The sequence below is a fragment of the Bos indicus x Bos taurus genome, chromosome 1, assembly GCF_003369695.1.
Source record: "Bos indicus x Bos taurus breed Angus x Brahman F1 hybrid chromosome 1, Bos_hybrid_MaternalHap_v2.0, whole genome shotgun sequence".
In the NCBI taxonomy this organism is placed as follows: domain Eukaryota; kingdom Metazoa; phylum Chordata; class Mammalia; order Artiodactyla; family Bovidae; genus Bos; species Bos indicus x Bos taurus.
Window position 1 is genome coordinate 65,040,479 of NC_040076.1, and position 103,853 is coordinate 65,144,331.

General features: G+C 41.7%; 2 protein-coding genes and 1 long non-coding RNA gene across 3 annotated transcripts; 1 reads left to right on the plus strand and 2 right to left on the minus strand.

The window, feature by feature from the left end:
• Window positions 1–6,954: 6,954 nt before the first annotated feature.
• Window positions 6,955–11,255, minus strand: LOC113898790. Its single transcript, XR_003512741.1, has 4 exons — window positions 11,041–11,255; window positions 8,124–8,219; window positions 7,593–7,642; window positions 6,955–7,041 (listed from the first exon to the last, which is right to left on the minus strand). It is a non-coding gene; the product is annotated as an uncharacterized LOC113898790 (long non-coding RNA).
• A 28,713-nt stretch (window positions 11,256–39,968) lies between these two features.
• On the plus strand, window positions 39,969–46,231 carry NDUFB4 (NADH:ubiquinone oxidoreductase subunit B4). The gene is made up of 3 exons (XM_027530569.1): window positions 39,969–40,279; window positions 44,462–44,608; window positions 46,091–46,231. The coding sequence occupies exons 1-3, from the start codon at window positions 40,100–40,102 to the stop codon at window positions 46,151–46,153; spliced, it is 390 nt and encodes a 129-aa protein (XP_027386370.1). The 5' UTR covers window positions 39,969–40,099; the 3' UTR covers window positions 46,154–46,231.
• Window positions 46,232–59,663: 13,432 nt separating this feature from the next.
• HGD (homogentisate 1,2-dioxygenase) lies at window positions 59,664–102,443 on the minus strand. The gene is made up of 14 exons (XM_027530693.1): window positions 102,231–102,443; window positions 95,880–95,951; window positions 95,008–95,096; window positions 91,111–91,216; window positions 79,512–79,571; window positions 77,791–77,882; window positions 76,346–76,380; window positions 75,422–75,501; window positions 74,770–74,869; window positions 72,406–72,530; window positions 70,502–70,606; window positions 68,073–68,199; window positions 62,491–62,672; window positions 59,664–60,013 (listed from the first exon to the last, which is right to left on the minus strand). Exons 1-14 carry the CDS (start codon window positions 102,243–102,245, stop codon window positions 59,864–59,866), a joined length of 1,338 nt encoding a protein of 445 aa, XP_027386494.1. The 5' UTR covers window positions 102,246–102,443; the 3' UTR covers window positions 59,664–59,863.
• Window positions 102,444–103,853: the final 1,410 nt, after the last annotated feature.

Consider the following 103,853-nt stretch of genomic DNA (forward strand, 5'->3'; position numbering starts at 1 on the left):
CTTCTGTGGTTTCAGTGTGATGGCTGATTTCAAAACCTGATTTCAGAACAGTGCTATTCAGATCTATCTTGCACGTGCACCACCCAGTGGCTAGTTTGAAACCTTAGTGATCTGTCCCGTAGTTCAGTTCTTAAACTTATATGCTCTTTAGGGTCAGCATGGGCATGGGCGTATGCACTTGGAAGTGAGCCCAAGAATTCATAGGCAACTTTATTGGCCTGCTTTCCCAATCCTCTCCCTGGGACAATCTCTTCAGCATTTTTTGGTTACCTGAAATTTTCCACCTAGAGAGTTGGAGCTATATTTATTCACTCTGTTGCATCTTTTTGCAGTTACACTGATGTCCAGGGTCATTCAGTAGGAGGATAGAGAGAAGACAAAAAGCAACAGGAGTCTGTCCCACACAGATGATCACAGCTCCTCTGATCAGAAAGGCAAGTTCCCCTCCCTCAGCATTTAGAATCCTGCAGGTCCAGCTGTCACTACAGACACTGCCATTGCCATCATGGGATTTCTCAGGGGCTGGGGTGTGAGAAAATGGAGAAAAGAAGAAAGAGGGCTCTCCTTGACTCTCTTGAGCATTAGGAGACCCTTCCCTGCTCTTTGAGCCAGAGCTAGAGGGTTTCTCCTGGAGATCCCTCTGTGCAGATGCCCACATTCAGGTTTTGTGCTGCTTATTGGAGGAAAAAGATGATAAACTGTCTACCAATTTGATGGTACTTCAAATTCTAGTCCTCTTCCCCAATTACCAACTACAATTTAATTTTCAGAGTCCTCAAAAATCTGCTCTGTACATTATGTTCAAGTTTTTTTTTTTTAATTTTTTAGCTGCATCCATTGTGGCATATGCGGAATACTCTATTGTACCTGGAATTGAAAAATCCTATCTTGTTTAAGCTACTGAATTACTACTGGGGCCCTGGTTTCAGCAGGTAGGCCTATCCTAACTTATTAAGCCAATTCCACCATTCCTTTGTTCTTACACTACACCTATTCTGTAATTCTTCAACCCTGGATCAATCCTAAAACCCACCTATCTGTTCCCTCCACCCAGAATGATGAGCTAGACTTATTCAACCATGTGGGCTGGTGGCCCTTTGCTTGTTAAATATCTCTGTACAGCTCTCTAGTTTTCACAGAAATTGCTATTTATATTTGTCTTGAACCTTTACAGCTATCCTTTCACTCTCTCAGCACATGTCTTTACCTCTTATGTTGTAGAGAAAACTAGGCAGCTTCTTACTGCTCACCTATAGATATGCTTTCCCTTCAGTTTTAAATGAAGAGACATCCCTCCTTACACCTTCTGCTGAAGGAACTAATGCTTCCTGTGCTCTGGATCCTATCTCCTTCTGCCTTCTTAATGTTATCCATAAACTATTATCCCCATTTCTTCCATCTTCCACTTATTTTCTCCACAGGATCCTATACTTCAGCATATAATATGGAAAGTCTCTATCTTTTCTTAAATATTGCCAACATCTCCTAATACTCCTCCTGTATTAGTCAGATTAGTTGGATGAGGGTAATCTAACAGTTTTAACAATATTTAGATCTCTTAGACTAAACACACACACAAATTACTTTTTTACTCATATAAAGTTCAGTGTGGGCTTCCCAGTTGGTGCTAGTTGTAAAGAACCCACCTACCAATGTAGGACCAACGTAGAACATGCCAGACGCGGGTTCAATCCCTGGGTCAGGAAAATCCCCTGGAGGAGGGCATGGCAGCCTACTCCAGTATTCTTACCTGGAGAATCCCATGGACAGAGGAGCCTGGTGGGCTATGGTTCACAGGGTCACAAAGAGCTGGACATGACTGAAGTGACTTAGCATGCAGGCAAAGTTCAGTGTTTGTGTTCTTGGTTGGGTGGCTCTCTTGGTAGCTCTCTCTTCTCTGACTCAGGGATCCAGGTTCCTTCCATCTTATGGCATAGCCATCTTCATGAGGTGTTCAGGGCTGCTATAGAAGGGAAGACAGTATGAGGTAGGTTCACTTAACTACTTTAGCTCAGAATGCCCTACACACTTTTACTCACATTCCTTTAGCCGCATGGTTCCACCTGGAGAGATCTAGGAAATGTTGACCTTTATGGACCAAATGCCTTCTAGCATCATGAATCGTCAGTAGTCAGCCAACTATTTCATCTATCTCTAGTAGCTCCTTACCTCTAGTCTTACCATATATCCATCCACATGGAATCGATCATAGTCTTCTTACCACAGATCTGATTGTACCACTTCCCCATTTAGCACCCAATTACTATCCACTGCCAAGTGAATGAAATCCAAACCCTTTATCAAGGTATTCAGTACCATTTAGGCTCTAGCCCTTCCATCCCTGTCTCATGAGGTCTTGTCTTAGGGATTGTCCCATCAAACTGCTTCCCGTTCCCAGTTACTGGTAACAAGTAACAGTTACTCTTACTTGGCTCTCTAGCACATGCTCTTCCATCTTTCTGAAACATCTCTCTTTGCTGTTATCTGGTGGGAAAATTTCTACCTCTCCTTCACAATTCATTATAAGCATCTTCCTCTGTGAACCTTGTAATCTTTTTTTATTTTTGAATTTAAGAAATTTTTATTTTATATTGGATTAAGTTGGTCAACAACATTGTGATAGTTTCAGGTGTACAGCAAAGTGGTTCAGTTATACATATACATGTTATCTACTCTTTTAAAAGTTCTTTTCTCATTTAGGCTGTTACAGAATATGAGTAGAGTTCCCTGTGCTATACAGTTGTTGATTATCCATTTTAAATATAGCACTGTGTACATATCCATCCCAAACTCCCTAACTATCCCTTCCCCCCACGCTTGGCTTCTGGTAACCATAAGTTTGTTCTCTAAACAGCACCTTTTTAAAAGTAGAGTTGATCATTTAGTCCTTTTATGCCACAACTGATCATCAGCAAACCTCCACAGTAGTACTTATTTCACTGAGTTAAAATCATGTTTTTACGTATCAGTCTCTCTTCTTTTAAACTATGAGCTCCTTGATAGCTAGGAGCATGACTTGCTATCTTAGTATCTCCAATGCCTAAAGCAGTGTCTGTCACATGATGGATATTTAATAAATGTTCACCTAATGAATAATTAAATGAATGAATAAATGATGTACACTTTAAAATATTTCTTACACTTAAATTTCAATTCAGTGTTTATTCAATATTTAAAAGTTCTTAGGGAAAGCTATGAGCTTGTGCTATATTTTCTGTATCTTCTGTTAATGAAGAAGGATGGACAATATTAAAGCCTTACAGAAATACAGTAACAGAAATTCTTGATTTGGTTAGGGGAGCTTCTTCACAAAAAAGTTAGTGAAAGTGATACAAGAATGAGCTGAAGCTACAAAGAGGTTAAAGTGACTGATTCTTACTGATGTGGAAATATTACTGAAAGATTCAACTTTCTCTTTCTTTGGGATGTCAAAGAGCACAGAGAACACTGATAAGGACTGAGAGGATTCAGGCGATTTAGATGAGAAGCTTGAGGAAACATCATTTCAGTCTGTAACGTAAAAATGAATGGTGTGGGGCTGGGGGGACAAGCATACTTCCTTGAGCTTTTCCCTTCTGACCCATGAAAAAACAACTCTACCACAATTAATATACATTTTGAATGAACTGTATTTCATTAATAATTCTTCAAAAATCATTGTTCATCTATGTTATATATACTATCTCTTAATTAACTAGACTGTTCCATTAATCAGTTCATCATTCCATCTATGACCAGTCTGTATGAGTAGAATCACTGTTATATTCAAAAACAATAAATAACAAACAAAATGTCCCCCAAACCAAATATCCTGATGCCCATGTTATCTTTTCTGATCCATAGTCAGTTATAATTTGGGTGGTCTCCTGCTTGATTTGTGCTGAAACTGCCACACAGGGCAAGTGGAAGGGAGTCACTGGGAAACTGGAGGGCGACAGGAATTTGTTGCTGTTGCTGTTTATTTGCTTAGTCATGTCTGACTCTTTGGAACTCCATGCACTGTAGCCTGCCAGGCACCTCTGTCCATGGAATTTTCCAGGCAAGAATACTGGAGTGGGTTGCCATTTCCTTCTCCAGGGGATCTTCCTGACCCAGGGATCAATCCTGTGTCTCCTGAATTGCAGGCAGATTCTTTACCACTGAGCCACCAGGGAATAGCCTCTATCAAACTGAGATAAGGATCAGGAGAACTGTGCCAACTATAGGGATTGGTGCAGAGCAGGAAAAGAGGTGGAGTCTTCATTTTGGACATCAGTTTTGGCCAGATATGGAAGCAACAGTGGGGTCTCCCTCTCCATGAATCTGGAGACCAGGGACACAAGGTCACCTTCAGAGTTGAACTATCAATAGTAAAATTCACAGACAATGGATGTGATTAGTCACCCGTGGGAGTAAATCAAGAGACTGAAATGCATGGACCTCATGAAACTCCAATCAAGGGAGGAAATTTGGATGTAATCAGAGGAAGGCAGGTCCAGAATGTGAATGCCATTGCATAGAAGATAATCAATTGAATTGCCCATCGCCTGGGGGAAGACTGGGTGAAGGTGGGTGAAGGTGCGGGCAGAATGTGGACAACAGGAAATAAAAACCCCAAGGCATCTTAACATGGCAGTGTACACCCAAGCCCTGTGCAGGGGAGAGATTCTGCCTTCTGTGGTTGCTGTGGAACAGGAGTGCCTCTTCTCATCTCCCTTCAGTACCCCGTGTGCCCTGTGCTCAGCATCTGTGTTCATTCTGATCCTGGGACTGGCTGCCCTGGGCAGTGGACATAAGCTTTCAGTCCTTGGGAAGAAATGTCTCCCATTATAAATTTCTACTTTGGCTATGAGTAACCTCTTGGATTTGAGTGATTCAAGTGACCTTGGATTCTGAAAACGTCTGGAAACCTGATGAGGATAAACACTGGAATTTGGAAAGTGGTCAGCTCCTCAAGGGGATGCTACAGCAAACCCTGGTGGGCAGCTACAGCCTCCTTCCAGGAATGCACTGACCTCATCTTCAGTCCTTTGCTGCCTTCCATAGACAGTACCACAGTATCCACTTAGGTCAAGGATTCTTAACCCCATCAGAGCCAATGACCTATTTTCAAGTGAATGTTTTGTTAGGTCCTATTTACTATCTGGAAAGAAATTCACAAATTATTAACCTCCTATACGTGCTTAGTTGCTCAGTAGTGTCTGACTCTTTGGGACACTTTGGACTATATATAGCCTGCCAGGCTCCTCGGTCTGTGGGATTTTTCAGCCAAGAATACTGGAGTGGGTTGTTACTTCCTTCCCTGGGGATCTTCCCAACCCAGAGACTGAACCCATGTCTCCCGTGACTCCTGCACAGCAGGCTGGTTCTTTATGCACTGAGCCATCAGGGAAATCTCCTACACACATCTTTCTAAAAGTCAACACAATGTCCTAATGATGAAGATAAATTATTGATAGAAGAGGAATAATTTATAACTAACTAATATGTATTGGAGTATATTAATATTTAGGGAAGACTAACTAGAAGGTAGAATGAAGCAGTTGCTTTGAAATCTGAGTGAATGTGACAGAGACAAATGTAATAGATAGAGACACATTTGCTGACAACTCAAATCACAATAGCGAAATTGCTGGCAGCCAAATGCTTTTCTGAAATTGTGAATACTGTTGGTAAATTTCTGAACAAACACAGTGCCATCTTCTCTTCCTTTAAAAAGGCTTAAGTGGCATTTACAGAAAAATCAGTGTATATAAAAATATACAAAAGTAACTTGTGTTTCCAAGTAAAATGGAATTGAATTTCACACCACATAATTACAAACAGATTTTCCCACACAAATATCCAGTGTGACTTCTGAAGTTTGCACAGGACACACGACACTTGTTGGTGCACAAGATCAAATAGGCAGCACCCTTGGTTCCACTCATTAAGTGATACTAGTGCCCCTCCTAATAACTGCGACAATCAAAAGTGCCCCCTAGAGTTTCCAATACATCTCCTAGAGGCTGGTACCTTTCTTACTGAGATACACTGGTTTATGCGAACAGAAAACAATGAAGTGAAGTTGTTAGTTGCTCAGTTGTGTCTGACTCTTTGGGACCCCATGGACTGTAACCTGCCAGGCTCCTCTGTCCACGGAATTCTGCAGGGAAGAATACAAGACTGAGCTGCCATTCCCTTCTCCAGGGGAACTTCCAGACCCAAGGATTGAACCTGGGTCTCCTGCATTTGCAGGCAGATTCTTTACCATGTGAGCTACCAGGGAAGCCCCGACTTAAGTGAACAGGAAACAATATGAGTGTCCAATAAGGCAAGTGTGCCTGTCCTATGACAGAATCATTCCGTGGCCTGGCACGGCAGGTAACTTCAGCTGGCAGAAAGAAGGGACAAGGATGGATGAAGCTGGGGAGAGTACCTAGTGCTAGAGGAAGAAGCAGAAATACAGGCAGGACAATAAGTCAGAACTTATGAGGGGAAACCAGGATAACAGTTCACCTCTGGGACTTGGACCAGCATTCACAGAAGAGTCAACACAGAAAGAACTGTGGCTCTGGAGCCACATGGGTGCCCAGGTTTGTTGTTGGTGCCAAATATTCCAGATCCGGCTGAAGGGGAAGAATTTATGTCAACAGAGGAGCCCAAAAGTAATGACTTGGTTCCTAGAATGTGGGTCTAGGAATGTGACATATGACAGCCTCATCCAGAAATGACTCAATGTAAGGCATGAGCTTTGGAGAAGGCAATGGCACCCCACTCCAGTACTCTTGCCTGGAAAATCCCATGGACGGAGGAGCCTGGAAGGCTGCAGTCCATGGGGTCGCTGAAGGTCGGACACGACTGAGTGACTTCACTTTCACTTTTCACTTTCATGCATTGGAGAAGGAAATGGCAACCCACTCCAGTGTTCTTGCCTGGAGAATCCCAGGGACGGGAGAGCCTGGTGGGCAGCTGTCTACGGGGTCGCACAGAGTTGGACACGACTGAAGTGACTTAGCAGCAGCAGCAGCAGCAGCAGCAGCAGCAGCAAGGCATCAGCTTAAGTCTTCTCAAAAGTAGCAGCTGAGGAGAAAGCAAATGTAGAAGAGACTAACAGCCGCGGTTTCTCAATGCCACTTGATTGAAGAGGGTATGCTACACAACATTTGATTTTCTTACGTAGAGTGTTTTTTTTGCCCTCACTTGATCATAAATGAATCAACTCATTCTTCAAACAAAAAATACATGTTCAAGAGAACAAGATTTGGGCATTCACAAACCATTCCTCAAACCACCCCCACACCATGTATGTGCTGCTTTCCTGTGGGTGGACATGAAACAGCTGCTTGGAACTCAGACTTGGAGCCCACTTCCAAAAGTGGGGTCATGAAGGCGTGGCCATAAATTGCAACAATGCTTATACTGAATACAAGGGTAAGTACATAACTTTGCCTGCAGCCCAGACCAAGGACAACTCTTCAACCTCTGCTTTGTGACTCAGGGGCCAAACAACACTCATACAAACCAGATATTCCCTAAAGACCATCTCAACAGGATGATGCCTTATCTCCCGTGACTGTTCCCAAAGTCCCATCCAAGATAATTATCTAATCTTTGCTCAGGATGAAAATTACCTAATGTTTTTACTTCATTGGATTGAGCAGGCTCCTTTGTACATCAGTTCCTGGAGGAAAAAAAGAAAAGATGCTTTCATTTCAATTCCCACCCTTTTAGAGGTCTTATTACTTCATCTGTCCCATGTTCATTATAGGGGATGGTCATGAGAGCAAGTTCAGCTTTACAGTCTTTGATAGAATATATTAGCAAAATTGAGTTTTAAAAAGAGAGAGAGAAATAGCATTTTGTGCATGAAAAGAATTTTCCATTTCAGCCTGTAAATTGAAGACAAAGACTGAAGAAATTATCTCCTATTATAAAATATTCAGGAAGATAGCTGGCAGTATTTTTTCTTCTTCCAGAAGCTTTGATCCAATCATGGTTAAGGTATTGCTGAATTATACACGTGTGGTCCCAGCTCATTCTGCTGACCTCTCACTTGTTCTCTGACCCAGATGCCTCCTATTTCCCTTTATACACCCTCCTCCAAGCATATCTCTGTCCCTAGCTTTTGAGCACATGCCTGGGTAGATTTGGGGGTCTCTTACCTTTTGGTTGTTCCCTTGGTGCCATCAATCATGGATTTGATTGTCTGGTAGTTCAAGATCTGAGAGGCCACCAGAAGTAACTCTGGACAACACACTCTATGAAATGGATAAGTTAATATTCATCTAAATGTATGAGTTAATATATTTCTCTGTGCTTTTTCCTATATGAATATGTCCTTAAGATTTTCTTCCTGTGTATGAAGGCGAAAGTGTTAGTGACCCAGTTGTGTCTGACTCTTTGCGATCCCATGGACTGTAGCTCACCAGGGTCCTCTGTCCATGGAATTCTCCAGGCAAGAATACTGGAGTGGGTTGCCATTCCCTTCTCCAGGGGATTTTCCTAACCCAGGGATCAAACTGGAGTCTCTTGCACTGCAGGCGGATTCTTGACCATCTGAGCCACCAGGGAAGCCCCTTCCTGTGCATATCTCAATTTAAAAACTTAAATCCAGATCCACGTCCCTATCTAGAAAGCTTTAATGGTTCCCTGCTCCCCACAAAATCAAGATCCTCTGTGTTTTTCCCCAACATACCTTTTCAACAAATCAACTCCTCTAGACATAATGAGAGCTGTACAAAGCAGTGGCTGGATATATAGCCTTTGGGCTGGAATGCCAGCTCAGTCACTTAGAGGTTGTATTCTCAGGTGAGTCACTTAAACCCCTCTATGCCCCAGTTTCCTCAACTGTAAAAATGGCTTAATAGTAGAAATAATTTGAATTGCAAGACAATATATGTTAGTTGCTGAGAAAAGAGTCTCATATGTGATAAGCATCATCTACTATTATGATTATTATTACTCACTACCCTCAGTACACTTGCGTTTTTCTATTTTTGTACTTTTTCTTACAGTTTCTGAAATGCTCATCCCTTCTCTCCAAATTCCTCTAAATTCTTCCCATCCTTTAAAGTCCTTACCAGATTGTTACTTTTCCATGAACTCCCCTGGCCTGTGTGGTTCACAGTGTTCTCTTCTCTTGTACACCAATACACAAAGTATCTCTTCCAATCATTTTGCGTATGGTCATTTGTTGCTTCATAGCACTTATATCGCTGCCTATGATATAATTCATATATAATTTCACCTAGTCACCTGAACTGGCCTGTGAGTCCTTTGAAGGTAGGGACTCAGGCTGGTTTTTGTATAGAGCTCGGCACCTGGTAGACTGCCTTCCCAATTGTAGCTCAATAAATATCTGTTTATTTGACTTGATTAATCTGCAGGTTGGACATAAGTCTGCTGGATGCTTTTGGAAGTGGGGAACTAAACGGAGTGCAGAAGAGTTGGAACCTTGGTTATTCGCCTGTAGAACATTTATGAAGTGTCTGTGCAAGGCTCTCTGCTTCCACCTTTCATCTGACAGGGTGTCACCCCCACCACCATGAGGCACCAGGACTGTCTGATTAGAGGATGAGATCAGGTGCTGTGTTTGGCCAGAAGGGGCAGCCTTGGCCACTAGAAAGGCTTTTAGAATGGCAGTTTTAGGGGGAGGCAGGGACAGGGTTCCCAGTCCTGGCTGTAACATAAGCAATCTCCTAAACTGACTGTTCTCTTGAAAAAGTGAAAGTCACTCAGTCGAGTCCGACTCTTTGCAACCCCATGGACAACCCCATGGAATTCTCCAGGCCAGAATACTGGAGTGGGTAGCCTTTCTCTTCTCCAGGGGATCTTCCCAACTCAGGGATCGAACCCAGGTCTCCTGCATTGCAGGCGAATTTTTTACCAGCTGAGCCACAAAGGAAGCCTTGAACTTTCTTGAACTCTTATGCAAAAAGACACCTGTCTTGGATCTTGTTGTGAAACTCAAAACTGATATGAATGCTGTGTATTAGGCCATCATACTGATTTTATTTACTTACTTTAATCCAAGTTACACATCTATTTAATAAAAATAGATTTCTATGGCTTGAAAGAAAAAAAAAAAAGTCTCCTAAAGAACAGGTGCTTCCACAAGGAAGTTTTGTAAATTCAGATCTTTCTTGCTTGGTTGCTCAGAGTTGCCCCTGGCTGGAGATTTTTGGCATCTCAAAGGGCCAGGGTCAGATAAGAAAGACCATCTAGGCTGGTATTGGGTCAAGACTTCCAGGTTCTAGTCCAGGCTCTTTTATTAACTTCCTGAGTGACTTGAACACTTATGTCATCACCATGCTCTTAAGTTCCCTCATCTGTAAGTGAGGGTGTTGGATGAATATGTAACCTCTAGGCTGCCTGTTATCTCTAACATTCTATCACCCTAGGAGTGTTCTCTTAGTGAAGTCCTAGGCAGCTACAAGGGGAGAGACAGAGACCTCCTTCATCTGGAGTTAAGATTCTTCTGGTGAGTGAGCTCAACTGAGTCGGTCCCTAAGGTATAGGATGATCTCATTTACTGGGAGCGGTCCTGCTTACAAATCTCAGAATCCTTCTCTTTCTCCACCAAATCTGGGAAAGTAAGGATTTGGCAAATAGGATAATGAAGAGATGTCAGGGTAATAATGAGGCAAAGGTCTTAAGTTGGGGCCATCTCTGTTTATCAAGTCAATTGTCCCCACCTCTGGATTCTCACTGAGTGTTCCCTCCTTGCAGTCCCATCACTGATGAGGGTGGACGTCTAGCGATGTGAAGCAAAATTGCACTGAGGCTTGGTGTAAAGTGTGCCCACGTGATCAGAGAACCCACACAGGCCGTGGGCTCAGCCCTACTGATTCATTCCCCTGGCCTTCCCATTCCCCTACACTGGCAGAAGGCACTCCTTCCTTTCAGCACCCAGATGTCCTTGGCAGCGTTCCTCAGATGCTCTGGCTACTTTTGCCTCATCACTCCTTTCACTCTCAGCTTTAGCTCAGAGAAGCCCCCATCCCCACCCACCCCACCCCACCGCCCAGTAATTCACCTCCATCCCCCACCTAAGGCAGCCAGTCTGCCGCTTTTACTTACATCATGTTCCTGGGGCATGAGATCACTGAGGCCGTGTCTCTGAATCTATGAGCCCATCCTGTGCCTGGAAAATCTGCTGAGGAGAAAGATATGGCTGCTGCTCTCAGGAGACACTGTTCTGTGTTACAGAACTCAAGGAATAATATGGCAATCACGACACTGTCTTGGGCAGAACTTGTATAAGGATAACAGTTCTTGTAGGACAAGTGGTCAAATGTGGAAACAGACATCTGTCCCACTTATGTATTTCATAGTCTTACTTTGCTTTCCCTCTCCTGGCAATGCAACAGCCCCTGCTAGGTGCTTGGCTCTGTGATGCTTACTGAAGGAATATAGGAGGGAAGAGAAAACACATGGCCTGAACCTCCAAGGAATATACAGTCTGGTCAGAGAAGCAAGGCATTCACACATTTGTGAGTTCATAGGGCGGTTGAGAGTAGGAGGACTTTACCTGGAGCCCATGTTGAGTTTAAGCATCTAAAAATCCCATTCATTTTTCTAGTAGATGATCCATAATTACCCGATTTTAAAAGCACATAGGACAACCCCCTCTCCCCTCCAAAAAATGAAGAATTAAGCTCAACTTGAAAGACCTGGGCTGGAGTCCTGGCTTTTCACCTACTGTTTGTGTGATAACAATTATCTAAGCTCCTTGATCCTCAGTTTCTCAGTCTCAAAAACAGGGAGAATCATTTCTGCCCTACTTATCCCATAGCATGGCTGTTAGGATCAAATGAGATAAGTATGTGAAAGTTCTTTATAAATCATAAAGCATCATACAGGTAAAAGGTATCATTAATGTTTAAAACCAAAACACAAGTCCATACGGAATGACAGAACATAGTTTATTGGAATCTTAGAGGTGCTTGCACAAATGTTTCCCTCTTGCAGATAATGAAATTGAGACCCAGAGAGGTTAAGTGGCCCAGGGACAACAGCTAATCTGGGGCAGAGCCAAGATCAGAGGACAGCCTCCTCAGGGCTCTGCCCTGGAACCGCTGGGGGAGCCAGGCAGCCAGAGTCCAGTGCTTCTCTCTGTGTCTGTGGTCCCTGGGGCCCAGTTTGCTGCAGGCTAGGGCTCTTACTTCCTTAGCTGCGTGGATGATACTATCTGGCTAACTGTGAATTTTTTTTACTTCTTTGCTCTACTCAGCTGCAACCCCTGTTTCCAACCACTACCACTCAGCCGACTCCTATGAAAATGGTTTCCAAGAGGAGTCTGTTGGAAACAGACTGAGCAGTTAACATCAGCACCAAATAACTGCCGCCTGTCTGGGAGAGACCCAGCAATAAGGTGGGGACAGCATGTGTGGAAACGTGAGAGCCCTGGTAGCCAGTCCAAACATTGCAGACAAGTTTTGTGAGCGAGGGTTCTCTGAACACCATTTGCCAAAATGGCCCACATTCTTGTAGGCACAGATCTAGGCTCAAGTTATGAAACAAATAATACAAGGGTGGCTTGCTAGAAGGGGCTCCAGGATATTGTGAGCGGGTGGGCCAGAGGGAACTGGGCCTTCTGGCTGTTCATTTCTTTCCAGCTGCTACTAACAGCCTCTAATGTTACATACATTCTTTTCTCTCCCAATCTAGAAGAGAACCTGGAGACCAGCTTCTGCAAGTCATGCCCACGTCTGTGCTAAATGTCAACCGCAGCACTGTGGGAAGCACAGGCTGCTGCTTTTGGTGAAGGCCTCCAGAGGACAGTGCCCAGACAATCTCTGTGACCCATTCTAGTTCAACCGTTGTCCAGTCTTTAGAAGTGGGCCTCACAATAACCTTAAGATACCACCTTAGCAATTTGTGTTTATTCCTTCTGGCTCCTACTGATTAGAGGTAGGGAATAGCCACTCACCAAGTTCTCCACTTAAAATCATGCTTTGAAATACTTGATAAATGCATCTCGTTAACCTATACTTATCTAGACCTAATAATTTAAAAAACATTTTATGTACTCACTTGATTATAATCTTCAACTCATGTAATCCCTGCTACCTGATCCCCAGCTCTTCAATCCAGTCCCCTAAAAAAATAAAAAAATAAACCACCCCTGCAGTGCTTTCTTCTCCTTTCTAGGCACCCACCACCCTTCCCTTCTTAAGAACCTTTCCATCTTCAATTCACTAACATCTGAACAGCTGCACAAGCACAAAGTGTTTAATTTGGGAGCAGTGTCTGTGGGAAGGAACGCTTTTTAAGTTTCCAAAGTAATGCAGAAGCTTAATTTAGAAAGTTATAGAACAGCCCTCTTGGTTCTGGAAGTCACAGAAATTACGGATTGCACTGCAGAGGCAACCTGCCTGATGATGTTAGCACTTTGCAGCACTGGGTTTTTCTGCAGCAGTTTCATTTTGATTTCTGTCCAGAAACATAGTGGGCCAGTCCAGTTGAAGCATTCACTCCCTGAGGAAGGAGCCTATGTCCTACTCAGCCTCTCTGTGTGGTTAGGGCCTACCAAGGGCAAGCAAGTGGTTAGTGCCTTTAAAAGCTGGATTGTATTGCCCGTCTGGCCCCTACTCCCTACTTCGGTCTTCAACTTGATCCAAACAGGTCTCGAACTAGGAGATAATAATGGTTACCAAATACTGAGCAGGAAGGGGGATGATTAGATCATACCACCACCACATTCCTTGGCTCCAGGAGGCTTAAAGAAAGTTAAAGTGCCAACATTAAAGAGTCTCACATCCTACCAGATCAAATGTTAGGATTTGCCTCTCAGGGACATATAAAATTAGGGTCTGAATAATAATGAGAACCTGGATAGAACAAGATAGACTTGGACATAGGATGGATCCTGGGAGATTCATCCTAATGAGGGTGTGAGCACGAAACGTAGAAATGGGGTGGACACTTTCCCACCTCCATCTCTACCAATCACAGTCACAGTATTTGGGCCTGGAACTGAGACAGTGCCTGCTGAGTGGCATTGCCCAGAGCCATCTGCATACTATACATGCTCAGGACCCTCACAGGGCCTCTGTGGAGTCCAGGCAAAGCATCCTTTTGTAAGATACTAGAGGTGCATCTTGACTGCCATGAGATGTTCTGGAAAGTTAAAACACACACTCAGTTGTATTGCTTGAGTCCCTAGGGCCCAAAAACCCAGAAAAAGAATGCACACTCTGTGTCCTAAAGAGGGTCAGATACATACAGACTGTGTGGTAAGCTTGAGGTCCCCAAGTGTCAGTCTAGAGAGAAAGACAAGAAACTCCCCAAAAGAAAGTCACTGTGAGCAAAAATACTCTGGCAGAGTAGACCAGGTCCAGGCAGAGCACCTGAAAATTAGAGGACAAAAGGTTTCAAACAGAGTACAAGCTGAGTCCTTCCCCACTTTCTCACCTGGAGTCCCTCAACTCCCAATTCTATGAGTTCCAGTGAATTCTGGGCTGGGTCTTACTTAGGAAAGAACAAACTGTGTCACTAGAGAGAAGTACAACTATTCTGGACCTGAAAGACCTTGTTAGGCTGCTCAGGGAGGGAGATGACCCCTGCAGGTCAATGGTTTGGGGCAGGTGGGTAGCAGCTTGGCAGCAGACAATGAATGACAGAGAACTGCAGGCTGGTGAGGGCAGCGGGTCTGCAGGACAGAGGCAGAATACACACAGAAGACGTGATTGAACTGTGAGTGGTGGCAGAAGTAGCCACTTTTCCTGTACAATATATTTTAATTTTTGAATACAATATATTCAAATTAATTTTTTGTGTGTGTGCCAAATATTGCAGTCTTCAGAGCTCAGTTATAATGGCTTCATCTCCATTTATTTTTTATTAACATTTACTAGGGGCTTCCCAGGCAGCACTAGTGATAAAGAATCCACCTGCAATGCAGGAGACATAAAAGATGTCGGTTCCATCCCTGGGATGGGGACAATCTCCTGGAGGAGGGCATGACAACCCACTTCAGTATTCTTGCCTGGAAAATCCCATTGACAGAGGATCCTGGCGGGCTACGATCCATAGGGTTGTGAAGAACTGGACATGGGCTGAAGGGACTTAGCACACAGGACACACAGAATTTACTAGTGGGCCTAAGATGATACAGAGAGATAAAAGGAAAGAAGCATAGGCAGAAAGATACCTTCAGAGAAAATGGAAATTGCAGAAGAAGATACACACAAAGAGATAGTGAAAGAGTTTGAGAAAAGGAATTAGAGGAAGAGAGAAAGCAAGGAGAAAAAGGGAGAGAGAGACTTTTTAAGACATCCAGGACCAGTTAGTGTTCCACTAGAAGCTAGCTGGGTCCCCTAGGATGAAAATCAGAAGGGCCCCGAATGAGCCTCCCAGGATTAAGAACCTAAGAGAAACTACAAAGGTTCATTGTTTTGTTTATCCGGAGGTTTTGGCTCCTGGCAACCCGGGAGCTGGTGTTTTGATACACTGCCCGAGCTCCCCCTACTGGCGGCTCTGCAGAATCCCACCATCTGGATCCAAAGTGGAATCAGATTACGTAAGTTTTCTCCAGCTTTACCCACCCTTTTCACTTTTTCCATTTTTTTTTTTTTAATTTCTCAAGTTCTTGATTCTCCGAAGCTAATACTAGGGCTTGAATTCCCTGACTGATTACAATCATCCTTACGCCTAATGAGGGCAGTCCTAGAAGACTCCTCCTAAGGAGTCTGCAAGCAGGAGGCTGAGCAAACATTTATTAAACACGTGCCACATACAAAGTGCTCTGCAAAGGCCTGAAGGGAACTCATTTGGCCTTGAGCCTTCTCGCTTCAAAAGTGACTGCTAGAATTAAAACTGGCCTTCTGGGGTTGGGCTGAGGGCACTCGCCTGTCCAGTTCTGTCCACCAGAACCAGCATTCCGAAGTATGTCCTAAGAAGAGCCCACCAGCGCAACAGTGATGACACCCCCTTCCTCTTTTTTTTCCTTTTCTTTCTCCCTGTCTGTCTTCTTCCCTGCATGAAGATGAGGAACTGCTATGTGCAAAGCCCCCGGGACGGGAAGGGACATGTCTCCCAGTGCCAAGCTGATCTTACTAAAAATAACCTTTATCTCTAGGAGGAAAGGCAGAAGACCTGGTTCTCTCTTTCTCTCCACCACCTCCCCCTCAGGTGGATTTTAAAGGGGCAGCACCACCCACTTATAAGAATATACTGAGCCCTGTCTTTCCTAAAGTGCTTAAGTTCTAAGTCACAACATCTGGAGAGGGGCAATGTGGGAGAAGAGAACTTGAGTTCAGAGGCCCCGGTGAGGAGGTGAGGGAGGAGGCAAGAAGGAAATGAAGGGCAAGAGAAAGAACAGGAGACAGGGATCTCTGTTACACCCCGAGCCTGGACTTCTGCAGTCCAGGGGCAGACTGACAGGGGCAGTCAGACCCTTGTGGGGAGGGTTTCCCTGGGGTGAGGAGTGGGGCCCCCACTATGGCTGTACTTGAGGATCACCTTGGAGGGTGGGACAGATTTCCAGACCGCTGGCCAGGATGTATGCTCACAATAAGGAGCCCTTGTTCCCCTCAGTCCCTCCAAACCATCTCTAAAAACTGTTAGAAATCCAAACCATCTCTAAAAATTGTTTTTCTTTCATAAAAGTGCTGCTTTTCTCTTAACGCAGAAAGTATAAATGTTCTAAAACAATAGGTCAGAAGCACAGCATTGTTTTCAAAGACTCTGGAATATCAGAAAGGATTCTCTTTGCTGACTAAAAACTGAACAGATTTTTACAGTGAACTGCACTGCAGAAAGCAGTGAACAGCCCTCAGAAAAACGGAGTCCCTTCTTTAATGCCCTGTTCTGCCCTTGCGCACTGTTTCTGTCTCTTACCCACCTCCCCTCCGCTAGCTTCTTCCTTTGCCATTATCACCAATTCAGACTTCTGCTCGCACTGTCTTGTGGTCTCTGGGCTCTGGCTTCCTTCCCTACTCACCTTTCATGTCCTCCTGCACGTGCTTGTCTGGGCCAGAGTGCCCGGGTGAAAGGAACAGGAAGAAAGGATTGCCATGTCTGCTTGGGATCCCTGATGCCCTGAAGCCTTCTAACAGGGCAAGTGGACACCCTACAGAACACGAGGAGAGTCAGTCTCTGGGTCTTTCTCTACTCACCACTCAGTCTACAAACCACCTCTGGAAAGTTACTGGACAGCTGACAGCCTGTAAATTGCAGTACCTCCTGTCTCGAACAGCTCTTGTCCACTCCTACCATAGGAAAGTATTTTAGTGACTCAGGAGTCAGTAGGAGCAGAAGGGCCTGGGCAGGCACTGCACAAATATGGTTATTTATCATAGATGAGAGTGGCTCATAAATATAACTGAAACTGGCTCAATCCTGCTACTATTGAATAAAGGAAAAAACCCACAAACATCAAAAAGTAAAAAATAAAAGAGGTATGCTCTGCAGATGTATGCTCTCCATATTGCTATAGCTAAATAAATTGTAGCAATTTCCAAAATGTTCCTGGAGAAGATATGATTTTGTAAGAAACCTGCCGAGCAGCTCTGTGGTGTGGGGCTGAGCTGCCTAAGACCAGAAGAGGGCAGACTTCAGTTATAAATGGGAACCTGCAGTGGGTGGATGGTAGGGAAAGGGCAATTTAGGATTCCAAGGTTGTAAACTGCTTATTCCATGCTACGCATACCATCAGAGATCATAGTCCAAGATCCTTGACAGGCTATGAAGGACTAGATTTCAAAGAATCAGTTATAAGCGGAGAATGACATAAGTGGAAATGTTCCTTTGTTTATAAGAAAAGGTTGTTTCTACATACCTCCTCTGGCAGCTGCAAGATGCTTTTAACTGTGAGTCACTGCAGTGACTTGTCCCAGTCCTGGTCTGCCACAGCCCTTCGGAGCCGCATATTGTTTACAGTGGAGGTGTTTGGGCTTTGTATCTGACTTGGAAAAGCAGGTGCTATTTCCAGGACTTGGTGAAGAAGGTCCTGCTGTTGGTCATTCCCTTTTGTTCAGTGAGCATGGAGAAACCTGCTCCCTGGGAAATAGATAAGAATGAAGACCATTAGAAATGTTTATTTAAGATTTGAGCCAGCCTAGCAACCCCACTTCTAGATATATCCAAGAGAATTGAAAACATATGTCCATACAAAAAATTGGGCAGGAATGTTCATAAGCAGCATTATTCATTATAGCCAAAAAAAGGAGAAACAACCCAAGTGTCCGTTGACTGATGACTGACTAAGCAAAATGTGGTTTATCCTTACAATTGATTATTCAGTCAAAAAAGGGGGGAAGCATTGACATATATTACAACATGGATAAACCTGGAAAACGTCATGCTAATTGACAGAAGCCAGTCACAAAGGACCGCACATTGTGTGAGTCCATTTGTATGAAATGTCTGAAATAGGCAAATTCATGGAAACAGAAAACAGATTAGTGGTTGCCAAGGGCTGGGGTAAGGGACGACTGGAGAACGACTGTTAATGAGTTTCTTTTGGGATAAAAATGTTCTGAAAATAGACAATGGGGATGTACAATTCTGCAAATAAACTAAAAACCACTGAACTATATACTTTAAAAGGGTGAATTATATCTCAATAAACTGTTATGTAAAAAAAGATTTTTGGGTGGACTTCCCTCATGGTACAGTGGTTAAGAAACCGCCTGTCAGTGTAGGGGACAGGGATCAAACCAGGTTTGATCCTTGGTTCGGGAATATTCCACTTGCCTCAGAGCAACTAAGCCCAAGCACCACAACTACTGAGCCCAAGCTCTAGAGCCCTCAAGCTGCAACTACTAAGCCCTTGCACCACAACTAGCCTGTGCTGAAGCCTGTGCACCTTTAGCCCATGTCCTACAAAACGAGGAACCACCGCAACGGGCTGCCTGCAAAGGTGGCCCTCTTGCCTTGAGTGAAATAGCACCCGTGACTGCATGATCAGAGAGGTGTCAGCCCTTTACACGTTAGTCAGCTGGAGAAGATGCAGGATTGGTTTACTTTGTGGATAATTCTCCTTGCTTCCTGCAGTGAGTTTGGCTACCTTTATTTTCAGTCTGCACTAAATCTCGGAGAAGGCAATGGCACCCGACTCCAGTACGCTTGCCTGGAAAATCCCATGGGCGGAGGAGCCTGGTAGGCTGCAGTCCATGGGGTCTCGAAGAGTCGGACACGACTGAGCGACTTCACTTTCACTTTTCACTTTCATGCATTGGAGAAGGAAATGGCAACCCACTCCAGTGTTCTTGCCTGGAGAATCCCAGGGACGGGGAAGCCTGGTGGGCTGCCGTCTATGGGGTCGCACAGAGTCGGACACGACTGAAGCGACTTAGCAGCAGCAGCAGCAGCACTAAATCTGCTGTTTTCATACAAAATATGTTTTAGCTTGAGGGGAAGACTGTCTTGAGGGGAAGAGAGTAGCCCCTGCTCTCCACAACTAGAGAAAGCCCATGTGCAGCAACAAAGACCCAGTGTAACTCAAATAAACAAATAACATTTTAAAATTAAAAGATGTGGGGGACTTCCCTGGTGGTCCAGTAGCTAAGACTCTGCATTCCCAATGCAGGGGGCCCAAGTTGGATCCCTGATCAGGGGACTAGAGCCCACACGCCACAGCTAAGAGTTCCCGTGACACAGTGAAGAGCAAAGATACTGCACGCCGCAACTAGGACCTGGCACAGCCAAACAAACAAATGAATTTCTTAGTTAAAAAAACTAAACAAGATTTTGAGCTGGGCAGAATTACTAGAGGGAAACTTAGAGCAGGAAATAGGGAGAATATAAAGAGAATATTTGATTTTAGGAGAGACAGTCTTCCCCTCAAGCTAAAACATATTTTGTATGAAAACAGCAGATTTAGTGCAGACTGAAAATAAAGGTAGCCAAACTCACTGCAGGAAGCAAGGAGAATTATCCACAAAGTAAACCAGTCCTGCATCTTCTCCAGCTGACTAATGTGTAAAGGGCTGACACCTCTCTGATCATGTAGTCATGGGTACTATTTCACTCAAGGCAAGAGGGCCACCTTTGTGTTGATGTCATGGTGACCCCTGTGCAGAGAGAAATAAGGGAGAATCACACTCTTCAGGCCACAGCAATAGGAAAGACTTCCCAAGCTCTCAGAAGCTGGTGAGGAAGGAAGGTGATAATAGTTAAGTCACCAGCTCAGTTTCTGGGGGCCTCACAGTCACTCCTGAGTCCTGGGTATATTATTAATAATGCCTGCAGAGTCTAGAAGCTTGTGCTCTGTTCTTCCTGTTGTCCCCACAGCACCTTGAAGAGGCTGAGCCTATAAGAATTCTTAGTAAATACTTGAAAAAAGTGGAGGAATGAAGAAATAGATGAGCACACAGGTGAAAAGCCCCAGTGAAATGCCCTGGGATGCCTGGGACCATGGTCAACAGTCTTGGTCAACACATGAGTAAGAAAGATAAAGAGAAATGACTTAATTCATCCACTCTTCATCAGAAGATAAAGATGATTCATAAATCTCTGGACCTGCCTTGTTGAGTCCTGAAAGCAAGGGCAAGTTTCCAGGCACACCTAAGCACATCCTTCTAGAACAGGATGCTTGACTTACCTTTCATTTATCACCTTTATCCAATTCCTGGACAGAAACTGTAATATGTTAATATCACTTTGTGATAGTGAGTCAAAATTTGTTTCACTTCTAAGATACACTGTGAAGAAACTCTATGAGAGTATATGCCTTTTAAAATTTGTGTTTACTAATGTAAAACAAAAACAAACAAACGAACGAAAAAGCACCTTCCTGTTCTGTAATTGGTTATGGTGACCAAGCAGAGCAATGATACTGGAATATAGCAAATATTTTCCAGCCCTGTGTTTTTCTCCAAGTCTGGTCCTCTGGGTGACTGTTAACGCATTTTAGGGAACCAGGGACTATGTCTAAGTATGTCTTATGAAACCTGCTTAATTATAGATTCAGTCAAGAGATGGGAACTCGGTAACTAATTATGTACCTAGAGCTTCAAACGGGGATTGGAACCAGAGCTCATAACACTTCCAGTTATGCAGTAAGTACGGGGTTAAAAAATCACAGGCCAAATACCGATTGTTTTTAATAAATTATGAGTTCAGAAGTAAAAAGAATTAGATTTGGGAGCTGGGCAGATCTGGATCTAACACTCGGCCATTTCCTTCTGCTGTTCCTTTAGGAATTGTGTATTGATCTCCTACTATGTACCAGGCACTGTTAGGCATTGAAGATATCAATAGAAACACAAATGAGAAAGTCAGTCTCTAACCTTGGAGAGCTTACAGTCCAATAGCTACATAAATACTTATCTTTAAAATGTTGATAAACTTCTCTGCATTCAAATCTGTAAGATGAAAAAAAAAAAGATACCTAATTTGAAAGTCTTTGGAAGGAATGACGCTAAGCTGAAACTCCAGTACTTTGGCCACCTCATGCGAAGAGTTGACTCATTGGAAAAGACTCTGATGCTGGGAGGGACTGGGGGCAGGAGGAGAAGGGGACGACAGAAGATGAGATGGCCGGATGGCATCACTGACTCAATGGATGTGAGTCTGAGTGAACTCCGGGAGTTGGTGATGGACAGGGAGGCCTGGTGTGCTGCAATTCATGGGCTCACAAAGAGTGGGACACAACTGAGTGACTGAACTGAACTGAGGAAGGACTAAGTTGAGTAACATAAAATTCCTAGAATATTGCATTTTAAAAAATGTTACTTCTTCTTTCCTTATATACACCCACTGGTAAACTTTATCATTTGCTACCACATGCTACTACTATCTTTAACTGAACATTCCTAGCTTAAAGTGACACCTAATGGGTCAGGGCTTTGGTTAGAAACCCCAAACAGTACGTGTTGTAGGGAGGAATCTTGGGGTTGACATCAGCGAGGTCTTCATTAGAAACCAACTCTGCTAGTTGCTGATTTGGGGCAAGTTATTTAACCTCTCCAAGCTTCACTTTTATCCTCTGTAAAATGAGGCTAAGAATCCTATCCTCATGGAGTTATTGGGAGGTTAAATGAGAAAGACCAGACTACATCACAAGTAACAATAATAAAGTGCTAGCTGGTGAAATCATTGTTACATGTCATATATGTGTGTTGATTTATGTATTCTGATGTCACAGTTTAAAATACACTTTTTACTGTGGGCCATGGTCCAAAAGAATTGAAAGTCACTGCTACTACTTTAAGACACTATCTAAGTTGCCTGCAATTCAAAAAAACAAACACTATTTTTCTTTTTTAATTGAGGTAAAATTGGTATATTAAAGTGAAAATTGCTCAGTCATGTCTGACTCTTTGCAACCCCATGGATTGTAAAGGCCATGGGCTTCTCCAGGCCAGAATACTAAAGTGGGTAGCTGTTCCCTTCTCCTAGGGATCTTCCCAACCCAGGGATCAAACCCAGGTCTCTTGCATTGCAGGTGGATTCTTTACCAATTGAGCCACCAGAGAAGCCCCAAATTTGGTATATAACATTATATAAATTTTAGGTGTACATTATAAATCAAAATTTGTATACATTACAAGGCAATCATTCTCATAAATCTAGTTACTATCCATCATCATACAACTGATTCACACCACCCATTTTACCCTCCCCCAATAACCCCCTTCCCCACTGGTAATCACCAGTCTGTTCTCTGTATCTATGAGTTTGTTTTTGTTTTGTTTGTTCTATTAGATTCCACATATAAGTGAAATCATATGGTATTTGTCTCTTTCTGTCTATTTCACCTAGCATAATACCTTCTAGGTCCATCCATGTTGCTGCAAATGGCAAAATTTCCTTCTTTCTAGGGCTGCATAGTATTCCATGGTGTGTGTGTATGACGGAGTCGGCTAAATGGTTATATGCAAGGTTCTAAGACACAATGTCTTTCTGAAGAGAAGCTGTGTATATACATACACACCACATCTTCTTTATCCATTCATCCATCCATAGACACAAGTTGTTTCCGTATCTTGGCAACTGTAAATAATGCTGCAATAAATATAGGGTGCAAATATCTTTTCAAAGTAGTGTTTTAATAGTCTTAATACCCAAAATTATAAGAATAACTGAATCATATGGTAGTGCCAATCTTTTTTTCTTCTTGAGGACTCTCCATACTGTTTTCTATCATGGCTGCACCAATTTCCAGTTCTACCAACAGTGTACAAGCGTTCCTTTTTCTCCACATCCTTTCCAACACTTATTGTTTCTTGTCTTTTTACTAATAGCCATTCTAACAGGTGTGATATTGCATTGTGGTTTTGATTTGCATTTCCCTGATGATTACTGATGTTGAGTATCTTCTCATATGTTTGGTGGCTATCTGTATGTCTTCTTTGGCAAAATGTATTCATGTCTTCTGCCCATTTTTAAATTGGGTTCTTTGTTTCTTGTTGATGAATTATGTGACTTCTTTAATACTTTGGATATTAACTCCTTATCAGATACATGATTTAATTTGCAAGCATCTTCTCCCATTCAGTAGGCTGACTTTTCATTTTGTTGTTGCTTTCCTTGGCCATGCCGAAGCTTTTTAGTTTGATATGGTACCGTTTGTTTATTTTCGCTTTTGTTTCCCTTGCCTTCGGAGTCAGATCTTTAAAAAACACACCTCTAAGACCAATGTCAAGGAAATTACATCCTATTTTTTTCCTCTGAGGAATTTTATGGTTTCAGTTAAGTCTTTAATCCATTTTGAGTTGATTTTTCTGAATGGTGTAAGACAGAGGTCTAGTTTCATTCTTTTGCTTGTGGCTGTCCAGTTTTTCTAACACCATTTATTGGAGAGACTGTTTTTTCCCCATTATATACTCTTGGCTCCTGTGTGGTAAATCAACTGTTCATATTTGCATGGATTTATTTCTGGGATCTCTATTTTGTTCCATTGATCTGTGTGTTTTTATATAATTTTTCAATTATACACTTATTAATTCACTCAGTAAATAGTTATTAAGCACCAAATGCCAGGCACTGTTCTAGGCACTGGAAATATAGCAGTGAACAAAATAGACAAAAATTCCTGCAGTCATCTGGTTTACCTTCTGGTTGAGGAGACACTAGTAATATATACAGATAAGGTACAAAATTTAGGAAATGCATAGGAGAAAAGAAGGAAGAAAAAACAAAAGTGGAGGGCATTCACGATCAGGCAACCCAGAAAAAAAACACTGTTAACATTTCAGTTTATGGTCTTACAGACCTTTCTTCGTCTGCGTATGCCATTTGTCTTGCCGTTTAGAGAACTTCAGGGTAATAGATATCACATAAATGTACAGGATGGATACTGACCCATATCTAGTTCCCTGAAGCATGAAAGGAGAACCTTTGCTTTCTTCCCCACCTGCTTTCCTCTTCCCTCTTTCCTTTTATCCCACAGTGGTCTCCACGTTGCTGCTTCTCTGTCTTCTATAGTAATTATACAGCCAGGTCCTCAGCCTTGAAGACAAAGATCTATATTGTATAAGAAACAGCCACGGTGCTGGCTGACGCAGAGCCCTGGGAAGTTCTAAGTCTGGGTTCTGTCGAATACTAACTTTTAGTGACTATGATGATTTAATTATTTTATGGATTAAAAAGAAATTGAGGTCCAGAGAGGTTATGACTTGTCCAAGGACTCACAAAAAGAAGAGGATCTTAAGTCTGACGTGCCTGTGCTCCCTGGTGTGAGCACCTCGATTTGGACATCTCCATCCACCCTGCATTTCAGATCCCCTTCTTATTGTGCCTATATATATATATATATATATATATATATATATATAAATTAAAAAACACTAGGCTGTTGTAGTTGTTATTTTCTAGAAGGCACAAGTGATTATACTTATTCTGCCTTAAAAGACCATTAATTTAGAAATTCTCCTTGGATTTTGTGACCGCCATACCAAAGATCTTAAAATAAGTGTAATAAGAAATTGTACTTGGGTGCAACAGACAAGAAGATAGAGTGGAATCTCTTCCAAAGCCAGTGTTTATACTTGGATGCCTCTGACCTTCTCACTTACTTTAACAAGCTCTTTCATGAGGTAACTTTATCTTTAAAGACAACTTCTTTTTTTTTTTAAGGGGACGTGGTTTTTAGGAGAGCAAGAAATTTAAAATCAAGAGGTTTAGACTCTAGTCCCAATTCTGCTGGGTGACCTTAGATGAATCATGTCTCAGCTTTGAGCCTAAATTCCTCCTTTGTACAATATGAAGGGTGGACTAGACTAGAGATTTTCACAATGGAGTCAGTGGAGACTTAGGATTTCTAAGACATATTTCTGGGCCACACGGAGAAAGCTAAAGTGAGAGAGGCTGGGGCTCCAGAACCACACTGCCCTGTCTTCCTCCCCAGCCCTACTCAGAGGAGCAGCCCTTTTATTTGCCTTCCAAGGGGAGAGTCTGCATAAGATTTTATTTGAAGAAAAGGTTCTGTTATTTTTTTAGCATTTAAATATCACCAGAACAGCTTGATGATCTGAAAGAAACTTCCTTGTTTTATTGTTTCTACCTTCAAAGATTAGCTCTTGATTTTCCTTTTTAGAGGTTTCTCTGTTCTTATGGGGACAGTACACTCACTGATGACCACTTAAAAATGAATATTTTTCCTAGCTGACTGCCAACTGTGTATTATGCTGGCTATAAAGATGCTGGAAATGAGCTTGTCTGGTAATCCTGCCCCAACAGTGTTGCGACCAGCAGGGAAGAGCGTTTACAGCAGTGCTCATTTGCTGACTGGGATTTTATTTATTTATTTAAACTCGGAGCTGTTTGTTCCAAGCACCTTGGAAAAACAGTCCCAGCTCTGGCCGGCACAGCAGTACCCTCACCTGCACGCTGCCGCTTCTAGCAAAAGGCATCCTGTTACACTATTTCTCACAGCTCCTATGCAGAGGGGGCCTCACATCCCCTCCTGCACATTTTGTCTTTCTGGCCGTCTGTCTCACTGTGTGCTCACAAAGTCGCCTCTCAAAGCCAGTGACCTCTGGTTGCCGCTGTGTTTGGGGCTGGATCAGGCTGTGCCAGACCTGTCCTTCCTAGAGCCTCTCTACCCTTTCTGGTATGGATTTATTTCACATACAATGTCATTGTGGCTGCTTTGCTCAGAGTGAAGCAAGAGCAGTTTTCCTTTACAAAGAACTGATCTGGACTTTCATCTAAAATCTGTTGCTAAAAGCAAAGATAAATCAGCATTTTCCATTCACTGCAGGGTGGTAAGGTTCAAGAACTTGCCACTGGATATGTAAAATCAGGATGTAGGATGGGGGCAGGTGAACACTGGTTCAGGGTCTCTGATGTATCACATTGAGTGTTCTTTACCTCATTTAATCCTTAGGATAACCCTCCTAGGTAGGGACTCTGATCTCTGTTTGTTTAGAGGAAGAACCCAAGGCTCAGAGAGGCAGAATAACTTGTCTGCCACACTGTCAGGAAGTGGCAGATGCAGGAACTGGACTTGTTGTATCTGACACCAAATGCTGTGTTCTTTCCAATCTACCATGCTGCCTTCTTGATGAGCATGCTGACTCATTTGGGAAGTTATATAAGCTTGTAGATCACATTGAGATTCTCAGATAATGTGACTGCATAAAGAAGAACAAAGTATTGCCATGATAGCTTTGTTGCAGTGGCATCGGTGAAAAGAGGAACTCTGCTGCTGGGAAGAATTATAGAAAACTGTTGAGAGGTAAACAGTTACACTAGCAGAATCCAAACAAGAAGCAATCACTTGCCCCTTCCCCTCCCAACCTGTTCTGTAAATAAGTAAGGTTTAAATGATAAACATATGAATAAAGCTCTCTCTCTCTCCATTGAATTCACAACTGGACTCATTGAGATTCAAACTCCAATTGAAACCTTGTCCCCATGCAGAGGTATGCCCAAAGTGCCCAGGATCATATGGTTACGTACCACTCCAGACAGTCACCTCCATCAGGGGAAATGAACAAGGTTGTTTTTTAATATCATCCATATACCCTTTTTTATTGAATAGAGAAGTGTTAGAGTCAGATTTCGGAGAAGGCAATGGCAACCCACTCCAGTACTCTTGCCTGGAAAATCCCATGGACGGAGGAGCCTCGTAGGCTGCAGTCCATGGAGTCGAGAAGAGTTGGACACGACTGAGCGACTTCACTTTCACTTTTCACTTTCATGCATTGGAGAAGGAAATGGCAACCCACTCCAGTATTCTTGCCTGGAGAATCCCAGGGATGGGGGAGCCTAGTGGGCTGCCGTTTATGGGGTTGCACAGAGTCGGACATGACTGAAGCGACTTAGCAGCAGTAGCAGCAGAGTCAGATTTGCACTTTGGAAAGTTACCTGTGGCCTTTGTGTGGGGAGAAAGCAAGAAGGGAGGTGGATGTACTGAGCGCTGTTAGTACCCTGCCACGTCCCTCTGTAATCACCACTATGCACTGAAGGTCTGTGACCCTCTGCCTTCTGACTGGCAGCATGCTCAGCCTTTACACAATGCAGGACCTCTTGCCCCCGAGAGCAGCCATTAAGCACTGATAGGTAGAGAGGTGGTAGATAAATATCCCAGTTCCCTTGCCTGTCACTTGGGATGATTCGGAGGTGTGTTCTGTAATGTAGTGCTTGATAACACACACCGCACTGGCTTCTCTCACTTCCCTGTCTCATTCTCCTACTCGAGTCCTTGGTCTCCTGAGATTGTCTCTAGAATAAATTACCTATACTCAAATCGTTGTCACAGGCTCTGTTGTTTGGGGAACTCAAAAGAAGACCTTTCCATATCTCAGTGTAGAGATAAACAATGGGGGTTCAAAAGGAGAAGAAGTGGGATTGGAGGGAGGGGATGGATATGTGCAATATTCCCCCTGAGATTTAGGACTTCAAAACTGGTAAAATGAAGTGCCAGAGAGAGGGGAGGGGAAAAAGACGACACAAGGACTCTGGATCTTGAATTTGAGCTCCTGGATGGTGGCTGATGCCTTGAACTGAACTAGGGAATACATTCTGGGATAAGAAGATCCAATTTTGGATATGTAGGAGAAGGCAGCATCTGGTTCTGTGATGTCATTTACAAGAGTGAAAGTACCCATTTTGCCAAAAGCATCTTTCCAAACTGCTTACCCGGGTGCTTGAAATTCTATATTACTCATTCCTTTGGCTTGCTTTTTTCCAGAATCCTATTTTTAAGATGCTCCTGAGATTATTGATAATTTTGTTACATGTGATAATAGCATTGTGGTTATGTAGAGAAAAAAAAAACCTTCTTAATGGTTAGAAATATATGCTGAAGTATTTATGGGTAAAACAAAACACTGTTAAAGACTGCTTTAAAATAATCCGGCAAAAACAAAAGTGAAATGTACAAGTCAGGGGATAGATAAAATGACACTAACAAAATATTTTAAATTGTAAAATTTGGGGGATGAGTACATGGGGTTGGTTCATCGTACCATTTCTTTTCCTTTGTGTATATTTGAAGATTTCAATAATAAAAAAACCCAGAAGTTACCCTGATATTTTAATGATGGTTCTGGGAGGATATTACATCCAACTGTCTTTACCACTTGTGAAAAAACAACCACAAAAGTGTGTTTTAAAACTTTGATTTGATTTTATATTTTTAGAACATTTAGAAGAAACAGGAGGCTGGCCTTTTTAAGAAATAGACTTTTTAAGAGCTGGATCTTAAAAGAGAGAAGAAACTAGGATTCAGAGGTAGAACAGCATATATTTTGCCACCTGTTTGATCTTTCCCCCCGTTTTCCAAAGAGGAAGATGCTATCTAACCATTTTCTATCGTGGCCCCTACCACAATGGTCCTACATCAGGTGCTTTGAATGCATGATCTCATTTATCTCCAAAACTCTGTCTAGGGATCCATTTGAGAAAATGGAGGTTAGAGAGGTCAGGTCTTTTTCCTAAAGATCATGGGATGATAAATTGCAGGAGCTTAAGTAATCGTTCACAAACTAGTTCCCATTGAATTGATTTTTCAGGAATTGACTTCTTCTGCACAGAATGAGCCTAAACAAAGAAAAATGAAAAGCATACTCTTGGTTAGGGATGACAGGATGATAAGAGTTCATAGACCAGGCTGGGGAGTGTCAAGGAAGCATTGAGCTTGTTTACCCCAGAGCATCATGGGACTGACAGAGGATGCCAGGAAAGCTGGACAAGAGCCCAACATCTGGAAGAACCAACAGGGCATGAGAAGCAAAGATAAACTGAATTGAAAATCCATGAGTAAGTGTGAAATGTTTAGAAAATCAGTGTTTTTAAAGTACTTATTATACTTTCTTCTTTTTTTAGTTCAAATACAGGAGATACAGTAAGTTCCAATTATTTTCTCTTGTTGGAATTTTATATATCCTCAATATTATGGATATTATTATCCACAATAGAGACTAAAGAAAGATGCTTACATAAAATCTCAAGTGCCAAAGCAGAATACAGTATATCTATAGCATGATGACAATGTTTTCAAAATATCCTCTACATGGAAAAAGTTTGGAAAAAGATGACAAAAAATCTTGGGATTGTCCTTAGGTTGTAGAATGATGCATTTTTAAAAATCTTTTGATTCTTTATTCTATTTTTAAATTTTCCTATAATGACATGTATTACTCTTGGAATGGAAAAATGTTAAATAATAAACCAAAGAACTTCATTTTACTTTTTATTGCTGTTTAATCTAGAGTAATGAAGATGCTAATAAGAATAAGAAGCTAAAGATATTTATGGTTTCATGTTGAGAACATAAATACAATTTGGTAGGAAATTTGATTAAGTGATGGTAAGTTATATCTTAGCTACCCTCAGTGAGCCATATACACATGAAGCAATCTCATCACTGGGCCTCCACCTGTTTTGCATGATCAAGGTGACTGAAGATCACACTAATGGTAGGAGAATATAGACTGCTAGCAACAGGTCTCTCTCTAGACCTCTGGAGCTTAAATTTGTACACCAACATTTTTCTCTGGCATTTTAAAGAAGTTGTAAGAGTTAGACTCTAATTCTCTTAGGGGCTCTGATGGTCTTTCAGGGGACAGACTGGTGCTGTATTTTAGACAGCTAGAGTCAACCCAGGCAAAAACATCAGCTATATTTTCTACCTGGAGAGAGAAGTTCTCTCCAAGACTATTAAACCAAAGCTATGCTTCAGTCACTCACAGTATCTACCGAGTTCCTTTATAGCAAGGAGTTGTTTCTGCTAGCTGACTCCAACATTGAAATATTAGCTGTCATTTGGAAACAAGAAATTTAGTCTCTTTCTTGAAGAGGCTTTTCCTAAAGCGTAAGAAAAGAAACATGAACGATTTCATTACAATCTAAGCAGGACTGGAGCAGGCTGTGCACAGGGTCCTGAGCCAGTGGGATATATAGAATAAGAAACCAAACTTGCTCTTAAAGGAGAGGGATAGAAAAACAACTGTAACATTGCCTATAATAAGTAATGTAAAAGAAGTAGTACACATACTTAGGAAAGAGAAAAATCACCTCTACTTGGGCATTTTATGCAAAGGCTTTCAGAAAATTGGGCATTTGAAGCGGACCTTGATGGATATAATATTTCAGTTGGCCACAGACTGCAGGGAGAGGATAGGCTGGCATTGATGGAAAGAAGAAGATCATCAAGCAAAGGAAAAAAAAATTATAAAAGGGACTCTTATTGGAACTTTCATTAGAACTTTCTGTTTCAATTTTTTTTTTTTTTTTTTTTTTAACGCAAGAGGCCCTATAAACTGAGGACTCTAGGAGTTGTGACTTGGTCTATGGCTTGCTTTGTTTTGCTGAGTTTAGACCTGGAGGCAGGTAGAGGACAAGGTAGCTTGCTAGAAGGCCTCCCAGGGCAGACGTGGCAAGGGGGCAAAAGAAGAGGGGTGAGAAAGTTGCTGCAGAAATAAGGACCAGAGGGAAAAGCAGAGATGTTAAAGGGCATCGTTAAGGCATTTTGCTTTGTGATGTACCCCTCCTCTGTTACTACACAAAATCTTCAGTAAAAGTCTACATTCCTAGACCATTATGGGTTTTGACAGGAATTTTTAATTTGGGGCTGTGAGCAGAAGCGGGTGAGGTGATTAGCATGGAGTATGGTGTAGAAGTGAGGATGGGATGAAAGTAGAGACAGCAAGAAAAGGGTAAGCATGTTTCATTAATATGTTCTCTTTGAAGTGAAGAAAGACAGCTGATCATTTATTCATTCAGCACTGCGATGATGTGCCAGGCACTGTGCTAGTGTGGGGATACAGGCTAGCCAAGCCCAATGTGGTCCTGGACTTTGAAGAGTCTACATTCTAACACGGCGGGTGGGGAGAGACAGGGATTAACTAAGTAAAACCAAATGTAAAGTTAGAATTGTAGTTAGCATTGTAAAGCAGACATCTATAGTGCTACGAAAGCTCATAGGAGAATTTGACCTTGTTGGTTAGTTAAGGGAATACAGAATTGAGTGAGTTCTGAAGGATGAATAGGAGTGTAATGTTTATGGCAGAGGGAAAAGTATGTGGAAAAGCCCTGTGGAAGGAAAGAACTCAAGGCAGGCCAGTGTGGCTGGAGCACGGTGAAGGGGAGCATGGGCCAAGTGTAGCTGAAGAGGTAGGGAGCACACCTCCCCGGATCTTGAAGTCATGTGAGAGTTGAGATAGATAACAGATATTTTAAAAGGTTACTGTGGCTGCTAGATAGCATCACTGACTCGATACACATGAATCTGAACAAATTCTGGGAGACAGTGGAGGACAGAGGAGCCTGGTGTGCTGCAGTACTTGGGGTCCCAAAGAGTCAGACCTGACTTGGAGACTGAACAGCAACAACTGGATGCTGTGTGGGGAAAAAAAATGCAAGTGTAGCATGTGTGCGTGTGTACAAGAAAACCAACTAGGAGGCCATTGCTTTTCCCAAGCAAAAGATGATGTAGGGCAGAACTTTATCCGAAGAAGAAAGCATGACATATCCTCAGGTAAGAGGATTAACCCTCTTTTATGTTAAACTGACAACTTGCAAGAAAATGTCACCTTACACTCTGTAGGAAACTTATTGTTCCTTTCAAGTACAAATATGTGCTTATGTAAGTGACTTTAGGAATAAGAACAGATATATGACTAGGATGAAAAGATGTCTCTGAAGAAGAGGAATGCAAAATGTAATATTCATAAGCTTTTGGATCTGTCTACATGACAGATGTGTTTCTAAGTGCACTGTATATTTTAAGCAGAAATCTTTTTTTCTGTTTGGTTTGTATACAGCACAATAAATGGATGGAGTGAGCGAACCTCTTTGTCTTTATGGGAAAAACAATTCACAGATGCATGCACATAAAAATGTTTTTATATCACCTTCAATTCACCCTGTGTATTCCAATTTTGCTCAAGGAGAAATTAACAAACCACAATGGCATTGGAAGATTATAACACACCTCCATGTTAGAAACAGATCAAGCAGACAAAGATATGAGAGATGAATAAAGATATGAGAGATCCAAACCACACAATTAACAAGCTTGATCTAACCTTGCTCTCAGTGAATACAGAATACACATTCTTTTAAAGCTACACCAGAACTATTATAAAAATGACTATGTGTACACAGGGAATATAGCCAATATTTTATAATTTCTATAATAACTATAAATGGAATTTAATCTTTAAAATTGTTAATCACTGTACACCTGCAACATAATAAGGTATAGCAACTATATTTCAATTAAAAAACAACTGTGCAATTACAGGGGTGTGTTCACATTGTAATAACTCACTGACTATCATATGTACGATTTATGCATTTTCCTATATGTAGGTTGGGCTTCCTAGGTGGCACTAGTGATAAAGAACCCGCCTGCCAATGCAGGAGACAAGAGACGTGGGCTCGATCCCTGGGTCAGTATGATCCCCTGGTGGAGGGGATGGCTATCCACTCCAGTATTCTTGCCTGGAGAATCCCATGGACAGAGGAGCCTGGCAGGCTATAGTCCATAAGGTCGCAAAGAGCTGGACACAACTGAAGCAACTTAGCACTCGAATGAAAGTGAAAGTGTTAGTCACTCAGTCATGTCGGATTCTTTATGACCCCACGGACCGTAACCCACCAGGCTCCTCTGTCCATGGAATTCTCCCGACAAGAATACTGGAGTTACCATTCCCTTCTCCAGGAGATCTTCCCAACCCAGGGATCGAACCTGGGTCTCCTGCTGCTGCTGCTGTTGCTAAGTTGCGTCAGAATTCTCTACTGGCTGAGCCATAACTCTGTTATGTATATGACAGAGTTATATATACATATATATAGCATGTGCATATGTAGGTTACATTTCAAAAAAGGGTCTATCTGCTATATTTAAAATGGATAACCAACAGGGTCCTACTGTATAGCGCAGGGAACTCTGCTCAACATTATGCGGCAGCTTGGATAGGGGAGAATGGATACATGTATATACAGGGCTGAATCCCTTTGCTGTGTACCTGAAACTATCGCAACATTATTAATTGGCAACACTCCATTATAAAATAGAAAGCTTTAAAAACTGGTGTGTGAAAAAAACAAAACAAACTGAACAAAAATCTGATCACATATGAAGTCCCAAAGGGCTAATATTATACAAAGTTATCTGACAATAATGCTATTAAATTAGAAATTAACAATAAAGAGATAGACAAAGCAAAACATCCTTTGCATTTCTAAATTACAGGTTAAGGACAAAACATAATGGAAATTATGAAATATTCAGAGCTATATGATGATGAAAATGCTAATAAAACTTGTAGAGATGTTGCTAAAATGAAAATATACAGAATTACATGCATAAAAATTATAAAACACACATAAACAAAAGTAAATGAGATAAGCATTCTGTTTAAGAAGGCAGAAAAAGAACATTGGCATAATCTCAAGAAAAATAGAAGAAATAAGAGGAAAAGTTACTGATTAGAAATAATTTTAAAAATGAAAAATAAGGTCTCTGAAAAGACAAAGTAGACAGAACTCTAACAATATTGAGAAAGATAAAAAGGACCAATAAATAAATAGTAATATAAGCAAAAAGAGGATCGTAATTATAAAGACAGTAGAGACTGAAAAGATCATAAGATGAGAAACTATGGCAATAAGTTTAAAGAAAAATACCTGAGAAAATGTAAATTACAATAAATGATTCCAGAAGAAAACCTGAACAAACCAATAACAATTACTGAAATTGAATTGAAAGCCAGAAGTCTTCCTTGAAAAAATATGGAAGCCTCAAGACAATTTTATAAGATAATCTACTAAGCTTTTAAGAATTATAGTTCCTGTCTTGTACAAAATGTTTTGGAGAACTAAAAGAAAAAAAAGAAGGAAATATATCCAACTCATTTCATTTCAATATATTACCAAAAGCAGATAAAAGCAAAATAAGAAGAGCCGATTCACTTATGAACATATATATGGTAAAATTCTATTTTAAATCTCATAAATTTGATTCAACAATATATTAAAAAACACATGACCATGAAGTAGAGTTAATTCTAGAATGCAAAATCACATGACATCAGAAAAACCTACCAAGGTTTTCTGTCTTGTTCAACAAATTAACAGAAAAAACATACAGCTCAAGAAATGTGGAAACAGCACTTGATCAATTAAACAATCATTCATTATTTTAAAATACTTTTGGCAAGAAATAAAAGGGAATTTTATTTATCTGATAGAGAGATTCTACCAACTCCACAGCAAACATATTTAACAGTGAACTAACAGAAGATTCCCCGTTAGAGCTGGGAACAAGATAGGAGACTCACTGCTTTTACTATTGTACAATATTGTCCTGGAGGTCCAAGCTAATTCAATAAGAGAGAAAAAAGGAAGTATAAAATTTGGAACAGAAAAGGCAAGACTGCTATTTTCATAAGATAATGACTGACTATACAGAACAACTAAAAAGAATGTATAGAAAAGCTAATAGGACTGGTTCAGCAAGATCAGCATACTAACATCAGTAATATTACTCTATACCGCAATAATCCTTCAGAACATATAATAGGAAAAATAAACAATTAACAACGGCAATGAAATCTATAATGCAGCAGGAATCAGTCTGAAAGAAGAGGCCAGAATTCTTTATGGATAAAGTTATGAAACACGATTGAAGGAAATAAAAGACCTAACTAATGAATACATATGGGAAGATATAATATTATAAGGATGTTTGTTCTCAAGTAAAGCTACAACTTTAGTGCAATTCCAACACAAATCCTAATGTATTTTTTTTTTCATGGAACTTGACAGTTTAATACTAAAATTCTTCTGAAAGAGAAAAGAAAATAAGTAGCTAAGACAATTTTGAACTATAATAAAATGGAGAGATTTGCTCCATAATAGCAAGACTTATTATAAAGCTATGATAGAAATATGTAGAAAGTGATGTATATTTGTAAGAGGCTGTGTAGTCTAAAATCATCTTCTGGATACAATCTACTTCTGAAGAGAGTAGTACTATGTGAGTCTTTTCCAAATATGGTAAGCTTCTTTGACTTCGGTGTATCTGTTAGGGTAAAATATTTGTGTAATCTTATTCACAACCAATTAGGACAGTGCCCAAGTCAAAGAACCACAGATGGGTTGGATACAATGAAAGCCAATCCCATGCTTTGGGGTAACCCAGATTGAATAGTGTCAAACTGACTCAATAATACCCTCTTTTAAAGGAAGAGTAAATGCTAAGTAAACAAAGGGAAAGTGGGTTACATGAGCTTAGGTGGGATGCTGAAAACTCTGGAGTATTTTTCTTATTCTCTCTTTGAACTGCTGTTCATTTCAGTTTTGGAAAACAAGTTTCCAGGATGCTATGCAGCTCTTGAAGAGATGACTTTCCTTGCTACCTCCATGTTCCTTGATTTCTATGCAATTAAATTAATTCATGTAGCATTATGAGTCTCTTCCTTGTAGCCTTAAACAAGACTGACAAACAGGAAGATCCATCAAGAAACTTGATGGGACTTGAAGTTTATACAGTCTGGGGGGAAAGGAGCTGTGCTGGGAGGCACCTTCTTCCCAGCAAAAATGATTCATTAATGACTAGAAGAATTTTCTACCCAAATCAGCTTCTGGTTCTGTTTATTTCAAACCTTGTTCTCTTCCTCTACCCTCATTATTTCCAGGGCCAGGCTTCACAGGACAAGTTTATATCACAATACAAACTCTAATTCTGCACCTTCATGGCACACTAGGTGATGACAGTATTCCTGGAAGACACCTTGTACCCGGATGGCTAGTAATAACTCCACTTGGCATAGCTGCGAATCAAATAAATATACTTTACTAAATTCCACTTTTTGTGGGCAAGATCCCCCAAATATCTAAGGTCACTGCAATACTACCCAACAGGTGAAAAATGTTACAGAAGGGGGAAGTCACAGAGGAGAGAGATGGCAGTCTTAGAAGACTGTGATTCAAATAGCTTTCCTTTTCTAATTTTACAAAACCAATGACCATTTGAACACATTTTGAGGGTCCTTCCCAGGGTAGTAGAGAGGGCTCTTGTGAAGAGGGTACCTTTCATTAACTTGTCAGTATATCCTTTGTTAACACTCAATGTAGGACAAGATTTTAAAAAATAAAAATAGAGAATATCACTAAATTTCAACTGCTATTAATCACTGATCAACTAAATCTCTGGGCATTGGGTTTACTTTCAACCCAAAGTGAAGAGTTTATTCACAAATTTACATAATATCCTACCCAGTTAAGAGAAGAAACATTCTTCATACTGTTGCAAGCTGAAACTTAATATGCTTCTTACAGTTTCTGTGTTCATCGGTCCACCTTCTGTTCCCTGAAACCCTGCCCCATTTGTATAGCTTACCTACCCCTGCACACATGTACCTCTCTCCTTCTACACGTTACCACTTCATCCACTCTCTTCTGACCAAGTACAGACACATGTACTTAGTCCCTGTAATCCACGTTGTAATAAATTCTGATAAATTCTATTAGGAGATTTCTTAGAGAAGTAAAAATTTTCAAAACATAAAATTTTCATTGATGATATGACCACCTGTGAAATTGTTACTCACTGAAATTATTCCATTTGCTAACCCTAGTGCCTACATCTACCCTGTCAAAGTCTTGGTCATCCATTTGAAAATATCCAGTCCTCAAATGCAAGAGGAATCTATTGCAAATCTTGCGAAAGCTGTGGAATTTTATGAAACTGATGAAAGTGATGTTGATGAACTGCTAGATCCACATGCAAAGTCACTAATACAGGAGGATCTTAGAGCTGAATCAGGTAACAAACAAATACAATAAAAATCAATAAGAATGATGATGACATCAGTGCTTCAAAAGGAAATAATTTGGTTTCAAAGAATGAAGACAGAGCATTGGGAAAACTAGACAAGCCCTCCAACACTTTTGCAAATATGACCCTACTACAAAAAAATCAAATGCAGTGAAGAATAATGAGGTACATGAAAATAACGTCCCCACAAATTAACACTTCATTTATCAGAATTAGCACACAGTTGGAAAATAAAACGTGATAAATATAAGATAAATTCAGTTTCATAATTTACTGGTTGCATTGCTTCAAGATAAAATCCCAATCAAGTCTTCTTCTTTCACTATAGAATCTATGTCTCCAATGTAAATAGATTCATTCTAAGATGGCCATTTCTGGGAAAAGGAAGGCCTCTTGTATTCATCTTTGTGTTCCTCAAACACACAATATTGTATGAATCTCCTCAGGAAGTTGTAAAAATTACAACTGCCAGATCAATTCTAAGTGTACAAGAGCAGAAGAAAACCTAGGACTTCATATTTTTAACAATCATCTAACAGTCCATGGGGTCGCTGAGGGTCGGACACGACTGAGCGACTTCACTTTCACTTTTCACTTTCATGCATTGGAGAAGGAAATGGCAACCCACTCCAGTGTTCTTGCCTGGAGAATCCCAGGGACGGGGGAGCCTGGTGGGCTGCTGTCTATGGGGTCGAACAGAGTCGGACACGACTGAAGTGACTTAGCAGTAGCAGTAGCAAAGAGATCCTTATGGGAATCAAGCAAATGTAGAGATAACCCCCTTAACTCATCCAAATGAAATGATAAAATTTATTCTGTCTCTCTCTCCTCCTCTCTTAACCTTAAAAAGTCTTTTTTAAAAACTTTATCAGTTAGTTTGTACTCACTGTACTTCTTTCTTCTTTCTTTTTTCTACATGCCCTTCTTTCTTCAGGGTCTAATCTATTAACAAAGGTTTTTGAAGCTATCAACACAGTCTTTAGAATTTTCAATCTGTTCCTTCTTTTCATTTTGCTTTTATTTTCTTAATCTGTTTAAACAGTTTAGAAAAACGGAACTTTCCCCCTGCTCCTTTAAAATCGAGTATGAGTGATTTGTCTCAAGCTTCTTTTTTTCTATATTCCCTCAGCCTGCATTCTCCTGAGCCCATTTTGCTCCATATTCATTTGGACATTAAACTACTTAGCAAATATTATCATATTCCGTCTGTTCTTTCTGTACCGACTGATTGTCAGCTCCTCAGAGACAAACATCTCATCCTTCACTTCTTCTGTGTTTCCTTCGCTGAGCCCAGAAGATTGACTAAGACTGACTAGTGTGCAGTGTGCTTCATGCAATGACTGTTTAATAAATATTTTAAAACAGTATTAAAATGTTGAATAAATTTGACAGCAGTGCTGCTCCTCATCACTTAAAGTGCCAGCATTTTTTAGATCCCTTCTCTGCTTAGCAACCATTCTTAACATACCTACATGTCCCCAGATGTTTCACCCAAGCTGATCAGCTTTCCCTGCCTGAGTTATGGAAATATTGTTCACCTGTTTTCCCCAAAGGAGTATCTCATTAGTACCCAAAGACCCTGTCATACAACTTGAAGTTGCCCTTTTTTTGGGGGGGCGACTGTGACAGTGGGAGAAAGAGAAGGACAGTAGGGATGGAGAACTTTTCCTTTTAGGTTACTCTTTTTTCCCCAAATCATCTTTCACAGCAAGATACAACGCCCCGATGCTTATTTTCATACCTCTGTGAAACGTTTTTTATTCTTAGCCCCTGAAGAGTGCTAGGAATTTTACCTAAGAGGCTTTAGTAATTTTTTTTTGAGGCTTTAATATTTTAACTAAGATATTGTGTCTTCCAGAGGTCTATTCAATAACCTGCCCCCCTCTTTTCTGACCTATAGTCAGAAAGGGAATATTTTTAACATCATTCTATTAGACATCATTCTACACCAATGAAAAACACTCTTCTGCTTATGTTGTATGGATCTAACGTGGCAACGTACAGCAAAGATTATTTTCTTTTTCTTGGATAAGAAATTGAGTTTTGCAGAGTATGTTGGCATTCTATTCATTGTTTTATTTTAATCCTCACAACAATTTTGCTAGGTAGAAAGAAGGGTCATTATCTCCAGGATAAGCAAGAGGAAAACTCCGAGAACTTAAGTGACTTGTCCCAGGTCACAGAGATGAACCCACACTGAACCAGAATCGCAGTCAATCCCATGTTCCGTCTCTGCTAGCTCAACTTCACATAATAAGCTCTGTTTGTCAGTAGAGATAAGGCTGCTGCTGCTGCTGCTAAGTCGCTTCAGTCGTGTCCGACTCTGTGCGACCCCATAGACGGCAGCCTACCAGGCTCCTCCGTCCCTGGGATTCTCCAGGCAAGAATACTGGAGTGGGTTGCCATTTCCCTCTCCAATGCATGCATGCATGCTAAGTCGCTGCAGTCGTGTCCGACTCTGTGCGACCTCATGGACAGCAGCCCAGCAGGCTCCTCTGTCCATAGGCTTCTCCAGGCAAAAATAGTGGAGTGAGTTGCCATGTCCTTTTCCAGATAAGGCTGCTAGGAATGAGCAAAAAAGCGACAGATCTGGAGGCGGGTAGGGGAGGAAAAGTGAACTCCAGGAGTTGGTGATGGACAGGAAGGCCTGGCGTGCTGCAAATCATGGGATCGCAAAGAATCGGACACGACTGAGCGACTGAACTGAACTGAACTAAGGGGAGGGAAATAGGGGTGGGGGAAGGCGAGGAAAGTACCTTGCGCAAGCGCAGATCGCCACTAGAGGGGCGGGACAGTGAGGAAGCAAGGTAGAGGAAAGAAGCTAGCTGAACTCCTTTAACTCCATCTTCAACCTCGGGCTATCGCGCAGGCGCACTTCCTCGGGACGAAGGTCAGACTGAAGAGGGCGGGCCTTGGAGTCGCGCAAGCGCGGTTTTGCGCCGGGTCGTCAAGATGTCGTTCCCCAAGTACGAGGCATCGCGCTTGTCCAGCCTACCTACTACCCTCGACCCAGCTGAATACGACATATCTTCTGAAACCCGGAAAGCACAAGCCGAGCGGTTGGCCATAAGATCCCGGCTTAAACGGGAATACCAGCTTCAGTACTACGACCCTAGTCGCCGAGGGGTTATCGTGAGTGAGGGGCCAGTGGGTGGGAATCGAGGGGCCAGAGTCAGGACGGTCCGGTCTGACCGCTCAGCCCAGACCTGCAGGGGGACCAGGCAGCGGGTTGGTCACCATTGCCGAACAATATTTTAGACATAGGTCCTCTTCCAGGCCCAGAGAGCAGACCGGTTCATTAGTCCTTTGACCTTGGGCAGAATGTTTGGTGGTAAAGAGGACGGGTTCTGGATTCACACCTGGCTGGGTTTGAGTCTCGGGTTGATCACTTCCCGCCTGAGTGATCTTGAAAAAGTTGTTGAACTCTGCTGCTTAGCCTCGGTTTTCCTGTCAGAAAAATGGGGATAATATGGTACTTCCTATCTTATGAGGCTCTTAGGAGGATTAAACGAAATAAGGCAAGTGACCGGCCGGCACAGTGCCTGGCTTGTGATGAGTGTTCAGAAAATGTCGGGAGGAGAGGGGTGTGTTTTTTGTTTTGTTTGTTTTTTTAAGCTGTTTTCCACTTTTCAGTTCACAGTTGAGGCAATACTGCTCTCTCCTGATGGGAATATAGTGATTTTTCAGTTTGTTTCTTTTAAAGACCCAAACAGGCTACAACTTACTGAAGCTCTGCGCTTTGGAGTCAAACGCCAAGGCTCTAAGTACTGGCAAACTACGTGACTCTGTACATATGTGTATATATATATATCCCTGACCCTTCTGAAACTTAGTTTTCTAATTTTCATTTATGGAAATGTTAGTACATTCTTTATAGATCCTTGTGACGTTAAATGACATAGTCTGTATAACACTCTTGGCACATAATACATGCTCAGTAAACTGAAAAGTATTATTATTTAAGAAGCATGCTTTTAGATAATTTTTGTACAAGAGCTATTTAAATATGTCAGATATGATATTAAAAAAAAAGACTTTTCCCAACAATTAATTGGTATTCTGTAGGAATTTTAGGAAGTTAAGAGGATTGAAGGGAATTTACAGTGCGCCAGGCACTATTGAAACTCTTCCTGAATGATATTCAGATATCACAGCTATTCAAAGAGTTGTGCTCTATTACTGTCCCCATTTTACAGATGGGAAGGACAAGTATGTCATAGAGTGATATCAACTAGCAAGTGATAGAGCAGAATTTGAACTGTAGTCTGTGTAACCCAAAGCATCTTCTTACGTTTGGCTATATTGTCTCCAGCCAGAACCTCCTTCGCTTGGAAGAAGGTGCGGAGAGAGACATTCATTATGTACATACTCACGTGCTTGGGTTCGGTATGCTAGATAGTAAGATGTAGTTTTTAAAAAAAGAGTCAGTCTTTCGCAAAGTCTTTCTCAAAGAGACGGTCTTTGAGTCAGACAGAGTTGAGATTTAAATTGCAGATTTTCACTTTTCCAGTTCTGTGACCCAGAGCAGTTGTAGTTTTGCCTCGTTGGTTGTTAAGTAAATGCATGCGTGCTCAGTCATATCCCACTCTGCGACCCTGTGGACTCTAGCCCCCCCTGGGAAGCTCCTCTGTCCATGGAATTCTCCAGGCAAAAATATTGGAGTTGGTTGCCCTTTTTTACTCTAGGGAATCTTCTCAACTTGGGGATCGAACCCGCGTCTCTTGTGTCTCCTACCTTCGCAGGCAGATTCTTTACCATTGTGCCATCTGTGAAGCCCCTGGATAGATGAATGCCTGACTATTATATATTGAGCAGTACATGGAAGTTCTTTGCCTAATCTTTTAAGAATGATTTATTTAGTGAATAAGTCATTGCTTAGAGTCTGTTACATGCCAGGCCCTCTTACAGATACTGTAGTGACAGTGGAGAACAAACAGGCAGAGACTCCTGTCCTCATAAAGCTTTGTTTCCAGAGGGAAGACAAGTAATAAGTTAAAAAATTAAATTGTTTAGCGTGTTAGGTAGTGGTAAATGATGAGAAGAAAAATAAAACAAGGAAGAGGGGATTAGGGGTGTGTGTATGTAGAAGGGACAGAGAGCAGCTATAATTTTAGAAAGGCTCAGGAAAGGCCTCGCTTAGAAGGTGACATTGAAGATTTCAGAAAACTGAGATGAGGGAGCTAGCCACTCAGCTCTCTGGGAAGGTAGCATTCTAGTAGACGGGACAGCAAGTACAAGGGTCCTGCGACAGGAGTGTCCCTCATTAATCTCCCAAATACTGAAGAGACTGTTGTGATTAACATAGAGAAAGGTGAGGGCAGAGTAGGAAGAGATGAGATGGGAAAGGTGCCTGGAACTAGATCACACCAGGTCTCATAGGTCACTGAAAGGACTTTTCTGAGTCGGATGTCCCATAATCAGAACTTATATTTTAACAACCTCTCTGGCTGCTTAGTTGAAGAGACTATGGGAGAGCAAAAATAGGAGCAGGGAGACTAGGACCTCAGTATTCTAATTTCTTAATTGATGGTGGCTGCAAGGGTGGTGGCAGTGAAGTTGGTAAGACATGATCTCTTCTGCTTATGTATTGAAAGTAGAGCCATCCAGGTTAGCTGGTAGATTGGATATGTGGTGTTAGAGAAGGAGAGGACTCAAGGATAACGCTCAGGTTTTTGACTGAAGTGAAGAATGAAGTTACAGTTTGCCAGGATAGAGAAGAGTGTGAAAGGATCAGGGATGGAGGTGGAATGCATGTTGGGAGATCGGTTTGGGATACATCCCGTTTGGCATTACATTTGCCGGTTAAACTTCCCTGGTGGTGCAGATGGTAAAGCATCTGCCTACAATGTGGGACACCCGGGTTCGATCCCTGGGTTGGGAAGATCCCCTGGAGAAGGAAATGGCACCACACTCCAGTACTCTTGCCTGGAAAATCCCATGGACAGAGGAGTGTGGTAGGCTACAGTCCGTGGGGTCGCAAAGAATCGGACATGACTGAGCGACTTCACTTTCTGTTACTTTTCTTTTGCCGGTTAAACAACATGTCAACCTTGAGCAGGGAGTGTGATATTATGTCTCCTGTTTAGGCTAGAGGTCTAGGGCTGGAGTCATACTTTTGGGGAGTCATCTGCCTATAGGACAGGGAAGCCTGGCGTGCTGCAGTCCATGGGGTCGCAAAGAGTCGGACACGACTGAGCAACTGAACTGAATTGCCTACAGGTGGATATTTAAAGCCATGTGACTAGAGATTATCAAGGGAGTGAATGTAGATAGGAAAGACCCATGGGTCTGAGGTCCACCCTTAAGAGATTGGAGAGAGAAGTAGAAAGGGAGTGAAAGAGACTAAGAGAATAGCCAGAGAGTTAGGAGAAAAGCCAAGCTGGTGTGTGCCCTGGAAGGGATACATATAAGAATAGACAGATGTTTTGTCCTTTCAGGTATAGAGCTCACACGTCCCATTGAACCAGTATTGAACCAGTATCTTCAGTAAAGAACCTTCTTTACTATCTCTGCAAACAGTTTCATTTAAAATGTTACCGTGGGAGATTTCCCTTGTGGTACAGTGGTAAAGAATCCACCTTCCAACGCAGGGCACCTGGGTTTGATCCCTGGTTGGGAAACTGAGAACCCACATGCTGCCAGTTAACTAAGCCCTCACATCACAACTACTTTTTTTTAACCGAGACGATCTGATTATTTTTCTTTAACAGCTTTATCCTTTCCAACAACTATTTTAATAGTGTGAAATGTAATAATTTTGCTCTTAAAAATACCAGCCAAGGCAGCTCAAAAAACTTTTAAGTTCAGAGTTAGCCTACCTCAGTCTTCATCCTTCCTACAGTTTATTTGTAGCCTGGAGAGACTGGCATGGGTGTAGCATTAGAAAGGGTCCTGGAAACAAAGTTGACAGTATGATAGAGCATATGAAATCTGTTTGTCTTCATTGGAAATACTGTGTGGTTCTGTTGGTCATACTTCCAGAAAGGCAGTGAAGCCAAAAACAATCCGGAAAAAAAAGGATTAAAAAAAAAATGCCTTCTCTGACTGCTTGGAATGATTAGGATTCTTAAATCAATAGAAAGCTGAAGGATAATATGAGTGTTTTAAATTCTGAACAGGATCATCAGGAAATTAGTCAACAAATGCTAGAAAATGTATGATCTTCTCTGAAGCTATGTAGGAATATTTGGGATATACCCTTAACTGTAGGAGAGAAGAAGAGGTGTCTCCTATGCTCCAGAACAAAAGTCCTGATGAGATTGCTTCTCAATGTGGAACTTCATTCCCTGTATCTTTTGTTTTCATTCATTTTAGGAAGATCCTGCCTTGGTTCGTTGGACCTACGCAAGATCAGCAAATATCTATCCCAATTTCAGACCCAATACCAAGACCTCCCTCTTAGGGGCTCTGTTTGGAATTGGGCCCCTCGTCTTCTGGTATTATGTTTTCAAAACTGACAGAGTAAGTACTTGAACTTTGTGTTTGGTGACTGTGCGATAGGTTCCCCCTGTGCTGCAGCTGTCTCTCACTCGATAATTCCCTTCTTGGCTTTCTACTCCTCTTCCTTACCTTTCCTTTATCCTCTCCTACCTTTATCCCTTTCCAGCTGAATTAAAAACTGGAAGTTTCATTTACATGTTTAGTTTTATTGCTCTATCCTTTCAACTCATGTAGAAATATTCCCTCTTAAAAAGCATAGTTGTTTCTTGGTCTTCCAAATTTAATATTAGTGGCTGCTCTAGAATTTAAAATAATGAATTGGTCCCTTTAAATATGTAAGACTTGAACTTAGCTCATGGAAGAGTTTTCCTGGTGTATTCTACATGAGGTAAGGAAGTTGTGTGTGTGTGTGTGTGTGCGTGTGCACTCAGTTGTGTCCAACTCTTTGCAACTCCATGGACTGTAGCCCACAAGCTCCTCTGTTCATGGAAATTTCCAGGCAGGAATACTGGAGTGGGTTGCTAGTTCCTTCTCCAGGGGCTCTTCCTGACCAGGGAATGAACCTATGTCTCTTGTGTCTCTGGGTATTGGTAGGCGGATTCTTTACCACTGCACCACCTGTGTATATTAAGCAAGAGGATACAGAAATAACTTAAAAAGTTAATTGCTTTTTTCTCATTAGATGTGCAGAAGTTAAGATTTTCCATTCTGATTAACCTTTAGGTGTTGTTTTTAAAGAGATATTTATTGGGTTACATATTAGCAGAACACATGTATCACTTTGTATGTTCCCTGTCTGCTCTGCATGAATTTCAGTTACATTGGTCACGTTGTACGAGTTAATGTTAAAACATTGATATTCCAATAGAGTAGCAGAAGCAGCCTATGGTGGGGATCACTGCCATCAGAGGCCTGGGTATGTGACTGCATAGAAAGCCAAGCTTGTCTTTGACACTAGACCAGTGTGATACTAGATCCCCAACCCGAGCCCGCAGGCCTCATGTTGCCATCTACACTGGAGCCCACCAATGTGTTAATAGTTCTGCCTTAAACCTGTCAATCCACTCTCCTGTTAGAGTGTATATATTTTCATTATCTGATAATTTATTGCTTAACAGAAAGGTAGGCCACACTTACCACCAATGTGTTAATAGCTCTGCCTTAAACCAGTCAATCCACTGTCCTGTTAGAGTGTATATATTTTCATTATCTGATAATTTATTGCTTAACAGAAAGGTAGGCCACACTTACCAGAAGGTATATGCCTTTTGCTTTCAGTGTATGCTATTTGGTGGGGTAATATAGATATTTTTCAATAGGAGTGTTTTCTTACTATCCCTTTATTTCTTCAGATTATTGCTTCCTCAGTCATACTGTGCAGACTTTAGACAATGAGAGATTGGAATTAGGTTGGGAGTGTTTCTTCTTGTTTTTCAGAGTTATACCATGAATTGTGCCAGAATGCACTGTTTTTAATGTACTTTTTTTTTTCTGTTTGTACAGGATAGGAAAGAAAAACTTATCCAGGAAGGAAAATTGGATCGAACATTTAACATCTCCTATTAAGTCTGACAGTGATGTCTGTATGTCCTATTGTTTAAATAAATCAATTAATCATTAAATAAAGTTTTTTCTTTCTTAATATTACTTGGATTCAGCAAACATTTGCTGAACATTATAGAATCCCACTTTGTAAGAATTCACAGTTTAATGAAGAAACAGATTCATGTTCATTCATTCAGTCATTTAGCAAATGAGTGTCTGCTGTAAGCCAGGCATTGTGCTACGTGCTGAGAATAGAGCAGTCAGTAGGACAAACTTAGGCCCTGTGCTTTAGGAGTACACACTCTGACAAGTGTTTATTCAACAGTTATTATATGAGTGCTTATTATGTATCTAGTACTATTTAAGACCTAAGCTCTTGTCTGGCTCCAGCCCCAGTCATAAATGCAGCAGAACAGTTACAGCCTTGTGGTTTAAAAAAAAAAAAAGTGATTCAGGAAAGTGATATAGGCAAGCTGATGAAGAAGCAGTTCTGTCTAGGAAGATGGCATTCGATCTCAGCTCTGAAGATCACAGGGGCTGACAGAGCAAAACAGGAGCACAAAAGGGTGAGGTGTGTTGGGTATGGCTACATTGGGGACCACTGTTAGGGAGAACACAGGGAGGGTGGAGGACATGCTGAAGAACAGAAGTAAAAGGATACAGAGCATGGTCTTTGGAAGTCAGATCTGGGCTAGAATCTTAGCTTGAGCTTAGCAGTTGGAATACCAGGCCTCCACATCCTCATCCATGGCATGGAGATAGTAATGCCTACTACCTCATAAGATGAAAATGAAGCAACAGAGTATTGCTCAGTAAAAGTTGCCCCATGCTTTGTAGTTCAGTCTTGAAACAGTGGAAGACAATTACATCTATGAGAACAAAGTAAAATCAAATGTTTAGGTGGAACAGCATGCTCTATGGGGCTGGTTTACATGAGTATATTGGTTTTAGCTTTCAAAGCATATTTACAACTGTTCTTTCATTTGATCCTTATATGAACCTGGAATACCCCCATAATGCAGAGCCCAAGAGAAAAGCTTGTACAGATTTTTTACGTTAGGAAATTATCTGAAAGAACAAGGGGCAGACTGCTAAGAGTGAAACGGATTGAAGGAAAACCCATCAACTGTGTGCTCTTGGCCTGAGGGTAACGGGCTTAATTCCTATAGGGGCTTTCTGAGGAGCACTGTGGAATGGACACAGAACTTTTCTTCAGACATGAAAAAGTGAATATATACCACTCATTCCTCTCCCTCTTGGTCCAGAGTTGTCTCATGCAGTTAATTCTCTTGTACTGCCAGATGTGAGCAAGCCTCAGACGGGCTGACTGGATTCTTATAGGCATCTCATGGAGGATGAAGGAAGGTTAGGACAGAAGGCAGGTGACATGCTGTGCAGCTGAGGTGAAGTCACACCTGCAGGCAGCTGAGAGCTGCAGCAGCAATTGGAGTAAAAAGATGGGCCAAGCAGAATTGAAGCAGGCAAAAGAGGCATAGGATTTCCTCATCCACTCTTTGAACAGCTTGGCTCTGTGAACAGACTGAATCTGTCATTCAGAGAGGTGGTTAGGTACCACCTGACCTAAGTGTCAGGAGGGCTAGTGGAGCAAGCTGCTGTCCACAGTTGAGACTGATTGAGGCCCTAGCTGATAATCATTTCCCCTCACCACGCTCTCGAGATTTCCCTTCTCTTGGCCATCACTTTAGCAGATCTAGGTTGCTTGCCCAAGTCACCAGGATTTTCATTCCAAAGGCCAGAACCTTAGTTACTCTAGCATCATCAGGCCTTTGATGCAGCAGCTGCCTATTTACACTTCTCACAGAGCATGGAAGCATGAAGATGAGCCAGTGAATCCCTTGGGAGCCAGGGGTATCCCTTTCTGCCCCCATTGTGTAACGGCAACCCTAGTTCCTTGTAATCAAGGTCATTTAGTGCTGCCAGTATAAATAGCCTTTTTTTTTTTTCTTTTATCTACTACTTCCGAAGTACGAGAAACTCCAGGTGGCCAGGAGTTAGTAATGACTTCAAATTAAAGTGAAATCCTGTTAACATTAGTTGTATGATTTATAATAAGTATATATTCAGTCTTTGTTTCTGGCACAGAACTCCTAAAACCCTTAGGATTTCCTAAGTGAGATAACAGAAAAAAGTGTCTTATGTTAATAAGGTGACTTTTGAACCACACCTAAGGATGGAGGCTGGCTGTTGGAACTTTCAGTCGCACCCCTGACCTCCTTAGCTTTATATCCCTGCTCTGCCACTTACTGGTTAAGTGACCTGGAATATATTTAAATTCTGTTTTCTTATCTTTAAAATGGATAAACTAGTAAAACATTTTTATTAAACTCATTGTATGAGTTATTATAAAATATTTAGAACAGTGGCAAACATTCAGGTCTTGGTGAGTGTTAACTATTATTACAACTATTAAACTCTGAGTTTAAAACTATATTTTAAGCCTAATAATGAAAATGTTTTAATTTGCATTTCATTTATTAAGTATAACTTCATATCTCTGTCCATGGAATTCTCCAGGCAAGAATACTGGAGTGTATTGCCATTTCCTTCTCTAGGGGGTCTTCCTGATGTGATCAAACCTGGGTCTCCCATGTTCCAGGCAGTCTTTTACCATCTGAGTCACCAGAGAAGCCCATAGTATTGCAGTATAATATAACTTCATATATTTTTGTCCATTTATGTTTATTTTGTTTGCTTGCTCAGATCCACTGCCAAATTTTTCTGTAAAATGTCTTCTTAGTGATTTAAGATTTAGACAGGTGAAGATATTAATCCTCAATTACACCAGTCTTTTTTTCCTCTGAGAGTTATTCTAATACACCTTAGTTACAGGAAAAACATTTACAGTAGGACTTCCCTGGTGGTACAGTGGATAAGAATCTGCCTGCCAATGTGGGGGATACAGGTTCAATCCCTGGTCCAGGAAGATTTCCACGTGCTGCGGAGCAACTAAACTCACATGCCACAATCACTGAGCCTTTGTGTCTAGAACCTGTATTCTGCCACAAGAGAAGCCACTGCAATGCACTGCAATGAAGAGTAGCCCCCGATCACCACACCTAAAGCCTGCATGCACAGCAAGGAAGACCTAGCACCAATAATGAATAAGAAGGCAGTATCCAGAAAGACATAGGCAGAATTTTTTAAACAATTGTTTAACATTGAGAATTACTCAACAATGTGTTCTTATCATTATAAACTGCCCCAAATCACACTCAGCAGCTGTCACCTTATGTGAGCATTCAGTGCTGCCATGTATGTGACTGATGCCACTAGCCCTGGGCACTGGGCATAGATGCCCACACTGGTAAGCTGCCTCAGCCCAAGAACTCAAATGTGTAACAAATACAGCCACTGGAAAGAGTTCCTCAAGGCCACTGTATTTTCCCATCACTTGCTCCTGAATCCAGGGCATGGGAGTGGCTGAGCTTAGGTTATATGGGTGAGTTCGAGCTACAAGGGAGACTGAAAAAGCAAACATGTAGCAAGTTCAGCTCTAAAGCAGTTCTAAAGCAGTGGAAGCCTTTGAAAGTGTTAAGCAGGAGTAAGCTTATTGAATTTGCACTCCTGAAAGATCATTCTGGATCCTGGAGGAACTCATCTTGGGGTAACAGAGGCTGGAGGATGACCAGTACCAGGCTGTTATAAGACTTTAGGCCAGAAATTGTTTTCATTGTTTGAGATGGTTCTCAGTGCAGAATAAAGCAGCTCATTCCCAATCCCAGGATGACTCACTTAGATGTGAACCTGTCGAAAGCTTTATGAGATTCTAAAGATATTATCTCTATTAGTTCCCCTTTATGGTCATGCATGAGGAGCCAGTTTTCTTAATAACTCCTTATCCTTGTATGACATCCCTTCTCTCTGGAACAATATTGCTTCTCTATCAGCCTGGTTTGTTTAAGTACTATGTTTTTTTTTTACCCTTTATTATGCATCCTTCCTAAAGAAAAAGATTATTTGTGCTCTGATCAAAATCCCATTGGGTTCAGCCTTTGATTTATTTTTCTTCTTTCTCATTCCTGGCACACAGTCTTCTCATAACTTTGGGGAAAATACAGGGTATTGATTATCTCTACATTCTTCAGGATCATTAATGGGGTATTTGAAGAGATTAGAGTTCTGAACAAGAATCTGTCTTTCTGATTTACTTCACTTTATATAATATGCAAAATAGATAGCCAGTGGAAATTTGCTGTACAACACAGGGAACTCAAAGCTGGTGCCCTGTGATGACTTAGAGGGGTGGAATGGAGAGGGAGGTGGGAAGAAGGTTTAAGAGGGAGGGGACATATGGATACCTATGGCTGATTCTTGCTGATGTATGGCAGAAACCATCACAATATTGTAAAATTAAAAAAATAAAAAAGAATCTGTCTTAATCAAATGTGATGTAAAATTTTAGCAGCATTTTTAAAATTAGTAAAAATATAATCCTACAAATACATTCAATGATTCTGAATTTCCAAAGCTTTCATTGCCACTTTCTACCTTTGTGTGGACAAATAAGGTTTTATGATGTTTCTGATATAGGACCCATTTGTCCCTATCACTAGGATTGTAATAGAGCCAACAATTCCCTCTTTGGCTGCCTTGTTTACTGCCATTTCTCTAGCTGAGCTAGAGATGACCCCTTCTGCTGATACCCACTGTGGCCTGGAGGGACACCGAGCAGTTTCATTCACCTGGACACCATCATCCCTAGAAGACTCAGCGATCTTATGGCCAAGTTTCAGGATTTATGAGATTAAAGTCAAGCTGAAAGTCTGACGTTTGATCTCTGGATACCCCTGGAGACAGATGGCTGGTGCAACATGAGATTTCTTGAGCAAACTTGCACAAGAGTTCAAATCTATTTCTCCTAAAATCACAAGGAGTTATCACCTTCTCATTGTAGGGTCAATTTCTTTACCACCAATCACATTTAAATCATTCCTCTTATTTAATAATTAGGCTCTGGAAAAATCTTAGGGGTAGGGGAAGAGGCAACTTGGCTAAGGCTGCTCCAGAAATCAACACAGGAGGGACTCAAGGACTGCAATCTGATAGACAATTGTAGGTAGGAGGAAAAGGTGGGAGATGGGACTTCTTATGAAACTACATTTGCACCGTTAAACACTTTTTTCTACTTATATGTTTCACATGAATCAAAGTTTTCTAAAGAGGGTTTTATTCTTTATGTGAGGTGGCTGCTGCTGCTACTAAGTCACTTCAGTCGTGTCCGACTCTGTGTGACCCCATAGATGGCAGCTCACCAGGCTCCCCCGTCCCTGGGATTCTCCAAGCAAGAACACTGGAGTGGAGTGCCATTGCCTTCTCCAATGCATGAAAGTGAAAAGTGAAAGTGAAGTCGCTCAGTCGTGTCCAACTCTTAGCAACCCCATGGACTGTAGCCCACCAGGCTCCTCCATCCATGGGATTTTCCAGGCAAGACTACTGGAGTGGGGTGCCATTGCCTTGGAGACAGTATCAAAAAGTGGTATTTTATACGGAGTAGCTTGGATGAAGGTAGATGGAGATGGAGTGTTTCAGTAACCTCAGTGCCATGTCTAGAAGCTGTATGGGCAGCTTCTGCTCCAAAATCATGCTCCGCAGGGGTGGTCCAGAAGCAGCTTGGTCCCATCAGGGACTTTAGGAGGAGAGACAAATGCCAGAACACAAGGAGAAGGAGCTGCTGTTGGTCTTCAGGTTCTAGAGATGGTTGGTTTCCTGGAGGTATGGATGGAGGAGCCTGTGTCCTGTTAAATTCTAGTAGGACACTCACCATCAAGTCCCCTCTGCATTGATCATATATCAATACTTATTGAGCCGCAGTCATTTACTAAGCACTGAGGATACTAGTATAAAGATACAGCTTCTTCTTGGAGGAACTCACCATGGAGAACAATTATAGCAGCCAACATTAAACTTTTACTTGTGTTCCAGGCACTAAGATAAAGTAAGGGCTTTACATATCTCCCAACATACCTTAAAAATAATTACTAAAACAATACCTTAAATCTCATCATCATGAGATTTTGAGAGGTTAAACAATTTACACAAGTCCTTTAGCTAATAAGGACTAAGATAGAACTGAAATCTGGGCAACCTGACTTCAGAGGGCAATTTTCAACCATTGTTTGAAAGGGATAAAGATAGATGTTATGAGAAGCCCAATACTGAGCAAGGACACCCAGTCCAACCTGGAGGGATTAATAGATGGTGCCTTCAAGAGCAGGGACCTTCATGTGTACTTTCTTAGGGTTTCTAGTACATAAACAGGTAGAATGTTAGAGCTGGAAGGACTGTTAAAGATCTGCTAGTCTCACAGCCTAACTCTATAGGAAAGGTTTGGATAGGAACAACAACTTGTCCAATTCTTCAAGAACCCTGCTTAAAAAACTGTTGTTCATTACTGATGGGAATGCGAAATGATAGAGTCACTTCCGCAGTTCATCAGTTTGTTAGTTTCCTACAAAATTAAACATACTTTTACCATGTGATCCAGCAACCATACTCCTTGTCATTAGCACAAAGAGTTGAAAACTTAGGCCTACTCAGAAACCTGCATATGGATGTTTATAGACGCTTAATTCGTAATGGTCATAATCTGGAAGCAACTAAGGGAAGGAAGAATAGGCAAAGCATTTAAGGCAGTGAAACTACTCTGTAGGACACTATAAAGATGGATATATGTCATTATGCGTTGTTCAAACCCACAGACTGTACAATGCCAAGAGTAAACCCTAAAGTAAACTATGGGCTTTTGGTGATGGTGTGTCAATGTAGGTTCATCAGTTATAACAACCATACCACTCTGGTGGAGAATGTTGATAATGGGGTGGGCTATGCATAACTGAAGGTAGAGGGTATTGGGAAATCTCTGTACCTTTAATAAGGATGTATTTGGAGAGAAATTAGGCAGATATTTGGAGCATTTTCTGTGTAAAGCAAGTATTAGAAGATTTATCTCTTCTTGGAGCTTGAACATGAAAGTATCTGATTCAAAACCAATACCTCTCATGTTATTCTTGCTGAATTCCCATAAAAAGGTATCCATGGCAGGCATCAGCTCTTACTCGTCAACACTCACTCTCCTTCCTTTTCTTCTAATAGAACCCTGGTTTATTTACGAGGCTGGTTCTCAGAGAAAGTGGGCATGATCCCACTCCAGGGAATGAACCTGGATTGGTCTAAGGTAGATGTGTAACCCAGTTCTGAACCTAAGAGAAATCTACTAGGGAGGGCTTTCTTTCCTCAATAAAAGACATTTCCCAAAAAGAAATCCTTCTGTTCCTTTACCCTTTTGCTTTCCTCCCTTCCTCTGACCTAGAACATGGAAGTGAGGTGAAGATAAGACATATCCAAGAATCAGTTCAATTTAGTTCAGTTCAATCTCTCAGTTGTGTCTGACTCTATGTGACCCCATGGACTGCAGCACACCAGGCGTCCCTCTCCATCACCAGCTCCTGGAGCTTGTTGCCTCATGTCCATTGAGTTGGTGATGCCTTCCAACCATCTCATCCTCTGTTGTTTCCTTCTCTTCCTGCCTTCAATCTTTCCCAGCATCAGGGTCTTTTCCAATGACCCAGTTCTTTGCATCAGGTGGCCAAAGTATTCGAGCTTGAGCATTAGTCCTTCCAATAAATATGCAGGACTTATTTCCTTTAGAATTGACTGGTTTGATCTCCTTGCAGTCCAAGGGACTCTCAGGAGTCTTCTCCAGCACCACTATTCGATTTGGAACCAGCCTGTTGTTCCATGTCCAGTTCTAACTGTTGCTTCTTGACCTGCATACAGATATCTCAGGAGGCGGGTAAGGTGGTCTGGTAATCCCATCTCTTTAAGAGTTTTCCACAGTTTGTTGTGATCCACACAGTCAAAGTCTTAACATAGTCAATAAAACAGAAGTAGATGTTTTTCTGGAACTCTCTTGCCTTCTCGATGATCTGGTGGATGTTGGCAATTTGATCTCTGGTTCATCTGCCTTTTCTAAATCCAGCTTGAACATCTGGAAGTTCACGGTTCACATACTGTTGAAGCCTGGCTTGGAGAATTTTGAGCATTACTTTGCTAGCGTGTGAGATGAGTGCAATTGTGCTATATTTTGAACATTCTTTGGCATTGCCTTTCTTTGGGGATGAAATGAAATATTCAGGAATAGCAGAGCAGAAAACTAGAATGAACTTGGCTCCCAGCTAACTTCGTATTATGATTGTTATGATTGTCCTTGTCCTGACCTGCCAACCCCAGACTTCTTTTATGAGATAAAGTCTTAGTTGTTAAACTAATGTTAGATTTTCATTTACAATTGAATGCACTCTTAATTGATACCATGTCCTTTTATTTATTATAAAATATAATTGTTCAGATTTTAATTTTATTTATAAAATCCAAAATAAGGACACTAAATGCTCATGAATGAGCAAAACTGCCCCATTTGCTAAATTTCTCTTCCAGCGACTATATAGAATTTAGAATTGCACACACTTGGTTATTTTGTGAGGTATCACTGTTATAGTGCTATAGTGGGTTGTGTCAAAGCTTCTGATATAATTTTAGATTTTAAAAAAACCTAGAGTAGGCTAATTACAGTCCAAAGGCCCACATGGTTAGGCAAGACTCCTCCAGGAAAAGCTCTATAGTTAGTCATAGGCGAACTACTTATATCAAAGGCACTTTAGATTCTGTCTTAGCTTTCACTTTAATTGAGCTATTAATATGCACTGTTGAGATCTTAAATTGAAACTCAATATGGTTTTCTTCAGACCTAAAAGATGATGGAAAAAGGCAATATGTACTTCTAAATTTTCTGCACTTTGGGCTTCTGTTACTTATTGCATTAGAAGAGTGCATGCCTTCCTCCTTAGCTAAAAGCTAGTTATTTACGGACAAGGACCTTGGCTTACTCTTTCCAGTATATCCTATAGTAGGCCCCACAATAGCCTCTCTGAGGCAGAAACTAATAAGTATTCACTGAATCACAATAACAACAATAATATCTATATCTGCCCGTGTTCACTAGAGGCCAAAAGCAGTTTGAGTGCTTTCAACGCACGGTCTCATTTTGTGTTGTTTTAGTCAGAGTCGTGTCCAGTTCTTTTGAGACCCCGTAGACTGTAGCCCACCAGGCTTCTCTATACATGGTATTTCCCAGGCAAGATTTCTGGAGTGGGTTGCCATTTCCTTCTCCAGGGGATCTTACTGACCCAGGGATAGAACTCTCAACTCCTGCATTGGCAGGCAGATTCTTTACTACTGAGCCCCCAGGGAAGCCCATGGTCTCATTTAAACCCCTACCAAATTCTTGTGAAACAAATCATTTCCTTGTTTCAGAGGAAGAAAGTGAGGCACAGGTTAAGTCACTTGCTCATTCAGCTATAAGTACCATCTGGATTCCAGAGTCAGAATTCCTCATGAAGTAAGTATTATCTTTATCCACATTTTACAGCTGAGGAAACAGAAGCTCAGAAAGGTTAATAACTCATTCAGGGTCACATAGCTAACAAGTGGTTGTGCCCGGATTTGAGTCCAGGCAGTCTGGTTTCAGCATCTGCCCTCTTAATTAGGTACCACACTGACTCACAAAAGGATAAATTTTAGATATACTTCAGATTGTCACACAGTTATATAAAGTTGATTCTATCAAATTGAAGCCTAGCTGTTTACTAAATGTAACAAAGAAATTTAAATGTCAGCTCTCAAGCCTTTTTTTTTTTTTTTTTTTCCATTTTAGCAGTAAAATATCTTTCTGGAAGGGCAGAACTTCCTTCAAACTCAGAAGTGATAACTCTTGCATCACTCTAGAAAATTACAACACAGAAACTGCACATTAATTTTTAACTTACAGTTTACATCTAGGCCTTAGGTTTCCTACCTTCCCTCTCCTCCTCCATCTCTCTCTGTGCCCTATCTGGTCAACAAAGGGTGTGCTTTCTGGAGGCAGGCAGTGGCCCTTCCCACCACTGCCTGATTGCGGCTTCTCCTCCTGGGTAGTTGCTCGTTACACACCCAATCCTATCCCATTTCAATGTATGTTTACTGAAGCATTGGGAGCTTTTCTCACCTCCTTTCTGTAGACCCAAGAGGCCCAGATTTGGACCAGAATTCAAAGATTGCAAACAGAATGTTTTGGATACTGATTTTAAGGTAGTTTTTATTAATAGAACAGTGGCCCTCTGCCTTGCCAGCGCATTGGAATTACCTGAGGGATTTCAAGAAAATTCCCATTTGGATTCCACCTCCAGCATTTCTAATTTAATTGATCTGAGATACACCCTGGGCACCTGGAGTCTCTGAAGCTACCAGGAGCTCCAGTGTACAGGCAAAGATGAAAACCACCGGAAGGCTTTTCATCCTTGACACTACTGACATTCAGTACCAGATAATTCTCTGTCCTGTGCATTGTAGAAGGTTTGCCAACTTCTCTAACCTTTACATAACAGATGCCAATAACACCCTCCCCTGTTGTGACAAAAAAAATGTCTCTAGGCTTTGACAGATGTCTTGGGTGAGGGATACAAAATCACCCTTATTGTGAACCATTGTCTAGAGCCACTGCCAATAGCCTGGGCTGTGAGAAGTCTCCCAAAAAGAAAAAAAAAGGCGGGGGGCGGGGAGACTTCTGTGGCATTCTAACAGGAAAATATATAAAGATGTCAAGGATACCTAGCAGAAAACTCCAGTCATTGGAGGAAACCTAATCAGGGTGCCTTTTTTTTTTTTTTTTCTTTTTAAAAAGAGTTTTAAATTTCTAAGCAAACAGATGGCTTATTTCTTGGGAGAATAATAGAGAAACGTATCTTTAAGAGTAGAGAATTAAGGAAATGATACAGACCTTTCTAGCTGATCTGAAGCACAACAGAAGGAAGCTATATCTTTTTTTTAATTAGCGTGAACAGCCTGGCCTGGGTGAAATATTGTCTCCTGCTGACAAGTTGCTGCCAGCAACAGGGAGATAAAGTACACGGGCTTGGATGCTAAATGGATGTAAACCCAGAATGTTTCTTTTGCTCTAGGAAGGTTTTGCCAGCACACTGATAACAGAGTGAACCAAAATCAGTGAGATTCTAGGTTTGTGGATAAGAGGAGGGTTGTTGTTGGGTTGCTAAGTCGTGTCTGACTTGTGATCCCATGACTGTATCCTGCCAGGCTCCTCTGTCGGTGGAATTCTTCAGGCAAGAACACTGAATGGGTTGCCATTTCCTTCTCCAGGGGATCTTCCCAATTCAGGGATCTAATCCGAGTCTCCTTCATCTCCTGCATTGCAGGCGGATTATTTACTCCTGAGGACTTCCCTGGTGGCTCAGATGGTAAAGCGTCTGCTTGCAATGAGGAAGACCCAGGTTTGATCCCCTGGAGGAAATGGCAACCTACTCCAGTACTCTTGTCTGGAAAATCCCATGGCCGGAGGAGCACGGTAGGCTACAGTCCATGGGGTCGCAAAGAGTCGGATACAACTGAGCGACCTCACTTTCACTTTCACTTTATTTATTGCTGAGCCACTGCTAGAGTGAGCTCATTATATAAATGCTGGAATTTGGGAACATTTAGTGGTTGTCTGGTTTGGGGTTATTTGAGAGAAGATTCCAGCAAGCACTACAGGGGAGTGGGTAGATAAGAGGGAAGGAAGCTACTAATGGATATGTTTTCAGAAGTTGCCACTTTGGGCAGTGAAGCTTAATCATTCTGAAAGTTGCCAGGAACCCCAGCTGAACACAAGCCTCAGAGGTATGGAACAAGAGAACTAGCGAATTTATCCACTAATTTCCACTCTGGTGGTTGAGGACTGTGTCCAGGGCCATTCACTCCTCAGAACTTTTGTTCTGCTTTGGGCCTCAGGCAATATTGTGAGTGTGTTGCTGGCAACTGGAAGCAGCTGGCCAACACAAGATGGTGATCATTGATGGGGTCTAGGTGAGTCACTGGCAACCTGCTGTAGTGGTCAATTTAGAAATTTATCTGGGGACTTCCCTGGTGGTCCAGTGGTTAAGACTTCACACTTCCAGTGCAGGGGGCATGGGTTCAATCTCTGGCCAGAGAACTAAGATCCCATATGCTGGGCAAATAAATAAAAATTTTAAAAATTTTTATTTAAAAATATTAACTGTCTTACTAGTTTACAATGTTTAATTTTTAATAAAGATGTCTTAGTATGGTATGGAACATTGGGAAGGCACATCAGCTACTAAGATAGCTCACCATTTGAGACCAAGAAATGCCACTGCCAGAAACCCACAGTAGTCCCACCCCATCTGCAACTCCTCTTTCCCACACCCCTTACATCCAGTCCACTAACGAGTTCTTTCAGGTCTAGTCCAAAGCTTTCACGGATTTATCCACTAGGTCCCTGCCGCCACTTCGTTAGTCCAGGACAATGGTGTCTTTTGCCCGGACTATTGCAATGGCCTGGTCCTGGGCTCCCCACACTCACTCTCCTTTTAGTTCCTTAAATTCACAAGGCTTCTTCTTGGAATGCTCCTTTTCCCCACCCCACCCCAGAGCAACCCTACTTTTCCTATGACTTGCTCCTTCCTATCCTTTCCCAGTTCCCAAAGCACCTGTATATCATGCTTAGTTGCTAAGTCCTGTCCGACTCTTTGCAACATGGGATTCTCCAGGGAAGAATACTGAAGTGGGTAGCCATTCCCTTCTCCAGGGGATCTTCCTGACCCAGGGATCAAACCCAGGTCTCCCACATTGCAGGTGGATTCTTTACTGTCTGAGCCACCAGGGAAGCCCTAGGTGTCCTATCCTTTAGGTCTGGCTAAATGTCACTTCATCAAAGACCTAAAGAAAGATGTGCCCATCCCACCCGTCATTCCCATCTCAGTTCCTATTTGTTTTCTTCTTTGCATGTTTCTCAACTCGCAATTATTTTGTTTGTGTATTTTGTCTCCCTGTCTATAATCTCTGTAAGGGCAATGACCATGCTTATCTCTTGACCTCCATATCCTCATAGGATTGACAAATTTAGTAAATAAAAACACAGGTGTGGGACTTCCTTAGGGGTCCAGTGGTTAAGACTCTGTCTTTCTAGTGCAGGAGGCGAGGGTTCGATCCCTGGTCAGGGAACTGAGATCCCATGCTGTGCAGCGAGGCAAAAAAAAAAAAGAGGCATATCAGTTAAACTCGAATTTCAGATAAACTACAAATAATTTTTAGTATAGGTATATCCAAGTAATGCACAGGATGTATACTAAAAATTATTCGTGATTTATCTGAAATTCACATTTAACTGGATATCTTATTTTATCTGGCAACCCTAGTTCTTAGGCCCCGATACATAGCTGACTCTCGTTTCACAGTGTTAAATAAAAATTTGGTAGGATATCAAAACTGCTACTATGGCAACAAAGTGAGGGAAATGTGTCCAAACTACAAAGTAGTGACAAATACCACTTCCCATTCCTTTCTGTTCTTTTGCCTGTCCTCTCACTCCAGGAGAACCTAATCACTTGGTCCAATGCGTGGACTCCCATTCCCCATCACCCCAGCTCTGCCTCGTCAATGCCTGATTATTATCAATTGTCAATTTCACAGAACACCAGCAAGTATTTATTGAGTAATTAGGCTGACAGAACTTAATACATTTCTAAAAATGTTTAAGTTCCTTGACTATGAGAAACTGAGTTCCCATTTAAACCAACCCCCTCCCCGAATACCACCAAAGGGCATGAGATTCTGAAGGAAATCACACAAATCCATTCTCAACTATGGCATCATGCTCCGATATTAGTTAGTTTCTGCAGGGTTCCTGGAATTGGGGGTGAAGCGGCTCTTGAGAGGTTCCCAGCATTTGTAGTAGTTCTCATCCAGACAATTAGAGGTCTTCAGCCCCCACTTGGTGACGGCGATATTTAGAGAAGACTCAAACATAAATGCCTGTAGGGAATGCGGATGGAGACAAGAAAGAGGAAGTGAGGCAGATAATAAAACACATTTTACTAGATGTGAAGAGAGACGATATGGGTAGGTAGACTCTTTGAGTAATAAATCACATGTGCTTGCATGGTAAGGAGAAAATACTCAAGCCTTGGGTTCTGACTCTGGTCCTACTATTTACAAGTGGGTAATAGCTTGTGTGAAACCCTCAGCTTCTCTGACACTCAAGTTTTATTCTTACTAAACTGGAGTTGGGCACATAAGCATCACATTGTTCTTGTAGCACCATGGAGCTAAATTTGCTAGATCCAAGGGCAGAGGTGGGAGAGTCCTGGGATTATTCTTTTCAGGGGCCATTACGGTGGCTATGTCCATGTGAGGGAGAACATAATTCCCATTTAACAGATGAGGAAACTGGGGTTCAGAGCTGGGAAGTGACTGTCTAAGGTGGTAGTAATGAGAAGTTGCAGATTTGGGATTTGAGCCTTTCTTTTGCAGGACTCTGAAAAAAAATAGGCTAGGGAAGGGAAAAGAAGGAAAAGAGTGACTGAGGAGGCAGGAAGAAGGGAGCGGGAATGGCTGTCGCACTTTTAAAAGCCCTGTCCAAGAAGGTTCTGAATGGTGGGTATCCTTCTATGTTCAGGCAGGTTTTGTCTGCAACAGAAAGAATATGCAAGTGCCCTGTGCATCCTTGACATTCCAGCTTCACCTACTGCTGATTTTCTGACCAATTATGGCTTTAAAAAAAACAAAAACCTGTAATTCTTAGGTACTCATATTGTTGGAAATTCTAAAAATATAGATGGACAAAAGGAAGATAAAAATTCTCTTTGTGCCACAACTCAGAGAACCCCTGTTAATGTCTGGCATACATTCTAATATGTATTAACTTCTTTTTGTCTACAATGATACAGATGATGGACCCTGCTTGACTTCACATGACAAGCTTGATGTGAGGTGTTGGGCATGTTATAAAGCACTATTCAGATATAAAGATCATTATTATGGACATAATTATTGTTGTCTCTTTGCTAACGGCTTCTTAGGAGACTTCCTGTCTGACTGGACTAACAAAGCCCCATCCCAGCTGAGCTATGAAGGCAGTATTATGAAGTTAATTTATTCCAAAGTAGTATAAGGATAAGGCATATGGATGAGCCTGGATCCAAATTACATAATGGGAAATGGGGAGGGAGACCCAAAGTCTTGTTCCTCATAAAAACAGCCCTGTCCTGTGCTTCACTGTTGCAGAACACTGCTCCCTGGTAACATTATCCAAAGCCAGGTTGTGCACTCAAGGTTGCTAAGTGGTGACTATCGGATAGCCTGTGTACCCCCAGGAACTTTTGGAGGTAGTAGCTTAAGATGATGAGTATCTCATAGAGCTCTCGCACAGAGATCAAAGTGTTCTACAGAAACTGCAGAGGCCCTTGCAAGGGGAAACGGAGCTGAGGTCTGGCAGATGGGACTCACACCCTGCCCCTGAAGATAAGCTTCATGGACTCTGGTCCTTGAGTTGGGACTGAAAGCAATCTGCGTTGCGTTGGGTAGAGGGGCAGATAAGCTCTCTGCTTAGGTAGTTTGCAAGCTGGGCATGGAGTCAGGCCGGTCTGTGCTATAGATTTTAAAGTCAGGTAACATTGAAGGCATTGGTTTAAAAATGTAAAGCAAGTTTGCATATGATTTCGCATAAAATTACTCCTTGTGGTTCATAAACTCTATCTCCAAGAATGCAAAAATAAAATGAAATCAAGTACCGCAGCCAACTGCAACTGTGTTCAGTTTCAATGTTTACAGCGTGACACAGGAGGAATACAAAATAGCTTTTAAATCCCATCAGTTTCATCCCTTTACAAAGGAGAGCAAAAGAAAATGAGAGAACTGCTGCTCACAAGCCCTGACTATAGTCAGGCAAAGGCTTCCTGACCCTCCTGGGCTTGAGAAACCAGCTATAAGTGACATCCTGCAAACCCTGCTGCTGTGGTCCTGGAGGATGACTTCAAAAAGCAGGAGGTGACTCTGAGACAGAACATATATATGTATATAATATATATTACAGGGCCACATACAGATAAGGGAAGACTCCTGACACAGTATTAACAATGTCCCCCTTTGGTCTGAACAGTGTGGCGCAGTCAGCAGGGTTAGATCACACCAGCTGCACTGGATGCCCTACCTTTTCTACAGATGGAGAAAACGAATCACAGGGAAGTTACGTAAATTCCTCAAGGTCACACAGGAAACAAGAGCTAGAATTCAAACCTAGACCTGACTCCAAGTACAAAGCTCTTTTTACCCTAACACACCAGGGATCTAGTATACACAAAAGGGTGTGTGCATACACAAGTAGGAACATACAGACAGACACTCTCCTCTCCAGACTTCTCTGTAACTTTGGAGAAATAAAAAATAGCCATTCCTCGCAACAAGGTTGGGGATCCCAGAGGCCAGCAGAGCCTCATATCTAACTTGCTTACCATGGTGCCATCAGCAATCCTCTCAGGTGCCAGCTTGGCTTTGCTGGCCTTCTCAAAGCAGTTGGCATCAGGCCCATGGGGAGTCATTGGGCTGTGCAGGCTGCCTCCCCCTGGCAGAAATCCACCTTGCTTTGCCTCATAGTGACCTTTGATGAGTCCCATGAATTCACTCATGCAGTTCCCTGGGAAGATTGAAACAGTATTTTTATTATCCAAGGCAAGGACCCGAAACACCTAGACTTCTCAAACATTATTTCCACAGAATGTCAAGAAGAGAGGAGAATCATAAAATTTCATAGAAATAATAAAGAACATAGATAGACAGGAAAACAACCACAAAACATTCATTAGTGTGGAATTCTTGGTATGCAAAGCTCTACTCCATGGCTATGTAGATTAACAGAGGTCTTAGGTTCCACTGCCTGAACGAAATTATGCTAGATCTAAAGAAAAGTAGGGCCCAAACAAGAATATTAATAATAAGTAACATGCAAATCGTGATAAAGAGTGAATGTACTCCATCATCTAGGCTTACAAGCCCCATATAAAAATTATCCACTTTCCCAGATCTGAATTCCTTCCCAAATAGCCTCACAGTAGTACAGGGCATCACCATATTTCTGGTTACAAATTAGAAAATTAAAGCTGGGTGTGTGTGTGTGTGTGTATGTGTTGATGGAAATGTGATATAAGGAAAGAACCCTGGACCTGGAGTCCATTATCAAATAATAATTTGTGTGAAAAAAATCTTATTATCTATACATCTAATCCATAAATATTATATATTCTAACAAATATCTTCTGTATCTGAATATAACATCATCTTATTCTTTCATTTTCCAAAATGCTTCCTTAGATTAATTCTTTTTCCATTGACATTCTCTTCATAGAACCTGAAAATCTTAATACTGCAAAGGATCCCTGAAAAAAAAGTGAAAGTGTTAGTCGCTCATTCATATTCAACTCTTTGTGACCGCATGGACTGTAGCCTGCCAGGCTCCTCTGTCCATGGAATTCTCCAGGCAAGAATACTGGAGTGAGTAGCCATTCCCTTCTCCAGGGGATCTTCCCAACCCAGGGATCAAACTCAGTCTCCTGCATTGCACCCAGATTCTTTACCATCTGAGCCACCAGGGAAGCCCAAGGGGTTCCCTACTTCTACTCAATACAGAAATAACCTGTATATCCTTCCTGACAAATTACCTGTATGCCTCCTGTGAATTGAAGTGCTCTATTCAACAAAGGAACCTATCATATTACTGAAGACTCAGGGTATTAGAAAGTTCTCCCAAGTCAATTGGAAATTTGCTTTCATGTAAGTTGAGTATTTTGGTCCTAGTTGTGCCTCCTGGAATCAACAAAATTTGACAAAAATCACCATGTTCCCACTCTTTCTATCTCACATTTCTGTTTAAACAAAGCTTTTTATTTAGAGCAAGAATTCAAGAAATACAACACCTTGAAAACATCTACCCATCTATACATCCATCCATTCATCTGTCCATTCCCCTCCCTATTCATCTGCCTATCCATCTAACCAGCATATATGGACACTGTGCTAAGTACTGTGATAGAAATGAGTAAGAAGCAGCCTCTTTAATGTTCCTCATAATCATAGTCAGTCCTGTGAGAGTGCTGACACTGCAAATCATAGACAGAGTAGAGAGATATGGATGGCACTGGCAAACCTTGCAAAGCTAAACATTGACATGATAAATACTCCACTCTTCTTTCCTACGTGTGAATATAGCCAAGTGCCAAAATACTTGTCAGTCAGTTCAGTCGTTCAGTCATGTCTGACTCTTTGCGACCCCATGGACTGCAGCACACCAGGCTTCCCTGTCTATCACCAACTCTTGGAGCTTGCTCAAACTCATGTCCATCGAGTCGGTGATGCCATCCAACCATCTCATCCTCTGTTGTCCCCATCTCTTCTTTGTGGAGCTGCCCAAACAGTCATACCCATTTTGCCCAGAACCCAAAATGTTGCTGCAGGCCCCTGCAGAAGATGCAAGACCCAGATTATAGCTCTATTTGTTTCTCCATGAAGCAGAAATAGAGGGGGGAAAGTTAACTGTAAGCATATAGTCTACATTTTAAAAGCAGTTCTGCTCATGACTTAAATATTCTGGCATACTCCTCCATCTAGTATGTGTCCTCAGGGTCACCTTCAAGGCTTAATTTTAAGAAGAGAGCAAGACTGAATTCAGCTTTGATCTGAATATGAATTTAGGTAGCAGTGAGTTGGTGATGACATTTCTACATCATTTTCTATATTTCAAAGGACAGTGGGAAGGTAGACCTTGCCTTTTTGATTAATGCTGAATCCAGTTGACTAAGGTGCATTAAGATGACTGGAGGCAATATTTCTACAGAAATCATTCTCCACTTCTGTAAAGTCACATCAAAGTAGCAAAGATTTTGATTATTGCTAAAGCATTATTTTTAATGTCTCTGGTAAAAAATAATTTCTAACTCAGGGTTCTGTGGCTTTTCCAACTAACTCAGGGCAATCAAGCCTTTCTGAGATCTGTCTCTCCCGAGCCAAATTTATTTCAGAGTTCTTTATAAAAGAGAAGTTATAAGAGGTATTTCATGAGGTCACTTGTTTCAGGAAGCCTGAATTACAAACTGAAGTCACTCAGTGGGTTGAGTGCTGTAGCAGAGTAGGGAACCTGGATGGGGAAGACAAGCCCCAGGCCACGTGCATATTTCAGCGTGTGGTCTGTAGAGCTCCGGCATCAGAACCCCTGACTCGCTAGTTCAAATTGCAGATTCTTAGGTTCCACCTCAACACCAACTAATTCAACTCTCTGATAGTGAGAAATTTTTTAAAAAAGCATTCTACTAATAAGTGATTTTTATATCCCCTTATGCTCTTAAGTGTCAGACTTTATTTTATGGGGCTCCAAAATCACTGCAGATGGTGATTGCAGCCATGAAATTAAAAGACGCTTACTCCTTGGAAGGAAAGTTATGACCAACCTAGATAGCATATTCAAAAGCAGAGACATTACTTTGCCAACAAAGGTCCGTCTAGTCAAGGCTATGGTTTTTCCAGTGGTCATGTATGGATGTGAGAGTTGGACTGTGAAGAAAGCTGAGCGCCGAAGAATTGATGCTTTCGAACTGTGGTGTTGGAGAAGACTCTTGAGAGTCTCTTGGACTGCAAGGAGATCCAACCAGTCCATTCTAAAGGAGATCAGTCCTGAATATTCACTGGAAGGACGGATGCTGAAGCTGAAACTCCAAAACTTGGGCCGCCTCATGCGAAGAGTTGACTCATTGGAAAAGACTCTGATGCTGGGAGGGATTGGGGGCAGGAGGAGAAGGGGACGACAGAGGATGAGATGGCTGGATGGCATCACTGACTCAATGGACGTGAGTCTGAGTGATCTCCGGGAGTTGGTGATGGACAGGGAGGCCTGGCGTGCTGTGATTCATGGGGTCTCAAAGAGTCGGACACGACTGAGCGACTGAACTGAACTGAACTGAATGCTCTCAAAGTGTGGTTCCTGGAACAGCTGCATTAACATCACTCAGGAATTTGTTACAAATGCAAATTCTCATGGAGGGAGGTCCAAGAGGGAGAGGATAGATGGATACATCTAGCTGATTCACTTCATTGTACAGCAGAAACTAACACAACATGGGAAAGCAATTATACTCCAATTAGGAAAAAAAAAAAAAAACAACCCACAGATTCTCAGGCCCTACACTGGGTATTCTGAGGGTGGGTCCAAGGAATCTATATTGTAACTCTCCAGGTGACACTGACATATGTTAAAATTTGAAAACCAGTGCCTCTGGCACATACAGCCCCCTCCATACAGAACTATGTGAAATAGGGAAGTACCAAGGATTAGTATGTGAGAGTCAGACTATAATCCAGACCAAGCCTCTCGCCTTGACAACAGGTCCTCTAGGGGACTAACTTCTAGGAGGAGAACAGTTAGGACATGTGATGGGCTTTGATGGCTGTGATATTTCTCAGAAAGGACAAAATTTGTTATATCTCTATTCACAAAGTATCTGGTGTCTTTGAAGCGTTAAACCAATTGCATCCTTTTCAGCTGATGTCACCTGAAAAAGGCGATGCTGACATTTGACCATGAAGTAAACTTCTTCCATTCTGAAGGCCTTTGTCCTCCACCCTCTGCAAACACCTACAATGCTCATTTTAGTCAAAGCCCTGGCACCTGGGCACATATAGAGAAAAGCCTCAGAGAGACAGAAAGTGCTGAGGTTAACTAAAGAAAGGGGCTTTTTTTTTTTTTTTTAAAGAATGTTACAGCTGAAATGCACCTCAGAGTCTTTCCAGAACTCTGTGTACAAAAGTGCAATCTCCAGAAAGGAGAATTGTGCATTGACATTTAGGTTGAATTTATAGCTAGCTACTGCACAATTAAAAATGCCACCTTCATTAAGTACACCATGAGTTAACTTTATTCATTCTTGGTGATGCATTCACTTGCTAAATAAATATTTATTGGATGCATATCATGCACTGGGCACTGTGCTGGGGACATCCATTAATGCCCATGACTGTCTGCTCTGGCATCGGACTGTCTTCATGTCCAGTACTTCACCTGTACTTCACTGACTCCACCACTTAACTAGCTGTGAGGCCTTGATCCTTCACAGCTCAGTTGCATCTTCTTAAAAAAAAAAAAAAAAGGATAATGATACCTATCTCTCACAACAGTTATGAGAATTAAATGTGTTAATATTTTTGAAGAACTTATTACAGAGTCATAAAGAAAGGGTCAATAATTTTTAACTTCCCTGGTGGCTCAGCCAGTAAAGAATCTGCCTGTAATGCAGGAGACCTGGGTTCAATCCCTGGGTCAGGAAGATCCCCTGAAGAACGGAATGGCTACCCATTCCAGTATTCTTGCCTGGAGAATTCCGTGGACAGAAAAGCCTGGTTGGCTACAGTCCACAGGGTTGCAAAGAGTCAGACATGACTGAGCAACTAACACTTTCACTTTTCACCAAATAAAAATAATATTAATAAAATTAAAATAATAGATTTGATAAGTTCTGTTCTAGACAACAACTGCTTTGCAGAAACTGCTTCTAGAATAGGATCCATCCCCTGGTGTGGACTGCAATCTGCTTTTCCCTTTCAAAACCATTGGAGAAGGCACACTTTATTGGCCCTTGAGTCAGACTTAGATAATGAACTTTCCCCAAACAACTAACTAAGCAACAACAGCCCACAGATCCTCCTCCCTTTACATCTGAAATGTAAAGAAATGTCTTGCTTCAAGCTTTACCAGCCTTTATGCCTCTCTTAGGGGCCAGAGGAACTGGGCTCTAGGCATTACACAGGGTTTTCTCCTTAGAGTCAACATGCCACTGCCAACTTGATGCCAAACATCACAAGTTGTGATGTTTAAGAAGCTAACAGTCTAGGGAGCAGCACTGGGCCTTGGGAGGCAGGATTCTGAACTGCAGCCAGGGCAGGACATCCTGCCTCTAGAAATACCTCTAGCAGTGTTCCCCAGGGGTCATGTTGACCACTCAGCTGTCTCTCTCTCTTTCTTTTTTTCCCAAATGTAACTTGCAAAATGACTTACTGTGGTAATAAGGAGGCCTGAAGGTCTTATCAGCAACCCCCCATCGAGGTGGGAAGATGACAAAATCAGCGATGGCCACTCCAGGGCGTACAGACTTAGCAGTCAATACCGTGAAAATGGATGGGTCCTGGGAAAGGAAGGACAAGGAGAGCCTGAAGACACGATGAAGGGGGAGGTGACCAACAATGACACACATCCCCCATGCTGAAGGGGTTTTCAAGTGACACTGTAATTTCTGATCAAACTGCAGGCCAGGCTATGAAGTCTGGGCTTGTCATCGAGGTGCAGTAATCACTCATCTGACTTTCCCCTCCTGCTGTGCTTGAAGCAAAAGGAATTAACAGCAGCTAAGGGGATTCTGAGCAGCTTTTTCACCCTGCTGAGCCCTCATTTCATGTAAGTACTACCCTGTGGGTCTGAGAACCGGCAGTGCCTGCCTCCCAACCTCAGGTCAGAGTGACTGGAGCTGGCATGTGCTGCAGGGAGCTCTTGGCAGAAGGGATGCTCAGAGTGAGGTGGAAATAGAAATAATATCTGAGTGTTGGGATAGATGTAGGATGCACATCTCTTTGGAGCAATCACTGAGATTCCAGACGGTATCCTCATGGCTTTTTTACCCTTGTTTGACTCTCAGGCCTAAAATATTAATATGTCACTCATCTGGGAGGTGGTAGTGTAGAAGGGAATAGGTTGGGGGACAATATTATGATTTGTAAAGAACGTTAGACTCTTTCGGTGGAAAGATTGAGATTCAAATTTAATGGCAATCAGTGTGATCAGGTCTGCTTTCTGATGTCATGTGAGGGTTGGGGATTCAAAGATGATTGAACTCTATTCCTGGCCCTTCAGCACCACTGGTGGCGGCGGCAAGTGTGTGTGATGGGGACAGAAGGAGTAACGAAACAAGTGTCTGAAGAATCACAGCAAGGTGCCAAGAGCGATCTATCTTTGTAAATAGAGAGCCAAAGGGGTACAGAGTGCGTATCTCTTCCTGAGAAGATCAGGGAAGGCTTCACAAAGGAGGTGATATTTGAGGTGGGTCCTGAAGAATGAATGCAGAAAGAAAGAAAAAGAGAGGGAATAAGGAAGGGAGGGAAGGAAGAAGGTAGGAAAAAAGAAAGGGAAGGGAAGGAAAGGAAGGAAAAGGCAAAAAGGCATTTTAAGCATAGAAAACAGGAAAGACGTCAAAATGCACAGAGATTTTGTTAAGAAGCAAGAAAGCTAAAGCTCAGAGTGCATTAGCAGGAGGGAGAGGAGCAGAGGTGGTCCTGGGAAATAAGTCCAGGGCCAGATGGTGAAGAGCATAGGACACCACGCTTCAAAGCTCAGACTTAATCCTAAACCACAGGGAACCTGCAAAGGTTTCTAATGTAGTGTTAGAAAGATCAGGTCTGAATTTTGGGAAAATGACTATAGCTGCAGTACAAAGGAAACTGTCTGTGTAAATGCAAGCCAAGAAACCCTTAATGCTGCAAGAATGAATACTTCTTCATCTGTCATGAGAAATGATCTGAAACTGTTAAAAGGCAGTGAGGCTCAAAAAAAGCTCTTTCAGTGTCTCAGGATCCTTTTTTTGCTGCTTTGGGCATGATGCCTCATTTTCTTGTCTCTTGATTTTATCGAGTTGCTGCTCTTCAGAAAGGTAGTTTTGAGTCCCAAGAGGTAAGCTGAACTGGCTTAGAGTAATCGTTTTGTCTTTGATTCTTTGACTTCTGCTCTAATTGCCCCTCTAGGTTGTGGGCTAAGTTAATCTATTATGCAAAGTGAACTTTCCCCCAGGATCTCAGAACTAGCACTTTATCATGGAAGTGGGTCCTTGGGAGCCTGCACTGTAGACTGGGGACCTATTTGCAGTCCCTGATTGAGTGAAAAATATGACCGAGTTCATACTCTAGAATTTCTTTGGTTTAAATTCAAGCACTGAATGTTACGAGTAACTTCAGAAGAGAGCTGTCAATCCCATCTCAGCTAAAAAGAGCCAGGAGTGGAAGCTCTGAAGTGGGCAGGCAGACCTTTGGTATTTATGAGCAGGACAGAGAAATTTCCAAATTTAGGAATTTTCCTTTATCAAATACTCCATCACTGACATTAGCAGTTGGTTTTCTTACTGGGATACATTGTCTAGGAAGAAATCGTATTCTTAGCCAGGAAGGAAAGTTACTGTGAGTACCCTGTAGAGAACTGAGCTGTGTGGCAGGGTGAATGTTGAGTGTCTAGTCTGGATCTCCCTCTGGTAGGTTATTTACTCCTTCACTGAAGCCTTGCAGCAGATGATTCAAATTCCTGTCAACACAATGACAAATGACTTAAGTCTCAAGCTTCCAAGGCAACACTGGAAAAGTTGAGTCTGTGAACACCAGGTATCTACTGTGGACCTCTCCAACCTAAAGGTACCCTCTCCCCAGGGTTCCTCCATGGGCCAGACTTACTGCGTGGTCAAAGGCCACTGAATTGATGACCATAAAGTTCTCCAAGTTGTACTTGTAGGGGGTGTAATTCCCATGCCAAGCCACAACATTGAATGGGGAGACATCCTGATCAACAAAAAGAAAAAGCAGGAAAGGGTGATTTTAGCACATAATACTTTTATAGCTATGATTCTTCAGTTTGTACTTGACATTACTGTCTCTTTCTTGATTTGATTCTGTTTGCATAACTTAATAATACCATCCTTTGGGAGAAATATCACCCTGAATCATCCTATGGTTGCTTTACTTTCTCTCAAACTGTCCTCCCTAAGCCACTGACCCTATTCTTCCAGTTCCTAAGCTACAGCTGCCTCTGATCACATGTGCAGCAGAAGCACAGCCAGGTAGTGCCTTTTCAACAATATTAATGCAATGGTGAGAATCTGTGGCTGCCAGCAATTCTCTGACAATCTGGGCCACTGTCTGGGTTTCCAGTGCTGAGGGCAGGCACTGGCTGTGACTGCTCTCCAGGTAACTACCTCTCAGAGGAGCATCTGGTAGATTTAGTTCCTGGGTTGATGAGTGAGGATGGTGAGGAGTTCTCTAAGAGTTCCAGCCCCAAGAACTTGAGATTTCAGAGCAATCCTAAGGTGATGCTTCTTGGGTCTGCCCTAAGAGAGGATCGCTGTTCTGTTATAGGAAGGTAGTTAGGCTAGCGAGTCCAGGTGATACAGTCCATGGAGGTCAGTCTCCCAGGGCACAGATCATGGCACACAAGGGAGAACGACTTTCATAGAGTTCACTTAGAAAGTGGAAATCCATGGAGCTGCTGGCCGCCTCTAGAATGGTGCTTCTCTGTCAAATGTATATCATATACAATACAGGGAATATGCTTTAAATGAATGTGATTTCCACACTGAATTTCCAGAGGTTATCATTTATGCCAGGCTGGAGTAGTATCTAAGCATGTGCATTTTAAACAAGCCACCCTGAGAATTTCTGATGCAAATAGTCTCTGAATTGCATTTTAAGAAATCCAATCCAGAGAATACGAGGGTGACTATGAATCAATGAGGACGGCAATTAACCCTCAGAAGTTAATTTTAAATGCAAAACTGATTGGCCTCTGCTGGTTAGCATACCTTCTAGTTGCTGTCCAAAGAAAATAACATGCCTTAGCAACATATAAGCAATAAGTTAAATGGGCAAAAATAAATCAAATGAATAATGGTAAATAGAATAGATCTTTGGATTATTTTTATTACATGGTTACTTTATTCTACTACATTATATATCCAGTAAGTTAGGTAATAATGTATATTACATATTATATTATTATTTTAAAATTATTATTATCTATGCCTTTGTTTATCAATTGAAATTGGTCATGTTCCGGGTGGTATGGCTATAGATAATGCCTTTGCTTATCTCCTGAGTTTACCAGTCTGGTGCTATCAACCAAGTCAAACTAATTAACTGAGTTTTGCTTGTTTTCTATCAGTCATTGCTTGTATTTGAAATATGGTGACTATTGATAAATATAAGTCTTAGATGAACTGCTATAAATTAATTTTCCTTTTCAGGCCGTACCTCCCTGCCTGTTTATTATGTTCCCCCACCAGTTATAGAGACCTAGGTATTGTGGGGTTTTTTATTGCTTGATGAATAGAAACAGCATGACCTTTGGAGTCAGAAAGATATGGGTTTGAATGCTGATTCTGTCATTTACTGTGACATTTGGTAAGTTATCACTACCTGGACTGTTTTCCTGACTACAAACAGGGCGAATAGTACCTTATTGTAATATCTTAGTGATGTAGTAAAGATGAAATAATGTATATAAATACTTAGCACAAGCCCTGGCAATCAGAATGTGCTTAATAATTATTCATTCCTTCCCCTGCCTGTCAAGCCACTTACTTTACCTGTTTGGCAGCAAATAGCTTGCCCTGGTATTTATTAATCACAGTGTAACCACCTGGCACTTGGCGATCTTCATACCAGGCAACAGGTATCAGGAAATCACGAGGATTGGCCAAGCCATTGGCTCCTAGAATATAATGATCCAAAAGTCTTTTAGATACTTCTGAAATCACACAGGAATGATGCCACTGTTGCACAAAGAGAAAGGGCTTTCTTCCACGTCAAAAGCCACTCCACAATTTGCTATCCTTGTTGAAAGACTCATTGGAATCCCAGTCTGGTACCTTTCAAGGAGGACCCAAGAAATTTGCTCAGAAAAAGAAATCCTGAAAATATCTTCACCAGCATTACCTCCTAAAGTTGTAGAGTGAATATGGTTTATAAACATTTTCCATGCATTACCTTACCACTATAGGGGACGGGAGGGGAAGAGAGGAAGAGAGTAGAAAAGAGGAAAAGGGAAGATATGATAGAATACTAGAGCTTTTTTCCTAATAAAACTCTGACAACTCTAGAACTCATCGACAGTCCTTGAGAAGGAGAAGGTTACACACTGTAGCCTCAGGCACGCCTCTGCTCCTTAGACAGGACTCAGAATCAGTCCACGTCTGCAACATTGCTCTGCAGCCTGACAAATCTGTCTGCCACTGAGGGAGACCTGCCTGCTCACCTTTGCTTTGTGAGTGTTCCCTCCAGAGAAAGAAAATAAATCAGAAGATCAGAAATGAAAAATCTAAGTGCAAAAACATAATTTAACTCTGAGAGGAGAGACCTAGGGAGTGTTTTATCATTTCTAGTTCCTGGGGTTAAAAAAAAATAGGCCCCCAGCTGGTTAGTCAATTATATATTTTTTCCAGAGGGTACATGTGGCATGGCACCTGGAGGCTCTGCTGGCTGTGGAGCAGCAGGAAACCAGACCAAAGTGGGAAGAGCGGATGGAGAGCAGGATGACAGACGGCCCACCGTGGCTCCAGCTGCCTCTCGGCTGCCTCCCACCTTCCTCTGACTATCTGGATCCCCCAGGGGACTGACCAGAAGGCACATGCTGGCCTGTCCCTGTTTTGCTCTTAAAAAATCTGTTGACAAGGAAAGGGAAGAGCTGGGAGGTGTGGCCACCACCTTCAGCAAACACGCCAAAGATGAAACCAAGGGCCGATTTCCCCAACCACTCCTGTCACTCGAGAGATGGTTTGAGAACATCCCCTCCTACCACCTCCACTTCTCAGATCCTGCTCTCTTTGCCTCCAGCTTGCCAGAATAATTGTGGGTGGGGGACCTTGGTTCACTTTGGAAGGTTTTCATTTGCCTCATGGAGGCTGTGATTTCTAGCTCCTTCACAGCACTGAGTGAGGCACACTTTTGGACTCTTAAGTATGTAGATTTTGTAGAAGATGCTCAGTAGGAATGTGACATCCATAGACTGACTTTTTTTCAGTCCATTTCCCCTTTCCATAGCCACATAGCCCCTGCCATTATTATGGTTTTTCCCACTTTATTGTCTACACACAAGCCACTGACAAGAAAATGATCTTTCTTCTATCTACAAAATCCACTCCCACTTGTACACTTTTTCTTAAACTGGTCCCTTTCCTCTTTCAGTTCAGTTCAGTCGCTTAGTCATGTCTGACTCTTTGCAACCCCATGAATCGCAGCACGCCAGGCCTCCCTGTCCATCACCAACTCCCAGAGTCCACCCAAACCCATGTCCATTGAGTCAGTGATGCCATCTAACCATCTCATCCTCTGTCATCCCCTTCTCCTCCTCGCCTCTTTATTTCTCCTCAACTTTCCATCAACTTATGATTGTTAAGAAGCTGTTCCTGGAAACTTGGCTCACAGCAACCCAGACTTTATATCCTCTAGGGTTGACACTGTATAACCTGAAATCTATTACAGATTGTCTTGCTCTCCAATGGTCTGTATACTATTCTAGAGAAAGATTTATTGTGGGTTGGGCTGGGTTGTTCTCTGTTATGCATGTATGTGATGGGAAGAGGCTTTTGCCATCCTTGATGTGGTTCTGGTCATTACCCTCATCACAACATGGGAACTGGGACAAACTGATGGACTGGTGCACTGACCAGCTAATTAATGAAGCTATCATCTCATATCATCTCATCAAATGGGTCAACTATACCACCTGGAGCCCCTGAACTTAGAGGCCTGAAATAAGACGTCTGTGATTGTTCAGGGGACTCTAATATGTTCTGAAATTCCCAATGACACTTGGTCTGGAGAAGAAGTTGTCTAGAGAGGAAAGTTGTAGTTTGAGTGAGATAAGGAGGAGAGATGGATGTTTAACTTTCATGCAATTATTCATGTCCTATATCTCAAGTCAGGCTTAGAAGCTTGCATTGAAGATTTACCAATTGGTCCCAGGTCAGGCAACTCGAAGTGGACTCCATAAACCTCCAGGATGTAGCCTCTAGTCTCCTCGAAGACATCGATGCTGAACCGCATTCCTCTCTGGAACAGAAAGTAGACACTGGTGTGCTCTCACCAGTCATACCTATAGTTATAAAGAAGCTGCCCAAGAGCTACAGCCAACCTCACATGCACAAATAATTCTATAGTCTGCTGAGCTATGTTGGAGAGGTGACCAGCTGAAAGATGAGTTAAAAAAAGTTAACCTCCAATCACATATGTGACCCAAACCAATTCTAGCCTACACTCTCACTGGGTTCAGAGATAACAGTGCCCTGATTTCACCAAAATTTAAAGAAATCCATCTTCACTGCCTTCTGTCCCCTCCAGAGTATCATCCAGAGTGTGCAGAAATATTAAGGAAAGTAAATTGACAATGCTCTTTGCTTTGTGATTGTGTGCTATTTTAAAACAAAGTAGGCACAGAAGGCTGCTTAATCCTTCTACACAGGGAGCCTTCTGTATAACTCAAACTCCCTCCCCATTGCCCAGACATGATAGAGAAATTTCAGAGTTAGAAATAGCAGCAGCTGCAACATCTGATTGCTCCCAAATTAGGGAGAAGCTGGGAGGAGAGGGGGACACATCACCAACCTGAATGACGCAGATCTCGTTGGGCTGAACAAGCATCTTGCCAAACTCAGTGTAAATGAGAAGTTTCCCTTTCTGGGGAACTAACATAAAAGACAAGGCAGCAGTGAGTAACTCCTTTCATGTAAGAACCACTTCATGAAGAGTGAAAGGCTTAAGGGCGGCATTTGCTTTTTCATTCCAAATGAAAAGTTCTTCATTGAGTTTTATGGGGGAAAATGTCAGAATTGACAACTTAAGTTGGCTATTTCTAGAAAAGCATGAATGAAAAAATTGACTCTGCTTTTTTCTTATGTTTGGTTGCCAGATAAGGAGCTTGTATTTGCACAGTTCTGTGGCTTGACCAGAAAGGGCAGCAGAAATAGGATGGAAAAAGACCCATCTCTGATAGTTCCAGCAGGAAGCTGGCATTTGCATGTCTAAGGTTTACATCAAAATGTTCATTCCAAAATATCAGTACTAAGATCATCAAAAAAGAATCAAGAAAAAAAAAAAAAAAAGAATCAGGAGACCAGAGAAATCCCTACTAGACTTTCCATCTTGATGGTTTCATGAAAATTTGTATTTATACAAATTTGCAGATATCAATGACAGATGATCTTTACTTGGGTAAGTTTGAAGGTAAATAGAGTTATCTCAATAAGTTAATCACATGTTGATTTTACCCTCTATTTCTTTTAAGTTGCCCAGAGCTTGCATATCAGAAAGGCCCAGAAGAAATGAGTAAAGACAGGGAGACCAGGAAATAGGGTATGGGCTTGAAGGTACAAGGAATCTTTTCCAGACCACCAATTGCCATTACACCTCAGTCTGTAGACTACATTAAATAAGACAGATTGAAAGGACAGTAATATGTATACAATTAAAAAGCAGCTTATAACTAGGGATCAATTACTAATGAAAGGATCTAAAGTCTTTAAAACTCACCAATCAAGAGGTCTCCATCTGAATTGTAAAAACATCTGAAACATATAGAATAATTCCTATGATTTTCTATTTTAACAATGTCCAGACAAATTAATTCACTGCACAAATTATTGCTCAGTAGATAGGCTGTGCCAGGCTTAGTGCTAGGCATAAAATGATGAGCAAAATGACCTCATCTTTGCCTTCATGGAGCCTTAGAGTCTAGTAGCAAGTCAGACTGCAATCCAACAATTACAGAACCATCTCATAAACTGTAATGGCACCATGAAAGTCAAGTTCAGGAAACTGAGAGAATAATGGACCTGATCTAGTCTGAGGCGGCAGCCAAGGTTTTCCTGAAGAGGGGATGTTTGACTTGAGATCTGAAGAAATCATCTAGGCAAGGACTTGGGGATGGGAGTGATGTAGGAGAACATTCCAGGCAGAAGGCTGCTCTGAGGCAGGAGGGTGGATGGAAAGTAAAAGGAACCGAACAAAGGCTAATGCATTTAATAGCTCAAATAGAGAGGGAGAGGAGGGGCCTCATATCACATCGAACATCTCTAGTGTCTTGTCATGGGGCCATGATCTTGGCCCTGATTCATGGCTCAGAGAAGTTAAATGACTAGTCCAGGGTCGCTCAGTCAGGAAGAAAGGACTGGGCTTTGAACACAGTGGTCTGGTTCCAGAGGTAGTGGGCAAAACTGTTATGATACTCTGCTTTCCAAAGAAACAGGAAAAATACCTTTTATATATAAGTTTTTCTGATTGAAAAAAAAATCTAACATGTAAGTTCTCCTATTCAGGATCTTTAAGCTTACACAGTTATTAGTCTGTCAGTTTGACCTGCCACCAACAGGTAGTCCTAATGACTGCTCAGGTAGTATGACTTTGGACTCAAGAACAGCCCTGGGGAACCTTAGAAGTTAAGGACATTCTGACTCAAACCTGGTTAAGGTCTAAATGCTTCTTGGACTACTCCAGCTTCCAGTGCCCCATTTTTCCTTTTCTGCTTGCATTGTTATGTGACATTCTTGCTTCCCACGTGGTGCTAGTGGTACAGAACCCACCAGCCCACACCCCCACCGCCTTCCAGTCAAAGAGACACAGTTTCGATCCCTGGGTTGGGAAGATCCCCTGGAGGAGGAAATGGCAACCCACTCCAATATTCTTGCCTGGAAGAATCCCATGGACAGAGGAGCCTGGCGGGCTACAGTCCATGGAGTTGCAAAGAGTCAGACACGACTGAAGCAACTTAGCACACACACACAGGACATTCCTATTTATGTCACAGGAGTCAGTCAAGATAGAAATGCTCATTTATTGTCATTATTCTTAAATGTGTATTAAGATTGCTTTGGGGTTAAAAGAAAAAAGCAGTAACAAAAACAACCACCCAGCCTTCACCCTCTGGGCAGCAGCTCTTAGGGAAGGGGGCTGACCTGCTGTAGGTCGGAGCCACTTACCTATTCCCCATGGAGGTGTTACAGAGGAAAATGTGGATAGCAAGCCCATTGTTGGACCTGATGTCTCCAGCTCCACACAAGGTGTGCAGGCCCTGGGAGAGACCCGCACAAGAGGGAAAGGTGAATGCAGCCAGCCTAGGTCCCTGAGAATCAGAGGCAAGTTCTACTAGGGTCTTCACTTTGGGACCAGGCTTCCTATGGGGAGCCTGGAATTGACTGACTTATGTTTTGTAGATGGCGGCCCACCCTCATTGCTAGGCATGGCCCTAGATCTGGATTGACTTAATGGCTCCATCAGAATTGACCTTAGAGAACATCAGTTCATTACTTGACATTTTATCAGTGTAGTGCTTAAGATCACCCTGAAGAAGAGTTTCCTTTGGAGGTAAAATCAGGCATCTAGGAAGCTTGGGGAGGAAGGTTGCAGCATTAGGGCCCAGTGAATGATCCTCAGATAACACATCACTACCTGGGCAGCTGTCTGCTTACAAATAGGGTCAGCCCTAATCTTTCCAGAACAGGATAGAGGAAAGTATTCTGACCAACTGTAATCCTCTCTGCTAATAACCCACAGTCCCAAAGACCTTAACACACGGGCCTTTCTGAAAGGAGGGAGCTCTGCTCTCCAGATATCCATAATTCAACCAGGGTGAGGAATTTCTTTTGGTATTTTAACTCATTTTGCAAGTTTGGGGCCTATTTTGATGAGCCTTGCACATGGCTTGGAGCATTTAATATGGATAAAGAATTTGATAGGATACAAACAGTTTGGCCTAAGGCTGGGTACCTGGACTCTTCCCTAAGTAAGCCATGGACTGAGGTTGGTCTGCAGAACCCTCCCCCGGCTTCTTTGAGCCCCACCTTCTTATAGCTCCTGGCCTTTCCCCTACATATGCTTTCTCTGAGCAGAGATGTTCCAATAATCCCAGCACCTGTAACTACCAATCAGAACTTCTAATCATCATTGCGCTAACCGAAGTTGCCACCCTGAGTTGATGCTGTTCTAAACTAGGGATCCATTTTGGAGAGTTCATGACCTTGGATGAGAAAAAAAAATGATATATGTATTTCTCTAACTTTTGACTGAAATTTATCATTTCCTTGAATTAATGTGAATGAATGTAAGTAACAAACCCTAGTGGTTTTAGAAGTGCCTGTAACAGTATAGTCGTTTCAGATATCTCAAAATATCATTTATGCTCATACATTTAATAACCATAGTTATTAGATCTTTTCATAGATCTTGTGATTTAGTGCATTAAAAAGGCAGCATATATATTACTCTAAAGCAAGCCAAATTTGTTATTTGAATATTTTATCATTATATTTCAATATAATTGGCTACTTTGTAATTTTATGTAATTTAAATTATGCATTTAAAAACATAGGCTTCCAGACTATCAAAGGAGTCCCTGGAACAAAAAGGCTTAGAACCCCTGTTCTAGCCAAGAACAAAGAAACCTGAAGTCAGTAAATGCTCGATTTCCACTGGCTGTTTGGAGATGTTGTAAATAGCTCACGAGTGCCCTTTGGTGTCAGGGGCCATATGGTGCTGGTAAGTAAGACATCCCTTGGCCAGCCTGGAAGGCAGAGGCAGGTGGTGCTCTGTCTGCTGCCTGCCTCCAAGGCTGCTTCTGCTTGGCATCCAGCCTGAAAGTGGCTGTATCGCCCACCATGGGAGAGAAGAGAGTGGCGGGCAGGCATGGATAGTATTGACTTACATTCACGAAGTCCACTTTCTTCTGAGAAGCTTTTGGAATCTCAAATGGTTTCCATCGCAGCTAGAAAAACAACAACAACAACAACACACACACATACAGGAAAATTATTTCAAAAGGGGAAACCACAGACTTTCTAAATAAATCACATAAAAAGGACAGCTGCTCCCTCTGTGAGGCTCTGACAACTTGTGATTTTGCTATTTTCAATTTAATAATTATCCATCATTTCCTTAAAGGGGCTCAGTTGGGTTCTGTGTGGGTATGCAGGGTGTGTGTGTGTGTGTGTGTGTGTGTGTAAGAGTGTGTGTGTGTGTGAGAACGTTTAACCTATATGTATATGTACTGTCTTCATTCCTTAGCATTTTAAATTACAAAAATATAAGAAAATCATTGCTTCCTGTTTCAGAAGCTATTTCTTTTAACATTTTGCTCAGGCACATCAGTGAGTTTTGACTGATGCTGCTCTTTGTGCTATTTATAATCAGCTCCCTTTCCTGGTGTGGCAGCCTCACTATGTGGGCTCCTGACACAGCAGGGGAAGGTTCTAGTTCTTAATTCCAGCCCTTGGAGTTTTGAATTATTTCTTTGAGAGAAAGAAAAAATTGAGATTGCCTTTAGTAAGTGCAGTACCAGGTTCAGTTTCTTTACCAAACCCTGTGCTCGTCCCCAGGCTGCCTGACAGTTCAGTTTAAATCACAACCACCTTTAATTTAATAATGAAATGATCTAAGCAAGTGGGAAATAAAATCAGCAGGTCTGAGCTCTACTAGAAGTATCAGCCCAGCACTTATTAATCAACTTGGCAGCAGGCCTGACCCAGACAGGTTGGCAGCTGATAGCCCCAGCAGCCTCAGGACATCTCAGGGAGGGACCTGCCCCCCAAGGGCCGGCTCCACTGGCTGCAGTGCCTGGTCAAGGCAAGCCAGGCTGGGCTGCCAGGAGGTCACGGGATTCAGCTCTTTCAGTAGTCCAGAGAGGCAGCTCGGTGGGGGAGGAAACAGAGTGGAAAAGGCGGCTCTGGGATGATCCTGCCTCTCCGATGCACACAGTCAGACAGCAGCCTTTATTTCTTAAAGGCAAAGCAGGATTGTCACATTCTGCTGCTGCTAAGTTGCTTCAGTCATGTCTGACTCTGTGCGACCCCATAGATGGCAGCCTTAAAAGAATGTAAGACGTTGATTTGAAAAACATTGAAATCATGCTTCAGAAAGAAGGAAAAGGCTTAATTCCCCTAAAGATGATATTTCATGGAGGAGTTGCAGGACCTTAGAGCAAGAATCTAGGAAAGGGTTTCTCCTCTCAGGCACTATTGGCATTATGTGTCAGATAATTCTTTGTTGTGGGGGCTGTCCTGTGCACTGTAGGATGTCTGCCAGCATCCCTGACCTCTGCTCACTGGATGCCAATAGCATTCCCACAGTTGTAACAGCCCCAGATGTCTCCAGACATCGTCAGATGTCACTGGGGGACAAACTTTCCCTGGTTGAGCACCATGGACATAGGAGGATATTCCCCTGATATCAGCCAGGGCCAAAGCTAAGCGCCGCTGGCTTCTTGAGGGAGGTTTTGGTCTACCACGAACCGTTATGTGCCGCTCCCTCTTCAGTAGCAGCATGGAGTTTGTAACCCAGGAAGATTGTCTGGAAGATCATACAATCTAGAATCCTGACTCTAAGACAAGTCATTCTTGTCTTAAGAATGACTCTAAGACAAATCATTCTAGATTTCCCAATGGAAAGGATTTACTATACTTGGCATATCACAAACAATAATAAAGACCCCAAGGTGGTTCTAATAAACCCAAAACCCAGAAGAAGAAGCCAGCTTTGGGTCTTCTCCAGGCAAGAGTTTTGGTGCAATATCATGTTGAATGTGGGGAGGTAAATTTGAGGAGAGGATAAACAGGAAGAGGCCCTGGAGTAGAGAGTGGGAACATCTCCTGCTAAACGCAGATGTTCAGACTAACAGCATGCTGTGGAGCAGAAACTCTCAATCCAAGGCCAGCCCAAGGGCCCTGTGCACTGGGCTGACCCAGGAGACAGGGGTTCTGTTGCTCCCTCTGTTCCTATTTATTCTGTGACTTCTGGAAAGTCATTTCATTCTTACTAATTTAAGTCTATAAATTTTTAACAGTTTATTTTATTCATACTATATATTATTGCTAAAGAGCTCCCCCACCATGGAATGCAATTATTAACATTTCAAAGACAATGAAATCCATTGAAGCATCCAATACAATATCTTGACTATCGCGGATATTAATATATTTGTACTGAATGATAGAATGAATGAGTAAATATAAGACACTGAGAACATTGCTAATATCTCAAAGAACAAGACTAAAGCAAATTTGTGAGACTTTTGGAAGTCCAATAATATTCAGGCAATAGCTAGTAAATTGAAAATTATTTTTAAAAGTCCTAAGATTGTTTCTAAAATATAAGTCAATTCTTTATACATGTGAAACCCCATAGTTTTTCTATATCCTTTCTGATTTTCTGTTCAGTTGTTCTATCAACTCTTGAGAGAGAAGTGTTGATGTTTCCCACTAAAATCATGGATTTAATCTATTTTTCCTTTTTCTGCTATCAATACTTTATATATTTTGCAACTGTGTTCTGCAAATTCTACTGGAAAATAAAGCTCTGCTTAGTTTAAGTGAAGTGGTCAAAATAACTTGAAAAGCATCTTCAACAGAGACTAAAGTTAGAAGTAAAAATTCTTTCAATTTATCAAAGGAGAAAGAGAATCTGTGGTAACATTTAATAATCAGGATTTGAAGTTTGTGCTCAGGGATGTAAATGAAACTAGAGAATTGGCCTCAGTATTTCTAAAGTCAGAAGATTGGGAGGTGTACTGGATGATCTGAGTATCACCTTCCACAGTTGGTTTCTTTGCTTCATTGAGAGTCCCTCCAAAGTTGCGCTGGACTCAACTAAATTGTATGAGTTGGATACTCTCAACAACATTGGTGGATTAGAGGCAAACATATTGTTAGAAGTTGGTAATATCTATCCAAGAATTTGGAAGTAACTTGTAGATGCAGTTGTGATCACAATGGACAAACAATTGTTAGCAACAGCTATGGCTAGGTGAGGCTCAGGGTAATTCACTACAGAGAGTTTCAGCCCAGACTAGGAAAGATGGAGGAGAGAGATAAAATAAAACAGTGGCTCATTAAATTCTTCAGAAAACCTAAAATTTGAGGGAAATGGCAGCATAATTTATGTGGTGAAAAATCAGGCTTTGAGTGACTCGTTGGAGTTCTTAGAGGTAATAAGTAAGATCATGGGTAAAGAGGATTCAAATCACTCAAATCACTTTGTTTAGACTTCTTTTTTTTTAAATTAATTGTTTAGACTTTTAAAAGTCTTTTATGAGAAGACAAAAAAGATGAGCTAGCATCGGATTTAGATGACATTTTTTCATGTCCAGGACAGAAACCTGGATACTTGACCTTGCCCTTGAGTGTAAAGCTAAGGGCTTTATATCCCTTACTCAGCACCCAGCATAGAGCAAGGAACATAGTAGTCACTCAACAAATAGTTGTCAGATGACATTTAATTCTCACAACAACCTTCTAGGGCTCCCGTATTTATCTCTACTTTATAGTGACAAAACTAATGGTTTAGAGCAGTTAAATCTTCTTTACTAAAAACTGATGCTAAAAATCTCTCAGCCTCCTTTAGTAATCTAAACCCTGAGCCCTTTAATCTCAGTCTGTCTTGGTCTGCTTCCAATACCATTCATGATCTCCATGGCCCCCGAACCCAGGTTTTGGCTCCTTTTAATGGCCTTGTACTTAGTCTTCTAATCTGGGCCCTTATCTACTGCTCCTCCAGGGCTGAGTTGCCTTGACCTAATCTAACTGCTGGGACCCAAATCCTGCTAAGGTCCTTCAAGGTCAGCATTCCTGTCCAATCCCTATATATTCACTTATTCAAATGATTTATTGTCCCTCTCCACATGCCAGGTTTTATGCTAGGTACCATGACAGTCTCTGCCCTTGGGCAAAGAGAAGACCCTGCAATATGGCACGTTATGATAGAAAAACAAGGAAATGGGTAACTGGAATGATTTTGGAAGAGAAATATAAACAGGAATGTTCCCTCAGGAATAATTCCTGGTGCAGGGCATATTTAACATTCTTACACATGAACAATAAAAGACACACACAACAGAATAGTCTGGTTTGCAGATAGCTCCAACATCTTTTCCAAGGAATTAAGTGCAGGTTGATGGAGATGTACTGTAAAAAGAGCCAGCATGCTGTCTAAAAGGGTTGAACAGGGCAATGTGCACTGCGGTGTTGGCAAACATCAGTGAATGCATTTAGAGAAATGCCATCTAGTCTATTTATAGGAGGATGGGATTGGAGCTATCAGGGAGTTTCTTCAACAAATACTTGTGATTCTACTGTCTGGAAGAGGGCATATGCTGGGTCCTGCAGGTTGTAAGAAAATGAGGGAGACATAGCTCCTACTCTCAAATACTCTGAGAAAAATATTGGAAGAGTTCAGTGAAGAAAGTAGTATTTAAGATGAAAGTGAAAGTGAAAGTTGCTCAGTCATGTCCAACTGTTTGCGACCCCATAGACTATACCGTCCATGGACTTTTCCAGGCCAGAATACTGGAGTGGGTAGCCTTTCCCTTCTCCAGGGGATCTTCCCAACCCAGGGATTGAACCCAGGTCTCCTGCATTGCAGGCAGGTTTTTTACCAGCTGTACCACAAGGGAATTTTAAATTATGGGTGAGATTTGGATGGGTGGATACTTGTGAGGGAAGTAGAGAAAATTCTAGGTAGATGAAAGAGCATAAAGCATCCAGGCAGGAAAATTTAGACTATTGTCCTAGTTTGGTGACGGTTCCAGGTTGGCTGATAGGTAGAGGACATGGAAGAGTGAAGTGTTTGAAAGGTATAATAGTGAACCACTTGTCTTGGGAGTCTGCATTTGATTGGCTGGGCAGTGAGAGAGAGGTAACAGCAGGATTTAAAGATTTCTGAGTAATAATTTAGTAAGCTAAGTCTGGCAGTAAGGTGTAGGAAAGGATGGGATGGGAAGACACATGGATCAGTTAGAAGGCCCTTATAACAGCCAGGTAAGAGGAAGTGAAGTCCAAATCAGGTGGTGTTAAGAAAAGAAAGGAGAGTATAGATACCAAAGACATCTTGGGAGCAAATTCTATGGCAATGTTTCTTAAAGTGTGGTCTAGAGCCAATCTGAATGGAAATCATCTGGATAGAATCCTGTGTATCATCCCAGACCTACTGAATTAGAATCTCTGGGGTGGGGGAGTCTGGGGCATCTATGTCTTCAACAAGTCACCTTGGTAACTTTTATGTAGATGGGAATCATCATCTTATAGACATGGCACACAATTCAATGCAACGGAGGAAAGAAATTTTCATGATGACTCCAAGGACTTGCTGTGCAGTGGGTGGTGGTGGTGTAATTGCAGGTTGAGTGTGAAAGAGTGGTTGTGTCATTAACAGATCTAGAAAGCCTGAGAGAAAGGCAAGTCTGGCTGGGACTATGATGTCTTCAGTATGGATCCTATTGAGGCAGGACATACCCATGGCAATTCCCATATGGGATTTGGAGTTGGGGGAGAGATTTGTAAAACATATTGTAGAGAAGTAATAGTTAATGTCATAGGAATGAATGATATTTGTTAGATTTTAAAAAGTAAAATATGGGAGATGTGGAAGATAGTGAGAGGAAGATAAAGTAGATAATTGAGTGTAAATGAGGTTCCACAGTGAAGGCAGAATGGCTTCCAAATATGACTGTTGGGACGGACTTCCTGAAATATGGCCTACAAGTTACACCAAGTTTGGGGCTGGAATTATGTTGGGTGAAGTTAGATTTCTGCCTGCAGAGATGTATATTTGTGGGGAATTTGGGTGATAGGTGGGAAATGAAGTGGGCTAGAAAAACCCTCTGCTGCTCAAGGAATTCCTCTTCTTAGTTCACCAAAGCTGGGTATTTCTTATCAATAGCAAGTAACCATTTGCCTCTAAGGCAAAGAAAGTCCAATAAAGTGGGAATCACTAACTGATAATTGGAAAGAAAATGGAGGAAGCACAGGCTGAATTGGGTTGAACTGTCTTCTCAAAATTCCTATGTGTGAGTCCAAATCCCTACTACCTTAGAATATAACCACATTTGGAAATAGGGTCTTTACGCAAGTGATTAAGTTAAAATGAGGTTGTTGGGGTGGCCCCTGACCAAACTACTGTGTCCTTATAAGAAGAGGAAGTTCAAACACAGAGACGTTCAGAAGGAAGACAACATGAAGACAGAGGGAGAAGGTAGCCAACTACAAGCCAATCGAGAGGCCTCAGAAGAAACCCAGCTGCCGACACCTTGATCTCAGACATCTTGCCTCCTCAGCTGTGAGAAAACAAATCTTTATTGGTTAAGCCACCCAGTCGGTGGTACTTTGTAAAGGCAGCCCTAGCAAATGAATAAAGAGGGGAGGGGCCGATGTGGGCGATAAGAAAGAGAAGAAAAGATAAGAAAGACAAGAAGGAAGAAGAAAGGAGCAGCAGGAGAGTAAGTAATTCTCTCTCTCCCAAGAGGGTGATGGAGACAAGGCAGAGACAAGAAAGTATTTCAGGACGTTGGAGATGGCCTGTGTTGCAGGTTTACATGATGTCATAGAACACAGGAAAGGACAGAGATCCAGGAAGAAAAGAGGCAAGTCAACTACTCCAGGTTTGGGGATATTGAGGAGAAAAGGGTTGTGTTTAGCCAGGGATGATTCATAATAATAACAATGGAAACAATCTAAATACCGGAAAATAAAGGAATTATCTTGTAAACATGTACTGGGTAATTATGCCACATGAAAAACCATCTACACTCAAAGAGTTTGAAAAGACATGGGACAAAGCATAAAATATGATGTTTCCATTAAAAAACAGAACGTAAAATTGTATTAGAGCATGACTGCGTGTGCGTGCTAAGTTACTAAGTCCTGTCCGACTATGAGACCCCATGGACTGTAGCCTGCCAGGCTCCTCTGTCCATGGGATTCTCCAGGCAAGAATACTGGAGTGGGTTGCCATACTCTCCTCCAGAAGATCTTCCCAACCCAGAAATTGAACCTATGTCCCTTGCATTGCAGGCAGATTCTTTACCACTGAGCCACCAGGGAAGCCCTTCTGTGCTCTACAGTATGGCCTTATTATTTATGTATTTTATATATAGTAATTTGTATCTGTTAATCTCAAATTCCTAACTTATTCCCCATCCTGCTTGTTTGCTAAGTCTGTGAGTCTGTTTTTTGGCCATGATCATGTTTTCCGGGATCTTAGTTCCTCGACCAGGGATCAAACCTGAACCTTGGCAGTGAAAGCATGGAGTCCTAACCACTGGACCACCAGAGAATTCCCTGTTTCTGTTTTGTAAATAAGTTCATTTGTATTACAGTTTAGATTACACATTTAATTAGTATAATAATCTCTACTAAGTTAGACAGAGAAAGACAACATCATATACTTTTTTAAAAACATCATTAATTTAAGAGTATTTATAGCCTCTTTTCCATCCCTTATCTGCTCCCTACAGAAAATTCTGCTTTGCTCATTCCCACTCCCTCAATCCTTGAACTTCAGTCTTACCATGTAAATCAATGTTTTGTGCGTGCGTGTGTGTGCATGTGCTGTGAAAAGTGGATGAGGACCTACTCTCTGACATTTTCTAGTGGCACAAGGTAGGGGGAGGCAGAGGCAAGCCACAAGGTACTTGTGATCCAGGCCTGAGTTGCTTGGGAAAGATAAGAGCTCGGGGAAGTGGTGTGAGAGGGTTGGAGTCCAGGGAAAATTGGGGAAAGAGGATTTTAAAAAGTGTTGCTGTGGGTCATATACTGGATGCTCTTTAGTGTTTTCAGGAGAAGCAAATGAAGATTAGGATTATTTTTTATTACTTTTGGTCTCTGGCTGCATGAGACCCCAGATCCTATTTATTTACATACATGCGCAAATAAGAAGACTGGAAAGAAAGAAACCAACACATTGGAAGTAGTTAACTCTGCATTAATACGATTATTAGGCACTGACACTTTTATGTAAGTTTTGAATAGAACATGACATAATAGTAAGGGGCGATTATTGTTGTTTAAAGAAAGTACTTTCAATAGAGTGATCTGGGCAGGTTGTATCGCAAAGGGTTAGGAGTGAATCAAGGGGATAAAGTGGGCTTAGATTACTTTCTCAGGGAGTCACTATGAATAGGAATGATGGGCAAAAGCTTGAAGAGGCAGGAAATCCAAGACATTTTTGGTGGGAGGGGGTTTTTAGAATAGTGAAACCTAAAGAATGACAACTTAGACATCAAACACTCTGTAAGGATGTACTGTTTTGAAACAGTTAGGATAATTTGTGTGTCCTGGAGGCAGAAGGAGTTTTATGATGTGATCTTTTACTAGCTTCGAAGTATTTCTCACTTGGTCCAAATAATACTGGTTGAGATCTAACAGGTGATTTCCTCAGCTGAGGCTTAACTGGGTCAATAGTCTGATTTTCCAACAGTCAACACAGTAGGGTTAGGGCTATAGTAACAAAGATAAACTTTAAAGGACTCTGACTGGTAAAGAGGAATGCTGATTCAGGAATGCTAATTGAAATCTGTAAACTCACAGTTAAATTGGATGTATATTTGTTTGTTAAATTCTGGGATTCCAGAAGTTAGAGGAATGTGCATGATGCACAAAATTAGGTATATTTCTTATGTGAGATATTAATAGTTTGGACTTATGTCCACAGTTGAATCTAAATATAATCAAAGTTTGCATTAATTCTTAGGTGATTAATTAAATATACACTAAAAGAAAATGAAGGCTTGGAGGACATCATTTCCAATCTTCCTGGGAGGAAATCACAGATGACGGTGATGATAGCTTATCCCAAAATGCTCCCTTGGAGGAAACATTAAGTAACTGTCATGTCTTCAAATACTCAGAGATGACTAACACAGGGAGTTGGTGAAGCTGATGAAGCATTGGATTGGGTCTGTGACAGGTGAAGACATACCTATTGTACAGGTTTCAGCTGAGAAGACTGTCAGATGGATACCTAAAAATAATTTTCTCAGACTTTCTCCATGAGAGTCTGGAGTACATATTTGGAAGAGGTTGTGGGGGGTAGGAGGAGTGATGAATGCAGATTGGTGTGGTTAATTAATGAAGCATAAAATTGGAAAGAGATATTAACTTGTCAAGAAGGTGTAAACAAAAAGACAAAAGGATGAATTTTTCAAGAACAGCCAGGGTGTGTATCAGGGTGTAGGATTACAGAGTCGGAGGAGGATAAAACACCACGTTGATGGAACTGGTGTCCAACCTGAAGTACGATTGAGTTCTGGGGCACATCTGTCCCCATTTGTGTGAGCACAGAGTCAAAAATGAGCAGGAGAAATATTGGAGAAGAAATGTATTTGGAGAAATGCACTATGGAGAAAGTGTTTGAAGGAATTCAGAACAGGAGGAAGGTAACAAGTTCGAGGAGAAATGCAAAGCAAGGAAATGGGGAAGGGGAAGAACAAACAAGTGTGTACTGAGGATCTACTAGAAACAAGCAGAAACTTTCAATGCATCTATTTGGATGCCCCTGGATTAACTCAGGCTTTTAAATGCAGCTTCCTCATTAGCAGATACACACCACTGCATATAAAATAGATAAACAGCAAGGCTCCACTGTATAGTACAGAGACTATACTCAATATCCTATAAGAAACATAATGGAAAAGAATATGAAAAAGATTCTATATCTATAAATAAATCACTTTGCTGTACAATAGAAATTAAGACATTATAAATCAACTGTACTTCAATTAAATTTTTAAAACTGCAGTTTCCTCAAACTTCTCTCTCAGAATGTGTGTGTGCCAACTACTTATGAAATAATGAATTAACATGCACAACTGATGTACTTGACTCTCACCTATGGTGGGAGACTTCCATTTTCTACTTTGCTAATTTCTATATCATTTAAGTTTTTATACATACATATTACTCTTAAAATAAGACAAAATCAGAAAAATTCTATCAGAATGAGGTTAGCTTCCATAGAAAAGCCACTTGTACCTCCAAATAATCATTATGAAGGGTTGCACTCATGTCAAATAAAATGTATCATAGTAGTCATAGAGATAAAAATACGATATAATAAAAGGATATTACTGAGCATATTACACATCACACTCACATTTTCCTTAAAGATTAGGTTTAAAACTTCACTCTCCACCCCCAAAAAATGACATAAGCATGGCTCCACTGTTGCCCACACAACCACATCTAAGATTATCAAGTCTTAGATAACTGTGTGAATGATATTAGCAGCAGGCACAGTGGAACTCCCTTCTTCACCCCATATACCAGGCTGATAGTTATCTTAAGGGTCCCATGATTTAATTCCCAAATATCTGCCTACAGATTTTGCCTGCAATCCTTCTTTTAATTAATGCTCAATGGTTTTCAAATTTAGCTCAATGGTTCTCAAATTTAATGTACATAAGAATTACCATACAGAGTAGCACACACAAAACCACGTATCTTATACTTTATGGGGAGTTAAGGGATTTTTCAGAGATGATTTGGTTTGAACTTGTTTAACTTGCTGATTTAGCAGCCACCTTGTTCCTTTGTATAATATGAGATTTGGCTCCACTTGAGAGAACTATCAGAAACTTAATTGAGGATTCTCTTTGCTGAATAAGAAAAGAATTAGAAAACTTACTGTGGTTCAATTACCTTCTCAACTTTCCAAAACAAATATCCAATAAATGCTTAATTTCTGTCCTGACCATGAATCCTTTAGAAGTATAGGTATCCATCCTTTGTTTTTGTTTTTTTCTAATATAATGGGGTCCTGTTATTAAGCCATTGGGTCTATTTATTAATCTAAAACAAATGAGTATGAGCATTGTAACTCTAAAGGAGAAATTGGAGAATTTGAGATATAATCCGTTGAGGAATCAGGCAGATTCTCAGAGAATGAACAGTGACTTGACTGCTCAAAGACAGCGGGTTAAGTAGAAGGCCAGGGAGGCAAACCTAGGTCTGTTTTCCTTTCTGCCTTATCCTTTTGTTATTGGTGACATGTACCTCAACTCAGGGGCAAAGAGAATACACTCGGGTGCTCAGAAGGTAAAAAAAGAGCTCAGTCTATTATAGCCCTGCGTGTCTCTCGTTACTGAAAGCACAGTACATAAACAATATGCAGAGGGAAAGCCCATTTGTCACTAGACCAAAAGAAGGAAACTTTCAGGCAAGGAACTGAGGTTTGCAGGTGACAGTTTAGGTGAAAATCAACCAGTCTACAGATGTGTAGATGTATTTTCACCAACCTATATAATTTCCATTCATTCACTGGGCACTCCTGCAGCTAGAAAAATGAAAGCTTATACCCACACATGTGCACAGGCACAGCCAGTCACTTCCAAAATTCCTACCCAAGTTTGGGCAAAGGAACAGATACACTGTAGCACTTATTTAAAAAATCTATCTAATTTCTCAAAGACCCAGGTTAGGCTTAAATGTTTATATTTAAGGCTTTGGATACATGCTGCTCTCCAACTCATAGGACTAGGTTACCTGGTTAGGATCAGGATCAACTTCATCCCAGTTGTGAGTGATGTGGCCTTGGTCAATGAACTCAAAAGGCTTGTGAGAAACTGAAGGTAGAATCCTATACAGCCAGCTGTGGGGAGGAAACAAGGACACACAAAACTTAGGGTGAAGTTATGGGTGATGCCCAGACTGTCTCAGGAAGTACCATCAGGAAGACACTCAAGTCCACAACGATCTGTGGGCTTTAATGTGAGATGCAATGACACAGCATCACTTCTTAATAGCCACTGTTGCGCATAGCCCTGCCTCTTCTCACCTTTCAACCCTACCCATCAAATGGAGAGTTGGAGGCTCTAGCCCTCGGTTATTTCCATGCTGGCAAAGAAAGAATTGTCTTTCCCAATGACAGCTATAAAGGAAGGGAAAGTACCTTGAGGGATATCTGTGCAGGCAGACCCACAGGAAAACATTAGCTTATATATGTCATTGGATCCTAATCTTTGTTCTGGCTCTAGTAAGTGAGGAAAATGAAGCCCACACAGTTTGAGACAATACAGGTGGTTTCTTTGTGATTTTTGAAATATTAATCAATTTTCTTACTTAAAATTGTAAAATTAATTCATGCCAGTGCTAAAAATAATTCAAGCAATTTAAAAAGTCCCAAAAGGTAAAAGACTTTCTCCTTTAATTTCTCCAGCGCCAGTTCTCAGAGGCTAATTAGAACTGTTTAACAATTTTCTTGTATATTCTTTCTGATGTTTCCAATGCATAATAAGCAAAATTGCCAAATTGCTGTACCATTTTAGTCTCACAACAATAATGTATGAAAGTGGCTGATTACCCACATCTTTACAAATATGCAGTATTATGAATAATTTTGACCTTAGGTGAAAAATGCTATCTAATTTTTATTTTGAATTACCTTTATTTATGAGTAAGGTTGAGAATCTATATGTTTATGGGCGCCTTGTAATTTTTCTGTGAATTACTTGCCCAAGTTCTTTACCATTTTTCTATTGGTTGTCTTTTTTATGCTAATTTGTAAGAGATTTAGGAAATTAACACAACTATACTCTAAAATTATAAAACTATCCATATTTTCCTATAGCACATTTGTAACTTTGTTTCAAGTTACAAAGCTCTTGAAACTTTGTAGAAGCTTCTCTGGTGACTCAGAGAGTAAGGAATCCATCTATAATTTGGGAGACTGGGTTTGATCCCTGGGTTGGGAAGATCTCCTAGAGAAGGGAATGGCAACTCACTCCAGTATTCTTGCCTGGATAATTCATTCTATGGACAGAGGAGACTGGCAAGCAGATTGTGAGCAGACAGAGGAGACTGTGACCATGGGGTCGCAAAGAGTCGGATACGACTGAGCGACCAACACACATACATAGCCTTGTTTCAGTAAGAGGTGATCTTAATGAAGGAGCCCTGAAGGACACCAGGAGGAGAACGATCCAGAAGTCGAGAGGGACACTGAAACTCACTAAGAGGGACCCAAGTCCTCTCAGAGGCTGTTACCCTGACAGAGTACAGCAGGAAGAGGAACACCACCTGGGGCAATGGAAGATTAGACCTGCTTGAACAGGTTCTGGCCCTTTAAGCCCCAGGACAGTCTACTTCAGGAGCTGGAGTTGGCCTGGCCTGAAACTGAGTCATTCGGGAGATCAAGCTAGATTTGTTCAGTTTTCTTCTGTTTCCTCGAACTCTAGGTGAAGTGATCTCAGACATTGGACTTCAGACCATAAATTATTAATAACTATGCCTCGCTAGCATCTAGTAGTATACAAAATTGAGAACACGTATGTGTGTCTTAGAACCAACTGTGAGATCCTGGGCAAGTTTTTTGAGTCTATGTTCCTCATCCTTATCTCCTAGGATTGTTGTCAGGATTGAGTTTATGTACCAAGAATGCCTGGTAGAGTAGGTGCTCACTTATTAGACGTGTGTTGAGTTGTTTATCTGTCTACCCCTATCATCTACATTGTTATGACGGTCCAGATTTTCCACATTCTCTGTCCTGGCTTTGACCTTCTCAGGACCGAAAGGATCAGCTAACTAATCATAAAAACCAACCCCTGATAGATATACTCTCTGACAGTTTTTGGGTGGGGGTGAGGGGTCCTGAACTCTGTGGTTGACTAAATGTAGGAATACCAGGCTTTCTCACTTATGGATGGGGTTGGCTCCATCTTCCCCCTGGGGACTTTGAGCATTTTCAGAAAACTTGTGGATACCTTTGAAGAGTTCTAGACAGATGGGTGAACCATGCCTAGTGTCCTTTGTTTTTCAGCCGAGTTTGCAAAACTCCCCAGGCAGCACTACATTGCCCTGGACAGAGATTTAATTCTGATTCAGGGAATGGTGCCAGCATCTTAATGAAATGCCGACAGCTCCTTTTCAGCCTCCTGGAATAGAGCTCTACTCCCGCTGGCTGAAGAGATTGCTGAATAATGGGGGCAGGCAGTAGAATTCGGAGTCCAGGTGTCCCGTTAGTGAATGGGTCATAAAGTCAAGAACATAGCCACGGAGGCCAGGCTGTTATAAATTAGAATGGACAAGAATTGTCTGTGTGCTTACCTTACCTTGGCTATCTGGGCTTGCAGAGAGAGAGAGATGATTAAATAGTGATAGAATTAATCCTGATTTGACAAGTATGGGAAACTATCTCTTCCCTTCTTCATGTGCAGATCTAGTGAGAGAGAAGCAATATTGATATTGATGTGATAACAGCACCTGCCACTCAATTTTCTGACAGGCGTTTAGGGATACCATGTATTAAAGGCAGACACTCTACTATTGTGGCAATAGTGATGATTATGGTAATTAATGTTAATTGAGCACTCACCAGGTACCTGGCAATGTGCTAAGGACTTTGCATACATTCTTTCCTTTAATCCTCTTCAAGACTATGAAATAAATACTATTATTATGTTTTCTACAAATGAAAAACCAGAAGGCTCTAAGAGGGTAGATGACATGCCCGAGGTCACACAGCTGGAAAGAGAAGGAGCCAGGATTTAAACTCAGGAGGCCTGACTGCAGTGTGGGCATGATGAACCGGTAAGGGGAACAATCTATCATTTGTGTGGTCCATGATGCTCTTGTACGCACTGTCTCATTGACTTCTCAGGAAGACTCTCTGGAGATAAACCCAATCATCTTCCACTAAGTAGTACAAGACTGCCTACCCTCCACCCCCAACCTCCAATGTAAGTAGCAGCCCTCTTTGTGGATACCTTCATCTGGTCTGAAATTCTTGCAATTGGATGCTGCTTGTTTAAGTCACAACACTTAACTGCCTCCCCAAATCACAACATCTACTGCATCTTATCTGCACCATAGGAGTTAACCAAGGGAGTGTGTTCACTGACCTGGCTTGTAGGACATGGGAACATGACACATTGTGCTAATGAATGTGCTGGTTTCCAGCAAAGGCAAATTCCAAGGAGAAAAAACCTTATTAATTCAGACCACAAGGGGCCATAATACATGACCTTTCATCTAACCCATGCTTGGATTATCCAATATTTTCATCCAAAGAACATAATACTTCTAGTCAGCTGAGGAAGATATTGCACTGAATCTTCTGTAACTTTGAGTTAATCAGTATTAAAAAAAAAAAAGTAAAACAAAATTGGACAATTCCTAGGGGAAGGCCAGACTATCAGGAACATTTTTTTTCTGAGTACAAGCAACAGTTTGCAAATGTAACTAGACATATCTGTTTTCTAGGCTCTATGCAGCTGTTCTCTCTACTTCTTCCAACAGTCACTTGATTCTGGCTGAAGATGAGATGCATCTTTCCCTGACAATGATCCAAGGCACAGCCTATAAGAAGCAGGATTTTGGGCAGCCCTGGGAGGTTGTGGCCTAGGTATAGGAGGCAGAATTAAATACTAGTTATAGTTCCCATACCTTCTTTTATTGGTGCTCCGTGGACAAGTGAAAGCTGATCCTGAGAGCTGCTCAGCATACAGATTGTAGGGGCAAACTTGAGGATTATTCTAAAACAAAGGAGGCAATAAATGACATCACTCGATCAGAAAGGTATCCCACCTTCCCATGAAACCACTCAGTGGGGGGAATTCTGGCTTGGATGGGGATGCTCTGGGTCACTTACTGCCCATGACCATCTTCAACCTATATATCTTTCTTGTAATAAAGTTTTAGGTAAGTTATTGTATAATTATAAATTATAACCTATCTCACCCTTCAGGAATATCCCAATGCTGATATATGAGTATATTTCTTTCTATTCTTACCCTCCAAAATGGGGATCCTATGATATGTGTAGTCTTATTAATAATTAGCATATTAAAAAAGAGGAAACAGTATATCATGAGCATTTTTTATGCCATGAAATAGTCAAATTTTTTTGAAAAATTTTTGTTTGCCATAGTTTTTATTGTAACCAATACTAGTGTGAACATCTTTGTGCACACATTTTAAAACAAGGGCTGATTATTTTCTCCTCATTGTCATATCTTATGTGGTTCAAAGAAGTATAAGAAAGTCCCCTAACCCTGAACCTGGGGGATCCTCCTGAAAGCCCTACAGTTAGTCTTACTTATCTTGGGGGTAAGTGTTTTGCCATAGGTAACCATTATCCAACTTTAACTTTTGCATTATTGCTGTTCAGTATCCCAATTGTCTTAACAATCTGTAACACTTTTAGACAGTTCACAGGCTAATACAATAGCCATGGTGGGAAGAGGCACTTGACCTGAAGGCTGGTCATACTTTCCTTTAATTCAGAGTTCTCTAATTAATATTTTATTTACTCATACCTGTCCTTCTGGCAGGGCACCTGGGCAACGAGGGTCCTCTGAGGCACACTCATTGCCGAATCCAGAAATGTACTGCATGTGACAAGACACAAAGGCCACCATTAATGGGACTTAAAGAGTATTCTGCTATTTGACAGTCTACGAAGGTAAGAAATTTCTATATGGACATGTGTTTATCATGTTCTATACATCATATCTTTACTATGTCTTGGCATGTGACCCATTTAGGACAGATAATTTCCCTGCGTGAATTTCAAAGACCCACAATTGATTGGGAGAAGAGTGCTGGATATTGCATAGACTCACCACCCCTAGCTGTACTTACTTAATTGATTTATGGGCTTGTTCTTAATTGTCCCAGATCATGGCATCCAGTCCCATCACTTCGTGGGAAATAGATGGGGAAACAGTGGAAACAGTGTCAGACTTTATTTTTGGGGGCTCCAAAATCACTGCAGATGGTGACTGCAGCCATGAAATTAAAAGATGCTTACTCCTTGGAAGGAAAGTTATGACCAACCTAGATAGCATATTCAAAAGCAGAGACATTACTTTGCCAACAAAGGTCCATCTAGTCAAGGCTATGGTTTTTCCTGTGGTCATGTATGGATGTGAGAGTTGGACTGTGAAGAAAGCTGAGCGCCGAAGAATTGATGCTTTCGAACTGTGGTGTTGGAGAAGACTCTTGAGAGTCCCTTGGACTGCAAGGAGATCCAACCAGTCCATTCTGAAGGAGATCAGCCCTGGGATTTCTTTGGAAGGAATGATGCTAAAGCTGAAAGTCCAGTACTTTGGCCACCTCATGCGAAGAGTTGACTCATTGGAAAAGACTCTGATGCTGGGAGGGATTGGGGGCAAGAGGAGAAGGGGACGACGGAGGATGAGATGGCTGGATGGCATCACTGACTCGATGGACATGAGTCTGGGTGAACTCCGGGAGTTGGTGAGGGACACGGAGGCCTGGCGTGCTGTGATTCATGGGGTTGCAAAGAGCCGGACACGACTGAGCGACTAAACTGAACTGAACTGAACTGAAGAACAGGTTCTTTAATTCTGGGTCCATCAGGGAGTTCCTGAGAGGGAGATGGCTCAGGCTCAACTCCAGGTTAGTAAGATCTTGCTTGCCTAGATAGAAACCTCCCTGAGGTTGGTGCTCCACTCCCCCTCCGTACACTGAAACAAGCAGCTACAAGGAGATGTGTGGATCCAATCTGACAGCAAAACCCTTGAGAAAAAGCTGTCCAATCAACCTGGCTGCAGGCAAAAGCCTATATCATCTGGCTCACATATGGAGCACTTGTATATATGTTTGCATCTATGTGGACACAAGAAAACAAAATAGGAAGATATGGGTGGCCTTCAGGAGAAGGGTCAGACCAGAATCTGTCCTCAGTGGCACAAAGGAGTGCATTCTGACTGCCATCTGTTTACTTTATGTTCAGAGAGAGGAAAAGAGAGTTTCTCAACAAAGTGTGTAGGTCCCCTGAAACTGATTCTGACAACACTTAACACACCTGTGAGTTCTTGTTCACTCTCTGTTTTTTCTGCTAGTTTATAAGCTCCATAAAGGCTGGAACTATGGCATCTTGTTTACCTCTGTATATGCTTTGTGCCTTGTTTATAGAAGGTACTCAATAGATACCTATTGTTTTAGTTTTCCTTTGAAGCCTATGCCAACGCAAAAGTATGTATCCTGCTCTAAGTAGGGCTGTGTGTGTGTGTGTGTGTGTGTGTGTGTGTGTGTGTGCGCATGCGTGTGCTAAGTTGCTTCAGTCGAGCCCAACTCTTTGTGACCCCATGGACGGCAGCCTGCCAGGCTTCCCTGTTCATGGAATTCTCCAGGCAAGGATACTGGAATGCGTAGCCATGCCGTCCTCCAGGGGATCTTCCCGACCCAGGGATTGAACCCACATCTCTTGCGTATCCTGCATTTGCAGGCAGGTTCTTTACCAGTAGGGCCACCTGGGAAGCCCAAGTAGGGTTAGGACCAACCCCCCAAACCCTTTTCTCTAACTTAAACATCAAAAATGGCTGTTTTCTTCCCATAGTTTTTTCTTAAATGTACTTAGTTTTAGCTCATGAAAATGAAAGTGCAGCCTCACTCAGTGAGTGAAATACCACCATCTGAGCACAGTCTCTAAGATATATAAGAAGGATGTAAGTGGGTGGAGGATAAGCCCTCCAGAGTTCTCAGCAGCATGCAGAAGGAGCTTGATGGAATTCACCTGCAAGTGTGAGCACCGAGCAGGGCAACAGCTGCCCGTACTTGGAAGGAATAGCAAATGTGAAATGTTAGAACCTAGAAAGCAATGGAACTGAAATTATTCCTTTTTGCCTCCAGACACAGTATTTTTTTATATTTGAAAATCTATCAGCACTAAAAACAGCGAGTTATATTACACACAGATTGGTTAACAGCAGTGGCATGTAGTTTGGAATGATTTCTTTGGGGAAATGGCAGAGACCATCCAACATTATGACTCTCCACTGAATACAATTTTCTTCTCTCTAAATGAACCTCGTGCTCACCATCAAGAGGATTGAATCTGAGCTGCTGAGAAATGGTAATGACCCCAGATTATCTTCAGGTCTGTGGGATGGAATTTTAGACCGGTCTTGACTGAAGCCACAGGGTGCCACAGTGCCTTCACTGTGCTCCACTGCTGCGCTGTTTCTGCAAAGGGAGGCAGGCAGGTCTGAGTGCAACAGCCGAGGTCTCTGGCAGGAGTGCGTAGGTTTACTCATTAACTTGCTGCATTCTTTGCAACTGCTGGCCTCAGAGCAGAGTCCAGGGTTATTTGTACATTGGAAACAGAGGAAGAGAGACTTACTATGTGTAGTTTTAAAGCATTTGCTTCAGATTCCTTTAAAAAATAGAAAAGAAAGTAGAAAGAACAGCTGGTGGTTTGGAAGGGAGCCACCCAGCTTGGAGAGAGGTGTGAGTTCTGAATTGGTTTCCCACTCTTAGCTGCGGTGCATTGGCTGAAGAGGAGGGTGGAAACTGCTGAGTCATTCTCAGACCAGTTGGTTTTCCTAATCTCCTGAGAGAAAAATTACAGATGAGTTTGTTAGAGCTTTAAATATCTTGTGCCTCACTGCTGAATGTATCAGAATGGAGGAAGCAGTGTTCTGTAGCTGCTTCCCCAAGGCTTTGAGATCAAGGACAGAATCTGAACTCTGCTCCTATCAGCTGTGAAAATTCAAGCTTTCAACTCCAGCTGATTCAGTGACTATACAAATACATCTTATACAAATAAATACATAATTAAATCTGACGTCAAGTGTGTGTATTTATATGCTTTCTTCAATCTGGATTCTGAATAATTTTATCCAACATAAAAATATGATTTTGTTTCCTTCCAAGAGAATTATACACATCCTTTCCACATCCTTTCTAAAGAACAAATGACTGAACTCATGTAATTTCAGTAGCGTCAGTTCTTTGGCAGTTCCCTAGTGTACAGATTTCTAATTCTCACTTGGTCCCCAGGATATGATTTACTTGTCAGAGTAGTTTTATGAGGTGCTTTCGCCTGACTCTGATTCTGGATAACACCCTGATGGGATGAGCAGATGGTGTACTTCATCTCCTTTTACAGGGCATGAGGAAAAGTGAGAGAAGTCAGGGCAGAGATGGAACTATAGCTACCTTTTTCTCCTTTGTAAAGGGTCCAGTATTTTTAGTTAACCTTGTTGGGAACATAGGTTATAGATTGCTAGGTGAACTTGCCGATTATTTCAAGTGGATTAAACTGAAGAGTTTAATTATTTCAAGTGGATTAGGCTGAAGAGTGAGTGGCTCCCCAAATATATCTATGTCTTAATCCCTTGAATTTGTGAGTGTTGCCTTATATAGCAAAAGAGACTTGGCAAATGTGATTAAGAATCTTGAAATGGGGAAATGTCCTGGATTATTTGGGTGTGCCCTAAATGCAATCAGGGCTTCCCTAATAGCTCAGTTGGTAAAGAATCCACCTGCAATGCAGAAGACCCTGATTTCATTCCTGGGTAAGGAAGACCTGCTGGATAAGGGATAGGTTACTCTCTCCAGTATTCTTGGGCTTTCCTGTGGCTCAGCTGGTAAAGAATCTGCCTGCAATACGGGAGGCCTAGGTTCGATCCCTGGGTTTGGAAGATGCCCTGGAGAAAGGAAAGGCTACCCACTCCAGTATTCTGGCCTAGAGAATTCCATGGATTGTATAGTCCATAGGGTCGAAAAGAGTCGGACATGACTGAGCAACTTTTCACTTCACTTAAATGTAATCATATATCTTCATAAAAGAGGGTGGTAGAGGAGGATTTGACGACAGAAGAGGAAAAGGTGATATGATGGAAGCAGAAATCAGAATGATGCACTTTGAAGGTGAAGAAAGGGACCATGAATCAAGAAATTTCTAGAAGCTGGAAATGCAGGGAAAGGGATTCTTCCCCTGAGTCATCAAAAGGAACCAGCCAACACTTTGACTTTAATCCATGGAAACGGATTTTAGACTTCTGACCTCCAGAATTTATTTTCCAGAAGAAAATAAATTTAGTCATTTTAAGCCATTAAATTTGTGGGAATTTATTACAACAGAAACAGGAAAGTGATACAATAATTATGTAGAGCAGGGGTCCCATCTTCAATTAACCATTAGAATCACCCCCAAAGCTTGTTAAATACAGACCCAAACCTAGTAAATCAAAATATTTAGTCCTGGGGCCCAAAGTCTGCTTGTTAAACATCTCTTCTTATAGAAATGAGGAAATCAAGACTTGTAGAAGTGAAACAACTTTAAAGCATAGCAAAGTTCATTTAAAATTAAATTTTATTATTATATCCTTTGAATTTTCTTCCCCCAATTGTGCTGTTTTTATGTAAATGTGATTTCATTTGAGGCTTTGGGTTGGCATATCCATTACAAGGAATAAATAAAAGCAGGAATTTTTTTTAACTTAAAATGTGTATTGATTAGAATGATGCAATCTGGCTTTCTGTGTTTGGATCTGTGATCTCTAGAGCTAACCTTTCCTTGCAGAGATTAGACAGCAGGCTGGGAAGAATGTCTTTGAAACTGAGAACAAAGACCAGCATGCAATTTACGTTGGTGTACTGGTGCTGTGCATATTAAATTTCTTAAAAATTTCGGCAGGATAAGATTTTATATATAATTTATTTATAAATGGTAAGGATGTTTTCACCCTGCTGAACTTCCTATAGGATTTTCATCAGGAAATAAAGTTTTTATGTACTCCCCCTCTTCTAAGGCTTCAACTACCATCATTGATATGATGACCTACTGTATCTTGTCTCCTGGGCTTCCCTGGTAGCTCAGAGGGTAAAGAATTTGACTGCAATGCAGGAGACAAGAGTTCAATCCCTGGGTTGGGAAGATCCCCTGGAGAAGGAAATGGAAACCCACTCCAGTATTCTTGCTTGGAAAATTCTATGGACAGAAGAGCCTGGCGGGCTGCAGCCCATGGGGTCGCAAATAGTTAGACATGACTGAGTGACTAACACACACACACATACACATATCTAGTCTCCTAGCTCTCCCCTCTCCCCTAAGTTCCAAACACATACAACTGACCACATCCTGGTATCTCATCTTTGGTTGTCTCTGGAGCAACTCAAATTTGACTCTTGGATCTCAGAACATGCAGGGCTGTGTGTGCTGTGCCTTTGCACTCACTATTTCTTCTAGCCCCCACCCCTTCTAAGTTAGTCAGTTTCAACTCTCTTAAGACTGAGCTCAGGAAGAGTTTCCCTGCTGACTTAGATGCTAAAGAACCTGCTTGCAGTGTGGGAGACCTGGGTTTGATCCCTGGGTTGGGAAAATTCTCTGGAAAAGGAAATGGCTACCCTTGCCAGTATTCTTGCCTGGAGAATCCCATACATATTTTTCAATTGCAGATTAAATAATAAGGAATTATTTCCTAGAGGAGGTGCTAGGACTTCCGCTGGTCAAGGGCTGATTGTGAGCCTCAAAATAACTGAATAGATTAAACATATCTAACTGGTGGGCTGGAGGCTGTCCAGGAAACTGCAGCGACAGGAAGGAGTAGAGTAGGGACTGGCAAACAGTCACAGGGAGAAAAGTGTCTGTCTACAGTGGAGGAGAGCCCTTATAAGGTCTACAGATTCCCAAGACAATCTATGAACTGAACAAGACAAGAGATAGACAATTAGACTGTCATCCATTTTCTTTGTCATCCCCCAGCCCCAGCCATGCTTACGGCAAAGCCTTGAACACAGTAGCTTGGACCAGGGTCTCTCTAAGTTAGTGCTAACTCTGACTCTCTGGAATTTTCAGAAGCTTCCATGAATTGTGGCTGAAGAAACCACAGCAAACTGGCCAGATAGTTTCTTACCTTCAACTCAGTCATTTTCCTTCTGCTGCAGGTGTGATGATTTCAGGAAACCCAGGCCCAGATGCTTCTGCTTCTCCTGCAAACCACCCACTGGATGTTATTCCACTTCTTCACTGTGCTCACTGGTCAGCAGGTCACTCAAATCAATCACAGGCATTTCCTAACTGGGCTATGCTAGGGAGAAAGTCCAGCATGCTTGTTCCCAAACTGCTTTCATAACTGCCTTTGGTTTTTATTAAACCTGGGCTGTTTCTAAAGAGTTTGCAGAGGCCTGTCTCCTCTTCACCCGAGATAAAGGTTGACCAATTATTTGTTTCAGGTAAAGGAAGGAGGGTCATCACTAAAGGCAGAGAATTTAAAGCTATGAGAGGAAGTGTGGCAGTTAGTGCTTGGTGTGTGAGGCAAAGGCTTCTCCACTCAGTCTTGACGCAGGCCAGGAAGGAACACGGCGGAGAGTTCGCTCTCTGAGAGCAGTGAGGAAACGAGCTGTGCCCTGACACAGGTGTTTTCACACAGCTGCCCGAAACTTGGACCGGGTCTGGACAGCTCTCCACAGTTGCCTCCCAGGGATGAGCTGGGTGAACAGCTCAGAATGAAGCACTCGGGTTAAAGCCAATTTAGATGTTTACTGTTGTTCCACTTAATTTCTCAAATATATTTAGTGTTCTTATAAATTCCTTAAGAATATTATTTCCTTATGCTTGTATCCCTCTAACAAGAGACCCAAGGGTTATTTTCCAGCCACTTTTCCATGACTCCCTTGTCCTTCATCTTGGCTACTCTCCTTAGCCATGGTCAGGTATCAACTTCATGGCTAATGGCATTCAGGAAGGAAGAAACCATATATTGAGTGCTTGTCATGCCAGATTTTCCCACAGACATTACCTCATTTAATTGCACAAAAACAATCTCGTAAACTAGGCTTTATTATTGTAAACTCAAGTGCAGCAGACCAGGCAGAACATGTAAATGGGTAAGGTAGGCTAAGTAAGTTTTAAAGATATATAAATGAAGTTCCAATTTTTAAACACTGGCAACTTACATAAGTGAATGGATGAATGAATGAATGAAGTCACTGTAACAGATTGTAAAAAAGGCCCACAATTTCCTTTCATCCTTGCATACATGCTCCTTTGCAATGTGACTTTGCTGCTCCTCCCAACATGAAATGGAGTCTTTAACTTATCTCCTTGAATCTTACTTTGGCTAATAGCAAACACAACACAAGCAGAGGTTTGAAAAATGCTTGTGCTTTAGGATTTTCCCATTTCTTGCTACTTGAGACCACCATGCAGGCTAGCCTCCTTGAGAGTGAGATACCATCTGGACAAAGAGAATGAGATACCATCTGGACAAAGAGAATGAGATATCTGGATAAAATAACCTTTGGGTCTCTTATTAGAGAGATACAGGCATAAGGAAATAAGATTCTTAAAGAATTTATACCATGTTGCCTTTGTTGAGTTGTCCAGGCACTCACCAACCAGCACTAGTTGCCAGATGTGTGAATGAAGCAATGTGGCTGCCAGATGACTGCAGACACATATGTGATCCTAAATGAGACCAGCAGGAGAACCACCAGCTAAACCCAGCCCAAATTGTGGACACACAGAATTGTGAGCA

Excerpts from the sequence above, each read along its gene's own strand:
- NDUFB4 (XM_027530569.1), top strand. The coding sequence starts at position 40,100 with ATGTCGTTCCCCAAGTACGAGGCATCGCGCTTGTCCAGCCTACCTACT. Across the intron at positions 40,280-44,461 it reads CTAGTCGCCGAGGGGTTATC|GAAGATCCTGCCTTGGTTCG; the intron begins GTGAGTGAGGGG and ends CATTCATTTTAG. Across the intron at positions 44,609-46,090 it reads ATGTTTTCAAAACTGACAGA|GATAGGAAAGAAAAACTTAT; the intron begins GTAAGTACTTGA and ends CTGTTTGTACAG.
- HGD (XM_027530693.1), bottom strand. Across the intron at positions 76,381-77,790 it reads AACACCTCCATGGGGAATAG|ATGTTTTTACAATTCAGATG; the intron begins GTAAGTGGCTCC and ends TATATGTTTCAG. Across the intron at positions 60,014-62,490 it reads GGATTGCTGATGGCACCATG|GCATTTATGTTTGAGTCTTC; the intron begins GTAAGCAAGTTA and ends CATTCCCTACAG.